Source organism: Platichthys flesus, chromosome 16 (genome assembly GCF_949316205.1).
Source record: "Platichthys flesus chromosome 16, fPlaFle2.1, whole genome shotgun sequence".
NCBI lineage: Eukaryota > Metazoa > Chordata > Actinopteri > Pleuronectiformes > Pleuronectidae > Platichthys > Platichthys flesus.
In genome coordinates, this window is record NC_084960.1 from 10,461,005 (window position 1) to 10,594,319 (window position 133,315).

The window sequence follows — 133,315 nt, forward strand, 5'->3', positions numbered from 1 at the left end:
GATGGTGGAGGAACTCCCGCGATGTGAGCCTCCCGTCCGCCAGCGTGGGCCCCCAGACCTTTCTACTGTATAATCACTATCATTTACCAAAGTGCAGCACTCCTCTGTTTATTGAGATATTAATCCGGGGTAAACAAAGCTTTTGACAAAACAAATTAACGCTCTCAAAGAAGTGCTGCACTAATGGCGTCCATTGAGATTGATATTAAAATGTGGATGCGTTGTGTGTGTGGGGGGGGGCTGGTGGAGGCCTGGGAGGTGCTGAAAAAAAGAAAAGAAAAAATATAAGCAGGCCCTAGGTGACGCATATTCCTCCTCTCATAGGAGTCTGTCTATACCGGGGTTTCTCCCAGGGGCCGGTCCCAGCTGAGCACTGGAGATCAGCATCAGCACATTGTGTCAAATGCAATGAGGGAAGGGTGTATAGCTAATGATGACGGTGATGAGGAGAAAGAGGACGGCCGTCTTGTTTTTCCCCATTAACACTTCCACCCTGGAGTGAATCGTTTTTGTCTCTTCAGTCCTGCTTGTTAATATACATTCAGTTGTTCTCGGTTGACCAAGCGAGCGCGGCGTCCGGACACCTGACCAAGGGACCCGTGCTTCAGGAACAGAAGACATGTGCATACTGTCTTTATTCATTTGCACACCCGGACAACTCACAGGTTCCGCTGCACCTCCGAGTCACACACCATCAAACCAGTATTGCACATGTTCCCTCTATGGCTCCTGTGATGACAGTGGGGCCTTAGTTCTGGACCGCGTCGCACTATGCAGCCCATATAATGTCACACAAATGATTTGAGAGCAATTGGTTACAAATCCTTGTAATCTCTCTCCCTTATGTGCTTTTGACCCGCTCTCTTCCAGCCCCTGGAGCCACAGCTAAAAGCTGTCCTTGGGGTTCCCTTAGAAGTGGGACAGTCGGGCCCTAGCCAAATGTCACACTGCAGTGGATGCATCTATTTTCTGCTCACGTCCGCCCCCCCACACACACACACACACACACACACAGACTAATGCCACACTCGCTCATTTGCTGCAGGTTTATGAGGGAGATCAAAAAAGTAAAAAAAAACAAAACGTCAGGAATAAATCAATGTGAATAAATCTTCCAAAAACATACATAAAACCTGATAAACCATAACAAATAACTGTAATAAAGCGTAGAGGAAGGCAAACTCCCAGTCGTGTAAAGGTCAGACCGATTTCAGCTGGAGGAAAGTGGCTTCATGAGTGGCTCTCTCTTGACAGAGAATCTCTCAAACGCATCGGCGGCAGAAAGGTGCCGTATTGAGAACACGTTCCTGCCCATCGGTCAACCGTGTTGTCATTTTCATGGTATATGGAGATCTCATGTCTCCTCAGGCGCTTGGATTGTTTCTCTGTCCTCTTCGAACCCGATCGCCTTGTCGAGAGCAGCTTCCATTTGAGGCGGAGAAAGTAATGACAGCTTTCATATTCATATGTGTGCATTCACACACACACACACACACAGACAGGACATGAATGAATTGTCACATCAGGCTCTGGAGTAATGCTGAAATTATCTCTATGAAACCGCAAAATGCAATATTCTCTGATAGCAAAACAAACATGCTAAATCCATGTTATTAAAAGTGTGTAACTGGTTATATCCCCAAAATAATACAAGATCAAACCAAACCACTTTATGGATGCTGTTGTTAACCCACAATGCTTCACCATTGCTTGCGAGGGACAGTATGACATTTGACGTCTATCTCGCTCGCCCCACACCCCCCCCGCCCACCTCTGCCTTTGGCAATTTCTACCCTGGTTATGTCAAAGGTCAAACATTAATAACATGTTATGGATTTATTACATAAAATTGTTCCCATTTTTTTGTATTCCTTTTTTTTTTTAATAAATAAAATCTACTCCACCTTATAATCTCTCTCTCTGCATTTTTCTCTCCACTGGATCAATAAGGAACTAAACGGCACAGTGCTGGGGTAAGCAGGGGAGCGCGAGCGGGAGATCGGGAAACACGGGGGAGAGAGAGAGAGAGAGAGTGCATCATTCAGGTCACAAACTCCAAAACATTTTATTTTTTTCTTTCGGCTGTTGCAGTACAAGAAGTCATTTTTCATAGTATTTGTTACTTTTTGTTGCTTTTGATCATCTGGTGTCTCTATTTACATAGCAGGAATAAAGTAAATTCATGTGTGGTTCCTATGTACACGGTTATACCAACTGGTCGGCCGGTGCGTCCGCGACGTTTACAGTCTTGGGGTTGTCGCAGCCACACACAGGAAACAAGTCCACTTTGACTGTCTAGGCTCTAACAGCAAAGTAGGGGGGGGGGGGGGGGGGGGGGGGGGGCCCGGAGTCAGCCCCCGGAGGATGCAGACCTCAAGTCAACAAATTGAATACTCTCTTTAAAACAATAGCAAGGCAGTCACTTGACTTTTCGAATGCCTCGGGCAAACAGCCAGAGCACGGTGGAGAGGACCGGCCAGTCTATATGGGGGCAGGCTCTCCTGCTCTGGAAGGGCGGGGCCGCGCCTCCTCAGGCTCCGTCTCGGCCTCTACTCCACTTCTGTCCACCGGCGTCGATTCATCGCAGGACGAGATGAAGGCAACACTGAATCAACTCCCACTGCCAGCCTGGGACGAAAGCGCTTGCTCCCTTTTACCTAGACGGGGTACTCTTTTCACTTTTGATGTTCAGTAATGAGCACTTCTGGATGAGTGTGTGTGAGTGTGTGTGTCTGCGTGTGTGTGTTTGTGTGCGTGCTTGCCTTGTGAGCGTTCTAGTTTCTGTTTTGGCTCAATAAAAGATATTTTTGGCAACAATGAAGAGCTTTCTGCGAGACATTTTTAGGTTATAATAGTGTACTATATTCCCAGTCTCCACAGTTAACTACTCCTATCAAATAATGAATCCAAAAAGACCTATGGATGGTAAGAAAGGGAAACTAGATACAATATAAAATGATATTCCCATCTCCGGAGGCAGGTCTGAGTTGATATCACATAAAAAAAACTTTAACAAAGTTTTAAAATTTTGAAATATCTGAAGGTAAAGGGGGTGGATGGGTACATTCAGAGTGCTGGACTTGGCCTTAGGGTACCAAAGGACCAGGGGAGGACTGGGTTTGGAAGGAGCTTATGAATGCTTAGTGGAAACACACCCATCACTCATCTCCATAAGACAGAGGAGGGTTAAAGACAAAGGCTGCTTCTGCAGAGTCAGCCACGACTTCCCCTGAAGGTCACTCTGTTTGCTCATCTGTTAGTTAAATAAATGTCAAGAGAAAGAAAGGCAACCAAACAAGCAGAAAGTGGAGAGATGCAAGCACGAGGCGAGCTGGGAGGCGGCTCCGGCCATCACAATAGTCCCCAACCTCCTCTCCCAGGTTTGAGTCACAGGCTGGTGACCAGCTGCATCTGTCCGTCTCCCTCATTGTGGCCAAGCTCCTGAGCCTGGTGCCCCTCCCCACTCGGTCTCCGGGCTGGGACCTGGTAGAAGGTCTGCATGGGGGCCCCACGAGAGCCCAGGGCGGGCCTCCCGGAGGAGTAGTACAGCTCCTCGGGGGGCTGAGCTGATCGGGGCGCCACCTCCAGGGGCTCAGGGCTGCTGTCGGGGTAGGGTGAGTCTCGCAGGTTGGTGATGCTGGTGTACAGGGAGTCACGGGCAGGGGAGTCTGGCGCTCTGCTGCCTCCCTGACCGCCAGCACTCTGGCCACTGTGACCGCTGTGGCCCAGGCTCTCGGTGAGGTCGGCCGCGTAGCTCTCTGACTCCTCTGGGTCGCTCTGGTAGAGGACCGACTGGGCGCGCTGCAACAGCAGGGGTTCCTCCAGAGCTTTATAAAGTAGCTCCACATCCTGCGGGGTGCGCTGCCGCCCGTCTCTCATAAAGTCCTCGTCTTCATCCATGCTCATAGACAACTCTGTCCCGGCTACGACTGTGCCTCGACCGACCCCACCGTGAGGACGTCCCCTGGCCAGGCTGCCACACATTCTGTCCCCTACGTCACCTCCACCTCCTCCGCTCCCTCCACCGACACCACCCCGCAGGTTGTTGTGCACAAGCTCCGAGATGATCATTTTCTCGAAGGCTGCCGCGTCGGAGAGGTTTCGTCGGATGCCTCCACCGCCCAGGCCCTCGGAGCCGCGGGGATTGAGGAGGGGCGGCGGACTGTCTCCACCACCGCCTAGGAAGTCACAGCTGCCACCGCCTCCACCCCCTGGGCCACTGCGCAGGGAGTAGCTGTTGTTGAAGTTACCATTCAAGGGCAGGGTTTCCATCCCACAGGGGTCACGGGCCTTGGATAATGTGCTCTCTGTACCCAAACAAGAGAAACAGCAGACAGAGGGTTTTGGAATTGTTATACAGACACATGTACATGCCATTAAGGGAAAGAGAATAAATACCTAATAGTAAAATGTAACTTGGTGAATCTGACAATGGTTTGTACTTACTTGGATCACGAAAGGTTCCTGTGCATCCCAGAGAAAGTCATGTGGAGTGAATAAAAGGAAAGATAAGTAAGTGTTCTTTAATGGGGCAACATTAACTTAATGTATCTCTTTTAAAGCGGAACCATTAACAGAATAAAAAAAATATCCTTGTCCATTCGCCACCTTTCTTTTCTCTATGTCTTTCTCTCACATCCAACCTCCAAACTCCCAAAGGCACACCACAGCCTCACATTAACTTTGATTTATGCAGACTTATTTCCGACTATTTTTCTGACACCATATTCCTCCAACATTACATCCAAGCCACAGCAAATACTCAGGATACAGGATATATATTTAATACTGTCAGTGATACCTAGACGCATACATAATTCATTCAAAACCTTGTACAGGAGCGGTAATGTTTATTTTGCCAGAATTTATTTAGCAAGACATTTTGTTGTGCTGCAACATCACCGCCGCACGGCAAAGCCACAGCCACCCGAAACAGCGAGAGGCATGTTCGTTTTTCAAATTCAATGTGCAGCGTGACTTTAATCAACGCTCTTATTCGTTGGTGGTGTGGGTAATTAGACATTCTAATGAAGTGCTCTCCCTGCTTCCTCTCCCACTCTCTTCTAAAAATGTCCTGGCTGCCAGGCCCGTGGCCATCAGGCTTGACGTATTGTGCGGAGAGGATTTAAAATATTTAGCAGAAACGCTGCCTTAAATTTCAGTCCTCAGACACCAGGCCAGATACTCTGCGGGTGCACGCGCGCAGAGCCAGAGATCAGCCGCACACAGCCGTGGCTCCCCCGTACCGAGTAAATATTGGTACCGTCATGGAGCAATTACCAAAATATGTCTAATGCGGCAATTGCAGTCATCCAAAGAATGCAATGGGGATGCAGAATGTTATAAAATAGCTATCAGTTTGTTTAAATAGCCCCACTCTCCACATGCACACATACAGGGAGCACTGTGACCGACCTACATCCAGATGGACCGTCCCTGGCCACTGAGCTGTCCGATCCCTTTCTGTGGCTGTCGTGATTTCAGCCGACTACTTCTCCTGCCCAGGAACATGAAAACCGTCTTCAAGATTTCTGGCAGCCACAACTGTAGCTAAACTTCTAATCAATTTGTGGCTGTTCTCATGAAGATCTGAGATCTAACCAGATGGCTGGTTAGGCTATAGGCAGTGTTTGGCACTGCTCTGCTGAGGCTCGTGAATCTGTCTGACAGCTCCACGGGCTGAAATAACAACACACAAACACGGCTGTCTCTGTCTCTCACACACACACACACACACACACACACATACGTGTGCAAGCACTCAAATGCAGAAGCGAGTGTGTGTACACCATGTCAGACTACTGACAGAATAACAGACAGAAGGACAGCTAGGGGAGAGCACACTGCATTCACACTGGTGTGCTGTCAGGACATGCACGCACACACTGGAGTGTTTACGAGGAGCTAACCGGTCGAGTTGAAGACACCAGGTGAGGGCGGGGTGAAGCTCTCAGCCAGCAGAGTGTTGTAAGGAGAGGTACCAGTGCGAGTCTGTAACACTGGGTTTGTCAGGAGGTGGTTGCCCATGGTTGCTGCAAGACACAAACATTAAAAAAAAATAAAAAAAATAAACGATGAATATAATCATAAACAAGCTCTTATCTTTGCCTCAAGTGTATGCAAAGCAAGCAGGCGCAGAAATGCGGCACACAATAGGTGTAATATTCAGAAACTCACATTTCCAGACTCCAGTAATAACATCTGGAACCACAGAAATATTTACTGTTTATACAAATGGGGTTATTTTTGTTATGCTGATGCTTTATAGTGCAATGTTTATGCCTGCTGATTGTAACCTTTGAGTAAAAAAACAATTGCAAGGGAAGGGTAACGTGTGGAGCATTGCCATGCAGTTCCCCCCCCCCCCCCCCCCCCCCACACACACACCTTTGGCTCATGACATTGTAGTCAGACGGGGGAGAACAGTAATGCGTGCCATTATGTAGTCTAGGGGTGCAGCCATTGAAACACAGTTAATTTCACAGGGAAATGTGAATGCCACCACAAGACAAATATAATTCAAAGAAATGGCACACTGGGAATGTTGTATAATGCCCATGTATGGCTCCAGCCTGAGGCAAGTCGAATAGAAATGCCATGAAATTAAAAATAGGACAGCATGACGGAGAGTGGTCCAAGGCAAAGTGCAACCTTCAGGTCTCACGCCTACCGTTCATCACCCGGCAAGGGAGCAGGGAATTCGAGAAAAGAAAAAAAAATGAAATACGCGCTCAGGCACAGCTCTTTATTTGTCATTTTCCATCCTCCCCCTGTCCGTCTCTCTGGCAGGCCGGCACAAACCCCTCTCCCTCCATTCTCTGGCTCGCCCTGCTGTGTCTTGACTCAACCACATTTCGTCAGTTCCTCCTGCCAGAATTTTTTCAAACACCACCAAATTAGTTGGGATTAGCAGCCTGTCTGTATCTCATAGGAATATCCTGTAGGAAATTAAAAGAACCAGCTTGAAGTGGAAGGAAAAAGTAGGGCAACGGGAATCATGGGAGGCTGTGTGTGTTTGTGTGTGTGCGTACACTCCATGTCTTGTGGACACATTACCATTATCAGGAACAGATTTGCAGTTCATGAAGAAGTAAAGTGGAGAAATCAAAGAGATCCGCGATGCAAGTGATAACGACGCAGTGTTTCTCCTCCATATTCAGCCTCTTTAATTACTCCTCCATGATAGCGCTCCTCTCTATGTCTCTCTTCTCCTCTCCTCTCCTCCCTACCCACCTCCCCCGCTCCTTCCCCTCCCTCTTCCACTTTCTGTGAACTGGCAAACTTTTTCTCGGAGGCACAGAAAATGAAGGCGTCACGGCACAGTTGTTTTTGTTTGACAGCGCAACATGGAACGATCCACATTGTGTGTCTCCTCCAGGCCCGGTGATTGCTCTATCGTGACGAAAAAGCCCCCCCACCCCCCTTAAACCCGACCCGACCCGACCCGACAGCCCCGCCACACACACACAACCCACACGCAAATACAAACACCTCATCCATTCAGCTCACTCATTGCACCCCTATTCCTCACCCCCTGCCTTGCTTCTGTCACTCTCCTCAATTAGAATAATTACCCCCTGTTCGCTCACACGCTAATCAGTTCATTAAAAACCAAATGGATGAAATTAGCATAGAGAACGATGGCTGATTTAGCTGCTGCCTCTGTGTCATCATCAACGCCCACCCCTGAAACCGGAAACCCGAGCCGACCTCCATCGCCTCCGTGTCACTGATGGTGGCGGCGGGGATGCCACCAGTTGCTGAGAATAACACAATCAGTGACTACACAACCGTTTTGAAAGTTCAGCAGGTTTCAAATAATGCCTGGTGCCCACAATGCACTGAGCACTATTAGAGCCGGCTGCATGCGTCACCGCTTTCTGGCTAAGAGAATATGGATGTTTGTTTGGATGAGATCGATTCAATGCAGGAACAGAAGTCTAAGAATTTAAACTAGGGCTGGCAGTGTCAGGTTAAGTCACAGTCCACTTATATTATAATATGTTGCTATAATTATGGTCATAGCACCAGCAATTAGGTGATATTTGGTCGGGCAAAATAAAAATGTCTGTGTATTTTGTGTAGAAACTATTCTTATATATATAATAACATCTTTCTTACGAAGTACAAACCAAACCTATATTATTGGAAAAAGGAAAAAAAAGTCTTGTATGGAAATTCAACATATGTAAAGACACCATGACACCTCTTTGTCATTATCGCAATTTAAAAATTGAAGACATAATATTAAATGAGAGACGAGATAAACACTATTTTATCAAAAAGGCAGCGAGTGAAAAATAATTATAGCCTGTAACACATGTGATCTTAGATATGGTTAAATGGCTCCACCGCCTCTTTCTTATAACTCATCATTATATTTAAATACTTAAAATTGTAGATGCACTTAGATCTGCTTAATTACAGTAGCAGGAGTTAGCAAACTGAAACCCACCATCCATCAAGCAGCCTCAAACCAAATTAAGCTATTGTTGCTACTAACTTCCATTTGGCTGTAAGGCAATCTGAACCATTCATTAACCTTATAAACCCGTATGTGAGCATGTATTTCATTATCCTTCATTCTGTCATTTACACACATTTAACAGTGAATAATGACGCCGTGCTTTGCTTTAATCTGTCCACTCTCCTCTCATGATTTGTTTTTGCTCAGTTGTGTCTCGTACATTACACACACTACCCTGCACACAGCGGGCACGTCAGAATTTTGGGGTGAGTGTGCAGAAGTTGCCGAAGAGGAAGCAGAGCAGAAATAAGGCGAGGCCTCACCGCGGTTGAGTGTCGGGGTGCTGTTGATATCTCCCGCCATGAAAGAAGATTCTGTCTGCTTCCGAACCGTGTCGTTCCACATCCTGCGGATGCGACTCTGGAAGAGGGAGCAGAGCGCAGTGAGCGGCAGGGAAACAGAAAGCAAGTTAAATATAGAAACACGGCGGGGAGACTTTGTAACTCAGTGGGGCTGCTGTAATCAAAACTGTGGGGCTCGCTCTAATCCACAAAGAACAATAGACAAACATGTCAGATGAAGGGGGCACGCAGCGATGTCATGTCACGAGAGGTGATAATAAACCCGAGATGTGTGAGACATGATCGCTGATGCAATTGTAATTTGCGAGCGTCTCATTGAACTGTTGGAAAATGTTTATGAGGAATAACTGATGTCGTGACCCGGCTCATGAGCCATGATATAAATGGGATAAACACAGACTTTAAAGAGGAAGTTTATTAGTAAGTTAATTATTACATATTGTGGCTGTGAGGCGCGTTAGGCAGTATCAGTGTGTCGGCAGGTGGATGAGTGTTAATATGATGAATGAATGAGGGGTGTTGTACGGTGTAAAAACCAGCAGAAGAAAAGATGGTGCCAGAGGGATGACTGGATCAGGTCCCATCTTTTATATGATTTGAGTTGTAGTCTGTAAATTAGTTTAATATCTATCTGTTTAAAATCAGCGTTTCTCCAGTTTATGTCATGTAGTTTCTCTCTCTCCCCCCCTCGTGCACCATGTTTTCTTCCGTTGTGTTCGACCAGGTTTTACACTCTTCATTATTCCACCTGCCGACCCACTAATACGGACTTACACACCTCAAAACCCTTAATATGTTGTCAGTTAATGACTTATGACTAAAATCTGTGTCTGGTCAGGACTCCATTGTGTGTCTGTGCCTCTACACATACACCAGCATGTACAGTACTTCCTGCCTTTATTTTGTACATGGCCTCCAACAGACATATATTTTATTATTTTATTAATGAGTCATCTACCCTGTTAAGCACAGGGTCTGCCACTAATGGATGGAAACATTCCGGGAGAGTAAACTGCCTGATCAGTCCAGATTTTCAACCGAACCATGTAGTGAACACATCAAATATTATCACATACAACACACTTAAATACTGCTTTGTCATTGAGGGGTAAATTGTAGAGCAGCAGTGATGCTTCACTCGCTGCTCTCCGCTCTGTCACTGGTGAGACAGTTAAGTAAGCAAATTCAAGTGCTGTGCAAAGTAATGGAGTCATTGGTATTGATCTGCAATCAAACTCCTGACAGATAAACTCACTCTGTTCCTCAGAGTCTTACACAACGGACTTTTGAACAAACAAACAAAATAAATATATGGAAGGATAAATGGACGGATGGATAAAATCATTTGATTCAAGAAAAATGAATTATGAAAATCTGAAATCGAATCAAGTAAAATCATTGGTGCACACTCAGGCTTACTTTTCATTCGATCTCAAGAAATACGATTTTAACAAGGACAAAACCAAATGTGCCCGGATTGAGTGTGTATTGCTTTGTGTGCGCGCTGTCATTTTGTGTGAGTCTGTCCTGCCTGCACCTGTCTGTGGGCCGCTGCGTGGCGAGCTTGGCTGCCGCTGTAGTAGCGGTTGTTGGCACGCAGGCCCGAGTTCTTCAGGGAGCCGTGGGAGCTGCTGGTGGAGGTGCGGCTACAGCAGTAGGAGTGACGCAGACACTTGCTGTACTCCTTATGGACCTGTCCAAAAAAAAAAATAGTTAACAACAGTGGCGGGTTGTAAAGCCTCTCGTAAACACATACACTTAGTTTCAAGAGGCTGGACACAATGTGGAGCAACCAAGGCTTTTATCGCACAGTTACAGCAAAAGCTATTTAATGACATTCAATCTGAACACCCATCCATCCATTCATCCACCCACCCACCTCCCATTCCATCCATCCATCCATCCAACACCAGTCTTGTCTCGTTACCTTCTTCTGCAGGGCACAGTGGAAGATAAAGATGAACATGCCCTGGAAGGCGTTGAAGGTGGTGAAGAGGTACGCCATGATCACCGTGTTCTCGTTGATGAAGAGGAGACCAAAGGCCCACGTCAGGCCCAGGAGGAAGAGCAGAGCAATGGCCCCCAGAGCCCATGACCTGATGGACGTGGACGAAGACATGTTAGCACACAATTAACCTGAGCAGAGGCAGACAGTGAGGTTTTTTTTAAGCATGCAGTTATTTTTCTAGCTAAAAAAACATCAATAAAACTAGTTTTATGACTCTCACTAAATAACATGAACTCACTTAATGTTATCCAGGCGGCTGGAGTCAGGTTTGAGGGCTGAGGAGTTGCGAACCATCTTGTGTAAAGTGATTATGAGGAATATGAGGTTGAGCTAGGGACAGAAGATTTGGAGAATCACATGAATACTCGGTGAACTTTGCCGTCTGCTGCCAAAAAACACCATTAATAACCTCACAAATCGAGCATGGCAAAATATGTTTGGTTTAACTGCGTGATATCGAGATCGGAAGGAGGGGGAGTAATACTGTCTGACAGAAGAGCAAATACCATAATAACAAATGAAACGGGTCCAATGAAGCTCCAGATGAAGTAGTTATCCACTCGCAGCCAGCATCTGGAGTGACACAGAGGAGAGCAGAGTGTTACACGCAGCTCAGCTTACGAACAAACAGACACATGACACACACACACACACACACACACACACACACACACACACACACACACACACACACACACACACACACACACACACACACACACACACACACACACACACACACACACACAGAGGCACCATTTCCCTGTCTCTGCGGATTATCATATGAGGGCTAATCATCAGGCTTTGGCTAAGTGCGTTCAGAAAAGCCAGTCCACGGGGGAGGTGCAAGAGCCGTTTACACAGCACTGCTTATTACATTTCCAGCGGGGGGAATAGCATAATCCTACTTCTCAATCTGCAGGTGCAAAAGGCCTGTGTTCACACGTACGCTTTCTTGGTCCCATAGCTCCTGTAGTCTATGGCCGCCGAGATGCCCACCACCAGTGCGGGGAAGCAGTAGCCGAACAGGTAGTAGTACTTTTTGCGGGAGTACTCGCTCTCAAAGACCTCCACCAGCATGAGATAGAGCTGCACACCCTCCAGACACATCCAGGAGAAGGCAGCCAAGAAGAAGAAATGCAGAAGGCCAGCAAAGATGGGACAGGCGATCTGAGGGAAGCAGCCGGGGAGAGAGCAGAGAGGAGGGGAGAGGATGAGGAACGGAAATATCGAGATGAAGAGGGAGGAACAGTTACGATCAAGGCCTCTAACTGAGTGAGAAACAGAAAGGGGACAGAGCAGAATCAGAATCTGGTTGTAGATTTGGAAATTTACAGAGGGGAAAAATGAAAAGCTGTCCCCTGGGTGACTGGCTCCGCATAATATTGAGCGGTTATTCATCACTTAGTGACGTAAATTTTTTACAGAGAAATCTAACGGCAGTGTCATAGTCACCTTTCATTAAAAGTGAAAAGTTGTGTTGTGCTGTATGCTTTCAATGACATTTTCAGGATTGAAATCTATGAAAAAACAAACCTAATCTTGTGTTAATGGAGTTTTAAAGAAAAGGACGTTCTCCTGTAAAGCACTGAAACCGAGTGATACGTTTCCTTTCAGAGAGAAATATGTCAAAACCCCATTAATGAATCGAACATCCTTGGCAGGTTTCAGACAAACACGTGGCGAAGAACTCACGTGGTAGTCCGTCTTGTCGATGCCGATGAGGAAGAGCAGCTCGGCGATGAAGAGGTTGATGCAGAGGTTCTTGTGGATGGTGTTGCGGTCGGTCTGCAGGCCCCGCAGGAAGCAGAAGGTGGAGATGCAGATGGCCAGACACACCAGGGAGATGACAATCCCCACCCAGGTGATCACAAACAGGATCAGCTCATGCATGCGCCCCTGGTACTGAGGTCCAGAGAAAGTCAGGTGAATGAAAGTGGAGTGTTTGAGAGTGTAGGGGGGGAGTGGGAGGGGGAAAAATGAGGGAAGGGGGGCAGATAAAATAATAAAAAAATGAATCAGAGGTAAAAATAGAGGACAAAGTGTTGGGATGACAGCAGGATGGGAGGAGGAGGTAGAGGAGGAGGATGAAGATGGACGGGACAACAGTGGAAGGAAGAAACAATAGGGGGATAGATAGACAGAAGAGGGGGAGGGGCAGAAAAAGAGCAAAATTGCTTTATTTCATATTTTGTAAATATATGCAAGGAGCTAAAGTGTAGAGACAAGAGACAAGACATCCGGAAAAAAAAAAAAAAATACATCACACTCAAATTCATGTGAATGTCAGCTGGAAGTAGCGGGACATGAATTTGTAAGCGTGCGCCTTCCCGTCAGAGTGAAAGAAGGGGAAGAGAAAATTCAAAACAAAGAGCTTGTCAGCCTTGAGAGGGTACATTAATGTGCACGCGTGTGCGTCCGTGTGACAGAGAGAGAGAGAGAGAGAGAGAGAGAAGGCGAACGCTACTACTCGCCCGACTGAGCGTCTGCATAAATTACCCGGCTTCCATTTTAAACCGCGCGTCTGCCACGCCCTTGTTTACTCACATCGGGCTCGTGGTGCGCCATGAGCACGGCGAAGTTGGTGAGGTGGCTGCAGGAGCAGGTGGTGTGCGTGCTGTTGGAGTCCAGCAGCCGGCAGCCCTGCGACGACCACTGCCCCGTCATGGAGCGCTCCGAGTAGTTCCAGAAGGAGCAGTTTGGAGTGTAATAATTATCCATCTGAAGGGGGGGAAAGAAAAAAAGGGTGGGTTGATGGGAAACGTGTGTGTGTGTGTGTGTGTGTGAGAGGAGGTAAATTAAGAACGATAAAAGCTGAAGAAGGTCACCTCCAGATGTTTGAGGGTGTAGACCACCGGCTCCGTGAGGAACACTTTGTTGGACTCTTTGTTGATTGAGGCCGCGATTACGTGCGAGTTGACCGCCAGCCGCCTCTTATCGTGGCCTGGCCCCTCCATTTCCATTTTCACGGTGGCATTCTCAGTGGACAGGAAGGATCCCAAGTTTTTATAGAGGATGAACACCACCTTGACTTGTCCTGCATATGGAGGAAGAGAAGGGGGTGGGGGGGGGGAGAGACGAAAGAGAGAGAATGTGAGACCAAGAGTGGAAAGAAAAGGAAGCCCATTTCATATATGAAAAGGGTAACATAGATAGAGGGGGAGGAACGGGGGGGAGAAAAAAGAGCAGATACAGAAATGGGGGAATAATATGGTAATGGCAGCAAGAGTGACAGAGATAGAGAGTGGGGAGTGACAGGGCGAGCGAGAGGGAGACAGAGAGAGAGAGTTAGTGAAGGTTAGAATGATGGTAAGGACCGTTTCATTTTGACTGGTGGAAGAGAGAGAGATTTAATGTGGAGGGCAATGGAACATTCATCCCTCAAGCATTCACAGATCTCTTATTATTCCATATGAATATTTCATGTGCGTTTGTTTCAATCATTCTAATCTCGTTCCCACTGCAGAGCCGAGTGGAGACAGAGCAGAAGAGAGAGGGGTAGGGGATGAGGGGCCACGGCGGGAGGAAGTGGGGGGATGAGTGTAAGTGTGTGTGTGTGTGTGGGGGGGGGGGGATACAAGAGAGATGAGAGAGGGGGATAAGATGGCGGAGAAACGGAGCGAGCGGATGGAATGGGGAGGAGAGGGAGTGCTGAGATTGCTCTGTCAGACTGGGGCCGATTGTAATCTACACGCCTCCCCAGCTATTCTATTAAGACCGCTGTTAAGAAACCATCAGGAAAAAGAAATTGTCTCAGCGCTTTTGTTAATCTGATTAGCCTATTATTATGAGCCACTAACTTAGTCAAGTGCACGCAGATTGTTTTAGGCTTCCATGAAAATGCAAATCCCAACATGAGAGAGTGGGCTGCAGGGGACGGGGCAGTTTCTCTCTTTAGTCGCCGGGGTGAGGACAGGGGGGGGGGGGGGGATGCTGACCGTTGCGGCTGCACTGTTTGATCGTGGAGGCTGAGAGCTGGATGGTGCTGTCGCTGGCGTAGTTCTGTGGAAAGGACAAGTCCTGCAGGTCCATCTCCGTGTTCAGAACGTGCACCTCGAGGTCTGGTGGTGGAAACAAAGCACACGGAAAAAACTACATGAAGAAGTCCCAAACACACAGCCTAGAGACATTTAATCTGATCACATCCACCATATTTAACTCTCACTATTTCAGATTTTCTCTTACCGATGCTGGGCGTTCGATCGGTAAAGCGATTCCCGTACATGTTGTTGGCCAGCAGGAACGCTCCTTTCTCCAGGACGTCCAGGAGCATGGTGGCAGTGTGCGCCTGCTCTGTGCTGTTCATGTCCTGCCACGACTCCAGGGCCTCGGGACGCAGTAAGTTGTCCACTGTCTGCACCACCGCCTGTCGGGAAGAGGACACTTGTTACTGTCACTGACAATACTACAGCAAAGTACGCATCCGGGAACTAGTAATAGAAGAAACCAAGAAATGACTGATAGTTAATGGACAGCTTATCTGTGGTCACAGTGGATATTCAAGACACAATACATTCACTTTTTTTTCGAAAACCCACATTCTTTCATTAACCAATATTTAAATCTTATTTTTATTTTTTTCATAAACATAAATTAAATATTGAAATCCTTTTTTTCATCTTTAGAAATATCTTTTAGCCATTTTTAGACTCAATCTCATTCCCAGTTAAAATTCATTAATCGTGAAGTATTGAGAGCATCCATTTACCATGATACACAACTGCACACGAGAGTAATACGTTCGTAATAGGGTAATAAGGCAGTAATGATTACTCATTGGTTTGTGCCAATTAGTGCACAATGCTGACTGTACTAAATGACACAGAACAGTCCCTTCAGAAAGTGATTAGTGTGCAGATTCACAGATATCTAGTAACTAATTATTAGACACTGGTCCATTAACAGTCTCTTCTCAGGAAGTGCTATTAGACAGTAATTAGCCTTCAGTGAGAAATTATCCGTTAGTTCCTGCGCTGTTTATTACCTGTTACTTGATAATTATTCATTTTATGTATTGTGAGCGTGTGAGTAGAGCACCTCAAAGTACAAAGTCCCCGCCATCCATCTGCAATCTCCTAGAAACTCACCACTCTCCTGCACTAGATGTATCACAGACGTATTACCCTTCTATTTCACACTTACAATTCATCTAATGGCAATTTTGATGGTTGTATCAGCTATCCAATTTATTGGAGCAGCCTGCCTGATGAATCATGTAATTCTCTTGCTCAGGCCTCTCAAAATGAAGGATCGACTGCTGGACGGAATAAAGAGCATCGCCGGTAGCAAAAATGAATCCGGCATCAGAACCCGTCCGCTCCCACTGGAGACAAAGATGGAGGATGTTTGGGGGGTTTATCCTCTGATCAGTCCGGGGGGGGGGGGTTGGGTGAGCAACACCCTGCGCTAGCTTGCAACGAGTGACAAAAAATAATGGTCGAGTTACATACTACGCAGCAGCCTTTGCTTCATCCAGCAGAGATCAGAAGATGCGGCGTCGTATTACAGTGCGCTGCAGACAGGTCAAGACACAAAAGACCGTGTGCTGCAGAGTGCCGCATTTCATCATTACAGAGAAGCATACACAAGGCCTTTTCATGATATTAGATTACAGCCCTTCTCAGAACCAGAGATATTGCTCAAATATTGAAAAGGCACAGAGGGGTGGAGTAACACGAGCCGATGCCTCTCGTACTATCGTCAAATTGCATTTTCTCAGACCCACATAGATTGTAACTTATTGTGCAACACAAGGTTACACTATGAGGCTCGATCGCGCTGACACAAAGCTACAGTATTGTCACAGAAAGTTGATTTCCACAAAAGCTTAACCAACAATTCAAAGCTGTGTACACCACGAGCGATAGGAAAAACTACAAATCAACTTTTCGCTGCCCTGGGAAATACTACACCAGAGTTTAAATACTGTACGGGAGTTGTACCAAACCAGAAATCCCATAAGTGATGATTCCAAAGGAAATATAAATCATAACACAGAGCACTGAGCCAAAGGAATCTCATCTACAAGCCTGGTCGACTCCAGGATTTATCTTGCCGTATTATTTTAAGTCAGGGAGCAGTCCTCCTCCACAGGCATGTAAAGCAGGCAGATAAAAGAGAACAGGTACCTGGATGTAGGCCCGACAGGTCCGCTCTCGCTTCTGGAACTGGAAGGGACAAAACAGAGGCTGGAGTGAAACAGCTAAACACAGAAACTGTAAATTAAAAACTCACTCGTCCTTGCATGTGCACTAGAGGGGGTAGATTCGCATTAACCCCTGGCCTTCTATTGTAACGATCGAATGAAACAGCCTGTAGGGCTTGAGTGATTCTTGTGTTTAGACTCGTACCTTGTTGTAGTTCCGTCCAGCCGACTCTTTGTTTCCAGGCCTCAGGGCCTGAAGCTGGGCGTCCAGAATGTCCAGCAGCTGCTCGATGAGTCGCACGGACGAGCTGACGTCTCCGGCCTGGATCCGACCCCGCGTGTGGTTCACCAGCTCTCCGGCAATGTTGGCAGCGTTCTCGCCGCTCTTTATCTGCACATGGAACGTGCACGTGTTACAAACAGTACGATGAGAACTAGAATGGCACTCGGCATACTTCAATCCACTAGATCCCCATTTTTATTTGGATCTGCAACAAATAGCACACACTCGTAAATACCAGTCCCGAAAATATGTTTGCTTTGTTTTTTTAACCAAGATCCATTAATTATCCTCTGAGAAATAAGCAATAATGCCTCTTTTTTCTAGCTTTTTAAATGTTGATGGGCTGCATGCGCCATTTGCTTGTAACAACACAACCAATCTCACCATGTTAAAGAAAGTGGCAAAAATCAATCTTGGATCAGCTCCCTCATCTAGTTTGCTGGTTACAGAAAATTCCAGGAAATCAGTTTGAGTTGTTTTTGCGTAGTTTCTGCTAAATAACTAACAAACAAACCATCACCTGCAGATGAAACCATTACCTAATAGTGGGAGGTAATGATGTAACTGATCCGCTTTGATGAGTTGAGTCCCATTCAAGGCTGCAGGAAAACTCGAACTGTTAAAAAAAGTGTGTACATTGTCTGTGCTGTAATCCTATCTCTCCAGACCCTCTCTGAAAAATGCACACTTATGATGGACCTTGTATGGACCAAATTGTATTTTTTTTAACTCTCCCTAAAACTGTTTTCACTTGCAAATCAGAACCCTAAGCAACCACTTTGCATTTGCTATTGATTTTTGCCAATAGGAGACTGGCATAATGGATTGTTATTATGATGTTACTTTCCCAATGTGATGATGCTTACCATTCCTCTACACTTTTATATTTTTTTGACTTTTTGACTTTTCTCCTGCGGAAATGTAGTCACAGCCGCATTTTAATTTCCATTTAGTGTAAATACACATTTATATGGATCTCTGAAATCGTATCACTGACAAAAGTATTGGTTTAGCAGAGTACTACAGTGTATATTATAACACAGATCATGATGTTTATTTACTGCAGAGGCATAACACAGTATGAGACTAAAATGGAGGAACTGAAGCATGAGGGGAGAGAGAACTTATAAGCTGTGACGCCTGAATCATAAAAAATAATTGAACTTAGGTGTAATTAATGTAAATCAGTGAAAAAAAGGAGAGTTAATTAAGTATTAAGAACAGATGCCTTGTAATGGTGAGCCAGTTGAAATGAGTCTGTATTTTAATCAGGCCAGCCTTGGAGATATGTTAATGTGTGTGTGTAGGTGGACAGGGAGGATGGCCGGGGCAGTGGGGCACGGGAAGGGGACGGACCAATGGCCAGGGGGTACGGCTGCAGGTCTCACCTTCTGGGCCACCTGGTTGACCCACGGGGAGGTGCAGTTACTCAGGTCAGGCCCCCGCGGATTCCACATGACCTGCTCCGCCAAGCACTGGAACGAAGCGATACCTGGAGAGGAGTGCAGGGAGCAGAAGCGTGGAGAAGGACGGGTGGGGGGAATAATGGAGAGATAATAAGTGTTAGGTGTCTGCAATTACAGAAGAAAATGAACAGTCGAGAGATGAGAACAAAGAAAAAAAAAAATTCAGCCAGGAAATAATGGAATCAAATGAATTTTAAAAATGCAATAGTCTTAGTGTTCGAAGATGAGAGGGGAGAAGGAGGGAGGAGACGGAGTAAAAAGTCGGAGAGAAAATGGGCCAGAAGTGGAAAAGGTTAAATAAATGGAGGTTAGGGCGGTGGGAAAGGAGGGGAAGGGCAAAGGAGGAAGACGATGGCACGGGCGGAAACAGGCTTTCATGTTGCAAAAGGAGGAACTTAAAAAAAGGAACATAAACACACATTACATTTACTCTGTGCACAACAAAGACATCAGGAATGATCCTTCGCTGTCAAACACAAACCCCTACAGGGAGGCACCTTCCACCAGCCCCTCTTCCAGCTCGGTTTCTCTGTTTAGTTAGGAGGGTTCAGAGAAAGGACACTGAGCAGGGATAAAGCGACAGAGGGGTCTATCCGCTACCGCTAACGCAAAACAAACCCGCGTGAAGTCACAAAGACGATTCAGAGAAAAGAGTAGAAACAAGACCACAGAGACAGGGGGAGAGAGCGATAGAAGCAGAAGAAAAACAAACTAAAAACACCTCACAGTTGTATGCGGATCAGAGCAGATCTGGCGTTGCATTTCATACCCAGTTTTTCTCTCTCTCTCTCTCTCTCTCTCTCTCTCTCTCCCACTGATCCCCCCCCCCTCCCACTTTTGTCTATACTCTCCTCCATCGACCACAGATTGGGTTTGAGAGCTCTGCCAAAATGTAGCAATTAAGCCAGCTGCTAATTTGATGTAACTGCCGTTCTCAGGGAGAGAACATACAGAACCATTGAAAGGCAGCGAAGAGGAAGATGCCGTCTTTTTTTTTCTTCCCCCGTGACTAAAGATTGCTTTTTGATGGCTGCAATGTTTAGAGGTATAGAAGCGAGCATGAAGGGAGGTGAACCCTGTGTTGTCTAGCCTTTCATTTCATTATTCGCCATTTTCAATCAGCTCTGTTTCTGTGGGAGATGAGCCTTTCATTCGAGGAGGATGGGCTTTCATCTGCGAGTCCACGGGGACTGTGCCTGCTGGTGGGACCAACGCAGGGACAGAGGAGGGGGGGGGGGGGGGGGGGAAAGGCACAAACATGCTGATCGCTTGGGTACATGCAGAGAGATGTACCACACACACAAACAGGGAGAGCACACGTGAAAAACATGCTTGTTTGTTTCATCGAGTGGAAAGAGTCCACACATGTTTTGGAACGTACACATGCAGCCGTCCTCACCTAGAGATCCTTTGGGACAAGGGCGGTCTACGGTTTCTCCTCGCTGTGTGGTGGGCCAGTCGACACCACGGACCCGCTTCGCCTCGCACACTTGGGGCTCCGGGCCCTGAGGAGGAGGCTGCGGCGGCCGGCGGGTGACAGGCACGGTGGCTGTGATTGGTCGAAGATCCGGGTGCTTGTTGATGGAGCCGATTGGGCGCGAGGTGGGCGCCACAGGGCGGGCGGTGGAGGGGCTGGCGCTGGAGGTGAACGGCCTGGCTGCAACAGTGGTGGACACTTGGGCGGTGGTCAAAGGCCCTGAAGTACCCCCAGAGCAATTCAGAGAGAAGAGGAGACTTGGTTAGAGTCAGAGGCTACGAATGAATGAGATGTTTGGAGAGTAATAAGAGGATGTAAGGGATTTGTTTCTTTGAGAGCTGCAAAGCCAAAAGCCAAAGAAGGCGGACAAGGGAGTTAAGGACACATGCATGTGGGTGTAAGACCTCTCTCACAAGTTGAGTTCAAAAGTTAGTCCAATATTAATTGGGGTGACAAAAACATTTTTTTTTTTTAGCTTCTCAAAGCCTGTTCTCCAGATAAAGGGGGAGACGCAGGGGAGGAGATGGAGAGAAAGCATCATCACAAGTCAGGCAGAAGTAAATAATTGATCAAATGTATGAGTGGAGTCACCATCGCTAACAACCAAACCTAATGCCAAGATAAAAGCAACACATCACAACTACGAAGACTGATCAAACGCGGAGTCTGTCTCTGCCTCGTCTCTCTCTCTCTCTCTCTCTCTCTCTCTGGGCAGAATCTGAGCTGCATACAGGCCTTTATGCGGCTCCGATATACAGTACATCCAAACCTCCCTCTTATATTGATGGACTGCCAAACTGCAGTGTGCTGTTCTCGTTTCATCCTCCCTCTTATCATTTCAGAGAGACTTTTTCATTATCCGTGACACGGTGAAGTTGATATGAAGTGCTACGGCAGTCAAACCTGAGAGGCTGCTCTTTACTGTAACTAAGGCTGGATGGTAATACAAGGATTTGGCATCGGAGCCATCCAAATGTCAGATATGACGCCGCCACAAACACTTTCTGTATTGGGCTGTTTGAAGTGAGTCCCTGGTCCAGAGAAAAGCATCATTATGTATTTCGACACAACGGATATAACAGAAACATTTGTTTGTAGCTAAACGACCACGGTCCAGATTCCCCTTCATAATTTCATGTTCTATGAATATAAAGTAACCCAAAAAAAGAAAAACAGAGTCATTGGAAGTACAACAGAACTTTCCCTTATGTGTAAATCTTTGATACATAATCTATGCTACATCATTTTCAGGAAGAAGACACTGGCGTCTGTAAAATACACAGAATATTTCTATTGATGTAGAATTCATACATACTATTTGTTGTAGTGTCTAAGGTAAGAGCGGATGGGTTGAGATTCAATTTTGTATCAACTATCAAACTGAGATTTACATCCTTTCAAAAGGATAATCTCAATTGGGGGTCAACTGTGATGGCGGTTTCAGGAATAAATCAATGATAAAATAATATGTTAATACAAACTTGTCTGACGTTAAAGAATGGATAATGGATTTCTCTGAGTTGAACATTGTTGGAAGCATTTTGGATAATGTAAGTACACAAGTCAAAGAAATATATAAAATGTGTCTATTATTTTTTATAAATATCAATGAACAATTGTTAAATATCACATATTTAAACATGTCGGGGGACTCCAGCTTGACCTTAGCTAACACTTTAGCCTACAACCCAAAAAGGAATTGTGGGGTGTATTGTATTTCTGCACAAATTTCCAAATGCAATACATCTAAGAGTTGTAGATTTAAACCACAGAAGTTACTCCTGTGAACGCACTGAGTTTGTGTGCCGGCTGCAGTACCACTCCTTACCTACGGTGGGGTCTGGGGGTCCAAACTCCAGAGGGTAGCGCAGCACGTGGTAGTTGTTCCAGACGTACAGCTGGTTGTCCCGCGGGTTGTAGTCCACGGAGGAGACGTACTGGTAGGGGTTGGGGAAGGCGATGTTGACGGGCTCTTCGCGGCCGTGGTTGGTGTTGTAGGCGTACAACACCAGGTCGCCGCCCGCCTCACTGTCATCGTCCTGGTAAACCGACCGCACCGCGTACAGCACGCCGCAAGCCATGAAGGCGTTGGACGCCATCCTTTTGTCGAAGCTGGTCTCCCACGTGCCTTCGAAGCGCAGGGTGTAAGGGTTCACCTGGTGAGGAAGAGGAGATCTGAAGTCAGCCGAGGCTTAAAGTACAAATGATTACACTGGGAGGGTTTTGGGGGAATTTCGCTTTTTTGTTATCTTTGCAAAGGATGTTATGTTTTCTTCTGCATGTGTTTATTATTTCACAGGATTATGCAAAAACTACAGGATGGATTACCACTAAACTTGGTGGAAGCATGTGGTATAGCTCAGGAAAGAATCCATTACATTTTGATGTGGGACCGGATCAGAATTTTTTTAACTTTTGGTGTTTTTCAACATTTTCGGTTTGCCATTCTACTTAGTTTAGTAGATTTCTTCAAGTAATTAAAACTTATATTTAGATTTGATTTATTGAACTTCTTTCATTTCCAGTTCTTTATAGTGTGAAGCTGACTATAAGCTTAACGTTTACAAAAAAAGATGAATTTAAGGATGGACAAAACTATACCTTCAAATTCAGCATCTATAAAGTCTCTAATATCATTATTCAGAAAAAGAACTGACTCTGCAAACTATTTCTCCTGCTGCTCATGTTTACAGGAGCTTACAGCAGCACAGATTTATAAGCACTTGTAAAAACATTTAAAAAGTAATTAAACCGTCAGCTTCGGAGAAGAGACTTTTTTTTTCTCACTGTAGTTACGCGATGTTGCATCTGTGTAATATACCTCCGAACTGTACGTTGAGGCATAACGGACCTCCAGATGTCTGCCGCTCTCCGAGTAAATAGGAAAAATAATAAAGCTCCCCAGAAACCAAACAATTCCGTAATGATGAAAGTGATCACTTTCTTGTTTATTACTTTGTCGCTCCGTTATGCTACAGTCTCATCGCTCATGCAGGGTTTTGATATTTTAGATGGATAGTTTCACTCGTGCAGTTTGAAAAACAATTTCCCTGTAAGGTCAAAGATAGCGATAATAAATGTGATGCGTCTCCGGGAAGAAGACATTAATTCAAACTCTGTTTAAATGGGAACGTGGATGCAGTTTTGTTTTGTTGAGAAACAAAGAACCATAATATAATTATTCACATTTGGAGATTGTGTGAGGAAGTACAGTGACCTGAGATCCAAGATTAAAACAATGTGCATATGTAGAAGAAGGCAACCTTACAGAAAAAAAATGGCTCCATCTCATTTAAAAAAACAAATCAAATATTTTCCTCACTAGAGAGGATTGTGTTTTTATTATTATGGGATTTGAAATAGGGCCTAAAATTCGATTTCTATGCAAACCCATTTTTTTCTGGTCAACGATCTGTGTATCTCATTTGAAGGTGCCCTTATGTGACCTGAACAGTAAGTCTTTCCTGAGTGACATATGACCTCTCATCTGGCAAGTTAGATGAGATTGTGTCTTAATCCACTCCTGCATTTATAATCCACATCTCATCCCCCGTCTGTGCAGCGCTGCTCGCCCACCTGGCTGACCACAAGTCGTCCGTTGTTGGACTCCGTGGCGTAGATCACCCACAGGCCATTCTCATCCACTGCCAGGTCGATGTCCGACTTCCCTCCCCAGCGGTAGGGGGACGTGTCATGGTAGTTGGCGTTTGTGATGATGGCCTCGCCGCTCTTGATGCGCGTCCGTAAGTCATACTTGACTATGTTTCGGGTGCGCTCCTTGTTGTAAAATACCGCCCCATCGTACACCACAAACCCTGTGCCGTCAACTCTGTTGGGCAACCTGTTGACAGAGAATCACATGAGTGGTCCAGAAATCCTAGAATACAAGTCAATTTATTTACTCTGCACGACTCAATCCTACGAGACGAGCTCACGGTGAGGGAGCCGACACCACAGAGGAACCATTCTGTTATCACCATCCGTATCCAGCTCAAAAGACAATAAATCAATACAGAAGCAGATGCTATTTGATCATCCGGGACAGTGGGAGGCGCCCTCACTTGTAGGTGGTGGTGGCTCGGTTCTGTTTGAAGTCTTCCCAGGAGGCATACTCGTACAGCATGTCGGTGCGATAGGGGGTCCAGGGCATGACGTACAGACGGTCCCCAGACTGCAGCGGGTCCTTGCACCACGCCCCTGCCTGGTGCTCTGCCTCCTGCAGGGAGCTGGCGGCCTGCACCCGCAGCAGCGTCCCCGGGCACACAAAGACTGGAGCAGAGGAGGGGTGTTGGAGCAGAGAGGAGGAGAAGGGGGGGGGGGGACAAGGGAAGATATAGAAAATCAAAACAAAGCATTGTAAAGATGAAACATATCATGGGAACGGCAGGGGAGGGAGGAAAAAGAAATAGGGAAAGGCCAAAGACCATGGGAGACAGAACAGGAGAGGGACGAGGAGGGGACAGAGAGAAGATGTGAGTTGAGAATTGAAAAGGGAACAAAGAGTAGGGAAAGAATTGGACAGGGGGGAGGGGGGGGGGAGTGAAGTGAGGCACATTATCAGATTTAAAGTGGAGGAACATATAAAAGCTCATTTGTAGAACATCGGCATTGTGGTCGTAAAGCGTCTGGATATGATAAATGGGAGATTTTTGGCTGCCGCCACGGCTTAAATGTGGTCTCTAATCTGATTCATCTTGGCCTACTTTTTATTTGATTGTGCAGTTTTTATTTCAAAGGCCTCTGCCTCTCTGCTATGCTGCTGGGTGGTTAAACAGTAATTGTGGAGCTTGTTTTATTAGGACTCAAATTTGGCTCTCAGTCAAGAGTGATGCCTCCAAGAAAATAAAGCATCCTGGGGTAAAGATGTGAGGTCGGCCAGGCGTCCACCGCAAGTCACTAGGCTCCATACACCCACACTCATACAGCCAACACAGACAAACAACAACAGTGAGACAGAGATAAAGACACCTCACACACACTGCAGTATCCAAGCACCCCCACACACTGGATGTCTGCGTTAGGCAGGTGGAGGTCATCCACTGGGGACGAGTGTAAATTGGCTGTTTGACGCTGTGTGTCCCTGCCTGAGTGCCGTGGGACTACTGGGCATGCCAGGTGATCTATGAGGAGGGCTGCTGGCATCCTCGCCACTCTGACATCACAGGGGTACCCGGCAACGGAGAGCAAGAGAGAGAAAGAGAGAGAGAGAGAGGGAGTTGGAGGCACTACAGAATAAAAACAGCTGAGGAGTCCCCACGTCTGCGCTGCCAGTTTCTTTATGTGGCTCTCTGGTGTGGGGTTGGGACAGAACCAGGCACCTGCTGGTCACCTCATGAATGAACGCATCTCTGAACTAATTGGACGCTGCATGGGCCTTTGGACACAGATGACATACAACACACACGGATGCGCCGACAGACACACACACGCAGCGAACAAGGACACGCATGCACACGCCAACATGCGTAATACATACACTGGCACACTGCGACTGTTAGAGTGATGGATCAGTCTAGGCTCAAACTGTCTTGAATATTGCATGGAGTCTGGGGCGGGAGGAGAATCCGAATAGAGAGATGGCGGAGTTACAGTTTCTTGAGGATTTTTGAAAATCCAGCTTCCTCTTATTGCTCCTGTTCTTGATAGTGGCAGGTGATCACTAGCGCCAGGCCACTCAGGAATTAGGCTGTTCTTTCTGCGGGACAGCCAAATAGGAATCTAGTCATGCTCAGGCATAAAGAAACACACTGGATACAGACTCCTCACGGGGAGGAGGCTTGTCAGGCTCCATTGTTGAACCGAAATGCTTCCTCGAAAGCAGGGACGCCTGAGGTGTTTGCTTTGCAAATACGAACGTGGGTGACTGAAACATGCAGAACTATGTTCAGAGCGATGGTTAAATGCAGCATTTTCATACAGCCGAACAACTTCTAGACCAACAACGTGCCAATTCTCCATCTCACCGCAATCACATGACATCTCTATCAATCCAGACGCAGCATGAGCGCATCGCAAACAAACGGAGGTTTTGCTCCAAAATATTTGAAGTAAAAGGCCGTAACGGGCGAGGTATTATTAGAGCAGAAAAGCTACGGAGCGGGGAAAAATAAAAACAACCGATAGAAGTAGGACACCGCCTCAAAAGTACAATGCTACTGTAAATAGAGAAGTAAACAGCATGCAGAAAGCCATGCAGCGTCCCTGACCCGTGAACAAAGCCAGGAACACTCTGCCTCAAGGTAGAATAAAGGACAAAGGAACACAAACATGCGAGCCCCTTCTCTCCGGTTGGGATGACCGAGACTAGAAAAGTATATTTACTCCTTTGACACTCAATGTATTGTCATTCACAACTGAAGGATATCGCTAAATTACTCAGAACACGCTAGCTTCCAACCCATCTTTATTTTAAATCAGTACAATAGCAGACATGTAATGCATTTTTGTCACTTATCCTCCCAAAATATTATCAATAATATAGAAATTATATTATAAAGCAACAGCTTTTACTGAAGGGCAAATCAGAACTTGTGAACTAGAGGTATGGCTCATTGGAGTGGAGGTGATTTCCCATAAAGAGGGTTATTGAAGGAAAGCTATATTATATAAGTGTTGGTTAAGTATATGTAATACATATAAGTGTTATGTCAAGGTGATATATTGCAGGGATTTATATAGCTGATATACGACGGGTTATACTGTTGAATTCAAAGTATGCAGACATGGCATGAATCAGCTCGTCTCTATTCACTTGTATTTGTACGAAGCCTATATGACTTTTGACCTATTAAACAGAAGAGAGCACATCCTCACCTTGGTTAATACAGCTTTAGTGATTCATGATTCAATACTGTATGAACATTTTATTAGCAGTTCTAATATTGGATAACAGCTTTAACTGTGATTAATATTAACTTGGACTTCCATGACATTCATAATGATCGTGCACTAATTAAAGGTTGCAGTAAGACGATGATATAAGAGCATTTGGAGGCGGAGGCGGATCTCCTTAAATCCAAACTGACCACAACATAAGGGTACGAGACAGAGCATGCACTACAACCTATCATTACTCCGAAACAGTTGTCGTCTGCAATACAATTTTCTCTCCACACACCGTGCCCTCCACAGTGTCCGTCCCAAAATACTGCGATTCTGTTCATTATTGAGCCCGACCTTGCAGGCCTGTCCTAAATTGGTTGCAGTCTGTACTCTATTGGCCTCATCATCGAAATGAAACTGCAGCGCGCCGTGGACTAACGGTCTGTCATCCTCCGCCATGCTCCTCTGTTCCCTCCTCTCCCATGTGAACCCTGTCGACAGCAGATCAGCGAGCCTTGGTTTATTCTATTGAACTGGTCGCTGGGTGGGCCCGGTGTCAAAGGGGCTCATCAAAGGCCTCAAGGCTGCACACACAGGCCGTGAGGACACACACACACACACACTCACACACACGCCAAACCGAAACAGTGGCCATGCTTCACGCCCTGCAAACCCTGCCTAGGGGGCTTCATTAACTCTGACCTGCGCTCCCCAGTCGTCCCGACTGCCTTCCTGTTTACCAGCGTCTCTCTGCCTTTTCGTTCGCTCGGCCTCCCTCTCTCTCTCTCCCTCTAACTGTGAGGGGTGATTGTAGCAGCGGGGAGCCAGAGCAGCCAAACCCTATAGCGGTGGAGTCTGTATGGTACAATAGGCTATTATGACCACAGTATGAATGAGGTATTAGGAATTAGGCATTAAGCATTAGGCGTAAATCTTGAGATTAGGCATTATCCAAGTCTGGCAAGAGCAGGTTAGCTGGAGTAAGAGCCATCTGGGATTATGTCAGATTGTTAGATTAATAGATTAATTCCTATTTGGGCGCGGATGGAAATCTTGTAGTCATGATCATCCGAGTGAAGTCACTAAGCAGCACAGACACTTCTTTACCCTACAAACTAGCCAGATGGCTAATGAAATTTACCTTATCTGGGATTAAAACCCAGGCTGTAGCTATCATACTCCAGCATGCCAATTACTGCCACACATACGAGGAAATACGGCTGTAATAATTGGCTATTTATCTCCGTAATCCCTTTTCTCAGCACAGGTCAGCTGCTACTTGTCAATACGAGGCTGCGGTACAAAATGATGAAAGTGCCAGAACTTTCCCAGAATTGACAGTGAATATCTTCCATAAGTGTCGAGCAGCAATTTGAGATCGACTGGTAACGCAATTAAAAGTGAGCGCTGACAGCTTTAGGCTAAATTTAGACCTTTTCATTTCGGTTGCCTCCTATAATCCATGGTGTTCTCATGTTTGATGTGACAGCATCCTGGTGACAGTTAATGTTCGACTTTGATGATCTAAATACCCCCTGCCAAACCTTGGCAGCTGTTTCTAAAGTGCTGTCTTTGTGTTGTTTGTGTTGTGTCTTTTTTTTTTTATTCTTCTTAACTACAGGGATCTGAGAGCTCTGCTGGCCCAAGTCATTGCCCAGTCCGCAGTCATGGCCTGTTCACAGGACTGACTGCTGAGAGCCTGCTGCTCTAATTGAATCCCACACCTGTTACTGGCAGGTGCAGCATGCAGGCAGCAGGGGGCAGAAAGGAGCATGACATGGTACTTCCACGAACATGCTGGACAGTTAATGGCCTTTAAGTGTTCAATGAGTCTCTTGATGGAATGCTGATGTGCATTCATAAGCCCATTTGTGTGTCTTGCATGTGTGCGTATTTGTATTTGTGTGTGTGTGTGTGTGTTTGTGTGCAGCTCAGAGAGTAAGAGAGGCAGAAATAGAGAAGAAAGCGTGGAGGAGGATGTGAGCGGGCTCTATGTGCAAACAAGAAGAGAGAGAGGAGCGGAGTCAGAGCAAATAGGTTATTTCCTGTGAAATGAGAATTAGGAGTGAGTTAATCTGCTGAGGAGGGACATATAGTGACAGAGAGACGAAGAGAGAAAGACGGAGGGAGAAGGGAGGGGCTCCCATTGTGTTTCCGTTTCCTTTTAGACTACGAGGGGGTCAAGTCCTGGGAGTAAAAAAATACAATACAGTACAATGAGCTGTGCACAGACATATACATACAAACATACACCCTTGGGATACACACAAGCGCTCAGACAATGCACACAGACTGTCCAGACAGTGGAAGAGGCAGGTGTCAAGCCGGCGCCTTTATCAACCCAAACATTCACCCCAGAGAAAACCCTTCACTGAGGCCAAAAGCAAAGTCCTATCTGCCTCGGAGTGAAGCTGACATTGAGTGACAGGAAAGTTTGTCGGGACATGGCTGCAGAGGGGGGGCTGCCGATACAATAGATGGCAGGGGGTCATACCATGCACTGACTGTCTTAGCTTAGCCTGCCACCACCCTGCCTCCTCCCATCTCCTCCCAGTTGCCGTCTCTCCATCACGGCCCTGAAACCAGCTCCTGTGTTTTATATTCATGACCACCTGCTTTGCTCACCTCTCTGTGCCTTGGCTCTAAAAATGCAATGACTTCTGCCTGTACAGTCAATCCCCGCCACTTTCCTCTATCCTCCCCGAGCCACTGAATAGGGCGTCTATCTGCGCCGCCTCGGTCACATGACTGTGCTGGTGTGTGGTGGGTCATTCCTAATGAGGCGATGCTGCCTGACTCATCGTCTCTATAGCGACGGATCTCTCTCTCTGCCCCCCCCATTAGTGGCCATTCTTTGTGTTTTCCTGTCACACGATGCAGCGGCTTCTCGCTCCTTCTTTCTCACTTTCCCAAATCACAGGTGGAGAGCAGTTTGTGTGAGTAATGGTTTTGTCCTTGCACCGTGCCCTCCTTTAAAAACACCAGGAACCTGCACACTGGTCTACTGCTGCTTCCCTTTCTTGCCTCTTTCCCTTCACATGCAAACAGACTGGGGGTGAGAAAGACGTGGCGGACACTCAGTCAGCAGTGATAAAGGAGCTATTGTGATGATGTGGGTTTTCTACTCCCCTCGACTGTCAACGAAAAAGGGTGAGAATAGAAACTGAGAGTCATGGGGAGGAGGAGAGGTGGCTAACGCTGAGATGGTCTTAAAATAGCCCTGACAGTAGGTAGGTAGGTAGGCTGACAGTGTTGGACATTCATTGCACAGGATCTGAACATTTTGACTTTCATCACCGCATGATGCACTTAATCCCAATCTGTCAATCAGCTGATCAATCAGAGAGGACTCATTTGATGGTCAAAGCACAAGTCTGAAGCGTTAACCATTAACAGAGAGTGAAGTGTGTTTAAGAGCGGTGAAGGGATGGATCACAGTGGATAAGGGCAGAGGTGCAGACACAGGTAAGGGGTGCTCATTTTAGTTTTAGTGGGAGGAGGAGTAGTAAATAAGTATAACCAGTTGGGTGAGGCAGGAGGAGGGAGGATGAGGAGGAGGGTTTCGTTTTTTTCATTCCTATTCCACCGCAAGCGGGGAGAGCGAACTAAAATGGCTGCTTGCGGTGGCAGAAAAACGTGACACAATGATCGATGTTAAGGAAACGCCATGGACATGACAACAGACAAGGAGGCCCATAAACCAATTTGATGGCAACCTCCATAAGAGTGAAGTCCTCCAATGTATGGATCCAGCCAAGGGGCTGGACGGGGAAATGGCCGAGGTTGAGACTGATGGGAGTCGGAGGGGGTTGGAGGAGGGCGCGGACCTGAGAGGGGGAGTTAAGGCTCATTGGGAAGCTAGCATTAATAGCTATGGCTCCCAGCTTGACCTTTGAAATGGGTCAGGTCCGTCTCTGCTCTTTAAGAAACTCGTGATTGAGGTGCCAGGCCACGCTGATTGGCGCTCTTATGGAGTGCTTGTGGCGGGGCCCTGCTACATCAGAGAGGTCATTACAAGGAGCCGGGGCACCTATCCTCTCCTCCCCCTCCGCAGCCTCACCAACCACATGAGGGACTGGGGAGGGACTGTTGTGCACAGGTATTGGGGGGGGGGGGGGGGGGGGGGGGGGGGTCGACAAATTGAAAGAGAGGACAGAGAGCAGAATAAAGGATGCTCAAAAAGAGCCTGCGGCTGCTTGTGATGGCCAGTTGTGATCTGAGAGATAAACCAATCAGAGAGGCAAGAGGAAGAGTAGAAGAGAAAAGGAGGATGAGTAACAGAAAGCAGAGATAGGTAAGGGGACAGCTAGAGTTAAATGAAAGTGTGATTCATTGAAAAAGAGAATGAGAGGAGGACACCGAAGCACCTGGAAATGGGATTCTGTAAAAATGATCCGAGAGCAACTTTGGCCAGTTACTTTTGTTATATCTCGACACAGTGCTTCTGCTTTGAGGACACAGCAACAAGAAAGTCTGAATCAGTCCCGAGTGGAGGAGATACAAGATGGAGAGAAGGAGCAGCTGAGTGATGTAAAGAGAGATAGATGAAGGATTTGGTTTTTGTTAGATCTTGGGAGACAAATAAATCGCATTTAAAAAAATGAGTGGAACAACTCTGAAGGGATGTAAAGGGGAGATGTAATTGTTAGGTGTGTGAGGCAACGGTGTGGAGAAGATGGGGTTTTGAAATGATGGAGAAAAAAATAAAATAATTGCTATCCATGAGATGATATGGTGTCTGTGCTTTTGGGCTGAGATGTGCTACTTCACACGGGAAAGAATGATGTTAATTTCTCGTTTATCTCTCATAGATACTTGACTGACCTCCCATGATGCCTTTTTGTGTGTCTGTGCAAGTGTTTGCATGTGTGTGTGTGTATGCGTGCGTGCAGGTCAGGCTGGTGTCATCAGAACCAAGGAGGAGATCTAGAAGGATTTTAGAGGTTTTGGTTATAAGTCATAGAGAGATAGAAAGATAAGGGCAGAGTAGGGCGATTAGAGAACGAGAAAGAAAAGGGAGGGATATCAACATCAAACATGACCACTACACAAGGTGCTGGGTTAGGAGGGGATATGGGGGGAGGAAGGGAGACAAGGGAGGAGGAGGAGGAGAAGGAGGAGGAAGGGGCGAGCTGTGGTTGTTATGTTCATTGTGGTCTTTACCTTTTTGATCCACTTCTATTCAAGCATCGGAAAAAGGAGAAAGAAGGAGACAGAAAGAGAAAAGAGAAAGACAGTAAGGAAGAGAGTGAGAGCGAGAGCAAGAGAGGGAAAGTAAAGGGAATGAAAGAAAAACAGGTGCAGGAAAAAAGAGAAAATTGAGATTAAATAAAACGCTGTCCTTTCTCTTTCTCTCGTTTTTTTTTTTTTTTTGTTAAAGCAAGTTATCTGGTCTGTGTTATGGTTGGCTACTCAGAGAAAGGATGGCTCAGATGGAAAATGAGGAGGGGAAAATGGCCTGACCTGGGTTTAAATCCATTTCCATTTCATTTCAGCTTTATCAATAATCCCCCAAACAACACAATCCACCCCCAACCACACACTCTCGACCCCACCTCCACCCCTCATATTCCCACATCCTTTCCCCCATCCCTCCCACGAGCCAAAAGTGCAGCCGCAGGAACCTGTAGGAGGAAGAAACCGAGGAGGAATATTGTTGTGCTGGGTCCTCTTCAGCTGTGGAGAGAGACAGAGAGTGGGAAAGGTGGAGGAGGAGATGGGGGGGGATGGTAAATGGAGAGGTGGCGATGAGGATGTCTCTATCTTTGGCTGGTTGTCCTTAGAGGGATCGCTGTACCCCTCTCACTCCAGGTACGGTCTCTGTTGACATTTGAGCGGTCCCTCGATCTAAAGACAGCGGAGCTTTTGGCGTTGCTCAATTTAGGGAGTCAGGACGCTCGCTATAGAAGCCAGCAAAAACACTCAACCCATCGACCGGCCAATCAATGGGGAGCTGCCGGCTTGCCTGACTGAGGCGGGCTCATCAAAGACGAGAGAACAAACAACAGGGGAAGGGGAGGGCTTGGCGGAGTGGAACGCCTCAGAAACACACAGAGTAACCAGGAGACATGGAGGGCGGGGGGGGAGGGGGGGGGGTTGTTTACAACTGGGCTCATCACACACAAATCAATAGGTTGGTGTGCTGTGTCACAGCGAGGCCTCGGACGACACGAGCGGGTAAGGCGCGGCTCCCTCGACATCCGTGACGCCGTTCGATGCCTGCCGGTGCGGCGGAGTCTTGGGAGGTCCACGGGCAGCTGGGGACTCGAGGAGGAGCGAGGACGGATCTCAGCTCCGCCCTTTCCAATCGCAGGCCCTGGCAGATGCCTTTCCCCCTGAGTTTTCAGAGGCGCAAGTGGTGTGCGAGTGGATTGTCATGTCTCCCGGGAAGAGACGTGTGAAAAGGCACTTGGCTGGTGGATCCCTGCTACGAGCGTGATTGTTGTGTATGTGTTCCGGGAAGTCTGATGTCCCCTGGGGAGCCCTGTGAAATAGTCACGACACCTCGTCGGGTTGCCCATAAAGAAAGAAGAAAGGTGAGAGAGAGAGAAAGACAGAGAGAGAGAGAAATAAAGAAGGAGAGAGAGAGAGCAGTAAAGAGAGAAAAAGCGTGTCAAATAAAAAGAGAAAAGGGAGCGTTAGCAGCAGTAGTCTGTGTGGAGGATGGCCTTGTATCTTGGCAGCGGTACAGCAGAGGCAGCATTAGTACCAACAGCCCCACTGATCATTTATCATCTAATGCCAAGATCAAAGAGGACAAACAACCTCCACGAAGACCGGGGGAGTGGCGGCCATTTTCGGCCTAGAGGGGTAAACATGGCAAAGCTATGAAAGCGAGGCCTGTGAAGCCGGGGCAGGGGGCAAGAAAGCATTACATCCCCGCCACCAACCGCGAGTGCAATCGTTAGCTCCAAGGTTAGGGGAGGGAGAGAGTGGCCAGAGACCGTCCAGAGCTTTCATCTTCGCTGCAACAGCTGCAGGGGGTGCATGGGAAGACCAGGATTCAGCCGGGCTTGAACACATTGAGGTTTTGTTTTTCTTCACGGAGGAATCTGACGGTGGAGCTCGTCCACTTCGTGCAAGTCGGAGACTACATTCGTCGAAGAGGGTCTGTTAAATGTAGTGCTGTGAATGGACCAGTGAGAATGTAAGCCGCATGGAGTGGTGAACAGCGAGAGAGAAAGAGAGAGAGAAAACTTCTCCGCTGCTGCAGGAAAGGAGAAGAAGAAACAGGGGAGGTGGACGACCTCCGATGACTCCCTTTCTTGTGCTTTGGGTTGTCCTGAAAAATAAACGCTGAGCACAGACACACACAGAGCATCATCACACCAACTAGAGGACACACACACACACATTGAGAGGAGAGACAGAAACTCATCAAAGTGTCATCACAGTGAAACAGGGGGTTAGTTTAAGGCCACCTTGGCTGTTTGTCTGATTCATTCAGCATTTCTCTTTCAGGGCCCTTTTGAGAAATAAGCCACTGCCCTCTCTCCCCTTAATCACTGCTCAGCGCTCTCTACAACCCTATCAATTACTCCCACACTAATGAGTACGGCTAGAAACACGCACACGCACACACACACACACACACACACACACACACACACACACACACACACACACACACACACACACACACACACACAGCCTCCTCAGTCTCTTTCGCGCCGCTGAGAGATAGCGCGTCCTCTCCATCTTCTTCCCATCTCTCCTCCCCCTAACCCCTCCCCAACCCCCCCCCCCCCCCCCCCCCCAACCCGCTCTGTTTTCTCTTTCTCTCACTTCACATTCTTCACGGTGGAGTCATCCCTTTCCACGGCCTGAGCAAAGCCGCCTGCTTCTCATTCACCAAACATTTATGAGCCCGACGTCTAATGGTGGCCCTATACATATTAATAGAATTTCATTTTCAGCTACATCAAAGTGTTTCCTCTCCTCCCTTGAAAACTTGTCATATTACAATGCCATTATTCCTTCTACTGACAAACTCTTCCCGACAAGTCAACTATCATTTCCAGCGGCTTTGTGTCCAAAAAGCGATGGCTTGTAATGAATAAGAAGTGCTGAATACATTTGTGAGCAAGGCTCAATTTCATAAAGTGAAACAGTGGCAGATTCGAAAAATGAAAAAAAAAACACGAGGGTAAAAGAAGAGAATATGTAGAAACGTAAGAGGATCCATAGAATCTCTAGTGTGCGACCTGAGCCGGCACTTTCTAAAGCCAGGTCTCCAGCTACCTGCACTGTGCATATTAACAAGATAAATCACAGCTGATGAAATAGCAGGGGCTCAACACTGGGTCTAACGGCTCTGGCATGGCTAACAGGGACGGCCCCAGTGAGTAGCATTGAGGATCAATAATGATGTAGCACGGTGTCCTGAAGGGGGGGGGGGGGGGAGGGGGGGGGGGCAGGTAGGGTTTCATGGTGTATATCTGTGTTCAAACTGCAGGGTTGGCTCTCCTCTACATGGAGTACATGCTGCTGCTGTGTGCACGGATCTGTGATGTCTTAATGGAATCCAGCAGCCCTAAAACAGACTGTGACAGTGTGAAATGTGAGTTCAGTTGAGCCGTTTTGTCTTGCTCTGTTCCGGCTGGCGAAAAACAATGCTGTGTGGCGCGGGGGCCCTCGCAGGGCTTTTTGGCTCAATGAGATATGATTTGACTTGTTGGCGGATGTTGAATTTTGCCAAGGCGATCCCACGCGCTGCTACACACGCACATACTCGACCCCTGTCTGAGCTCAGCTGACAGGAGGTTTGTGTGTGTGTGCGTGTCTCCAGCTGTCACCTCGCTGTTTCAGGTGACTGGTAACATGGCATCTGTGTGACACGCACATAGAGGACCCCCCCCCCTCAGATGTAAACATCGCACACAACCGTCAACATGGTTGCCACGCCACCTCAGCTGCTACGACACAACAACCTTTACAAATCATCTTTCCTTTGTTGCCCCCCCCCCCCCCCCCTTTCTGGAGACAAGAGATGACAAGCGCGCGTCGGCCTCGGCTGATGCCAGCGTGCCCAGCGTTCCCAGCCAGACGTGAACGACGGGGCATTACCAGAGCGATTAGCAGCAGCAAATTCAATTAATCTTGACAAATCTCTGCTGAGGCAGAACTGAAGAGAGCGATGCCCCCCCCCCCCCCCCCCCCCCTCCTGGTAATTAAAAGTGGCCGAGTTGAGTGGCGTGCGGTGAGACTGTGTCTAGGTTTGGGGACGAACGGCTGCAGCGCTGAGTCTGAATGTGTCAGGTCATATTTAGTTTGTCAGACGAGCACAAACATTTGGAGCAGCCGCACAGTGGGTTGTGTGCGTACGCGTGTGCGCAACACTTGTTTCTATCTGTGTGTGCAGGCGAGCGTGTGCGATGAGTGCAGCGGGGGAGGGTGGCAGAGGACAGGGGTAATTGGCTCTTCTTTGTCACCTCAGACAGGTGGGACTTTTCATCATAGGGGGATCAGCTTCCAATTTTGTAAGCCGGAGCCATACCTCAGACGCAATCAACAAAGTTTGTTTTTTTTTCTTCTTTTTTTTTTTTTTCGCGCGGGGAAGAAAAAGTGCAAGTCAGCAGCTATTTAATCATCCCTCCTGATTGCCTCGTGGAGAGAGAGAACAAGCTTCCTCGTGCAGTCAGACGGAAAAAGACAAGGTTAGAATGCATGAGGAGAAGACGACGGGGAAAACTGAGCGATGCCACCTTGACCCCCCCCACACCTTCATGGATATTATATAGAACACCAAGCTACAGAGCAGGAGTAGGAAAGGATTAACAAACAGAAATACTCTACAGGAGAGGGGAAGTGCGACCGCAGCTGACGTTGAGTGAAAGGCCGGTTAGCAGAGGAAGAGGACACTCGAGACGAACACTTGTTGCCACTTGGAGGGCTGTGAAGCAAAGATTCACACCAAAGAATAAGCCGCAAAAGGCTCGATACCCAGCTAACTTCTTATCTGTGAGTGCGGCTGCAACCCGACTCCACACAGTCTCTCAAAAGGTACACTGAGCACACAGAACCACTGAGCAGAGGAAGGGCGAGGACTGAAAGAGGTGCTCTGAAGTCCCTGAGTTTCTCTGAGCGTCCACGGCAGAGCAGAGCGGCTGGACGTTTGAATATTCGCCGCATCTGTAAAAGAAAAAATACAACAGAGACAGCAGAGGAGACACAACAGAATGATAAGATGTGGCAGATTGATGGACAGAGTAAAAATAGAAAAATAATGAGAAACAGGCCAACGCATGAAGATTAAAGACCTCAGAGTACAAGCAAGAAGTGAGAGAGAGAGAGAGAGAGAGAGAGAGAGAGCGAGAAAGGCAGGAGAGGAGTTAAGATGGATGAAAAGAGATGGTATTGACTGTTAGATAATAAACAGATGGAGGGTGAGAAAGAGACCTCCGAGAGAAGGGATGAAGAGGAAGAGGAAGAGAGCGAAGGAGGTTAGCGCTTGGCGTGGACTCGATCCCGTGGCTCGCCACATCTGCTCCTGAGGAAAAAGCAGAGAGAATCACCCCATACTCCCGTAACTCCGTCTAAACTTATCAGCTCCAGCACCCCAAGAAGACCATCATCCCCCAGTGCCCCACCCCCACAACCCCAAACACCCTCATGTGCCCCTTCCTGCAACCCAGTTCTGCCTCCTCCTGGTGGAGGGGAGCACCACTGCCCCTCCTTTCCAACCAAGTGCTCCTGCACGGTGAGGGGATCAATGCTGAGAGTAATAATACATGAGAGGGAGGAGGGGGAGACTGAGCTGAGATTTTCACATGAGCGAGGATCAACACATCACCATATAATCCTTGCTGTGTCTGCTCCTTTGCATGTGTGAGTGTGCTCTTTTTTTGTGTGTACACACAAGAGTCAGAGAGAGAGCAACCGTGTGCCCCCCTGTGTGTGTGTGTGTGTGTGTGTTTGTGTGCGCAGTCGTGTGTATATATCACACCTCCACGCAGCTCTGAGGAAGTCAGACGTTACCATGGGGACATTAAAATGTGCAGGTGCTCCAGGTCATGTGGTCTAAAATAAGCCTTTTGCTGTTTGTGTGAACATTCCTATTGTGAGGTGCGGCGCACACACAATGTCCCCTGCCTCCCGGTCTCACTGCGCCCAATTTTAATTTTTATTGGAAATCAGAGGGACAGCAAAGGTGTTTGGAACCAGATAAAGGTGGAGGCATGCCCCTGGGTTAGTCGGTGTGTAAGTGTGGGGCGGTGTGTGTTACACTGCAGTGGTCACCAATAAGGGCTGACCCCACGTTTGCAGTGGGTGTGTGTGAAGTCCTTATCAGAGCACCTTCCCCCATGTGAAAATCCCTCTCAGCGTCTGGTGCGTCGCTCTGTCGATGAAGAAAAAAGGTTTAGCGCTCGGTGTGAGCGTGTGCATGTGTGTGTCTCTGAGCAGTGTGAGTGTACAAGAGAGAGAGAAGAGAGAGACAGAGAGTGGCCGAGGATGACTGTGTGTCTTGTTTTTGTTTTGCTTTTGCAGAAAGAAGCCAGAGAGAGCAAGTGATTGTGTGGACATCATTTGTTGTGGTTTTTTTGGGGGTTTGAAGACCGAAGGCAAGAGGTTCAGGTGGGGGTAAAGGGAGGGATGGGAGGGGCGGTGATTTGGGTGAGGGGGGTGGGGAGATGTGAGGGAGTGACGGGGTTCTCGGTACTCACTGTAAGGGACACACTCATACTGGATCTCCAGGTACTTGTAGGTCCCTGGGCAAGGGTCCGGGAACACATCCGACCCTGCTACCACCACACACTGAGTGCGGTTGTTACACCTGCAAGAGGAGACAGATTGGGAGAGGAGGGGAGAAAACAGAGAGAAGGAAGAAAGTAAGTGCTTAAAAAAATAACAAGTGCCATTGTAGGAAAGAAAAAGAGGAGTGGGTCAAAAAAAAAAAGAAAACATCTCCAGGCTCTGAAAGACGAAGAGAACGGTAGGGAAGGGAGTAATTTCACACTAGACTAGATCATGTGACAGCTGCACCCAAGGGGAGGTGGGAATCAGACAGGGAGGGAGGGAGGTGGAAAAGAAGCAGGATGAAGGATAGAGAGAAGTGAGGGAGGGAGGGAAGAGGCCGGGAGAGGGCGAGTGACGTAAGAGCCTTCTCTCTTGGGGGATTGTGAGTGGGAGCAATTAGAGGTGAGAGAAAAGGGAAGGACGACGGGGGGGGGGGGGGGGGGGTGGGGGGTAAGGCAAATATTCTACACCTCACGCAAAAGGGAAAACATTCATATGCACATAATACCTACATCTAAACCGCATCGCCGCATGCCTTCTCACGTTTGCACACTCTGGGAAAAACAAACACAAGCACACACACACACACACACACAGAAGAAAGGACACATTCGCACACACACTCTCTTATTCTCATCACATAATCCTCCTCTATCCAGCTTTTAGCATTGCTTCCCCGTGCTGCCTCTCCCTCTCCTCATATCTCAAATCTCTGCTGCACTCACTCTATCATCTCATCATTTCTAACAGTCTCCTTCCTTCCTTTACCTCCTCAATTCTCTCCGTTCCCCCCCTCCCTTGCTCTCTCCTCAAGCTAGCACCCTGTGCCTCCATTACGTGCGTGATGGATAGCTGAGAGAGGGCTCCCATTGATCTGAGCTCAGAGGAAGCAGATGCTGAGCACAAACATAGTGAGTGGCTGAAGGAAGCGGTACAAATACTCCTGCAACAATCCAAAACATACCCTTACTCTCGCACACACACACACACGCACACGCACACACACACACACACACACACACACACACACACACACACACACGCTGCACTTACACGCTAACCGAACACACCACCGTGCACCAAGATGTTGTTCTGTTCTGCACAGAATAACGATGCAGACTTTAGTATTCCGCACAAAATGTCACACATCTGGAAGAAAAAGCAGGAAATTCTGGACGAATTATGTTGTGAAATAGTATCTGGTTTCCTCAGCCAATAACAGGCACCGGCTCTCCACAAACACACACACACACACACACACACACACACACAGACACTCAAGGTCCAAACAGATCAATAGTTACCTCTGTGACATTATCTTGAAGGCGTCTGGCAGGTAGCACTGCACGTTCTCCATCTGGAAGGGGTCCGCATCACAGATCTTGTCATCAGTGCGGCCGTAGTTGGCCGTCTCAATCATGATGACATCACTTCCAGGGCAGCGCAGCTCGATCGGGTAGCCCTCGCACGCCAGCTCTCGACGCATCAAGCCGAAGGGCATCATTGACCGGCTCAGTGCTGGAGTGGAAAGAAGGAGGGGAGGCAAAGTTATTGATAATTCAATGAACCTTAATACTTTTAGGAGGCACTTTATTACTCAACCACATTGTAAATATGATGTGTAGTATTTGACAAGAGCAGGCGGAATACGAGTGGTTGCTATTGTCCTCATGTAAAACACAAATTAGCTGTTATCGACTCGCCGTCGCCCTGTGGTAATATTCCAGCTCGGTTGATGCACAGCCTGGCAATCCAGTTTTTCCACGGGATCATCACATATCACAAATTGGCATGAAAGACTTGCCTGACATGTTGCACCACTTGAAAAACAAACTGATAGTTTCAAACAAACTCCCACACACACCCAGGCAGCAACTTATCACCGCCATCCCCACACCAGAGAGGAAAGAGCATCTTTTAGTCTGTTTTACCTCAAAGTATCAGTACCTTAGGAATAAGAAGGTAATTTTAGAACAAGCAAATTAAAAAAGAGAGAATGAATGTCTGCGTACACCTTCACCTTCGGGGCGCACAGCATTTGCACACCCACTGCTGTTAATCAGCCATCTGAGAGGCATGTCAAAGTACTGCCGTGGCCAGCAGCAGGGCTCTTTGTGGAGAAGGGTCAGCAGAGACAGCAGGGTACTCAGGGTTAATCGCTGAGCCAGGCTGAGAGGCATGAAAGAGGGCTAAGAAGAGGCGCTGAGAGAGACTCTCGCTGTCTCTCCAGCTCTCTCCATAACTGCATAGATTTCCAACTGTCTCTGAAGTCGGCGTCAGACACACAAACACACACACACACAGACATAACAAAATGGCTGCCAAATTCCTTCACAGCCCAGGTAGAGGCAGAGACAGACTAGCAGTGGAGAGTGAGTGATCTGGCAGAGAAGCTGAATGTGGATTTGAAGGACAACCAGTGTCTCTCTGAGCCGAGGCTCCTGCCAGCAACTGTGAGAGCTGCTGTCCATGGTCCTGAACTGACAAAACTTCTTTTGGGCAAAAAAAAAACCTTGAAGTGTTGGAGACTGGCAGGTGTGGAACTGTCCACTGTCCTGAAGAAGCACGTCTCCTCTGCATTTTCAGTGGAGAGGACATGGCATCGATTAGGCTGATAATGGGCACCCTGTCAAATCTAATCAGAACAGTCCTGATTCTCCTCAAGCAGGCGGGAATTTGGAAGATCTTTCTTTATAAACTGAGGCTCCCACTGCACAGAATTTGGCCCCTGCGCCAGACGGCTTCAGCAGCAGACAAGGGCACGGAGTCAGTCCCTCTTCCCCACCGCTGAAACCCACAGAGCAGGGCTGTTTCCCCTTCCTGACTCTGAGCTAGCGCTGCTTAGGTTTCAGCTGCCGTCCATTCAGGAGGAGTGCCCATCTGGGTCAATGTCAATGTCAGTCATCCCAGACATGCTCTGCAGCGGTGCGCTACATGATTCACTGCCATCGGACTAGCTCATATTTCTAAATGCCACCCATTTATGGACAGGGACTTGAGTTCAGTTGTGTAACTAACGCCATTAAGGCTGAATGACCAGCGCCTGACAGACTTCAAATCTTTTAAGCCTCGCCAGCATGCAGTGCCCGAGCCAAATCACAAAGGCCTCGATGCAAAAGCGCATACTAATTAAAGCACACAGAGATGCAAACAGCAGGCGAGGCAAGACAAACAAGTCCCCGCACTAATGCAAAAAAAAAAAATCCACATGAGCAAATTAGCACATCCGCGGAAGTCCTGGGCAGACGAGTGTGCACATTCACAGTCAAGCACACACTCCCTTGCATGGTGTCACAGTGGGATTACAATACGTAGTGTCAGTGTGTGGGCTTGTTCTCTTAACTACCCTACGGTGTAAGTACACAGCGGCGTACAGCTGGCCAGCGATTAGAGCCACACAGTGAGCCAAGAGGAGAGTGAAACTGAAGGGGCCACCAGGAGCGATCGCACTCTTTCTCACACCGCGGACCAGCACAACAGGAACATTAGCCCACACCAGAGGGGGCGGATCACACGTTTGTCCTTACACTTCTAACACACATTAGAGCGTTTCTGGCTGTTCAGAGCCGTTTGAGCACTAATGTAAATAGTGATAATGGAGAAGTACAGCTTTTGGGTGAAACAGCCCAAAGAGCAGCTGATCACATTGTTTGGGCTGTGGGTTGAATTACGACAGGGTTGTTTTTGGCAGTACTGAATAATTACTGAGGATTCCTTTTAATTGCTTTTACCCATAGGTTTGTGTGGATGATTTCAGTTTGTTGCCTCTGCTAATGTTTGGTATATCATCCAAGTGAGCCAATATTCATCAAAACAAAGATGCTCTGGAGGAAAGGGCTAAAACCAAGTACATTGTGTGTATTTCATCTCCATTATGTAAACCTGGTAAGTCCAAATATACACTGAATGTGATCAATAGCCCAAATCCATTATCGTTTTTCAGAAGTTTCTTTTTCTGGCCCGGCTGTTATGGTATATTTTTAGCCATAATTGAGCACAGACATTATTGAGCCTGAGCACTTCATTGGTGGCCGCAACCCTGATAACCTCTGTATTTCTGGCTCCACTGCAAATCTCTGCTTCCGCCATATCGTAGCATATTTCACGCCCAAACTAGCAGTGTATGTAAAGTTCCAGGTAAAAGGAGGAATTCACCCTGTGAGTTCAGCAGGATGCAACTTACATACCGATTTACACTGTGTTTTTCTTTTGAATGGCGCATTCACAAACCAGCGTGGAACTTAACTTCAGGGATTCAGTGTCTATGTGTGTGTGAAGGAGTGTGTCTGTGTGGTTGTTTTTGTGTGTTCATGATTGTGTGTCAGCCAGATGGCCTGAGGCCTAGATGGGGCTGTGGCTAGCTCTGAGCTGAGATGAGATGAGCAGAGGATAAGCTTGGACTGACCATGGGCTACGCTTGTCCTTCACTCTGCAGGAATCCATTAAGGTTTCAGGGTCTCTTTAGCCAACAAACACACTCGGAAGCGTGCACACACACACAAACACACACACACACACACTTGCACGTGGCTATTAACCGTGCCTGTCAGACTTGTAGTAGCTGGATGAAAAAGTGTATTTCTCAGCAGCAGCCATATGTATAGGTGCACTAATCCCTCACGGTGAAACTATGACTCACCGCCTGTGGTTTCTAAAACTGTTAATATGTGTCAGCCACAAGAAATGGTAACCAATTGTCCCACATACCGATAATGATATAAGCCAATTCAATAATTACACAAAGTGATTTGCATGGATGTGGTGCTGTGCACGAGACAGCAATCTATCTCTCCCACAGACACAGACAAAGACACACACACAGCACACAGACAAACCCACACCAGACCAGGGTATGGTGTCACCCGGGGTATGGTGTCACTCCGGGGCAGCTGGTCAGAGGGCTTGAAGCAGTTGGCTTCATAATAGAAACTCCATACAAATTAAGAGCAAGAGAGAGGACTGATTGGATTTGACTCATTATTCTCACACAGTAATTAAAGCCTGGGGGTGGCTAGATGCTTGGACCCTCTGACAAGGGCATCATTTTGTAAGAGCCATGCAAGTCTTTGCACACACTCGTTCTTTCGCTAATATTATTGCATGTCTCTATTCTCGCTCTTGCGCCCACACACACGTACACAGATTTGTTTGCAACGATCCAGTGTTACACAAAGTTCACTGCTTGTATAGACAAAGATGTCTCTCTTCAATGCAATTTACCATAAAACGTTCCATCATCTGAAGTGTGCTTTCAAACATAAAAGCTCCATTTCAATGTTTCAGACGATTTGACCTTGGCTGATGCTCTACAGTGTGTTTTCTCCGAAATAATTGAGTTAGAAGGTTCGGCCTTGCAGGGAGCCAGAGACTGTGACACTGACTTTGCAGCTCAGTCACAATAGGAGATTATACTTTCGGAGCGCTGTGGCCCGGAGGCTGACTTGTTAGCTGGCTGACTTCTTTCGGGGGCACAAATGTGATCAGCCCCTCTTAGCCCCTCTGTCTGTTCCAGCAGTCATCTCCTAATAGTATTAGCATAGCACTGAAGCACAGAGAACATTTTCATCGAGCAGAATTGGTAGTTGAGAAACTGGGAACGCTGCTGATGAGGCAGGATTCTCGTTACACCATTGTCCTTAAAATGAACTTTGAATAGAACTAATGCAAATAGAGAAGTATCCTCGTTTAACCCGGGGATAGCAGTGGAATATCAAGAGCATCCCGCATACATCTGCATACAATATGCCCTCAAATTCAGCTTTGAGAGCTGACACTCATGGGTTTCAGGTTACGTCCTTAGAAAAGCTGGAAAAGGAGAACAAGTCATTTTACGGTCATTGGAGAACCTGGAGAGGTCTCGGTGATGGGAATCCCGCTCTCGTACAGAATCGTCCACAACCAATTTCTCCAGTACTTTATCAGCTTAGTGTTGTAACTTAGCGAGTCACTTAGCACTCGGAGTTAGCGTAATGACTCGCTGGAGCATGGCCTGTCATGACAGACAAGCAGAGGAGATGTGGCCAGAGCTGTCTCATCCAGGCAGCCTTCAAGCTGAGGAGCTGTGACAAAGTGACATCCTGAGACAAACCTAAAGGCCTAACATGAGGGTGAAAGGGATGGGGCTGCGAGCCTGTGGGACTGTGTGTGTTTGTGTGTGGGCTTGTTTGACTATTTTGGTCGAGTCTGAGAATCAGGAGCCGACTTTACCTTCGGAGTGGAACGGATGCTGGATCTGTAAATGGCTGTCCGAGGTTAGAAAACTATAATGATAGCTTTACTTGTGTCGTAATTATCATCTGCATTTTAATGTTTGCATTTATACGAGACAGGTTTTAATCAGGCTTCTTCCTGTGTAAATGGGACATGCATGTCTTCCTGATATGGAGCCAAAATACTTGTGTGAACAAGATTGTTTTAGTTTGAAAACTGAGCTGTTGCATAAAAAAAATTGAAGGGAAAGGGAAAAGGGTAGAGAACAGAAAGATAGAAAGAGGGTTAAGGGTTTCAGTTGTTATGATAAAGTTAAGGAGAAGTTGAGGGTACCCCACAAAGAGAGGTGAGTCGGATTTTGAAATAATGGCATCAAACCTAGAATGCTATCTCATCTCCTCTGACTCCTCAGGGGAAGGAGTCAGAGGAGAAGAGATGAGGAGCGACTGTATGGGGAGTCACCAGCTCTGCTTTATGGTCGGCACACAAAGCAGCGCCGGAATGACACACATCCACCGCGATGGAGCCGGGTCAAGCTCAAACACAGGGATGGAGAAATCGAATGAGGGCCCAGGTACAAATATAAAGAAACAAACAAACAAACAATCAAACTAGATGCTGGCAGACGACCACGACGACCGTTCTTTGTGGATGCACAAGGTCACCGACATAAAGGGAGCGGGCCAACAGATTTGTGAGAGAGGACCTCCCATTGTTGTGAGGTGCAGACATCCTCTCTCCTCAGCGGCCAAGTCCTCTAACTGAACTGAATTACAGCACAGCCTATAACATTACATCATTCAGAAGAGAATTAAATGGGCCCCCACTGGAACCGGGATACACACACACCCACATGCAACACATACTCACGCGTTTGCAATGATGCACATACCAAAATTCTTGCAGGCGTTCACAAGCGAGCCCTTACACTCTTCCATTCTCAACCTTGAGAACTCAGTGTGTGTGTGTGTGTTGACAAAGTCTGTTGTGTGGTGGTGCTAGGGGAGACTAGCAGGCATAGCCGATAAAGACAGGCGGATGAAAAGCCACTGAGTAGCTGAGCAACACACACATACACAAACTTGAGGCAGGAGGCGAGCCCAGACGTGCTCATACTGTCAAACCACTTCACTGCTGGCCATGGCGCCTAATTATGCAATAAAAGTGCCTCGATGCAACGAGGGTGGGGGCATGGCAGAGCCCAAAACTCAACCTGCCTAAAAAGTAGAAGATTCACCCAGGGTAAAATATGCTCGGCCTCCCCAGGGAGGGGAGCTGCGCTACAGGCCCAACACACCTCGGTTCCTGGTCTGTTCTCCGCTTCCAGCACGCATCACACGAGGGAGGCTAGCAGACAGTGAGTCAGACCTAGATTCATACAAACACTGTGGTAGAGTAAAACTGCAGGTGCTGCAGGGAAACAGCCACGGGGATGATGGGGAGAAGGCAGCGCAGGCCGAGAAACAGAGAAGGAAAGTGAGAACGATGGCGAGAGACTGAAGTGAAGAAAGTGATAGGAAAAAGGAGGGAGAGTGAGAGATAAAGTGGAGTGGTGGGGCTGGGTGAGTACCATGTAAGGCGTGCTGTCAGGAAGGCGCGTGTGTGTGTTTGTGTGTACGTTTGCAAGTCACACCCAGAGACGTGTTAGGGAAGATGAGTGTCAGAGCCCAGCCGTGCTGCAGCATTAGACACTTAATTAACCTCCTTATGCACGGAGCCAAAGGTTTGGACGGGTGGACGGTGCGTCAGTGTGTATTTACTGTGCATGTTTATGAGCTGATCAATACGTTTGCAAGTATATGTACTGCATGATGCCCCTGTACCTTCACATTAAATCCATAAAAATGGATTTGGCTGTAAAATGCTGATGAATCCCTCTTCCGCGTGCACGCCATCTTGTTTACTTGCAGCACAACGAGCACTGTATGTTTCTGTCACTCTTTGTGTTTTCTTGTTTTTCACCTCCGCACGATCCCTCGATCCCACATCCAATTTAAACTGCCCAGAAACCCCATCGCCCTCCCCTCATCCCCTCCTTGTCTTCATTCCTCTCCTCTCGTCCTGACCCCTCACCTCCAGTTTTCCCCCCTCTTCTCTTTTTCGTTTCTCCTTCTTTACTACGGTTCACAGTTTTAGCAGCTTCTCCGCTCATCCATCTCTCTCCTTGCATCCCCCCCACCCCACTCTACTCTCTCTATGCCCTTGGCTACCGGCCGTAAGCTTCTGCTGGTAATTATCAATCTGCAGTCCACAAAATACCCAAGGAAGCAAATGCAAACATTTCGCACTGGATGCATACGAATAAACATACAAAAATGCACACACGCACACGCACACACAGACACACACACAAACACAAACACACAGACAGTCCTTCACGGCTAAAGAGCCTCAAAGTTACGCAGCTACGCCCGTAGAGAAAAGGGGCAGCTATCACACAACTGCACAAACAGGAACACAGTCCCCAATCCTTTACATAGGGGCATGTTTGCGGTACACAAATCAATGTACACACACTAACACACTGTCGCATACAACTACAAGCAAACACAAACAAAATGGTGACACACACACAAACACTGTGAACAAATGAATAAACAAAAACACGCACAGGGCTTGTATACACGGGCAGACACGTGCATCGTCTTCAAACAGGGGTTTGAAAGAACACGCCGCCACTCCGCCCTGGCCTCTCCCTCCTCCTCCCGCCCACCCCCGACTCCCAATATATGTTCAAAGGCCATCCATTAACCTTTCACTCACACAGTCCTCTCTGTGATCTACTGCTCTCAGCCAAGGGCTTTGAAGAGACAGCATCCCCCAGCACCGGGGACCGAAACGAGGACGGCAACAAACAGGAGAAAAACAGAAAGTGGCCAAGGAAGTGAAAGGAAGGAAGCGACAAGGACAAGAGATAAGCACTGTTAAGAGAAGAGAGCAGGCACGGGGCAAGGGCAGGAAAACAAAGCAGGGGCTGGGAGGAAGGTTAAGGGGGAAGGCGAGGAAGGTGGAAAACATGGTGGGGATGATGGTGGCAGCAAGGAAAACACTGCAGAAAGAGGGGGTCAATAGAAAGTGGGGCTTCGGGTCCACGTCACGACACAGAGTAATAGCTGAGTTGTCAGTGGAGAGAAAGCAGAGAGATGGGATGGAAATCGAAGGTGTGTGAGAGCGGTGAGGCGCAGGATGCTGCTACAAATATAGGGATGCTGCAAAAGCTTGAAAATGCACAAGAGGGAGAGAGACACATGGGAGAAATGGGGGTTTACAGGGGTTCTCTGTTGCAAAATCTAGATGATATGCAGCAATATTCACGAGCCACTCGCAATTAGTGTCAGTGAAGGCTGGAGATTTCTTCTTGGCAGAGAAAAACACAGTAAAACATGTTCAAAGGTTATTTTTAGACAAAATGAGACTTTTACTTTATGTGCACAACCAGATGGTTCTCACGGTTTAGGTCTATTGTTGGTTTATTTGTCTGTATATTTCTGAATGTATACATTACAGTTAAACACACGATATCTTTACTGGTAGCAACACATCTGCTGCAAGTGTAAACTTTACAAAACACACATTAAGCAATATAATATGCTGTTCAGTGAATTATTCCACTCTGAGAAGCCAAGTGTTCATAGCGAGGTTAGCAGCCCTACTGCTTTATTGCCTCCTCTTGAAATATTATTGCTACAAGGCCGTCAGAGAATCAATTCTTATGAATTAGTGAGTAGGTCGCAGTTTTGAAATGATCATTTTAATATTACAGTATTGAGGGACTGGAAGTCGACGCCCGCTCTCTACAATATTCAATATTGGATGTGGTTTCAGGTCAGGTATTTTTCAGAGCTTTACTCAGAATTTCAGATTGAGGGGTTGAGCCACACTTAGACCCGAAATAACTGTCAGGTCCGTCATAAAAAAGCACCTGGCTTGTAAAGGCCTGGTGAATTCTTCATGTCGCCTGCCATGAAAAGTAACTGCCCAGCGCTGCATTATAGAAAACCAGGATACTGCGTTGAGATCAGTCCCCATTCAGACATTCTGTCACCATCCAAGGACAGTCAAGAGACTAGAGCACTTTGTGGAGGAGATGTGTAAAAACAGCTAGTCCACCATCCTTGAATAATAGCTTGGGGAGAAGGCACAGAAGACAAAAAGCCAGGGAGAGGAGGGGAGACGGATAAAAATGTCTGCGTGTGCACTAAAGGACCAGGGGCCTTTCCACGCGACTGATCTGAGAGCAAAGGCTTAAATCCAGGGAAGATGTGAACAGATTCCACCAGTCAGTCGGCACTGGCATCCTGAAATGATTGTCACACAAGCACGTAAACAAATGACCACACGTCCCCATCTGGACAGGAGAACACGGATCAACAGAACCAATCAGATACTATCGTGGACACAGTGAACACACACACACACACACACACACGTCTTACAGACCAAAATAACCCACAAATAGCCTTATTATGGTCTGGGCTGCCACTGCTCGTGCACATAAATACAGCCACACATACAGAACGCACACATGCAGATGCTTGTGCGCTGTGCTAAATAAAAGCTCCGTGTCAGGACATCACCGCGTACGGCACAGCTGCCTGCAATGCCTGCCACATTAAGCAGGCCTAATGGGCTTTCAGAGCAACATCACTGCGTTTGGGTCGTACATTCTCGGGACCTCCTGTGGAATCAGCGGGACGTTGTTCTGTTTGTCAGGGTGTCAGTCTGTCAGGCAGCCTGCCGGGACGGGCAAGTGGAGGAGTTGTGTATATACGGCTGTGAATAGGACACTATTTGCCTAGGTTGGTAAGAGATCGCATTCATGAATGAAATGATTGCGTTTGTTTGAGGCCGTCATCACAGCACTTCGAAGACAAAAAGGCGAAGTGAACAGTGATTTAAATAGGATGAATGTTCACTGTGGGACACGGAGCAGGTAAGGAGTGTGTGTACAAAGCTCATGCTGGTTAGGAACATTTGCATTTAAGGGCTGCTTCCAGAGGAGAATAAATGTGCGGGTGCTCTGGCTAAATATTAGAATGTGCAGCCAGGAGTAAAGTGAGGTTAAAGCACCGCAGATTAGTGGGGACACTGAGGAAGCGCAGTGGTACACATTAGACTGGGAAGCCATGTGTGATGATCCTGCAGGTTTCCAAATGAGCTCTGATTAGCCCGAGAGTGATTTCTGCAGCTCTCGTCACTTCAAAACTCTGCCCCACATCCTGAAAAATTCTACTTCCTCCTTCCTCTCTCTTCTATTCCCTGCTTCTCCAGTCACACCACATTAGAGAGGAAACATCTCAGCCAAAATTCGACTGTGAGAAATTAGAAGCAGCTAAAAAAACGGTGCGCGGGGGTGTTTGAGAGCACGTGTCACGTCTGTGGACCTGGTTTCATTATACAAAAAGATTTCAGTAATTGAATTAAACCAAATGTTGTGCATATGCGAATACAGATAACAGTCAATTGATTATTAATGCCTCATTAATACTCCTGCGGTGTCAGGTCTCATGGACAGACTCATTTTCAAGCACACACACACACACAAGGGCACACACACACACAGGCACACACAAAGCAACAAAGTGCCAGAGGCCAAAGGTGTCTGATGGAACAGAACGTTTGGTGCACAAAACCAGTGTTACGAAAGCAGCTAAAACAGAGATGAAAAAAAGAAAAACAGCATCTACTCAAATTAAAACCGCATCTGGTCAATCGGAGCTTACATGGAGGGACTGATAAAACCAATGCTGATGAAGGTACACACACACACACATACATACATACACACACACACAATTTAATTATATCCTCCTTCCTTCAGTTTCTTCCACCCTTCCTGCTTCGTCACTAGTTGCCTCCATGTGGCAAAAACCGACTCTTCCCTCTCTAATGCCCCTCCTCCTCCTCCTCTTCCTCCTCCTCATCATCATCATCATCATCCTAGCTGTCCATCACCCAGCGGCAGGTTGGCACCGAGTTGACTGAGAGCATCGAACAGATGGTGCGATGCAGTCTGTGTGGCAGGCCACAAGCAGGAAACCCAGCAGCCAACGGACCCTCCATCCCCTCCTCGGCCCTTTGACTCCCGATGCGATCCCTGCTCCCTCCCTGCTACACATCCTCCGATGTGCACGCGCATGGGCACTGAATCATATTTTTAGATGCAAGATAGGGTTAACTTGGGAGGATATACCACCTAGACAAAAATGTGTCATTTAAAATCAAATTTTCCTGCATTTCTATACCAACTAAACTTTTGGGTTATTTTAGCAAGAAAAGCTATGCACCAGTCGAGATTAGTGCTTGTAAACGATAAACAGTAAATAATAGTTTGAATCAGGGCCAGAACCCATTTAGACGTGATGCATGTGAGCTCCTCCCTTCAGAGCCAGACGAGACCTGTATTTGTTTTATACGGTGTCATCACTTTCAAGACATGTGACACCCTGATTCACTGGAAAACTTGCAGGAAAGGGAAATTGCATTCAGTTAATGGCTTAAGATCTAACCTGGAGGAGCAGATCAAAAATTGTTTCCTTGATGAAAATAGCCATAAAAATGACGATGCTGACCAAGACTCCATTAGTAGAAAACATGTTTGAAGAAGAGGAGGAAGAGGGGGGAGCTCAGCGAGTTTGCCGCTTTATTCGTTAATCAAATAATGTTCTATAACCCTAGGGAAAAGGCAGCGATTTACAATGAATGTTTAAGCTGTCAAACTGTGTTTTTTTTTTAATAACGTCTCGATCTGCTTCAGAGGCTGAAGTTTTTGTAAACGTTGGCAATTCCGCGAGCTCCTCAGAAAACCCTCAGGTATGTAGGTTTTCACACAACACTTAGGATTTGGAGCATGTTTTTATTGAGCACCTTAGGTCTTACTTTGAAATTCATAAAAACAGCATGTTGCTTGAAATGGTAAAAGGAAGCTGCAGGTACATCATCAAGGTCAAACACCACATGAAAACACATCAACAACATGACTTTGATGAAAACCTGGTTAAACGATGTTAACTTTAGGGATGTCAGCACTAATAAGGCATAAAGGCCAACAACTGCAACAAAACAAGAACAGTTTGGACGCACGCACGCACACACACACACACAACCTCCATTGTCACTTCAACCCAATCGGGTCACCTGCCAGGCTGACAACAGCAAGCACACACACACAGAAAATGACAAATTGTATGGTACATGGCACATTCAAGGAGGTCACCCATATGGCACCATTACATGCACGGATTCCCCCCTCATAGTCTAGCTACGCTCCAACTGACATCAAGATGACAAGAAATTGTATTGACATTCACACATACACTCTCCACCTCGGGGGCTCCTGTAGAGACAGTTCCGTTAATCAAGTGCAGCGTTTCCCGCCTGGTCAGCAAGTCAATAGACTCAGAAGCTTCATCACAAAGCTAACATATAAATATTACATGCTCATTTGCAATAGCCCGGTGGGGACACTTACGGGCCACAGTGAACATGTGCAACGTTACAAGCTGCACTGTGTATAAAATAAACAGTTAAACATACAGATAACCACTAAATGCAGACAGACAGGAGTTTAATGTGGTCATATCAAAAGCAACACACAATATGAATATTTAACACATACCTTGCGATGATGGAGCGATGTTGCTGAAAGCGACAACGCAGGTAGAGAGGATCCAGACTGCAAGAGCCATGTTGGAGGCTGAGCAGGGGGCAGGGCTAGAGCGGAGCTGCTCACAGGCACAGGTGAGTGGGGGGGCACTTCCTCAGCTTACACCCTCCCTGAGGGTGATCCTGTAGACAGAGGGGGGGGTGGAGAAAAGAGGAACGTTACTTCTCTGCCAAATAAAAAAAAGTCTATAAAGAGAAATTATGTTTTCCCCCTTTCAGTGTGGCATTTGAATTAGACTAGGTTGATTAATTTATTCAGTTTTTATTGCAGGGATATAACTGAGCTGTTCATGACTGGTATGGCATCAGGAGAGTGGAGGAGGAGAGGAGAGGAGAGGAGAGGAGAGGAGAGGAGAGGAGAGGAGAGGAGAGGAGAGGAGAGGAGAGGAGAGGAGAGGAGAGGAGAGGAGAGGAGAGGCTCCCCCTGTGGTGGTCAGGGGGAACGATCAGACCTGGAGATCTGAGGCCATTTTGTGCACGATGGCATGGCAACAGCTGTTGCCACTGCCATCACTCTACAGTGTTTGAACGCTTGATTGAACAAGACATGCTACATACGTTTTTAGGGCTGTTAACAGAGCAATGTTAAACATCTAAAATAAATAATCATATCCCTCATTATGTGTGTGTGCGTTTAGGACCGCACGCACGCACACACACACACACACACACCGAGATGTGAAAAGCAGTCAGCATTGCCTTAGGGCTCACACTTCTCATTTGCCTAATGAAATAAATCACTATGTGGAACTTCAGCTCAGATATTTTGACAGTGAAGCCTGATCCTCCGCTCCAGGGGCAGAGAGACACAGAGCAGTGGAGATGGTGCTGTTAGTGCGAGTACTTCTCCTGGTGAGTTTGCAGATGAAACAGACAGAGTGGATTTATATATGTATTTGCGTGTGTGTGTGTGTTTTTCGCTATCTTTTTTTTTTTGATATGGGTATTGAGAGGATTTCCTCTGATCTCTTTAACCGTCTACCCCCTTTATTTGATTGATCTACTAACTTAAATTGTAGAAGGGCATAATATAATAGATTAAGCATTCATGCACTTCCTCTAGCTCACTCTCTATCGCACACACACACACACACACACACACAAAGGCACGCACACACACACACACACTATTGGAGACAATACTTGATGTTCTCATGGTGTTTGGAAAATAGGCTATTTAAAATGTTGAAAATGTTTTGTCGACAATCAAGAGCAATGGGTGTGTAATTGTCATTATGCACTAAAAGTCAGCTACTTAGAATTATACTGTTAAATTGGCAAGAACTCTGTTTATGCTTCCACTTTTTAAATGTTTTCATCCACCTATTTTAACACTGGAACACACACGGCAGAATGCAGGCATGGCCAAACTCTCTTATCCCGGCAGCCAAGATGGCAGGAACTGAGTGACTGGGTAGCTTTACCCCCCACGCGTCGTCAGCACTGATTTGGCTTCTCCTCCACCTCTCCAACCCCTCCCTCTCCCTGACCTTCTCTGATATTTACCCTCCTCCCCAGTGGCAACGCCCGGCCCGCAGCCACCGACCTGCCTGGGTGTCTCTGTGTGGATTAGTATGTTGGATGACGTCGAGCAAGAGCAAGAGCGAGAGGGGGGAAAAGGGAGGGAGAGAAAACGAAAGCAGAGCGCAGAATAAAAAGCAGCTCCACAGCGGCTGCACTTTACACCAGTGTTTATTTCTATAGTGTGCACAACACACATCACACACACACATAACCTCTGCACTAGTCCAGCCTTTTCCTTAATTTGAGTGTGTTATCTACCACCCTCTATGACCAGCAGCTGAGAAAAGGACACAAGCTCGGAGGGGAGTCGGGTGAGACAAAGTAGAAAAGCTGTAAACAAATAGCACTAGACGTGATGCAGTACTTTAGAGGCCCGACTGCCCCTCTCTCTCAAAAGGCCTAAAACAACCCCCCCGAACCCATCCCCACCTTACATCTCTTTGTATTATCAATGTTCAAAAACATGATCCCTTCCTGTTCAGTGACAGGCCTTTGGCTTTCTGTCTATTCCTCCTACTTTTGTGGATTTAATAAGAAAAATCTGTCTTTGCTCTTGTTTCTTTTGACTCTGCTCCTGTCTGTTCTGCTCAACAATAGCGCTCCTGTGGTTTCAGAAGATGAGGAGGGCCAGGGGGAGAGAAGGAAAAGGGAGGGAGGGAGAGAGGGAGGGCAGGTTGAGAGAGGAGAGGAGAGGAGAGAAAAGTGCAGGGTGGATAAATTGATTTTATTTTGTGACAAAAAAGAAAGCTTGCATTACACAACACTCAACTGCAGTACCTAGGACGGCAGAAGAGAATTGAATGAAGGATGAATGGATGGACGGATGGATGGAGGGATGGATGCCAACGTGGAAAACAAGAAGAAACAAAGGAACGAGGGGACGAAGGAACAAAAAGAGAGGAGGCACCAAGCATTCTGAGTAGGAGCGAAGGAAGCAAGGAACAAATGAAGTAAGGGATGGATGGTTTCCTGTATGACAAGAATAAATAAGAGAAAGTGGGAGGGGGAAAGTGCTGAAAATAGCCCAGCGAGGAAAAGCAAAGGAATAGTAAGAAAGCAGAGGGGAATGTATTTCTTCTGCCGTGGTCTATGAGTCAGTGTGCCCCTGGCTAGAAGAAGGTTAGGAGTCTTCGGAGGGTGTGAGATGGGTGTCTTCAACCTCCACGGTCTCCCTGCTCGGAGGATGTTACACGCCCGCGGCCAGAGGCTGACCTTTTGCACTGATCTAATCCACCATTATTATCATCACTGTTCCTCCTCTAATAGAGCTGAACATCATATCCCTAAGAGACCAGCGACCACAGAATGGGAGAACGGAGAGCAATTTCACCGCACTGGTGGAAAGGTGACGCGGGCGAGCAGGAGAGACAGTGCGAGACAGGGGCCAATGACAGTCGGGTGTATTTACACAAGAGACAGACATGAGGCTGTCTGAGCGACACTTTAAGTGCACAGCTCTGTCATCTTGCTCCCCTCTGTTTCTCCAGCTATTAATTTACAGTCTGCCTTGATCCAAAGCAAATAACCTCATTATCCACCTCTATTGGATCATTACGATAAACACCAGGATCATTAGGATCTGTTTGCTTTTGCAGGCACACTCATCAAGAACATGGTGTCACATGTCCTTTTTTTGTTAATACGGGGTAGGGGGTAATGTTAAGGGCTGTGCATGTCTGTCACAAGAGCTTTTCAAGTTTCCCCCATCATGCAAATAATTTCTGTGCAGAAGAAAGAGGCATTTAGGAACATTACCCGAGCATAATCAAAAGGCGGGAGCACAAAGAGTTGACAGTTTTTGCCGCATAATTAGAAAAGCTGGTGCGACTCTCAGAGCTGGAGCGGCTGCAGGTTCCTTCTCCCACTGAGGGGAATCTGATATCAAGGTGGGTAACACAAGTATGAGAAGTCGACTCAAGGTGTGCGTGTATGGATGTGTGAATCTATACTGAATGGTCAGAAGGCTTCAGAAGCAGACCACTGACTGGACTAAAAACTGCAGCCTTGAAAGTGTATTCCCTACAAAATGTTTGCCTGCGATACTTTGTGCACACACAGTCCCAATCTGGGAACTTCTAACATCCTAATTTGCATTTCCCTGCATTTCGAAGATGAGGTATGTTTACACGAACAAGTGAATATGATCAAGGGAAATTGGGCTGAAAAAAACCCACTGTGAACACAGATGTGCACAAATCCATTCGGTTGGAAAAACACTCATGATTGATTTAAGGATTTGACAGTAAATAAATGATGACGGCCAGTTTCTTCATGCAAAGAGATGGTTTTGCATCTTAAAGATGAAGCAGACGCATTTCCCTATGCTGTTAGGATTGATGTTTGTACCTCAGAGGCTTCAACAACAAATAGCTGGTTGAGTAGCGAAGGAAGGAAATGACTGGCTCCTTGCATCTGACAAGTGTGCAGAAGTGAATGGTAATCACTGCTCCCTTAGAAATCAGACAGTGATGAAAACTGCTGCAATACATGTTTGTAATCAAGTACAAGTTCAGTTCAAATGGCATCTGCTCGTACTGGAATAAAGTGCAAACCACCACATTGTTGCTCTCGGGATTTGGTATCACTTTATTCCAGAGGAAAAATGTCACCGGACTCAGTGAGGACTACAGCCATGTAGTATTAGAGTTTCATTAGACTACAGAGAATGATAAAAACCTATGCTTTGCCTGGGGGCTTCTAAGTAATTCTCCCTCTGACTCATCGCTGCTGAAGCTTTGTCACACTCGAAACTCTTTTGTACTCTCTTGAGTTGGGCAAGAGGGAGCAATAGAAGGACGTGTGTAACAATAATTGAGGATGAGATAGAATTCATTAATTACTTCTTCGCCACCATAAAACTAATCACTCGCAAAAGTGAATATAATAATCTGACTTTTCCTTTCGAAACGTACCAGACATACCATGAAATGTCATTTTCAATCACCATCTGCGAACGATCTAGGCTGAGCGGGAGACAACACTTCCACTGTCAGCTCCACGTTCCAGGACGCTCAGGTACGACAGTTGAATTTGACTCGATGATTGTTTAAATTAGCCACGGCGCTCATTTGGACGCGCTTCCTCTTGCAGTGTGTGTGTCAAAATTGCCGAATAACAGAGCTTGGGGAATCAGAGCACTCTGATTGTGAGAAAAGAGTTTGCTTCAGTCTGAAAACTAAAAGTGACAACAAGGACAAACTTTATCTATGCATTTCTAAACAGCAGGAGTCATTTTCATATTTAATGCTGCCAAAACAAGATCAAACCAATGTCACTGCGATGGCAAAAAAAAGACAGCAGCCTGTATAAACCGCTGCCCTCCCACCCCTCTTTATTGTTATCTTCCAGTTGGGCCTATCACTAATCTCCCTAATCCTTTTTTGGTTAGGCTACTGCTAGCAAAGACAGCGTAATAGCATTAGATATTATTCCTTTGCAAAACCCTGATTCCATTGCATGTGCACTGATGCACAACACCCTGCACGGCCTCGGCGATAGTGAGAACTGATAGCCTACTGTAATGTTAACACTGCCGGAGCATTCATTCAGGATGGATAATGTTGTTAAGCGCGCGGCGACTACACAAGCACATTCAGGTCAGATCATCCCAACACTTCTCCATTTACTGTGGTGGGTCAGTTAAGGCCGAAGCCTGGTGTGGTAGCATCTCGCCGGCTGCAGCAGCAGGGCTGTTTATATAATGACACCATTGTGCCGGCTGTGTGCAGATGGAACATCAGAGCTCTTGTAATGGCCTGTGTATTAGGGCCAATGTGTTTGATTACTGACTCCGGGAGAGTGGGGATAGGCTGCGTAGTCAACAGGGAATAAGGCTCCCTCCAAAACAGCAACCCAGGGAAAAAAAGACCTATTTGAAGAAACAGAAGGAATAAGAGAAGAGACACACAAAAAAAAAAAACTGGGGGAGACTTTAATGGAAGTGTGCTTTAAGGGAATGCAAATGAGACAAGGGAATCTGCAGAGCTGCAGAACACAGCGGAGGGATATCAAACAGAGCTAGTGTGGCTGTCAAAGAGGTAAGGGGGGGGGGGGGGGGGGGCGAGAGAGAGCCCCACTCGCTTTATTCAATAGACACTCCTGTAGCACTTTTTTCAGCTTCAGCATCAGCCCTCAGCTGCAACTCTCCACAAACCCCAACCCACACGCCTCCCCATCTCTTGAGTCTATACAATTTAACTATATGTGTTTCCGGAACAGTAGTGGCTGAAAAAAAAAAAACACTCAGTGCAGATAAAGCAGCCAATAAGTGCCCACTATTCCTGAGTGACAGTTGCACGTGTTAATCAGAGGAGGGTAAGTGGTAATGGCGCTGCATCTGTGAATAAGTGATTGAGATGATCCGCCCCTGTAGCCAGCCAGTCGCTCTGTCTGTTCATCAGCAGCGAGAGCCTGCTCCCCGGCCTGGTCTTCAGTGTCTCCACTGTGGCCTGTGATTTATTGTGGCGGTGGAGCACTTGTCACTGTTCATTACAATTGATGCAACAGGAGGCAACGCCACCGCCCATCAATGCTTGCTCTGTGATGCCCGCCACAGCTGCCAGAGGAAGTGACCTCACTGCCCACCTGTCTTGTCACACAAACACTGGCCGAAGCTCCACTCTAATGGCCGCTAATATGTTACAGGGATCAAGCCTCCGACCACCTCGACGTGTGGCAGTCAGCAAAAAGCTATACATCAGCCCAGTCCGGAAATTGCTGTCTTGCACCAACAGGTAGAGGAACATCAAATTTCGAACTTATATAACCGGAGAAAAAACACCTAGACGACATAAAGCTGAATTAGCCATTGCTCTTTGGCTATTGTCTTCATCCTTCATTTCTTCCTCACGTCTTCACAACGTCACAGTCAAATTAGATGAACTCATTATCAGTCAATCTGCGCTGTCAACTTTGTCAGCATGACTTGTGTCGCAAATCAATAGGAGGAAATGAATAACTCACTGTGACCATTAAGTCTAAAAAACAAGAGTGATAACTGCCGGCCCTGACGTTAGTCTTATGAGCCACCAACAATGGATTATGATATAACAAGATAATGTTATGAAATTGAACTCTCTGCTGAATCTTGCTCCCTCCCGCCCTTTGCATTGAGATGTCACAGCAGCTGTGACTGGCAAGCTGCCACCCCGAGTGCCTGTGCACCACCAGGCTCCGCTAGATCCATCTTCATTAGGGACAGAGGCGCTGTGTGTTGTGTGTGTGTTATTATCAGTGTCTATTAATCTGAAAGCTCCAGCAGGGCAACCCTGCCCCACTGTGCTACACTACACCACAGCCTAGCCTTTCGCAGAGTGCACACACACTAAATACTAACTACAGATGCACATCTCACAGACGGATACATGAAAAGTTGCTGTCACACTCACGCCTTTTCCAAGCTCTGTTTAATAATGAGCCTGCAACAGAGTTAAATAATTTGCAGATAATGCATGCTCACTCCTAATTGGGCACGATAGACAATAATTACGCGTGGGGGAAACTGTTGAGCTGAGAATTGTTCAGCTACCTCTGGGATTCACAAACTGCCTCTTTCAGTGAGTGTTGGTGTCAGTGTGTGTGGTGATCGCGGCTTGAAGCACTTGCACACATGTTCACCCAAATGCACACACTCCCACATGTTCACCGCACAGAGGAGCCCATCGGGGCGCCACATGTGATGTTGACCTAGTTTGGATCTGTGACACAAAGTGGAGCAGGGATCCAGAACAAAAAGAGACGGTGACATTTAAAAATAGGTTGACATTCTTTTCATCTCATTGCCGAGACCCTTACAATGGAAGTATCCATCTTTTGTGTCAGTGGAACCATCGACTAATTATTCCATCACATCTTCAACTTGCCACTTTTTGGATCTACGCTTTGCACGGAGGCTCCACTTTGGATTCAGTCCAAAGGGATCCAACTGACCACAGACAGAACTGAGACACTTAAATATATATAATGTGCTGATAAATAGTTCAAACTGCTTTTCTCATGTCTGCTATATGTTTAATTATTAGTAAATATTGTGTTGGCGTGTTGTGATGTGTTCAAAGGCAGTAAGAACTTACAAGTCTTAGACAGCTGATGCTTTTTACTGTTAAAAGCTACTGAATCTGTGATATTCTTAGGACTATGTCAATACTGGATCAATTCTCTGGGTTCCAGGTTTAGATTTCCGACACAGGAGCACCGTTTGTGAACACAACCACTAATACCAGAGCTTCACACTGGCTAACATATTAATGGATCACACATGCATAGAGCAGTTTGCATTCTGAGCACTTCTTGCTTCTAGCTTTTAATGTGAGTGCCCATAAATTAATCTTCAGATGAGTGTGTGTGGACTTTTATCCACCCAGTGCATTCTCTCATCATGACAGATGGGCAGTAGAGAATTCAATTTAGCAATTTAAGCAATTCAACCAAACTCCAAATTTTAAAGTGGAATTTCCTTGACCGTCTGTACCTGGAGTTACTCAGATGTTTTTTTGGTGATAGTCTTTAAACATTAAAGAAATAATAATTTGACTTTTATGAAGATTGTTATCAATATCACCATATTGCCTACCTGTTCATGTGGATGCAAACATGTCTTCTCTTCCCGAATAAACATCTCCAAGATTTGTGTAGTGCAACTTTGCGTGTAAGTGTGTGTGTGTGTGTGTGTGTGTGTGTGTGTGTGTGTGTGTAGGTGATGTATCTAATTTGATAGTGGTGACCCCAATCTGCCTGCCAAGGTTATCCAGCTTCGGGATGGTCAGTGGGCATCAGGAGAGTCTGACACAGCAGGCCGGGCTGACATGCCCCAATTCTAAAACATGGCTGTCACTCACTTGCTTTATCTCTCCCTCTCTTTGTCTTCCTGTGTCTCACTCACATACGCGCTGCCCCCACACACAGTTATATGAAGACCCACTGATGCTGTCCTACATACAGTGCAGAATAGTCAAAGTCATCCCGGCTACTCAGGAATAACTGAGTAGCATAAACTCAATGCTTGGTAAATGCTCTGGAGTTTTTTTTTTTCTCAACAATAGCAGACGCTCATTACAGATAAACCAGTGCAATTCTGTAAAAACATTACAAAATGTTTACAACACTGTGGCAGCCTGCCATAGACTAACTTGTCCTAGCCCAGTTTCACAATGATCCAAACATTTGTTTTTACAGGTCTCCTGATAACATAGAAGTGAACTGTGTGCAGTCACCCACCACCCTTTCCCTCTCTCTTTCTCTCAAATAAACACTTTGACCTGTCTATCAAGGTTACACTGACCATCAGCGGAATAAGGAGAAATCCTGCAGCCTTGGTGGGACGAGGGACCGTTTTACCATCCTCGGCAGGCGGGCAGGCCAAGGAATAACACTTCAGGGGGCGATCACGATAATCGACCCTCATAAAGAGGCCATGCCTGCGTCAGTCCTCAGCATGGTGGACAGCTTGTCTGCTGGTTATTATTCAGAAACAGCAACATGTCCAACATGGTGTTGGTCTTGTGCAGTCTGTTAACCGTGAGAATATCTGATCAGATGGTACCAATGTCCCAGCCTCAGTGAGCACATCTCTGGCAGTTAAAATATCTTTCAAGCGTTAAACTAATTGCTAAACATGGTTTAACAGTTAATTATGAGCCTCCCTTTAACAGATGTGAACACAAACATGCAGCCACTTGCTTCAGCTAAATCTAAAAAAAAAGAAAACCCCTCATTTATTAATTTTATATCTGTAATTTGAAACAACTGTATCGGTGCAGTGGGGGGAAAAAACCTGGTGTTTGTATAAATAAGTCTGAACAGAGGTGATGAAAATAGATTGTTGTCATGTTCCTGCTGTAAGAGTAAGATCAAGTCTCCAGCGCAACAATGGGACAAAATCATATTAAATATTCAGCACAGGCACATGTTTGGGAATTAATGCTCAGAACCACACAGACGGCCTCAGGCTAAGTGTGAAGGTACCATTACCACAGCAATTATTGACATCACTGTAGCATCTCCCCGGCTTTGTCGCCACCTCCCCCCAATCCGCACACGAACATCACACGTCGTCACACAAACACACAAGTGAGTACAGTCATGCTGAGGGTCCCAAAGAGGGCTGGATGGGCGGGCAGTGGTCGGATTATTAGAGAGGAGCAGTGGGAGACACATCCCAGAGCTCAGGTCCTCCGTCACTCAGGCTGTAACAGGTGCTGCTTTCCACTGTCTGCCTCTGTTAATTACCAGCAGCACAGAGCTTTAAACGTTCTGCCAGGATCAGCACCAGGCGAACACCAGTGCATCAGTGCATGGAGGGGATCCGCAGGGTGTGTGTGCCGACCGCCTCGACCCGCACCACCGGTTGTAGACTGAAACCACACACTCACAAATGAGAACAGGAACATGTGAACACTCCCGACGCATTCGCTGCACACGCATTTGTATATTTTTGTGTTACAGTTTGTCCATCCATCCATTTTCTATACCGCCTAACCTCTGATGGTCGTGGGGGAAAGGGGGGCTGGAGCCGATCCAAGCTGACATTGACGAGAACCATGTAACAGTGTGTGCGCTGGTGTAATGACTGCGCTTTGAGACATGTGCACACAGACGCACACGCCTTCAAATGCTCTGCTTCTACCAACCCTTTATTTCTCTTTGAATACGCTCTATCTCTTCCTGCCCCCGGAGGCCTGGGTACATCGGTTCGTTCGACACAGTCCGTTCTAGTTCGCGGTCTCTACGGAGCCTCCTGTTTCATGTGACCTTTCTCCCACTCTCCGTTCCGGGAGTCTCGGGCGTCTGGTCACTCTGAATCACTCCCTGCGTCTGCCTTTGTTCGGGTAGAAAGGTTCGGCGGAGAAAGGGAACCAAGCGCATAAAGGAAGATGAATCAACAGACATCTCATGGCGCCTGCTTCTGCTTTCCAAGTGAAGGATAGTACTGTTTGTACTCATCCACCTTATCGCCCCTCCCCCCCTCTGCTTATCTCTCCTGAACCGCACCATCTACGCCACAACCCTCCCACCGCCACCGTTTCGTTCCTCACATGCCCCCCCCCCATCCCTCTGCAGTTCCCATCCTATTTTCACATCTCTTCATCAGATCCCACTTTGCTTCGTTCCCATAAATAATGGAGTGAGTTTTTGACTTGGTGAAAATAAATAACTCTCAACCAAACAAGGAGGGGCTGTCAGACGTTCCACCAGCGCCTGTCGGCCAATGGGAGGGGAGCACCGCTGGTTCGAATGAGATCAGAAGTGAATTGGGGCTCTGATCCCATTGAAAGGAAATGTAAATTATTCAGGTGACACTCCTGCTGCAAATTCCCCCTAAACCAGCGCTGGATGTTTCCTCTCTCTGGGGGAAACCGATTGCATTGAAGGAAACCCTATGTTTTTCCACACAGCTATAGATTAAAAATGCAAATATGCATTCACTGACAGCAGCACCCAGTAATAAATAGAAGCAGCCTTACACATGCACGCAAATGAGCTGATTATCTGCATATGCAGATACAAATACATTTGTAGAAGGCATAAATATGTTAATTGATGTGGTGGCTCACTGTAGATTCATTGTATATATTATACATTAAGTATAGAATAATCTATGGCAATGGATACAGATAAAAATATAGGATAACAATTAGCTGCCGTCAGTACTCGCTCGTAGTCTCTTTCTCTCCCATTAATCTGACATATGGCACTGACCCAAGTTACAAATTGAAGAAATCTCGTTCTAATGTTCACGAAGCCGAGCAGAGCTTCTGTGAATAGCCACATCAAAGCAGAACGCTGGCTCTGCATTCAGAGAGGATGGGAGTGGGGGTTGGTAGGGGGCAGGGGTGTGCTAGCTGTAAGCTGTGGGTGCTTCTCTCTCTCCTCCTCGCTCTGACTCTCTTTTACCGTCTGTCATCCCCTCAGTCTCTTGGCCCTCTGACCCGTGCAGGTCTCACGTTCCTGACTCCTCTCTCAGCTAGCAGCCGATCGATAGATGGATCTGACTTTACCCTGACTCAATAACCCCTCATTCACATCCTCTTCCTCTGAGGCGTGTGTGTGCCAATAGAGGAAGGTTGTGGGTCTGCATGTGCAAGTTTGTGCTCGTGAGGCATGGGTTTGGGGTTCTACTTGGCAGAGCTGTGCATGTGCATGTGTGTCTGCCGGCTCCAATCTCTAACTCCGGGGCCTTGAAGTCACGGCCGTGAGAAAACAGATTGATTTCTCCCCTCCCACGCACAACAATTAACTACACAGCGCTCAATTAGACACACGCTGGAGACGCCTTCAGACAAGCCTTTGCCTTGACCTGGGATCTGTTTCCTGCAGAGCAACCTATATCACTTCTTTATCCCCACCAACCAAGCCCCAGTGGCGTGGCGAATGGTGAGATCCACTTAGAGTAGGAAGGTGTTTATGTGCCCTGTGCTGGAAAAATGTGCTGCTCCTGTTGTTCCGTGTCCCAGCACAAAATGAGCCAAGATTATCTTTAATGATGTCGACGGTGTGCGGTTTCATTATCGCCGCAGTTCACACACAGCTCCACAGCTTGTGCCGCTAGCTGAGTAAGCGGGGTGAGGATTCTAATTCAAAGGTAAAGGGATACCAGCGGAGCGTGGAAAAACTCTGTATCAGCCGCCCGTGTCCACCTTGGGGACCCATATCCGCGTAACACATGTTGATCATCCAGTAAAGGACAAACAAGGTTGTCATCCCTCTGTCAGCTTTCTGTCACTTTTCATTTTTCCAAGTGAAACACTCCAGTGAACATGTCTTTCTCGGTATCTCCCTTTCCTTGAGCCAAGACATTTGTCAGAATCTCAACAATGTCCTCCTCCTGCTTCAGTCAACCGCGCTCTGTTTGCTGACTATAACATAGATGTTTTCCACGTCTTTTCAAGGGAATAAAATACAACCGTTATTTACCATCCTTAATTCATCTCCGCTCAGTCGTTCCGTTTCACCTTTTTCAGCATTCCTTCCTTAGGATGTGGTAATTAACGACCGACTCTAGGTATTTTAATGAAATACCCAATGTGAGAAAAACTCGCTAAACAAAAGAATAATCCCCATGTCCAAAAAACTAAAAGACGCATTTCTTATTAAAAGTAGGAAAAACGGGTCATCAGCACATTAAAATTGAGCCGTGACAATTATTTCTACAGATGCTGGCGCCGGCGTTAATTGTGATCCATTGCTGCATGGCCAATTCATTCCAGAGTTTAAGTGTGTCATTCATAACACACAGGCTAAGGGAGATAATAGAATTTGAGTGTGTGTGTGTGTGTGTGTGTGTGTTCGTATTTATGACAGACGGGAGAAATGGCAAATGAGAGAGAGACAGAAACTGAGAATTCATAGAAGTACAAGCTCCAGTGAGTGTTAACATTTCTAATTATCTCTCTCTCTAAGAAGGTAACACCTGAAGTCACCAGTGTGGCTGAGCAGGCACACACACACACACACACACACACACACACACACACACACACACACACACACACACACACACACACACACACACACACACACACACACACACACACGCACACACACTTCCCACCTCCTGCACCTCCACGCTAGACCCTCAGATTTGTCTCTCTCTGCATGATTGCCTCCACCTCTCACTTTTTCTTTCCATCTCCTCCTAATTTTTTTATTCTCCCTCTTTGTTGCACGGCGTGTGAGGTCCAGCTCGAGGGCTCTCTACTGTTTTCTTACGGATGTACGTGATGTAAAGCCACTGCACTCATCTCACCCCCGCTGTCCTCGTATGCAGGCAGGACTGGCAATGCGTTGCGTGTTCCCACTGATGTTTATCCCTGTCATGCCTATTGAACATGGCTTATAGCCTGTGTTTGTTATTAAATCCCATGCTGAGGGGCTATCTGGTTTCTCCACTGATCAGATAAGCACCAGAGGGAAGGAGGGTGGATTTAACTGGTTTTAGTAATCACAGCAGTCCACCCCCGCCCTCTATCCAAGCTACTGTACATCCCGACTGAGGGATTTGCATTAATACTGCAGGCTATTTTGGACTCTGCTGCCATATAAATGTAAACCCCGTTTTCTATATAGCCAGAGACATAATATGAAACTTCACAGTAAAGCACTGCATCACTACTATAGCACTACCTCCATCGTCTGCCGCCTATATTCTACAACTCGCTTTAGGGCTGATGAAATATTCACAGGCCTGAGTGTTACAGCAATATCTGGTGCTGTGAAGCTTTTTAAGGTCAAGTTTTACCGAGACTCTCTCTCACCAGCCTGTCCCTATTTGCCTCTCATGCCCTGCAGAGGGCCTTTTAGTGTTGATAGCTGGACTCCTGCGACTTCCTTCTCTCTGTCACGCACCTGTCCCACCCCCGTCTTGCGGTGTGAAAGCTGGGGACAGTTTCACTTTAGGTCCAGGTCAGGGTGCTGCAGATTGTGCTTGAGCTCCTCCAGACAGTTTAAAATGATAGAGGCACACAGAAAATTCAACCTAACAGAACTTTCAATCACACCGGCTACAGGACGGCAGGCCATCAATTCGGGGGAAGCATCGTTCGGATGCTGCATTTGAAGACCGATTGCATCACGTAAGTGCAACTAGACTGCCCCAGTACAAGGCTCCTGCAAAAACGGATGACAAATGTGTCCTTCCACCCCAAAACGTTGAACATGTAAACCATATATGAACACATTTTTATCCGTAGCTTTGCTGCTACACGACGGCTGTGAGGGTGGGACAAGCTTGTGATGCAATAAGGAGACTATGACCGTCTCCCGTTTAGGTTTCATTTCGGTACGCACCCGATCCTTCAGGGACCGGTTCCCGAAGGACGCGGCCCCTGAATTAAGACGCAGCTTATGTCATCCTCATACCATCATCTGCAAAGAGAAACAAAGAGAGAAGTGTCAACTCTCTCTGCATCTACTGTAAAGATATTTCTAATAAACTGCTCTAGCAGGATAGCTTTCTTACTTCCACAGTGACCCCTGTGGGTACCTAATATGGCTGCCTACCTACCTACCATGAATAGCAAAGGTGTTTATATACAGGCCAACAGTGCCAGCTTTCTGGCGGATAGGAACAAACATAACGCTGCCCACACAAATCACAGCAGCCTGGTGTCGGTGACCCAGCATCCCGGTCAGCGGCACGGTTTGCCCCCTCACACCTCATCATTCAAAGTGCTGATGCTCACATAGCTGCGGCCTGCTAGCCTGCTCCGTGGCCCCACTGCCCAGCTTTGACAGCACAGAGCTCCAATGTGATTCATGGCATTTACCTCTCCCGCCTCCCATGGAACCCAGTGCTCCGTGGCCGTGACATCACAGCTCGGGGACCTGATTGGTCACCAGATGGCTGTCCTGATTGGATTCTGGCCCAAACTGTGCAGACTGAATCACTGGCCCAGTGCAGCTCTGGATACTGATCCAGCCCACCTGCGCTGCCTAGCAGACACACGCACACATTCATGCATGCACACAGCCCCCCCCCCACACCACCACCATTCGGAGATGTGGACAAACGCACGTGAGCCAAGACGTGTGGCCACAGAACAAATGTCAATGACATTCAATTAAAATGTTCATTCATGAAAATAAGTCACCTAACTGCCGACAACTCCACCTCCCTCCTCTCAATCTGTCTTTATCTTTTATATGTCTTGTCAATTGATTTTAAAGCAGCCCTTTTTGAAGATTATGGCCCTTTAAAATCGAAGTGCCCTTGTTTAACTTAGCTTAAACGACTCTCCCTCTTTGCTTGGTGGGTTAGGCCCCATTTCAACATTTCCGAGCACTGTCCTGGGAGACATAAAGTGAATGTGAAAGCAAGGGTATTCAAAGAGAGAGAGAGAGAGAGAGAGAGAGAGAGAGAGAGAGAGAGAGAGAGAGAGAGAGAGAGAGTTTGCTGTGTTATGTGTCAGTCTCTGAACGCACCAACGCTTTTACATACTGTACGCATCTACTCACGTTCATCGTCTTTGTTTGGTTGTACGTGAAGCAATAAGTAGCCCTTAAGTGCAGACATTCTTTTTTAAATACACTACAAATGGACGTTAGGTTCTACTTGAGCCTCGAGAGGCACTCCTGAAGCTCTCCTGATTGAGACATGAAACCGGAGCACTCCGCCATCCCCTCCCCTTCCTGCACTCCCAAAGGGATCCCTGCAGCGAACCTCTCTAAAGATACCCCTGGCACACACATCCGCACCAAACACAGTTCCCAGAGGACAGCTGTAAGCATACTGCAGTGTCCGTCCCTACCACGAGACCTCCACTCCATTTCTCCTGAGTCCCCAGAGATGCACAACACTTTTGAAACAGTAAGATTGCCATTATCACTTTTTTTTCCAATCCTGCAAAATCCTCATCGGACATTTTTTTTTTTTCTTCCTCTCTGATGTTTCAATATCTCTCTCTGTTTTCTGGAGGCGCTTTAGTCTCACACTCTCTCCCCTGCTTCCCGTTGTGGGCAGACTGATCAAACACTTGCATCTGCAGCTTTTTCAATCCCTCCAGAAGCAAGAGGGAGCAGCACAACCCTGTTGTGAGCCCAAAGGAAACAGAAGCACTACATTTGGCAGTGGGACAGACCTCCTGCTGCACCTGGGTCCATTCAGGCAGATCAGTATTTAGCTGGGATCGCCTGCTGCCCCGGGAACAATGAGCGGCGAATGGACGGATGGACTGAGGATTTGAGGAGAGGACTTGGACGCCGTTACCCAACCTGCGTGCCAGCGTTATGGGTCAAGTGGACCAAATGTCCACTCACTGGCACTAACACACAGCTGTTTGGTGATCTGCCTCAGGGCCGACACACACACACACACACACGTGAAGATGAGCACATTCAACATCTTGTCCAACATTGGCATCTCCTCTTTTTTCGCTTGACTGAAAAATAAGAAAGGGGGAAAGGGGAGGGTGTGAATGGAGGAATTAGACGGTAATTATGTCCGCACTTCACAAGCACTTGTAATAAACTTAGTGTTTGATTTTAATAGCAGGAAGTAACATATCGGAAAAAAACAACTACTACAGTGTGCTTTGCAACTGTGCCGAAATATACACCGCCTTATTACGCTTTGCATCACCCTGCATGCTGGTGAGTGTGGCGAGGTTCTCTCTCTCCCCCAGGTCGCTCATTGCAGCAGAACGAGCTCTCCTCTAAATTCAGAGCGAAACCGTCCCCCCTGGTGCCAAACAGCGCCTCACACCTCCCCTCTAATATTCAAGAAAGCTGTTGATCACACCCGCTCCCGCTCCGTCCTCGGATGTGGGAATCACAATGAATGGAATGGTACCAAATGTGTTATCCGCGCCTAAGTGCTGTGACGTTGTGTTTCTATGGCAACACTCCACCTGGTGTTGCAGTCACTTTGCCGTCTTTCTCCCCGTTGGCGGCTTTTTCTCCAAGACGGTCTGGGTCGGCAAGCGGGAGTGGACTGGGGGACGGGGAGCCAGGAAAAGAGGGCAGTCTCACGGGTCTCAAGCAGGCGTCTAATTTAGTACAGTGTCGGTAAATATCCTCTAATGTTTCCCTTCTCTCGCATTAGTTATAGAGGTGAAGAATTTGCCGGTGCTGCTCAATACCCACATTTAGAGCTTATTATTCACAGAGGAAGATTTAATTCATGAATCTATTCTCCCTATCGACCAGGAGCTATGTTTCCCTAATTATGCACCAAAACAGATACTTATCAGAGCAGTATTGTTTTGTGGCTATTTTTTCTTCTTAAACAAAAATGAACATAGACGCCTGTGGTGAGGCAGTTACACCCTGCCCCCGAGGGACCCTGGTGTCCTGCAGGGACATCGATCTGCATGGTGACAAACTGTTGTTCCGATCGATACGGCCCATCATTGATTGTCCGCTGATGATCAATGTCTCCTCTTTGTCCGTATCATTATTGCAACGGGTGACATTAATGAGCCTTGGCGCTCCCATTATCCCGGCTTCCTCTCACTCTCTCACACCTTGTGTTTTGCACTCACACATACAGTACGCCCCCAGGCACACAGAGGGAGCCACCATTCCTAATGTTTCATTTAATTAATTAACATCATGACTTGTGCAAGACGGCACACACGTATGTGTGAACGCACAATTACATAAAAGCCAGGAATCTTGCCATGGAGTCTGTAGAAGAATGATAAACTAGACCTCGGTCCACACAGGGGAGAAATGGAGAGTGAGAGAGGCAGAAGGAGAGCCAAGATGAGAGAAGAGCCTTGAAAATAAAAGACCAGTAGAAATGTATACTAGCCTTATCACCCTCTCCCTCTGGTTCTCGAGCTTTGAGAAGGGAAGGAGAGAGTCTGTGAATGAGAGTCACAGACGTGAGACTGACCAGCATCTGAGGCTATAAGGAGCTCTGGGGGAGGGAGGACATTGTAAAAAAATGTAATTCTGGGTACCGACGGCTACTTTAAAAACTTCTACCCCGTTATAACTCCACCACAGCCTACAAACACAGGCACACAGACACACCAAGACCAGATAACAGACAGTAATGGAGACATGAGGAGCAAACACAAGAGAGACAGCAGCGCAGAGGGGAGCCTGATGGGTAAAGACAAGGGGAGGAGAGGGAGTGAAGGATGAGGAGGGAGATCCAGCACATAAAAGAGTTGTAATTTGCCTAACGAAAGAGGAGAGTGACAGATAGTAGAAAATGAGTATGTTGAGGGAAGCAGAAAGTGGTGGGATCGGGAACGTGCCGGCGAGTTGTAAAAGGGTTGAAGGAGAAAAAGCCCAGATGAAAAAGAAGGTAAAGGTCAGAGATGCAAATTCAGGAGGAGACCGAGAAAAGAGAGCGAGAAGAGTGCGTGACTGTCGGAGCTGCCCGGCCCCGGGAGGAAAAAGGACACGAGCAGGGGCATCGAAAGATAGCGGCACGGAGTGAAAGGGGAGCTGATGAAGATGGAGGAGGCCCGGGGTGGGGAGGGTGGTCTAATCAAAATGTTTTTCAATTAATTTTACAATTAAGGAGCTGCTCGTTAGCTTTGGCACACACAAGAGATGACATTGCTAGCAGTGCTACGCGTGTCATTAATATAATGATGACAGATTGGCGCTCCTGTGGGACTCCCTCTGCTCCGTGACAGCTGGGCCTTCCGAGCGTCACCTGACCAGCACGACATCACCTAACCTCATTCAACATGGCTGCCGGTGGCGCAGGGGACATGGCCAGGACACCACAGTCACTGCACACCCCACTTGGCTCTGCCGGGGAGGGGCAGTGACACAGCCGGAGACGCTGCTCGCTTACGTCTCCCTCCTTCGTCATCCCCCCCGTCATTCACGCAATTACGTGCGACACAACAAACAGTTAAAAGGAAAATAAAAGTCTTGCCCGCCTCCTTATGAAAGATGCCTATATGGTGTTTAGGCAGCATGATGCTGTATGTATTGTCTCACGATAGCTGACGATCAATCACTTGAGTGGCAGAGCACGTGCACATAAATTCACACATATACACACACACACACACACACACGCAGCCACACACCAGACTCTCTGCTGGAGCCTGACTCTCTTATACACTGTTGTCATGGCAACCCCATTAAGAGAGGACACTCAGGAAATCAGCCTGTCTCTCTCTTCTACCTCTCACTTTCTTACACACACACACACACACACTCGCGCTCCTTTTTCTTTCACTGCCAGCCATTTCTATTTGTCTCCCTCCATTACTTTCTCTTCCTCGCCCATTGTCCTTCTCCTCCTCTCCTTGCTTCACCCTTGGCGCCCCGCTCTACCCGTCTCCCTCCATTACTGTGCTACCTTTTCATCCTCTCACCTCCTGCCTCCCACCTCGCCGGCGCATGTAAATATGTCACCTCGCTCATCGTGTTTATATCTCCGACTTTTGTTTGGCCCCCGCCCACGCACTCGGAGGACCTCTCACGCGCCGCGTCTCCCCCACCTCTCTCCCGTCCAACCTCTGAGACACGGAATAAATTGGTGAGTGAGGTGGCACCTCTCTTCTTGTGCCCTCTCCAATTAAAGGGGAGATTTACAGGGGGAATCAGTCAGAGGGCAGCCTTGGAGGACAGCTTTAATAAGGGCTCAGGGCTGCACCGCACTCCTTTCTGCACTCGCTCTCTTTCCCCCTCTCTCTTAGGGAGATGACTTGCCATTTAGCAGGTACGAGGACAGGGGACAGGGGAAACAGGTTACATGATAACCACTCGCCGACAGGAACATTAAACAGTGGCCCGGCCATTAAAAAGCCAGCGGTGATCGATGCCAATTTGTGGCAGTCCTAATGCGGTTAAAATAAAAACATGGAAACAACCTCTGGATCTTAACGGCAAAGCCAGATATTATTCAAGCTCATGCCTCAAGACTCAGCTGCCACATTAGTTCCAGCAGCCATCTCATCCATCTTGTAGCTCCCCAGCACTAAGTGGGCTCAATGTGTACCTCCACAACTTCATGATATTGATGGTACGCCTTAACAAATAACGGCTGGTTGTTTAGAAACCGTGTCAGTGCAGGAAAGATCGCTATAGAAACGCTACCATCCTCCCATGCGTTTTCACATATAGTGGTTAGTGCTCGTCCTTATGGGCCACCTGTTTGCCACAAGCCAGAGCGTCGAAGCCTCAACCCCCACCCATCCCTGATCCACTCCAACACACTTGATGAGCTAGATAACACGGTATGGTGGAGAGCACACACGATATGCCCCCCAGAGAAATAATCTTCAGATACAACGAGTGAATATGGAGGATAAGCAGCAGGGCCCAAGGCCAGCAGGTGGCCCGCATGAGGGGAAGAGAAGGGGGGAAAGAAAGGAATAGGGACGGAGAAGGAGAAAAAACATAGGGAGTGTATTAAGGAAGGGGAGGTGGTTGAATGAAAGGGAGATTGAAAAGGAAGGGTCGAGCAAGCGGGGGGGAAAAGTCTTCATTGGAGGAGGCTGAGAGGAGTGAGCAGTGTGTGATGTAGGCTGTGAGGAGGTGGTAGGATGCGAGTGGAGAGGGAAGGAGGAGAGGGCATTAGAGGGAGACGGAGGCATCTGCTGCTGCTCCACATGAATGTTTATCTAGCCTGTGGCTTCCTGAGAGACACACAGTGGAACTTCTCTCCCCAGAATCCACCTCTCACATCAGTCTGTGAGCCTAGTCTTAGTATGTATTATGCACTGGCCCATTACATGGGGGATTATCCAGCATTGGGCTTTTTTTTACCCCCTGCCAAGGAGGATATATATTCATCGTAATATGTTTGTCTCTTTGTTAGTAGGTTTACACAAAATAAAAGACAGATTACTATGAAACTTGGGGGAGGGGTGAGGTACGGGTCAGGTATGAACCCATTAAAATTTGCTACGGTTCTGGGTGCAGATACAGGGCGCTTTCCAAAACTTTCATTGATTCTTTCAGAGAATAATGCATGGATCTTGACAGAAAAGAGAAAAGAAAAAAAAATCTGCCATGGTGCAGGGACTGATATTCATGAGATTCTGCAATTTGGTGCAGATCCTGACAAAAACTCTGATGTAGTGAATAAAACGTGATTTCATATGGACTGCAGGGCCTTGGCACTCCAATGAGTACCATTAACAATGCACTAGTTTACCCTTCACCATGCAGTTCTTGTGATTGGGCTTCAGAATATATAGTGTAAAGCTGCACAGCCCCTTCAGCACACTGGTGGTTGTGGTCAGCCCTGGGTGAGGGGGAGGGTTTGAAGTGCGTGGAGGAATGTCAGCAAAGAGAAGAGATGAGTGCATATATTTAGCTGCGTGCACCATTTGGGAGGCCACACTGAAGATTGAAGGGCTGCTAAATTCTAATAGCACAATCTGTTAATACACACAGGCGACGGAGCAGATTGACTCAGAGCAGCACAGAAACAGTGTTTAGGCTAACAGCAGCTACGGCAAGACAATTGCCTCTCAAAATGGAGGGGACGTGAGAGCTCCGCGTTGCATTGTGGCTCTTATGAATATTTGAAGCACCCATATCGCTAGACTCCTGGTTGTTGCTCGAGGGGGGAAACATGGGCGCGGGCACAGAGCGGTTGGCAGTGCAGCGAGGCCCGGTAAGGGGGGGGGGGGGTTGGCGGTCAGAGGCAGCGGCCCATCCTGAGGCTGGCAGCAGGCGGCTCAGTGAATGAAAGCAGGGCAGGTCATGTGTGGGTGGGGAGGCGGGACTCTCCTGCTGCTGAGACAGATGCCACGGTTGTTAGGCTTAATTTCTTCTGCCAAGCACCACCCAGCACTGGCCAAAAACAAACTCAAATGCTCGTGGCCTGTGTGTGTGTCTGCGTCTGTGTGTCAATAGAGAGAAAGAGCACTGTTTGATTTGGTATCAGGCTCCACCAGGAGCACGCACAGGCAGAGCAGTAATCGTTTACTGCTCAGTCGCATCCACCTTGCATCTCCTCCTCTGTTCTCCGAATCTCTTTCTCGGTCCTATCTCCGTTTCTCGCCATCCATCTTCCTGACTCTTTCTAGTCTGTCTTTCTCTCGCTCTTGCTCCATCTTTACTCCATCTTTTCCTCTGCAGCAAAGCGGGCTCCCACTGCAGTGAAAAGAAAAAAGGCAAAGAGAGGGTGGCGGGGGGATGGGGGGTGGCACAGAGAGACCGAGCGAGAGAACGAGAAGTGAAAGATGAAGAAAGAGCAATGTGGTATTTGGCTCAGCCTTGCATTATTGGCTCGGGTTGATCTGATCTGAGCAGATTACAGGAATACAATACCCACAAATCACCTCCATCTCTCGAGCCTTTCACACCGCCACTTGCATGCAAACACAGCACATGAATTGCAACTCAAACACACATGCACACACACACAGACACACACACACACCTGCCCCTGAGCCGATACCTACACCTGTGGCCTGTCTAGCCTTTCGGTGGTTGCTGCTCTTTATACCTCACATTACATTCACCCCAACACTCGTACGTGTCATTCAACACACTGCCGTCTTCCTTGACAAGAGACTAGATCACCCATGCAGCAAGACATAATTACCTCTCAAGTAATAATTAGTCAAATTAATTCTGCATAAAAAAAGGCAAAGTCAAAAAGCTGAATGTATTCTAATTTACCCCCATAATGTGTTCAGGATAAATGAACCCTTATTTCCTCTCCTCCACATGCTCCGCTGCTCTTTCTTTCTCTTCACTCCGGTTGTGACTTCAGTCACAAGCTGGCTTGGAGGCTACGGCTGTCAGGGTGGGGGCGGGGCCAGCAGCCTGTGTAACATCCATTGCTTATTTCCTTTAAAATATAAATTCGAGTGTTGATCAAGTTCGTAGTGAGCGAGAGTACGAACAGAGCGGGGACATCAGGAAAAAACACCAAAGAGTGCGTGTTCCTCAGAAACAACAGTCACCACTCGGGAGACACTCACACACACCATCAACTCTCAAGGTCCCAACACATCATACACACACCGACGCACAGACTGTACATAGCTGAGGACAGTTTCAGGGAGACGTGGCAGCCGAAACCAACAAACCACATCCATTACCTCCACCGAGGAGGTTGTGTTTTCACCCCTGTACCCTTGTTTGCTGCTTTGTTTGTTTGTGAGCAGGACAAACTACACTAATGGATTACGACAAAACTTGGGGGCAGGATGTGGTTATGGGTCAGGGAAGAACCCATTACATTCTCTTTTCACTTTCGTTACCATTTCCACAGTTTTCCCAGAGAATAATTCATGGATCTTGATTGGGGGAAAAAAAGATATCTGTCCACTTTAAGGAACTGAAATCTGTGAGTGTTTGAAATTTGGTGCAACTTGATTAGACTGATGGGCTTTGGCGGAAATGTGCGCTCACCGTGTGCCATTCTGGTTTCATCTGGAGCACAGAATGTCTTTGGATGCCAATACCTACACACTGATTCACATTTCAACAGGACTTATTCATCATCTATTTACTCATTTATATCAGATCACAGAATTCCAAGCTGATGTTGTTATTAATTAATTCATGTCATGTATTTTTAACTAATTTGGCAAAGAAATAAGAGCAAAACGTTTTGTCATCATCACAAAATAATAATCACTAATGGACTGATTTCTTGCGGCTCATTTGTGCTGCCTTTACATATCAAAGTAGATGATGTAACCTTCACTGCCCACATTCTTCCATGTGTCCAGTTCAGTTGTCATGGCTGCAAACCATAACATCCACTAGAGGGCAGTGCAGAGTCAAGAGCAAACAATAACAAATATGGGGACGTTGGACGAGGTAGTTATAATATAATGGCCAAGGCACCCTTTTGTCCAGTGTCTGGGCTTCGTAAACATCATATCAATTTTACATTCTCACTAATTCGCAAAGTGTTTCGTCAAAAGTTTCTTATTAAAAAATTGACTACACTGCCTCCCCATGACATTTAGTGGTATTGCAATGTTTTGTAAGTTTCATTAGTATCGATAAGCTTTCAGAAGACTTGCACAAATATGGAGGAAATGAAAATAGAGTACGGACAGAGGGCTTCATCTGTTTCTGTATAAATATCTAACGTTGAGTATAAGCGAGCCTTTAGAGTTTAAATGTGACGCTTAAATAAACCGGAGAAAGTGGCAGCACAATTGAATAGCCGTGCAGTTGCAAATGTGCATCACATTACAAATGCTGGAGTCGCCATTGTGCAGCGAAGCTATAATCTCTTGCGCTCTCTCTCTCTCTCTCTCACACACAGACACACACACACACACACACACACACACACGAAACGCACAATGGTGAAAGCACTACCAAAGCGCGTCATGGTGTCTGGGTGGTAGACAGGCTTCGGAGACAGCAACGGTGAAAATTAAATTCCACTTAAGGCTAATCCCATTTCCATCCTCTGCCGAGTCTCACTGCTTTTGTGACAGTAAAGGAAATCTGCCTCGCATTGTTCCGTTGCAGGAATTGATGGTGCAACACGATACAGCATAAATAATGGAGTTTGATCACCAAGAGACAGGCCCTGAAGGAGACTATGACAGGGTCAGACAAGCATGCTGCAGCCAATGGGTGGTGGAGGGGGCAGGAGATAGAGTCACGCCAGACAAGAGGGTGAGAGAGACAGGTGAGCAGCAAAATGGAGAGGAGACGTGGAGGGCAGTTAACAATGTGTGTGTATTTACACCATGATAATTCTCCTGACATTTCAATGGCAGTATTGTTTTGCTGCGGCCGTCGTTGACAGAGATGAGGGGAGAAGGATCCGAGTGGAGCACAGGCTGCAGGGCAGGACAATGGACTTTTCCAAGACGTCCAGTGTTGGACAGAGTCTTAAACACAAAGAAACATACACACACATAAGTCTTGGTGTTGGGAAATAATCGCCCACTGGAATCCCAAGGGAAAAGATGCAAAAAATAAACTACTAACTTTAATGGGTTCTCCCCTGACCCATACCACATCCTTCCCCCAAGTTTTTGTGGTAAATCTGCCCAGTAGTTTTTATGTAATCCAGACACACAAACAAGCTGTTGCAGACAAAAACAGAACCTCCTTGGCGAAGGTAATTATCTTGCTACTCTTTAGTATCAGCTCCTCACTTATCGAGCACAGGCATCGATTAGGGTCCCTCTCTCTTTGAGAGCAAATATACTCATCTATTACATGAAACTAAATTGTTCCCAGTTACAGCCTGGCAAGAAAGTTGTGATTTTTATTTAAAACTGTTTAATCTGTTCTAAGAAAACACAAATTGTAATGTGGGTGATGCCGAAACAGAAGAAGAGAGGACACCCCCTGAAGAATAGAACCCACAGAAGATGAAACGTGGCTACATTTATGGACCGAGAAGAGACAGAGAGAGATGCTGATCTCCTGGTCTCATGTCAAATGATGTAAAAACACCAGGAGACAGACACATGGAGATAGATGCGCAAACGCCATCCACCTACTTTTCCTATTTGCATTCATTTCACATCCAACGGGAAATTCACATTCAATTTTTACAGTCACTTCACGTCTAAGCTGGCACTCCGATTCCGTCGCTTGTGCATGCAGCCTGTACTCGTGGGTCAGTGTGGTTAAAGCTGACACTTTCTGTCAACACACCCATCACTAACCCCCATTACTCACTCACTTAGGCTTTTCCACCATGCCTCGCTCATTCATTCGCCCCCGCACGCACAATGTGCACCAGCGTCCCCGCAGCCTGCGCAAACACACGGTCGTCGCCCACTTGTTTATTTAGCAATTTGTTCATTTGCCCAGGCCTTCACTTGTCCACAATATTCTCAACCACTTATTCCACATTCGCTCATTGTCCCCGGCCACTAGTGCTCTCATCTGGTCCTCCAGTGTCTGCCACCGCTCCTCGGTCACATGCCCTCTCCCACTCGCAACTTCTACTTCTCACCCATTGTTCCCGGCCACACACTGTCTCCCTCTTCCAGCCTCACTGTCTCCGTCGGACACTTTGCATCCAGTCCGTCCCTCCCCGTCATTAACCCCCTGGATGACACCGTACCTCACCTCACCTCTCTGCTCCTCCTCCATGATTCTCTCAGGCTCAGAATGCCAATCTCTTTCTCTGCATAGATTGCATCCAATTCCAATAAAAGATTTAAGAGCTCCTTTAAGTGCTAATCAGGTTGTCATCCGTGCGGGCTGAAATCAGAGGCTTGATAAATAAAGGCTTGTCTCTGTTGGCTAGCGGCTCTCCGTGTTTAAATAGGTGACACCAGAGTGCATTCTGAGCACACCGGATCAATGCCAGCACCCTTGGGGTCCCCTGAAACGGTGAACAGAGACAAAGCTTAGCGTTCAATAATAACGCAGGGATGGCCAACTTGCTCCCTATTTTCAGAGGAGCTCTCCCTGGGATCGTCCTCCACTCCCTTTGGTCTTTTTTTCCCTCTTCCCCTCATCACGACAGGCCCTTTTCAACTCGCCAGTTGGCCGAATTGCAAACAGGCCCAGAACCTTTATTTCCGTACATTACACAGAAGGTTAGGCTGCTGCGCTCTGGGAAGTGCATTAAAAATACCAACAGACACACACTCCTATCTCCACTCCCCAGACAGCACACTCCCCGCTGTCCAATCGTCCAATCACATCCCGCTACGGCCAATTTTCCAATAAGCCCAATCTCTCCTCCGCAGTCGGACTATTCGCCATTACTCAAAATAGCATATCACCAGCCCTCACCCACCACACCTTATCACCAAAACTCCCGCCCTTGTCCAATATATCCAACACCAAGTCCAGCTTGAGAGACTTCGGCTATCACTGACCCATGCCAACACAAGTAATACACAAAATGCTCCTCAGCCCCCTGCCTCATTTCACCCCGTGCCCACTTATACCCCCTCCTATGAAAGCTGTAAACCTTGGGAGTATAAAGGTCCAACTCTCCAACTGTGGTGCTTTTACCTCGCTTTGATTTTCTGTCCATCAAGGGGGCGTGGATTAGCGCTCTCTTGTTTATCTGCTCGTCAGTGTTATCTTTCTATCACTAAGCCATCCGCTGTGCTGCAGCGGCCTCAGCACTGCATTAATCCCTTATCAGCCAGCAAGCCATCCATCACCCTGCTGTCTATCACGTCAGATCCATCATCCGCCCATCTGTCTCGCACTGCCCTTGCTCAGGAATGATCTACTCGGAGAGGCCCACTGGCGAGTCACGGGGGGGGCATAGGGGACAGCGGGACAGGAGGATATTGGAGGGAAATGCAAAAAAAAAAAACAGAAGACAGGGGAGAGGGAGAGAAGATTATAGCCTGTCCTTCCTTCCAGCTCGCTCACAGCGCCCGCATGCAGCTGAAAACGTTCTCTTCATTTCACCTCATGCTTATTAGCCGTTGTGTTTGTTTCCTTGTAATTTGTTTGTTTTCTTCGCCTGCTAATTCTAGCCAGTGGGAGACGTGCCAGTGGAGGGAGAGATAGCTGCCGGGGACGGGGGTCATAAATCCCATAAAACCCCGATGTAGTGAGAAGCCCCAGCCCCTCCTTCTCCGGCGTGTTAGAGCAAGGAAGGGATATTGTCTAAAGCCTCCAGCTTTAAAACAGCTCAATATCTGGGTTCATCGGGGGTCGTTTGTATTTCCATCCATATCTGCCTCGCATCATGAAGTGAGTGATAGGGGGGGGCGAGAGAAGGTGAGTGTAGGGCAAACGTCAGTACACTCGCAGAGGACGACACAGACGCATGTCAGTGCAGGGTGCAGGGGCAGGCGAGTGTAAACAGGTACACACTGTATGAGCAGAACCACTGAGCACACGTCTCTAAACTGCAGATGGTAGTTGAGCGAACAAATAGAGAGCGTGATGGCATGGGGAATTGTCGAGAGGGGGACAGCGGCAGCACAGAAAAAGGTCAATGCAGATTCGTTCAGAGAAAAAGAAAAACAAGCAGGTTGACGGGAAGGTGAAGCCAAACACGCAGCCTCGCGCCCTAAAAGTTGTAGATCTGTGTGAAACGGTTTGCACAAGGACGCATTCAAATCTCTACAATGTGAAGGAATACCGCGCCACCTCAAGGCGAGTGCATGATCTCGGATTGCCGGATGTCGATGTGCCCGGTAGCCAGTGTTCACGAGACGCGTTTGATGCCGGGAAGCCGGGTAGCTGAGCGCCATGAGGAGACACACGCAGGGACTTTGTGTCTATGTTTTGCTGTGATGATGAATTTGCAGAGCCCCGTGACACAGAGCCTGTCACTTGCCGAGTCGGTTGTAACATGAAAGCCACTCTGCGGTGGCCCTAAGAAAGACGCGTTTCATCGCTTTTGTTTTTGTCTTGCTGCCGCTTGTGCAGAAACGCGGCTTTGCAGAGAATCACAAAACGTAATCAGTATGGAGGTACACGGCAGACTACGGGCAAAACATTGATTATGGGGGCAGACAATTGGGTTAACCTTTCTTCAATTCTCCCTTTAATTCATCTATGATAATCCATTTAGCATGATTACATGACAGCTGCAATAATTTGAGTACTGCCTTAATCTGGTCATAATTACATTAGTGTAAAGTACAGTAGGGCTGTAATGCTGAAGGTTAGTGTTTCCATGCGAGTTCTCCGCACATAAAGAGATTTCAGACATCCGCACATGTAGAACAACACAATGTTGCACAGCTCATCCTAAAAACATACAACAATCCTCGAAGGGTCAAGGCTAATGTCCTATCTCGTCATGTCAAAGTGGTGTTTCCTATTAATTATCTAGACTTCAGCGGGCCTCCATATTGCATTAGGGCCTGCAGCAGTTTCAGTATCACCCCAGTTTTTCTACTTGCTCGTGCAATCATCCTGTGCCACGTACTTGATAACATTTCTATACAAACCACTACAGCAAAAGACCTCCAGCTAATTAAATATACATCCTCAGCATTTTTGATTTAGTTTTTTATATTTATTCTTTTTCCATTTACTATCTTGTCTACCTCTGTTTATTTACACTCATAAAAATATAAAAGATCCTTCACGTAGTGTTTTGCTGCATTTATTTGTTTGCCGTGTGCTTGTTTGCGCTATCGTCCATAAAGTTGTTACCTTCCAGTCAGACCACATAGCTTCAGCTTGTCTTTTGTTCCTTGGTCTGCGTACCTGTCACTCGGAATCCATTGCACATGAGAGCAATTGTGTGCGTATGCGTGTGTGTGTGTGTGGGGGGGGGGGGGGGGGGGTAATGAACGTAGTACAGAAACTGAAAAAGACATTTCTGGATCTGCGTACTTCGATACTACATTAAAATTTGACGTGTTCTTTCCTGACTCATACCTCATCTTTATGCCAAGTTTCATGGTAGTCCCTCAAGTTATTTTTCTGTAATCCTGCTAATTTTAGGCAGACAATTATTTTTTTATATGATGTCCTTGGCAGAGATGATATAATAAATTCCTTTTTGTCATATTTCCTACAAATGGAAGTAGCCTAAAGATCATCCCAACAGTGTCTTTAGCTATTCATCATATTCACTACAGTATACACAGTGTATTATAATGCACAGCAGAAATGTCAGTGGAATACAGATCACTGCCCTTTGCATCTCTTTGAACTGGTATGGTAATTGTGACCTGAGCCGTGGTCCATGTTCCATGATTAAATAAACACATAGAATAGGAGGTTTAATTTCTGCTGTATTTCATTAAATAAGTGAGGTTCCCCTCCAGCACTGTGCTGCCCCTGCTCTCACTGGAGATACTCCCTGAATCTACAATCGCTTTCAGGAGTATGCTGCGGTAGAGTTACATGCCAAGCCTAAGAAACTCATCATTGTCTGTGCTGATGATCTCGTCAATCCACTCAATTGTTTTTACCCTTGTGTACTCAAATCTCCTTGTAGGATCACAGCTCAGACAACACTATGTCTTGTGAACAGAACCTGCTCGGTGAACGGGGGCAACCGACTGACAGCCGAGATTCTCCTCTGTGTAATATCAATATCGGTGGTCCTCCTTTACACAGTGAATAGGAGGAGAGAGAAGTGTGAAGCCTCTGCTCTTATCCATAATGAGCCTAAACAAACATCTCCAAACAAATGCTCCTCAACAGGCAGCCGAATCAGATGAGACAGCTGTCAGAAAGCATTCTTATCCATCCTGAGTGAGCTCTAATTAGATAACTACTCTTCTTCCTCTGGCTCTCTATGACAGATACTGCTCAATCATCATGCCGATGCAGAACATAGCTCCGGCCCCACTATAGTCTGTGATTCCTGCGGTTACACACTGCACACACCCCAGCATGGTGCTACTGCATGCATATAATGTGCTAAGATGTGCAGTGTGCATTTGGATGTGCATGCATGTTCACATGTGCATTCATTCTCTCCACCAATAATTTCCACACATGTGCTGATCCTGCAGCAGATGTGTCGTTTTATAAAATACAGTTGCAGTGTGCTCTTGCTTGGGCAGTTAAGAAAATATATAAACTGTAAATGCTGCTAGGCCAATAAAAGGGTGAAACCTTCGGTCTATAATAGATGCAATTACCCGTTACACAAATACACAGAGAGAGAGAGAGAGAGAGAGAGAAACACACACACAAACAGTCACACTGCCTCATAAACACGTACCTACATTATTTCGTACACACTGAATTAATCAGCTCTTAGACAAATAGCTGAATAAATACTGTGGAAAACCAGATCAATATTGCGCACTCAATTCATTTGAGTTCACGGAGATGTCAAATTCTGCATAGTTCCACAGCACACTGATTAAACTGGCACCACATTAATACAGTAAATCGATAAAACCAATCTTTCAAATAAATCTAGTTGCATGGACGGCTTCAGCCTATTGGGGGCCTCGGACACATTAAAACTCCCTTGCTCCAATACTGCATATCTATGTCAGGCAGGCAGCACGCCGGTTTGCTGTGTGGATTCCACAATTTGTGGAATGAAAATGATTAATCCATGAAACAATAACCAGGGTGCCAAGCAGGCACATGGTAATTCTTTAATGATCAAAGACTCAATTAAATCCTTTTCCATTCTGTTCCCTAAATGCCTCATGTCTCTAACTGCACAACAAATAAAGTGGGTGTGGGTGTGTGCATGCTTGCGTGCATGTGTGTGTATGAGTGTGCGTAATTGTGTTTCTGTAATTCTGTGTGTGTGTGTGTGTGTGTGTGTGTGTGTGTGTGTGTGTGTGTGTGTGTGTGTTTAAGTGTGTGTGTGCGTGTGTGGTGGAGCTGTGAGCTATCAGAGGTTAAGCTGTGGTCTGGGAAGTGTCTCCTGTGGTCAGATGACGTATGACATGTGGTTTATGTTCATACCATGATGGCGGCACAAGTGGTGTGATAGTAATCTTTATTGAATTATAAGTGCATTCATATCCAGACAGACCAGCAGACTGTGTTTTATTATATAAGGGAAACGCCCTTCCTGGTGCCCGTCCTTTATTTAGTTCTTTGTACAAAATGTATCCTTCTTTGTCCCCGTTTCAGTTGAAAGTAGCAAAACACTCAGTTGCTAAAAATTGCTGCTCTGCACTGTAGTTTAAAAAAAAACTTCACATACCCCCCGAAGGTTTGCTGAGCACGCATTGTCATTTTTAGCAGCACCTTACTTCACATTGCTCTACACCTGGATGCTTAGCTGTTGACCAGCTTCACTGTAAAAACAAGAGGCTTTAATGGAATGGGACTTAACAACCATAATCCTGTTTTTGTAACATAAGAGGAAAGAAAAATGTCTCCTGAGTGTACTGCTGAGGTCTTTCCTGAACCACAGGCTTTATTTGCCTCATTTTTATTAGTCCCAGCTCTGAGGGAGGTCTAAGATGTCTCCAAAATCAGACAGGCGAGAAATCATTCTGCCATCTTGTTGTCTCACTGGTATTGAAAGATAAAATAGGCCATAGACAATGTGCCTGAAAGAATTATTCCAGAGCATATGGACAAATATACCCTTGTTGAGTACGGTAAAAACAGTCGTGAGTTGTCAAGTGTCTTGAAAACGGGTGGGATATTTAGGGTAAGTCCACAAAGATGTGCTTAAGATCTTTAAACAGTTTTGCTGCTTTTATGTTGGGCGTCCACACTAACCTGGAGTTTCTTAGACAATTGAAAACACTGCTCAAGCGTTGTGTTCTAGTGAGGACGGCCAGAACAAGAAACAGTGAGACTTTGAGAAACAACGATGCAGTCAGCTAAATTTGCTCATTAGACTTATTTGTCACGAATCGACAACCAGCCATGAATGCAATAGGGAATTACCCGGCCAGAACCCGTCTGGACCCGTCGGACATCTTGAAAATATTGTGAAATGATATACAGGTTTGTGTCGGGTTCAGTCGTGCTGGCTTGGCTATGTACTTGATCAGGTCGTGTTGGGACACCAACAACAGAAGGCCTGTCGGGTTTCGGGTCAGACTGTGTCAGTTTTTCTCTCAGGCGGAAAATTGCAGCCCAAGTTGCAATATCTTCAATGCAACTGATTTCTAACTTCAGACTTCAGTTCCAGTTGAACCTTCTGGGAAGTCCAAGAAAAGAAACTCTTATTTTTGCCATGGTTGATCCTCCTCGTTCATATAGTATTTTCTGCAACTAAGCAACTGCGGGTTAAAAATCTGCTACAGGTTTATGTGTATCACCAGTGTAGATGAACGGTCATGTCATATGCACTGTGAATATTGATTTTGTTATAAAACTGTTTAAATATGGAAAAAACATTAGTGTGGACACTTTCTAAAATTACCTGATAAAGGATTCACCTCTGCTTTTTTAATGCTGCTATAATAATTTTTTATTAACAGAGGACTGTGTATTCTAAAAATCAGTCAGACAGAAAATGATCACCTGACTCTGCAGTTCCCGCTCGGCTCTAAGCAGCATGTTAATGTCATTTCTCTCAGTGTTTTGGTTTTATATCCTTCAACTTTACAGTTTTGGTTCACTCTTCCTGCCCCCATCCTTTCCAGCCCTAGCAAGAACCTGTCACTGTGAAAAAAACATGTACCTGCTGTTATCTACCAACCCAGCACAAAACAACAAGCAGTTGAAGCTAGTAATCAGCTGATCAACATAGTGGAACATATGGCATCTAAAGAGCAGGAGAGTTCCCTCAGGAGTTGGTTGAGAAGAAAATACAGCTAAAGGGAACGGGAAAACGTATCTATAAAATCATGTAACACCTTCACCATCTTATTATCCACATTATACGATGATATTCTTTAATTAAAAAACGGCAAACTGCTCTTTAATGACCCCAAACAATATTGAATCAATCATCTTTTTCAATCAACTTTAGTCTCTAAAAAAACTGCAGCAAGAAAGGTTCATGTGCTGCAGCGCTCGTTGGTTTTCCGTGCACAGTGTCAGCGGGGTGAATCCATGATACTACGAGTGTGGGTAGTGTTTTCCTGTGGTTTGTGTGTCCATATGTGCAGAGGAGCAGAGGGCATGAGGATTGGAGAGGAGCGGCACAGGGCAGTCTCAGGTGAGACATGCATAGTCCCAACATAATTATAATCCTTAATTAATCCACTCCGGATGCTCTCTCTCGCTCTCTCTTTCCTTTTCTATGTTTATGGGCTTTTTCCATCACGTTGCACCTCCCCCCTTTTCCCTCTCATCTGGAATCTACCTTCAGTATGTATTTTGCTCTGGGTGTTTTTGCAGCTGTTGATGAATATACGTGCCCTTTCACACCTCCTCTCTCAAGGAGCTGCAGAACCCCTCCGTCTTCCCTCTCTCTCCTCCCTCGCTACCTGCTTCCCTCCGACTCCCATCTTGGCAGACAAACAAACAAACAGCTTCTTTTCGGTCCCGGGTTGTTTCTTGGTGTTGCCTCTTCTTCTAGCTAATGGCACGGACACACATACACACACACACACACAAACATGCTCACACAAGTCCAACGCCATGTAGTCCAAGGGGAGCGCTGCCGACACAAATACAAATCCACCAGGGGTGTCCTCTGTGGACCGACTCAGGTGAGTCTCCGGTGAACATCACTGCGTGTCAGGGCCAGACACGTATGCACACATATGGAGTTCCTGTTTATATACATGTCTCTCCTCATTCTGCAGCCTAGCCAAACATGTTGATAGCTTCCATCTAACTTAATAATCACTCCTTTATCGGATGCTTGAGTGTGAGGGGGTCAGTGACACAAAGTGGATCATGGTCTGATAAAGGAACTCTGGAGTCAGATGAAGGGTCTGAAAAATGACACTAAGCTGAAGGTAATGAGGACGAAGGTGTCACTATTGACGTCGGCAGAATGAGCGCACCAGGTGTGAGGAGGAGGAGCGACAGCTCCTCTTGCCGTTACCGCTCTGCCTCGTGCTCTGCGTGTTCCGGCCAGGCCAATTAGAGGGGCTCATTCACCGCTCCCGTCCGAGCCCTCAGTCAAGATATCAGAAAAACATAAGGTTAGATTGGACAAGCTATTAGGTCGATTGATCCCTGTTTCTTTTCATCTGTGCGCTACTCTTTTCAGATTGACAGATTTGATGTGGAAAGCTTTTCCAATTACCTGAGGACAAAGGTTTAACTCCTTTCCACTTTTGCACCTATTCGGTTTGGCTCGGTCCTTCAGACTTTGCATTTTGGTTCAGACCAAAGGAGTTGGTCTGAGTCTGGATCAAATTGAACCACACGTTGGTTTGGTATTGGATGGTTCGGACTTCGGGATCAATTGCAGGGAGCGCAGGAAGACTCATCAACCATTCAATAATTAAAAAAGAAATCGGCCAGTGAAGCCTAGGTAGCACACAAGGTGAGGACAAAATATTTCATCATAATTTGACGGCGAAATCCAAACCCAGAATAATATTATACTGGTAATGAGAGTAATCTGTTCCTATTTTTTTCTCCATTCAGACGATAAAAAGCTTTCTGCAACACGTCGATGTCAAACGCACGTTTAACTAAAGACCAATTAAATTCCAGTATACGGAGACGAAGCACAGGTATTATGACTTGATGTAGGTATACATCATGTGAAGTTATTTTGTGCCCTCTCAAAATCACAATGCAAATCTAAAAAACTAACCAGATCAAATGTAAAGAATGTAAAAAAAATCAGGAGCCTTCAATCTGAACATTTGGTGAAAACAGCCTCAGATGACATGATGGACATTTTCTCTCTCCCTCTAACAATGTGCCTGAGGCTTTTCGTCCTGTGCCTCCCTTCCCTCTCTTTTTTATATTAATTAATCAATTAAGCATTATCCCGCAGGAATATAATTCTTTGCCGTGTTTGCTCGTACCTCTGCACACATGAGTGTCCGCCTGTATGGGCATATATCGGCATACGGCCCACCGTGTGGTTAGCTGTAGGTGCCAAGGCTTATAATAGGTGTCGGAGTGTTAAGAGCACCGCTGTCATTACACACCTTTGGCGGGGGTTGCCACATCTGATTTCTTAAAGTGACAATCAGCAGGGTGAGATTATATTGATTTGTGATCATTATTCTCAAGTGCTTTCCAAATTGTGTCTTGGCACAGGTCCTAGAGAACCCATTGTGTACATGTTAAGAAATAAAAACTGACAAACACAGTGGGCCGATAACGGGTATTTGAAGTTGCTTTTAACAGCATGAATAGGAAAATCAGCGCAGATCAAAAGGGCACTCCAAGCAGGTCATTACAAATTGCGGTTTGAATCGGCGTTTGAAAGTGCGGACCTGCAGTTTCGACAACCAACTTCAGAGTCGCCAACCCCCTGACAAATCTGTGTAAAATTGAATGAATAGCTGGTGAGGCTGATTGGTCCCATTGATTGAGCATCGCTGAGCCTTTTCACTGCTGTACACCCAAGTCGTCTCTCACTCGATAGACACAACCCAAATACACCAGGCACTCAATCCAGTGTGTTGCTACACGGGGCCCATCCAGCTAATTTAACACCCACTCCATTTATGAAAAAGAGTCCTCATCGATTTTTTTTTTTTCTGTTCATGCGCTCTTGTTGCTCCCGTTCCCTTTTCTCCATGCTGGCGCCTACACATGCTCAAGGCTGGCAGCGATTGAATTGAATTAGTGTTCGGTAGGTTTAGATTGCACGATTGGCTTCTCGGAGCCCACACCTCCAGCCTCTCTCCAGATGGAGCGGAGACCGGGGGCCTGCAGTTACAGCCCGCTGCGTGCACGGCTTCATTCACAGAGACCTGCACAGCACAGAGGCCACGAGCTTCAAAATGGACGCGCACAGCCGATTGCTTTCACACCTTCAACCGACAGCAAAGACCGTTCCTGCTCGTTGCCCATTGTGTTCCTCTCCCCCTTTGTTATTGCACTCCGTTCCATTTCCTTTTCTCCTACTTATCGCTCCTGATCCATTATTGCATGGTCATGCTCCCAACATGTAATCTCGCATTTGAGAGGAAACAGCCAACGCATTACAGGACGGCCTTAGAAAACATGGAAGTGTATTTCTGATTGTAATAATTAGTCCAACAATAGAAGTTTAAAACCATTTCCAGTGTGTTTTGTCGACAGGGGTTAAACTCTGAACCACAATTACTGTTATTATAATCATAATGGCTTTCCTGTCAGGACAAGTCTTATCAGGGTGGTGACAACCACAGGGCTGCCACTGCAAGGTAAACAGCCCTGTCTGCGAACGGACGGAGTAAAAGTGACGTTGGAATAGACAATAAACTGTTTCTAGGTCAGCTCACTGGTAAAAATAAATAAATAACACAGACAGAGACACAGCTTTTTGACACAACTGAAAAGGGCATAAAAGATTACCTATCTGCCTGTATACAAGATGGAGAGCCACCCACTCGATGCGAATGATTGTTTAAATCTATCAACCATTGGGATAATAGAATCTGCCAATGCATATCGGAGTCTGTCGAAAATGTCAGCAAATATTCTCTAATACTGCTCCAAAATTGTTGTTGTAAAAGCTGCGACTAGTATTGGAAAACAAATAATTTTGAGCTCTGTAGCCAAAAGAAATTAAAATAAATATATATATATATATAATGTAGACCACCAGACACAATTCAATCTTCTATAAAAAATGAAAATGAGCTTGTTTTGCCCGGATTAAAACTGCAAACAAAATTTGAATAAATCAATATGGACTTTGAAGATGATTATTCAAAATAAATTCCCCTGCTCAGTGGACCATGACAAGCGAGGGGTCGGCAGACTGGCTGGTGAGGGCCTGCAGTTCTAATCAGATAATTTCATCATCAAAAGGCAAACATGAGATTAAGTTTATCATCAGAATATATTGCAATGCCAGAGTTCTTTGTCCTGTCCTGATGGTACTAAGGATGCTTATTCCCTGCTGTGTGTGTGTGTGTATGTGTGTGTGTGTACGTGTGTGTGTTTTAAGAATAAATCAGCAAACATCTGGATAAGCAGAATATGTTGTTGTGCAGCAATTAAAAAAAATGCTAAATTACTTGATATTAAGTCCTAGAACAACATGAAGAAAATCAAATGGCGCTCTAGAATCTGCTGTGTGGTTCAAGTCTACATGTATTCATCGTCCCGCATGTATCGTGCTCTAAAACCTAACTGGAGCACCTCTTTCCCTGCAGAGACATTTTGCATTGCACTGTCCATAAAAAATGCATAAAATCCTCCACTTGACTTGACTGACAGGCAGCTTAAATATGGCTCCTCTTTTTGTTATCTATAATGGGCTTTCTGTTTCTTTCTTCTTTTTTTTTTACATTTAGAAATCAGAACTGATAAGTTAACAATAGTAACCATAGTTTTACACGTCTGTTGCGTTGAAGAACAAGGTAGAAAAATTGGAGGAAAATGTATCCGCAAGACTGAATCGTGGATTTGGTGAATTCCTGTAGCTTCTTCTCCTCTGGTCTTTAGAAGGATGTTGTTTGTTACCCCAAAGCCCATTGGAACTGTGGAATAATGCGCTGCTACTAAAAGCAATGCTTAAATTTGTCAGTGTCCTCCACAGGTTAAGAACAAAAAAACTTTGAGTGTCAAAATTAACAATACTTTACTGACATGTAGCTCTTGCTGCAGCTAATGGCCACGCTGAGAGAAAAGCCATGTGAAAGATTACCACGATTCCAAAATCTTTCAGCATTATTTTAGAAAACATCTGGTGAATGTTGTTCTCCCCATTATCCTTTCACCCGGCATAGATGCAATACATTGAACTGTCCTGTGGGCGTGAGGCACCATAGGTCATTTCATGAAATTCATATCAGTGCTCTTTCTGCTTGTTTTTCTGTTCACATATTCATTTGCTTGGCCTTTTTAGAGAGCTGCAGGGGTTGCATTCATATCACATAAAAGGAGAGAGGGACACAAAGGCAAAGGAAACACAAGGGCAGTCACTTTGGGAACACGGCACTATTGTTCGTAAAAAATAGTATCTGTGTATGTGTTTGTGCATCTGTACGTGTGTTGGTTGCACATGTGTGTTTTCTATATTGTGAATGATCGTGCTGCTGTTTCAAAGGAGCGTCAGTCAGGTTCTGTGTTGTGCATTTCTTTCACAACTACCTTCAGCAGAATAGTATGGCCGCTGAGTCCTCACCACTGTTTGACACAGAGCCTCCCAAAATGCCGAAGTCACACCAAAATGAATCTAATTATGATAAATGACTTACTAAAAGTCCGACGATCATGCCATGCTAATGTATGATTATTATTCACCAATTGAAAGCCGAGAATAATTTTTCTGATGCTGATGTGACACACAGACAAGGGGGAAATAAATCCTTCTGTCTTCCCGGGGAGAGGGTTTGGCAGTAAACCAATTCCAAGTCTGGCTTCTTGAATGCCCAGATAACGCAATCAGACAGTTGCAATATTGCTGTTTTACCACCTGAAGAATTTGAATTTCATTCAGCCCCTTCAGAATAGTAGACGTGCCAATTTTTCCCCGAGAATTGGCAGGACAAACACAATGCACCCCGGTGGAATGAGGGAAAAGGCTTACCGGATGAAAATAACTGTTTTCAGGGTCTTTCTGGTCTGCGTCCTAAGGTTCAATTTTATTATAATAATACGCAAAAAGACAAAAGGTTTAATTTCCTCTATCATAACTACAACGTAGGTTGTCTGGGCTTTTGTATTAGATATCTTATTATTAAATTGGGAATTAGTCAAGCATGTAATAAAATAAGAGCGCCTCGGTTTTCAGGTTGTGAAACCCGAAACATTACAGGGTCACATTAGATTAAATCTAATATATTGAGGGGGATTTTTTTTCGGGTTTTATATTTTGTAGTGAAGTTGTGAATTTATTATCTGAACTCCTCAAAATGAACAGTCATGGACTATTCTTTAATTGGGATTTAATAAGAGGTGGATTAAACTTCATCTCATTTCGTTTGGGACGTTCTCAAACATTCCTGAAGAACTCCAGGGTCTCCCCAGAACCCTCTGAGAACAGCTGGCCTACAGGTAATGACTCGAATTGGCAGAGTATTAGTGTAGTCTGACACACGGGGAATTGGATTGAGTAGTTCACTTTGATGCTGCTACACCTTGCTCTTATTATCCTGATAGTCAATGAGCTTCTTAATGTATTTCACTCGTGGAGGGAACTTCAGATTAAGAGCAAGAGGGGGAAGATGGAAAAAGTGAGAGGGATGCGTTTGGCAAAATCACACATGGAGACAACATCGCAGGATATTAGATTTTCTGATACCACATTATTAATCCAGGAGTGAATTTATTTATCACTACCTATAATTGGGGCTATTTCATCAGCCTCAGTATATTCCAATGTCACCTGCCTGCATTTGCCTCCATCATTTACAGGACTTGCAGTCATTTCTCTCCCCAGGCAGTAATTCAAATTGTCCAAATCTATTAGTGTGCAGGCCACGGTGCAATGCATAGGCCCCAAAGACAAGGAGTCCCCTTCAAAAAGAAAGAGAAGCCGACTGATTTAGCGCATCCAGGACGCATTCTGAATATGAGGCGGCTGCTGTTGACGCACCAACTCCGTGTCTGTCAAAGCATAGAACATCCGTAAATACATAAATCGGCTTACGCGGCTGCACCTCGGGCTGGATACTGGAGCTGCCTGCGTGCCCTGGTGCGTGTTTACATGTTATTAAGCTCGCACTGGAATCAGATTTATTAAGGACACATGACACGAGAACTGCGTGGCTCCTACCTTGATCCCTCCAATCTCCTTCTCCGTGATTGCTCAGTGCGTCTCATTCATTCTCGCTTCCCTCCTCACTTGCCTCCTTCTCCTCTCCTCCTCTGGCTCTCACTCGTTTGCTCCTCTCTGGTCCCGTCTTCGCGCGGAGGCATAAGAAATTAAAAATTAATAGCCTGCTATCTTAAAGACAAACCAACGGTGGTGGGGGGAAAAAACGGTAGAGGGGAAAGATCCACTGGGGTTAAAAAAAATATATATATTTATATATATGATAAGAGTGTGGAGGGGAAATCCTCACGGACAGAGCAGATTCTCACGAAAATGCGCCCGTGTGGGCATCAAAATAAATAACAGCGACGAAACCATTGTCCTGCTCGGAAACAAGCACAACATGCGAGTTGCAGCGGTGTCGAAGTGGAGACGTGAAACTGTGCCGGAGCACGAGCAGGAAATCAACTTGTCCGTCCGTCCGTCCCTGGCTCGATGCTGAGCAAGTGAGCAAATGAGCCACCGCCGCAAAACGTGCGAAGCGAATCAGACTCCTCGGGTGTGTGATGTCTGTGTGTCTGTGTGTCTGTCTGTTCGCAGGAACGGATCGCCACTTTTTTCTATTTTTTTTTTTTTTTTTAAACTGCGCACCACTCGTCCCTCATGCTGTCTCGAAAAACAAAAGCTGCACGGTTTGAAATAACCCGTCGGAATTAGGCCAGTCTGCACAGGGCCATCTGCGGGGATCCGGTGCGTCCTGGCGCACGGAGCGGATCAGTGCTCTGTAGTTTCCCTCCTCGTCTGCAGGCAGCGCGCACTCTCATCAGCACCAGTCTCACTGTGTTCTCTGCCACTGCAGTTCTGCATCAGGCCTATATACCTACAACCTGGCGCATCCATCAGTGCCTCTCGCATACAGGTCGGTGTCCTAAAGACGGTGCCAAGCCACTTTTTTATGACCAACGTTGATTTAACGCAGAAAAAAAACGCACTACTTCTGCCTGCCCACTACTTAAATTGCTCCTTCATGGCAGTTTCTTTTCTCCAGTTGCCAAACCAAAGTGTTTTTTAAAAAGGTGGATTCAGGAACCATCTGTGGTCACCTCGCTAAATCAAAGCTTAGAGATTATTACCTATGGTTCAATTCTCCAGAAGCACCTGGATGAAGGAAAAATCGAAATTGTACATGTTAACACACTGACTGTCATCTCACCAAGACTGCGACACATTACTCCATCCAGTCTGTATCGGGTGTTTTCAAGCAGCTCAACTTCTGTCACTTTATTTAGAGACATGCTTTTTCATTCAGGCACAGCCAGAGCTCTTCTGCCACATTCATTTCCTGTGACTTAACTGCGCTAAGAAGTTGAAAAGTACAAGTAAAGATACGTCATAAGAGATATGGTTATTTTCCATGTAGCATGTGTTGTCTACACAACTGCAGATATATATAGATCTATATATATATGTTTTTTAACTAAGAATTCTCCATCTGATTTAAAAACAAAACACATGTCTTGTTAATTAAAGATATCTCCATCCAGACGAGAACCCCAAAACAAACGCTTAAAGAAGCATGCCGGGCCAGGAGGTGGCGATAAAGTCTGCATCAGTCAAATACCAGCGTTGTAATCATGCTCACTGAGCGTTTTGCGTGAGCTTGTTGATTCTGGTGCATGTTCATTACACAAAACAACCGCGGGGTGTGCGGGAAGAGAGATGTTTCAGAACCGCTCCACTTTAGATGAACACATGGGAGTTTTCAAAAATCTGCACTTTAAGAAATCGTTTGTAAAATTCATAATAGCGACGTTTGCGAGTGGACGAACGCAGAGGAAGACATTTTGTTTTGCTAAATATTCACATTTGTTACCCTAGCCTCATTCTGACCTCGGTGTCGGACAGTGTGTTTAAGCGAGCAGTAAAGATTTAATATCGAAAAAAGATCCAACTACTTTCATGCAGTTTGCTCGGTGGATTAATGAACACAGTCGTAATAACAGTGTGTGGGAATCATTTGCATGAAACATCCAACAACAACAACTCTTGTGTATTATGAGACTGGTGGATTCCTCACTTAAGTGCACCGGCCAGAGTTTAAATGCATCTCGATGGGGTTTTAATATTAGTTTTTTTCATTAGTTTCACGGTGCTGGAGTCAACATGTGTGTCTAATGTCAAAGCAGGGATTCTCAGGAGGACCCAGATAAGATAACACTCTGGCAGCCCGATGTGTGCAGGCACTGATGGATTTTTCTAAAGATTATTTTTCTGGTTCTTCCACTGACAGACACGTTGCTGAAAACTAAGATTGAGTGCTGCACTGGGCAGGGGGAGAATCGTAAATTGGCAGTTCAGGGGCTCTCCAGGATATTCACAGGTGAGCAAAATAAAAAAGGGGGAAATAAGCTGAGGGATACGAGGCTGTGAAGAAGTTAAAACCCTTTAGTGGAACATGATGGAGCTGCTACACGATGCACCACGGGAGGAGAGCGCGAGTCAGGGGATGGCACATGGCAACAGTTTTGAGCTGCAGTCGGAACTTTAGGCATTCACAGTGCACGTTACTCCTCAGCCTGCCGAACAGCCCACATGCACCGTGATAAGCCAGGTTCCTCGCTCGCAGTTTTCTGCTGGAGATATAAATAGAAGCCTGACCTGAAGCCACTTATGTCTTGTTACTATACAATAAAAGTAGCAGTGCAGGTTGATGCTGGTATATCATTCTGTGATTGATAAATCAATTATTCACTTTCTCACCGCATATACAAGTCATTTGCTTTTTCTTTACTTTATCGAGTTGTAAGGCGAATCACAAGGGTTTGCATAAGAACTTCAGGAATATCTATATGCCGTTTATTATATCATAGTATTTATATATTGGAAAATACATAGAGGCTACAAACTGGATTTCCTGCAATTCCACTCCATCATATGTTATTTACAGGATAGTTTAATACTTGTACACTGTCACCATCACTGCACAGAAGAACGTGCAGCACCGGGAGGAATCGCTGTGCAGCATTATTATGATAATATTTTATAGTACAACACATACACACATATAAGTAGGTTTAGTAAATGGAGAGGATACATTCACACATTACATGCGCACATATTCATAACTAATAACTTTAGTACATTTACACATGAATAGGCTAACATCATAAAAAAGGTTTCACGTGCAGATTTTTTTTTCCTTTCAGCTCACTACATAACCTTTGAAGAAAAGATCATGTATAATTTTGAGTTTGTAAATAATGTATTATAAAGATGGACAACATGACGTCTAACCAAAAGTGAAGCCAAAGAATCTTTATCGCCACCTGGTGGCTAGCTGCAGTATAGATCACAAACATCCATGTTAATAGGAGGGGCATAGACCCAACAAAAAATAAAAAATATATGTCAAATAAATGATGGTTTCAGTCATTTTAGATACTTCTTATCATAATGATGTATTTACGGCTTTAAGCACTCATTGAATGCTAATTAAATGGGGTGAATCTTCATGATTGACAGCTGAAACTGACATGCGATTTGTCGAGCACGTGTATCAGAAGGACGTCAGTACTGCGGCTCCATCGCTCAATTGCTACAACACAGCCTCTGACTCCAAATGGCATCATTACTGCAATTCGTATCTGGACTTTGTTCCTGGACAGTGAGAGGAAGTGGACACATGTCACCCATCTTTATATACAATCTCTATTAAATACACTTTTTCTTTTGCTTCTATAGTCTTACCTGATCTGGTATGACCAGTAGCTTCTCACATCTAACAACTTTAGGTGGACACTGCTGTGTATCTCACATTACCATGATATCCACTGCTTTTTAGACTCCTCTGTTTGTGGGGGGGAGGGAAATCTAATCTGCCATTAACCTCCAGTTGTCACATAGTGGACATCAACGTTCGTGCACCTTTGTGTATGTTTTCAGGGGAAACAATTTCATTATCTGTAGCCATATCACATGGAATAACTGCACGGGTCCAGAGTGCAGCTTGCAAATGTCCTCTCCTGTCTAAAACAAAAAGAAGCCCTTTGTCAGTTTGTATTATGATAGCTAATATTGGCCCGTATTGAATGGGCTATATACATGCCTTCGCCACTTAGCCTTCTGTCACACAGTACCTACTCTGTTATACTGCTCTCCAGTCCAGTCAATTGACCTTCATGGGCCGCATGACTCATTGTGCCACTAAACAGCGAAGCATAATGTGGTTTGTGCTCCGTGGCAGTCACACACTTTATCAGGATTTTCTTTATGTCTCCACGATCAGATGTGTTTTATGCAAAGTCACAGAGCTGTGTGTAAACACGAGGGCCTGTAGGCAAAAAAGCCTCATCCCCCTCTGGTACTGAATGGATCACTAGGAACCAAATGTGGAGCGATTCGCAGCATCAAGTCACACTCGGCACAGTCTCAGCAGTTGTTCATCACACCCCGGTCTCTTAGCAACAACAATAGTGACTACCAATGATTAAGTGCTGATTGCCCTTCTAAGAAAAAGCAGTGGGCTCTTGTTATACAAACACGGCAGCTTGATCGTTTTATTCATCCCAAATAATATCATGTTGGAAAGTAAAATGTTTGAAAACACGGGTGTGTGTGTGTACATGTGTGCGTGCGTGTGTGTGTGTTGCATACATATAACTGTATTTAGGCTGTTAGGTACAAACAAGGGACAATTATTTTCCTTGCTTCCTTTTCATAAAGATGTCCAGGTTGCCAGAATTAAGGCTATCAACGCTAGCGACAGATAGGAAATGTGTGACGACACTAGAACAAAAGCCAGAGCCTACAATGTATTAAGCTGTAAATTAATTTAGTGTAAGGGGGAGTTTTTTTTTGGGAGTCTGACCAAACAGCTGCCTCCGTCTCATTTCATGTTGGAGTCTGCAGCAACCTGTTTCCCCGTCGTGGACATCTCCACAAAATAGGACAACTTGACTGATCTTGACTGGCCCTCTGGAGCTATTTCAGGAAATGAAATAGCTCCGAAAGTCCAAATATCTAAAAGCTAACAAAATATCTTTGAATGTTCTATACTTGGCAAAACAAATCTGGATCTCACTACAGGCTAAACCGTTGTGTTTCCGTTGTACCTAGGTCGTAAGAAGAGCTTAACTGAAAACCTTTTCACATTCATACACACACACACAGTATAAATTATATCTAATAAGCATGAGATAAAAAAAAACATGTCATATTAATCATACATATCATTGTGGTTCACCGCTCGCATACATCGTTATCGTCCAATTTGTGTTTTCTGTTCTTCTGACTGCATTTTGTGCTGAGGTCAAAAGAGAGATTAAAGCATATTAAACATTCAAACTTCTTGAATGTTGATGACGACGTCATGTAGCGCTTCACGTCAGTATTCAGTATGGTTGTTTTGTCTGAGGCTCTCAAGTAAAAACATGCACCTCAGTTACAAACAGGGGATTGCTATATTAGACCTCAATTTTTAGACAGCACACCATATTTTCTTTTTTTCCCCACTCGCTTCCATCCAAATACAGTGATCCAGATAAGTGTTGATAAATGCAGTGGTTAAAATAGACAGGAGATGGGGAAAAATACAAAAGACAAACCCAGATAAGATCCTGCCACTGTGTCGCATTGTGGTGGCTCTGCACTGGTGTGTGGGGAAGATCTCGCACTGAATAAATTCATTCAGGCCCGACCATGACTGTGAAAATTCTTGTCATTGTTAATAACAATTCTTTTTGTTCACTAGTGTTCCATGTTGCATTTATATTCCCGGCACAGCGATGCCTTGAACGATAAGATGTATTTTATCAACAAAGCATCAGTGCTCCTGAACATTTCTTGTTTTCTTGTAGAGAACGGTCTCTCGCAGCTGGCACATTTTAATTTGTTCTAGCTCATGTTTGATTAATGCCAATTTTTCCTAGGCAAAGCTCATGTTTATGCGGCACCGTTATTTACATAACACCTTGCCCTATTTGCAAATAGCTCCCGTTTTCACAGTGAGGCACCTTCCTGGTTTGCAGTGATTGACAAATTATTTCCCTTTAACCCAAAATCGCGTTTCACTGGGGGGGTTGCAAGACGTGTAATGAAACTGGAACACATTTTCCAATGAGCTCCATGAGATAATCTGTGCAATAGCTTAAAATTAGTATTGATAAGAAATGAGTTAATGTGATGAATTAAGGACTGATATGAGTCAAATATTAAAAGAATGCAGGTTTCATAGAAATCACCATTGTGTATTTGTTATGGCCTTATGTGCCAAATGAATCAAACAACCACCTGCATCTCTTTTCAAAAGTTGTTGGTCCCTTTAAACAGTGATATAGATTAACAGTATAATTATGTAATATTGTATATAATAGACATATTTATGACACGTGTGATGTGAAAATAAAAACAGAATACTACAGAAGCACCCTCGCTGGTTGTGTATTACGTATTTGTGGTCTTCCATGCCCACTGCATAGTCGAAGGCCTGTAGGCACAGATATGAACCGAGAGGAAACTCTGCAGCATTTCCGCTGGTGAAAGGGGAAGAAACCAATGAAAAGGATTTAAAAGGCCAACAAAGCCAAACAGACTTCTGTATTTGGAGCCAGCAAAGCGTTGGTGTAACACCTCAGCTTTTATATAGCAACCCTGTGACCGACGGAGCGCTCTGCCCATCATGCTCTCTCCATTGGATGGATGTTCAGAGCAAACGCTGCATTTCAACGTGTTCAGAGACCACGTCCATAAAGACGGCCTCTCTCTCTCTTTTTTTGCCATCTCTCTTTCCCTCGCTCGCTCCCAATCTCGCTCTTTTTCCGATTTTCGGTGTCTCGGTGTCTCTCTTTCCCTTTTGCATTATGACATAGTCCATTATCTGCTCTTAGTACTAATTGGTGTATTAACGCCATGCTGTGGGTGAAACAGTGAGGGAGAGATCGAGAGAGAGAGAGAGAGAGAGAGAGAGAGAGAGAGAGAGAGAGAGATGCAGGATGAATATGGATGAGGCAGAGGCAGGGCGGGAGCGCGGCTCTGGGGGAGGCAAGTACAGAGTGATTCTGAGGGAGAGAGTGAGAGAGAACGGGAGGCCAAGGCAAATCTTTTCAGCTACACAAGTGGTTAAGAGCAGCATAGCAAAATGACGAGGGAAGGAAAAAAAAGAAAACCATCCTGTAATGGCTTGTATTTTTCATTTTTTTTTTCAGTTGGCCTTCTCTGTATCCCTTTCTATCCTGCTCTCACCGTCACCACTTTCAACCCAATTATCCACTCTCCCTGGCGCCACTGGCAGCATATGGAAATGTAAATTGCAGGCGAGATGTTTTTTTTTTTTTTCTTTTCCAAAGCTGTGGAAGGTAAGCAGCTCTTGAGGATGGGGAGAGTAGGAGGAAGAAAAGGAAGAGATGACAAACAACTGAAACTGAGGGGCTGCCTTTAGTCCCAATGGCTCGTCAGTATTGCTACTCCATCAGATACACAAATCCACCCACGGAAGAAATTTTAGTCGACCGAGGTTGATTTATGCCGCTGCACACAGTCGCACTTTGGAGCTCAAATAAAGTTTGTGTGTAAAGTGCATTAGCCATGATATTACATATTTATACCTGACACTTTCAGAGTCGTTAAATCAGACTGACGTGTAAAAATGCTCCGTGAATGTACACGCGCGTGCCCGCCCTCTCCTCTCGGTCCCAGGTTCACACATGCCCGCTGCCAAATTCACACGCTTATGGTAATTATATGCAGAGACTAAAAACACAGTTGCAGCACAGAGGTACACTTCCTCTGTGCAGCCGGGACTTTGCCTGATCGGGGGCCAGGATGTAAGCCCTCCGGCTGCTGAATAGCTGCCGAAACTCAGGGTGCGGAGATCAAAAGTGCTCATCTTCTCCCTTGCATGTGACATTGAGACATGCACGGGCTGATTATTCAGAGAAGCAGATCTATCCTCGGGGGAGAGGAGGCAAAATGGAGGCGGGTGTTTATTATCATTAAGATCCGCCTTTTTCCTCCGCTCACCTCTGCTCCATCCGCATGCTCGTAAGCCGCCCCTGCAGTGCTGATGAAGCCAACTTCTCAAATCCGCAATTATTATTTTCAATTATCCCGCCATCACGGCTTCTATCATTCCCCTTAGTTTAATTGTGAGCAGAAATCACTTGTTGATTGACAGCAAAGGCCAATTAGAGGCGGGAGGAAAACTAAAACCCCGATGGTAATTACAGCTGATTGGTGTCACACAGGGATTTTGCAGGCCCTGCCCCGCAGGACTGAAACCCTTGTACTGCTAAATGTCCCTTTCACCACGCAGCCACTCTTGTATCATCACTAACATACTGTACATTTAGAGTGGAGTCCTGCTCGCATAGTTTAAAGTTGGCAGGATTACATAATGATATGCATTAAGATTTCTGTATGTGCCCTAGGAAAATGGCGTACTGAGAGGCCTTTCAAAGGCAATATCGAGATAGTATGAGTTTCTATCTCACTGTTTCTGTGCCTTTAGCACGTTAACTTCAAGGTAATGCTGTCTCAAGGCTTTAGAGAAACTCTTCAGCAACAGGGACATGAATCAATGATTAACTGCTTTTGAGCCAGACAAAGAGACCCACAAATTCAATAAACCTTCAGCACTTTCGCCGTCTGAGTTCATTCAGAAACAAAAATGTTTTCAGTCGCTTAATGTCGGGTATTTTTTTATTCAGCTACTTTGTGTACTTTCATTTGGTGCAGCTGTGGATATTTTTATGTTTTATTAAGTTTTGTTCGCAGTAATCCATTTAGTTCTGTATTGAGCGGTCAGAAATGAAAAAAAAAAAAATTGACCTTGCTCCTGCTGCTGTGGACAGGTGTGTTACAGAATGGACACATTCCCTGAGCAATGTTATACATACACAAATAATTACGCCATAAATATATGTGGGTTAGGTTTAACATAACCACCCAAAATCTTCAGATTTACAGATTTGCTCATATTTCTTTCTCTAACATTGTGTCCTGAGTTATCCTGGCTGCTGCTGTACTAAACATTTCCCTCTTAAGTTATTCTCACAGATATGGTGTTGAGCTTTGGTTTTATGTAGTTTGACAGGCCGAACACGAGAGCCGCTACTGACTCGTAATGTTGTTTGTGACAAAAATGGCTGCCTATGCAAGCAGCAGTTACTCAAGACTCCCATAATGTCATTAAGGGCCTAATGAGTTTTAATTGGGAAGAGATCTTAACTTGCAGATCTAATTGCATCTGATTAAAGACAATATTAGTTTTACTGCTGGCAAATTGGTTAGGGAGGGTGGGTGAGTGAGTTTTGGAGGGATCGATGGTGTCCTTGTGGAAATATCCTGAGCGTCCTCCAACTGGTGATGAAGACATGGATCAAAAGCACTAGAGGAGACAGGGTCAGGTGGAGAAATTCTCAACATGCAGCGATAGTGTGTTGACTGGGTTCACTGTGGACGTGAAAGAATAAGAGGAGTGGGACAAAAGGTTGAGACATGATCCAGAATCCTCACTTATACAGCTTTTTGTTAGTAGATGACTCCATCTGCTTAACAGGTCTAACTTTGACTTCCCTGACAGCTGTACTGTGAGAGCCTCATACTTCTGCGCGTATTTTTGGACACTTCCTTTGCTCACAGTTTTCTCAGGAGCAGTACACTCTGGAGCATTACAAATAAATCTACCCGAAAAACAAAAAGTTCGGTTTAATTTGTGTGATCTTCGACAGGTAAATCAATATCTGAGAAAAAAACGAACTGCACGCGCTCAAAGATGGGAAACCAGAGAACCGTTGTTCTCATCCATGAAGCGATCTATCTTCGCGGACTGGTTGAGATTTCATGTCTAAATTAGCTTTGTTTCCTCTGAAGCTTACTTGCCTCCAACTAAAAGTATTCTCAGATGAATTACCTTAGATAGCGTATCTCTCTCTCTGCAAAGTTTGCCTCCTTTTCTTAAATCCACCAGGACTTCACTGGGCTTTCATGCCATCTACTTACCCACTGAGAAGAAATGCGCCTTCACAGAATCAGGCCTAATCCGTTCACAACCGCAAAATTACTATGTAAAAATGCAGCTTAGGGAAAGTCTGTAATGGTTTCGCTGGGTGAGCCGACTTGTTTATGGACCTTGCAGTGACATTATTAAAGAATTCTGTAATTTGCATTTAAGTAATTGATTAAAACTTGCAGTGCACCCACATCAACCCGAGTTATTATGCATAATTATACACATTACATCCATACATCATATGTAATTCATATGCACACACAAACGCGCACATATACATGCAAATAAACACACAAACAAAAAAGTGCACGTTCCCTCTCCGTGCCACCATAAATACATGCTCTGGATGGGCTGTGATTTAAAGCCAGACACAGGAGAGTATAGTAAATTATGCGTGTATGAGGCTTCATTTCCTCCTCTTCTTAAGCACTTGCTTAATTGCCATTCTCACCTGAGCAATTGTATAATTTCCTTTATTTTTCTCCTCCTCTGCCCAGAATATGAGTCTATAATGAGCTGTGGGTGTCCCCCAAAGCTAAGCCTGGTGCCTTGAAATAGGTTTCGCTAATTTACCAATTAGTCATAAGATACAATTAGTGTGCAGGTTCCCTAAGTCCATGAATGCCCCCACCACAGGCCTCCCCATTGTGATTGTTCAATCTCTGCAGTGATCATCACTCTATTACTTGGCTCATGCTCTCGCCCTGCTTTGTTGAGCCGCACTACAAAAAGGAAGGTCCCACCTGCACTTTGGATATTACTCTAACCCTATGTGCCTCAGAGGGAATCGGTGAGGGAGTGGGAGTGTGTGAATGTGTCTACGTCCGCAGCTCTGGGTTTCTGTTTAAGTGCAGCTGGGACCAGTTTCACTGACCAGGAGGATGAGAGCTGGAGAAGGGGAGGGTGGGCGTCTGGAGACTCCAAAACTTATGAGAACTGAGACAAGTTAGCAAGTAGCAAAGTGAAAGTTTGCTGGAGGTGCAAATCTAATTCATGGTGAGAGAACAACGTGTTGTGTTTCTCTCCTTGGTTCACTCAGCCATTAAAACTAAACCTGAGGACAAAGAAGAAAAAAGAGCACAACAAATATCAACACTACTGTGCTCGCTTTTGGTTGTTATTATTCTGTGCGTGAGGCTGTGGGTGAACAGCAATCAATATGTGAGAGGTCATTTGTCAGTGCCTTTTTCTGTGCGAGGCTAGCTCATTTTTTTTCTTCACAGCGACACAGTTCTGTATTGGATTTATTGTTATTGCCGTAAATTCCCTTCTGTTTTCCACCTATTAGTTCAGGATCTTTGCATGCATGTCTGAGTAGGTGGGCTCCAATCGCTAACTGATCAGGGAGGGAATCATTTGACTGTAAAGTTCCTTGTTAAAAATCCTTCAATTAATTATAAGGCCAATAATAAACTTTAAAAGACCAAAGCATTACACCTGTGTTGACCTTTGCATAATCGAATAGATATTGCAGTTGAATTGTGAAGTGTTTTTAAGCATCTTTGTATATCTTCATCAATTAAACGGTTATACTTAAGTTGTTTATTGCCACTAGATGTCGCACTCTAGCGCCAGCATGTCGGACCAAAACAAATACTTAATCGACCAGTCCTCCCCCAACCCTTCATGTGTCAGTGCACTCTGACATCACAGGCAAATACTAGAAGGGCAATTGGAGAGCCCCAGCCTCCGCCAAGGCTGCTTGGCCACTTTATCACCACATTGCATATTGACTTCAGGAAGCCTACATATACCATGTTCTGCAAACTGCTCGCAATAAGCAGAAGGCAAAACATCCATTCTCTGGTACAGCTGAAAGGATTATTTGTTACTGTATAGTAACTGAATAAAGATAAACTCCATAAAATACAAATTGTAATCATGATTTACAAAATCCAGATCAGTATTGGGATTAGCAACAAAATTCCACCTGTTCATAGATGATCGCACTCTACACATGATTGATTGTTTTTTTCATCACGATTTCTGCATTATTTCTTTCGAAAATGTAAAAAATGTCAATTCCTGGATCTGCCCCTGATTCAGATCCGCACCAAAATTGGCCGGGCTCTTCCCCGACGCTTACCACATGCATCCACCAAGTTTCACTTGAGTCGAGTTGGATTGATTACTGATTGACTGGATTGATCTGTCCACCCAGGTGCCATTTTTACATCACCGCCAGAGCTGGAGCCATAACACTATATAAAACGTGGGGCACGCCAACGATTTTAGAGGGAGGGACTCTCACGTGAACAGACACACACACGGCTACATGATCAGATAAGCTCAGATATAAACACACACACACAGGGGAGTGATACTTACCCCACTGTGTATGTTTCAGATCACATTTAGCCTACTGCATATATAACCCTTTTCCAGGTTTAAGTAAGAATAAGATCCAAAGTTTAAAACATGGTCTCTACTCGCATTTCTTCAAAGACTATTTCTATGAAACAGTTTGAGCAGGTTTTAGCTTCATCAACTTCTCAGCTAGAGGAGACCGAGGCAGGAGTTTTTTCCATCAATTGTAGTCGGCATGAGGGGACACTTAAGACTGTGATCACACCAAACATGTTTGGAGCAGTTTATTGGAACTGTGGAACTGTTACTGTTTCATTTAGGCGAGCGAGAACAATGCCATTTGCTCTCCAAATAACAGCAAATAACCGTGCTGAGACTGAGGGACCGCCAACTCTGAGATAGAAGGAGACGCTCTCCTTATGAGCTCTGTTTGAATAAGTGTAGGCTCTCACAGTTTACTACAGACAGGTGGCCGTGGTCGCTTCCAATTGACATGCATAGAAAGGGCTACAGCTTATTCTTGTGAGATCCATTGTTAACGTCTGAACTGTCTTTGAGCAGCTGCTTCATCAGAAGGGCAAAAATACGGCGTAAACATTGTACCTGTATCTAGCAGAGCCATTTAAACTTGTTTTAATAAATAAGTCAGTCAAAAAAGTGATTGCAAAGGGCTTTCATGCTGCATCTGGCAGGAGCAGTTCTCCACACAACAGTAAGGCTCAGTAAGGAGTTAGTTATCTTGCAGAGGAGTTGGTGGAGTGTAGCCTGCATCTCCAAAATTGACGCATAACTGTGGCTCTTGAAAGATTACAACTGGTCGACAGATGAAAAGTGTTGAAAATGACCATGTCTTTTTATTTTTTGAGAGCCTATTTTCATTGTGTGTTGCAGGGGAATGTAGTTAGTGTGTCCCTTTGACTGCTTTACATTAAAATCAACCTTGTGCTTCATGAGATAAATGCTTTTAGCGTGTAGCAGCATGGGGAAATGTTTGCTTTGCATTAGCAGTAACTCTGATACCAAACAGAGAGGACAGAGTGTGGCAGGATTAAATGCTAAATCGTTTTTTAAGAATATATCATGCAAGTGGAGTTCCTTTAAATGCAGTGCGGGGGTTTGCAGCACTTAAGGAATATTTAATATTTAATTTAAACTCTTTGGATTTATATTGCTGAAAAAAAGCGTAAACCATACAAGAAGGATCCTAACTTAAAGAGTCATGGAACCTCTGTGGAAGACCGAAACTCAAAGCAAAGCAAATTTGGCATCGCGTCACATGCACGGAAAAGGTAGAGAGGAGGACAACTGACTGAGGTGAATACAGTTGAATACGGGAGAAGCTGGTGCCCTGGTGTGAGGGTACACAAGACCATCCACAAGCACACACATCTCAGGAACTGTTCTCAAGGAGCTGTGTCTGGATGAGGCTGTTTCCAGTACCAACTGGGGATGACCAGTAGCCAGTTTGATGACCTGCTAGCTTGGGTGCCAGTACCCAAGTCCGGTGAGTTTCATTCTCAACCCTCATCGTCTTTTGTGAAATTGATGAAGATTTCACAAAAGTCTTCCTCTTTATTTGAATTAAAGAGGAAGACTCCAAATTGTATTTTTTTCTAAGGGAAAGAAGCTGTTCTATTTAAACACAGGCCTCTCACAGTTGACCCCTCACTTAAACTGCTATAAGTTCTTTCTTTCATGCAAGTTTAAATTGTTCTGTTCCATTTCACTTTCTGACAACAAGTCGGCGTCTCACCATCTGATGTAATTGTCCCCATGTTCCCCGAGGATCCTCCTGTTATGACAAGCCTGCTCAGACTCTTACAGCAGGAGGGAGGGTAGCGTGGTTAGCTTACAGTCTCACCAGCTGTCAGTTCCACTCCGGATCAACGCATTTAATGTAATTCTAGATATGAAGCTTTCAGACATCAGGAGGAGCCTTCCTCTTCTGCCCAAACTTAAATATCCACCTTTTCTCCTCGCTGTTTGAATCTAGCCGAATAAGTGGGTGTCGCCATTGACTGGGTTGGATAATGTATTCTTCTTGATTGTATCGCATCAATACGAGAGTTGATTACAATTATAGCAGCGTCTGTCTGCTTTGTGTCTGAAAGGTGCGTATTAAAGAAACTTGTTGAAGACGCAGTATCTGAGCAGCAGAGGCTCAGGAGAAGACAAAAACACTCACCCTTTCACAACTTTCAGGACAATCCTGGACTAAACTCTGCTCTGGGAATGTGTCCTGAGTCTGTCTCCACAAATGATTCTTTATCGGTGAAAACCTTAATAACATATAATTTAGTCAATTAAACTGCAAACCAGTTTGAATTAAGGGAAAATGTTCGATCATCTGTGTAAATATTCATGTGCGTGTGTTTACTTGTCATTTGCTTCACAGCGTCTTTGAAAATCCCCCCCCCCCTCCCTGTGCCTTCCTCTCTCACTCTCTTCGTCTCAGAGGTTCACTCCCCTCATGCTAATGGACAACCCCTCCTCCTCATGTCTATCTAATCAAAAATCAATTAAAAACACCTCGCCGCCGAGTCTCCAGAGCCGAGCCTAGTTGAGGGTGGAACAGAAACGCTTCCCGCACTCACTCCCTCTTTCTCCCCCTCTCACAATACCCCTCTCTCTCGCTCGCTGCCGTATCCTCCTATGGAGGCCCTCGCTCTATCTCCCAAGCTCCTCCCTCCTGTCTACTGGAAGTTGGCAACATGATTTACGAGAACGGAGAACTTAATTTATATATTTTTTTCCTCTTGCATCCTCTCATTTATTTATTAGATTTTTTTTCTCCCAGCCGCCTCTTCCTGTCTCTGGCGTGGAGGGGAGACGGAGGATAGAGGGAGAGAGAGGATAGGATTAGATGGAGAGTGGTCTCGGGGCAGACCAGTAGACTGGCAGGCCTGCAGACATGGAACAGATCTGTCCCACACTTAATGGCATTAGTGCCGTCCCTGAAAGGGGGAGGGGAGGCCAGCAGGGAGACAGGCTAACATATTAAAACCGCTTCTATACCAGATGCTTGTCTACGCCACTCCCAACTTCGACTCCAACTCCTTTTCTTTCTGTGGTGTAACACTGTGTTGCTGGAAGAGTGCGGCCTGTGGAAGTTGTGTCAAAACTAAGCTCTTAGCTTGGACAAACTCTTCTCCCTGCAGGCCCCATCGGATTAGGTTTTTCAAAAAATGCTCACACTGCACCCACATGCACAGAGCACCAAGTGTATGCCATTCATCCTGCACACGTGTGGATTCAGGCAGAAAACCTTCTCTCCTTTTGTCTCAGGTGCAAATGGACTTCAGCTCAAAAGCTAGCATGGCCCTGGGTGGAAAGTGACATCTCTGTCGACTGTGGCTGAGCGGATAAGACTACAATCACCCCATTCTCTGCACACTCTCCTTAACTCATTTACACTTGCACTCTTCCCACCAGGATTTTTACACATCTTACGGATCTGTGTGACTCTGGTGCGATCAGCGCATTGCTGACTGTCAGCACACCTTCTAAAACTAGATCCCAGGCTCACAGCACCCTCAGAGGCACAAATTACCCCCACTAACCCGCTTGGACAGCACACTCCTACTACACACTACTACTGTTCCGGGGGCACTGGGGGATGCATACAGGAGTCGGACAAGAAGGAGAGGAGGAAAAAGAGGTGGAAGATTGGAGTCAGCAACAAAAGACCAAAGGCGGAAACGAGGCTGGTAAGAAAAGAGAGGAAACGTGGTCTCCTTAAACATGCACATATCAAGTACAGAAGAGCATGGAGGGGCCGGAGAAAAGGAAGTGGACAGGGAATGTGTGAGGACACTGACAGACAGGTGGAGCCAGCATGCTGTGTCTTTTGATGGATGGAACGGAGAGTTAGTAAATATACATGGACCCCGCCCTCCAGCTCTTTCAGCTGTCTCAGCAGAGCCCGGCGTGGATGGATGGGGGGATTTCTTTCCCCGCCTTAAAGCAAAGGTTAACTTAAGACAATATTGTTGTGGATCATGAAAATATTAACAACACTTCTCCGCTCTGTCATGCGAGTTTGATTTATCCACCTTCCTCTGTGCGGATTGAGGAGGAGGAGGAGGAGGAGGAGGAAGGGAAGCAGGGACAGGAGGAGATGGGCCGACACCAACAGCCTGGGGAGTGTTTTCTCTTTATCTCTGTGTCACAAAGGCCACCCCGGGTACTGCAGGTGTGTCTGGGAACAGCTTTAGAGAGAGCAATTGATCCTACTGAGTACTCCCACTGTATATAGCCAAGCTCGGCCCACATCCTCACACTCTGAGGAGAACTGTACAGGATCAGGCCGTGCTAAAGGTCACCCCCTGATGGAGATAGGGAGCCGCAACTGGCTCTGCATATAAGTGTCTCAACTGGCTTGTAACCCTATTAGATCGGGAGTCAATGCACATTCTTGCACTGTTTTAAAAAAGCATTTATGTGTAGTCATAGATAAACTTGCAATGGGACATGAAATGAGATCCAAAATTAAGAAAGAATAAAAGGGCATCGCCTATAAATTATACAAGTACTAATTGTTTACACTTACATTCAGAGCTCAGTAATTATTAGAATCAATTATTGCATTTGATGCGTCATCAAAGCTTTTCTAAACCAAACTGCACTCAGGATGCCCTTGCTTAGAAGCTGATATGAAAATGGAAAGACACCAGTTCAATTAAAAGACACGTTCTGCCACGAAATGAACAGTTTCATTATAAATTCTTATTATAAATGAGAATTCCATGCTACTCGTGTCCCAACATCGCAGGAGAAACGTCCTCCTTAAATCGCAAATGAATATTAAAGCCTCATTTTTACCCTCTTCTGCTCAAAACAATGTCCCAATGAGATCATAATTTGTCAAAATTAAAAAAAACTTTCTGTATCTTATTCACAAAGGTTTTCCTGTTCAAATATCATCATATTGATTCAAAACTGCCCCAGTTGAAGAATGAATACGTTCCATTCTATTTATCTGACAGCTCAGCATACTCTCATCATTATCCCATAACAGCAACATTCCCTTGACTATAAACTGGGAGTAGCTTTATGTATCTGCGTGTTGCTTTAAATACACTGGACACTGAATTGGTTTGTTGGACGCCGTGTTCTGTGCAGCTGTATGTGTTTAGCCTCCAGTTAATTCTGGATGGGAGTGAATGTCCATTAAATGTAATCTCGTTTTTCAGTCCAGCGCTCAAACCACAACTTCAGAGAATTGGCCACCGATGAAGACATCATCCATCATCCCACTGACGCTCTGCCAAAACACTTGGAGATAAATATGGAGGCTTTTCAAGTTGTACCTGTCTTTGAGAAACCGCACAACCATAAACACACACGTGCAGAGCAGGCATACACGGACTCATAATGCCCATCCATTTCTGCATATCAAAAGAGTGAAAAAGAAAAGAAAAGAAAACCTATCTTTCTTGTGCCTATTCTTGAAGCGCCACTCACTCTGTCAGCAGCTTCTTCACCGCCTTTTATCAGCATCATTATTTCACATCTTGGCGGCTGCAGCCGTGCTTCTACGTGCGCGCATGTGCGCACGCCTCTCCGGCGCACCTCACCTCCACAAAACGTACCGAGAAAAACCAAAATGATCCACTCGGAAATTTGAGTTCTTGGTTTAATGAAATAGTGCTTTTAGAGTTGATCTGAGGAGCCCACTAGAACACTTATCTCAGCATCAACAGAGGCAGCAGAAAAGAAAAGAGCCGCCTTAATCGGATTGCTGGAGCTCTAAAAGGTTTTATGCACATGGGTTCCTCTGCAGGCTGCTGGGCTCCAGAGCCAGGCTGGGCACTGAGGCCTGACTGCCAGCCCGACTCCGTGGCTGGACTGGCTGATAAAATCCAGAGACCCCATTGGTGTCTTTGTTTGCTGCTACAGGCTTACATGTAAGACGATACTAATTAGGGGCTTTGAATATATGATTCAATCAGGGAACGCTGCACACAGACGGATGCAGGAGCGCACGCATGAACACCACCCACACGGGTTCCATACCAAACAGACATGATATGTAGATTTCATGGTATGGTTGCGTGAACACACGTACACATTTAGACTGTGATTTGCTTTTGTTCTCTTTATTCCTCTCCTCACTGTACACCTACACATCAGTCCATGGACTCACACCGAGGAATTCATCTATCAGTGGCTCACTGTGCCCCAAAGCAAGCGAGAGCTGCGGCAGACATTGATCAAACTGACTTCTAACATGACGAAGTTCAAAATCACACATTTCAAATCCCTTTACCGCCAGCCACCTTCCACTGTACTGAAATAAAAGGAGGCCCACATGCACACAGGCTCGCTCACACACTCTCTTGCACATTATTACACCCAGCAGTATATGTACCCTCGCAAACACGAGCACATAGATGCAAAGATTAGCGTTCGCACACAGCGTCTCGGGGAGAGAAGATAACCCTGACATTTTTAGCTCACACTGTTATCAAGATGGCATCGATGGCTTTCACATTCCTCAGCTGGGTGACTGAGGAAATATTTTAGTCATAACAAAGGTATTTCAGAAGTGACAGTGGGAGAAAAAAAAAATATATATGTATATGACAGGGCGCACTGCTTTGTACGGAGCACGGTAGATTCTGGGTGGAATTGTTCCCTCACATTAGCACACTGTGCCCTCACAGAACAAATCAGCCCCTCATATTAATTCCAGCACTCAACACACTTATTTCAATCCCCCAATTTAGTCACTTGTCCCCTCAAATGACTTAATTTGCTGCCTTGAATTAATAATCCATGCTTTGAAATTTCATCGCACACTCAGATTCCCTCCACCTATTAAGCGCTATCACCTTCATTCCGTTTGACCTTGTTCCCCCGATGTTCTTGTGATACATGCTGGGATATAATACGGTTTTATCCGTTTTTTAGTGAGACACTTTCGCATTATCTCTGGCTTCACTCGAGCTTATTGTACGGAACGAGAGATGAACTCCTGTGAAAGAGGGGGAATACAAATGTGCGAAGGCTCTGGTAGTTTCAGATTCACTGTCAGTTTGCCATTGAGACTGCCAATCTCTCCTCGTGAGCCCTCTGCACGACTCGAAGAGTAACACTAACCTGTGTTCCTCCTCCAAACAAAGTCTGTTGGGCTTCCACAACAGTCAAGGAAATGTCCCATCTTTCTGCACAGCAGCTCCAGAGTTATTAGCCTTTGTTCCAACTGTTTTGCATATTCAGCCTCCCTTCCTGCCCACATAGATGTTAATGCACTCCCACACAAACAGATCGGTGTGAACAGGGCAAACATATTTTCCATCTCTCTCTCACACACACACACACACATTTTCTCAACCATCTTTCACCACTGTCTTTTTCTGAAACCCACTTACATCACATTCAACTACACACACACACACGCACACGCACGCACACGCGGGCACACGCACGAACACGCACACACACACACACACACAGACACACACAAACGCACACACACACACACACACACACACACACACACACACATGCGCGCACACGCACACGTCCAGATAGATAAAGATATATCTATACAGAGATAGATAGATATACACAGAGGAGCACAAAGTAAGTTTGAGACTCTGGCGTCCACCTCCCAGTGTGCTGTATCAGCTGAAATCGGATCCATCCCTCAGATCCCCTTGTACCTCTCACACATACTGATGTAGCCTGATCTGCTGTCAGTGAGACGGCCTGCAGGGAGCGAGTCTGGGGCTTACAGCGCAGCCTCCAGAGAGCCTCTCAGCCAGAAGCTCAAAGGCAAGAGAAAGCCAAGAAACAGTAGCCATCATAGACGGCCACCGATATCAAGGGGCCAGCCGTGCTGCACCATAGGCCCAGGCTCCTTCAGGACTCCTTATACGAGCACGCCGGTCACCTCCGCTTGCACTAATCCCCGCCCACCACTTCAGCTCATGCTTGGCAAGTCAACACTGTTTTGACGTGAGACAAGTGCAGTATAGAGAGACGCCTCAGGACGGGCGCAAATGCATATTAACTCGCACAAAGGCATAAACACACACTCACTTAGTACCCTGTGGCAACCATGTTACAACAGCGGGCATGAAAACAGACTTGTCAAAGCGAATAAAGTGTACAAAGGCTGCGTGTGACTGCATGATAGCATTCAACAGAAACCACGGCCGAGGCTCCGACTCTGCAGGGACTGGCTGAGGAAATGTTCAAGAGAGAAATGTATGATTTTTAACCATCGGAGCTATATTAAGGTTTTTTATGGCATTTTAGTTTGTATCAACTGTTGATGGTTAATGTTAATGTGTCCATTGATATGGGGAGAAAAAGTTTGTGCATGAAAGGAAAATAATCAATAACAAAAATTACTAAAATGATCAATATATTTATGGGACAATAAAGCACACAGTCATAATGTTACCTTATAAACAATGTCATTATTTACCATTTATTCTGCAGGTTATTACGCTCCCTGTTTCATGCAGCACTACAGAAGAGCATGTAAATTAACTGATACATCAGAAAAAGCACAGACTCACCATGTTGTGGCAACGCTGTGTTCTTCTCTTCCTGCAACACTCTCCCTGGAGAGGGAGGTGCTCCACTCCCCTTCTTCTCTGCCTTCTTTATTACTCTCTTTACATTAGAATGTGTAAATATGGAATTATTGAGAAATTGATTGGTGCTCGTTTCTGTCCAATGTGGCCTTCCTCCCATTAATCTCTAATGCCGGCAGAAGAGGCTAGAAATCCATCTGGGGCACACGCTGCAGACAATTGTCTGAAAGACTTGTTCCATCCAAATTGAATTAGAATCAATGTGGAACATACACAAGCAAGAGCATCATTACATCAAGAGACACGAGCAAAGGGAGTGACTGAAGGAGAAGGAGACGAAAAAAGCAGATGATCGCTTTCCTCCTCTCAGGCCATCGCTATCAAATCAGATCAACATGAATGGGATTTGGTTTGGGCTCTTTCTGTTCTTCAAGTGTTCATCGCATCTGTCTGTCACCCACTTTTGCACACAGACAGAATGCAAGGGCGCACACATGAAACTCACAACTTTTCCAAGTGACTGACGAGCCCAGCCTTGAGCTTTGAAGCCGTAATGTAAGCACCACTTACTCTCTACAGGGGAGGAGAGGAGGGGGATGCAGAGTTAAAAGAGGAGGAGGAGGAAGAGCACGAGGAGGACGAGAAGGGAGTAAAGGAAAGAGGAAGCGACCGTGCGTCATGAGCGGAAACACAGCTGCTGTGACTGGGCTGCATGAGTGAGAGCAAGATGGGTGACAGAGACTGAAAGATGAAAGGCTGCCGTGGAAAAAGAGGGCGTATCAGAGGGAAGCTGAAATGCAGGTCAGCGACAAATGGAAATGCGAGGTGATTGATATGCTCGTCACAGTGGTAAAAGCAAGGGATGCGAGTTGGGGGAAATATGGCACAGAACGTGGAGGGGAGTCGGCGGGAGATTAGTGAGCGTTAGATGGCGAGGGGAGATGAAGAGACGCTTTTGGAGAGAGCGGAGCTAAAGAGCAAAGGAGGATCGGGTAGGCGGAGGATTTAAGTAATTTTGAAAGTGATACAGTTTGTAGGCAGGCGGAGAGTTGTGTGAGGGGGCTGAGGCGGCAGAGAGTAGATATGGTGTGAAAAAAAAAGAGAGATATAGGGAAAGTAAGATATGAGAGGAGGGCGAGATAGAGATAGATAGGCTGGCCTGGAGTGAGACAGAGTTATCGGCCATAATCGATCCGGCCGGCTGATGCCAAATGGGGGGTGTAATGATGGGTAATGATATGAGCCTGGAGAGGGAGCACAGTATGTGTCTATGTGTGTGTGTGAGAGTGTGAGAGTGTGTGAGAGTGTGTCTGTCCTAAATCCATGACCACACACTCGCTCACACTTTCATTAATAGAGCCTCGCACCTCGCAGAGAGGGGATTTTTATGCACGCCCCCATAAAGATCTATATATACCGCGTATACATGTCATTCTTTCTCTCCCTCTAGCTTTCCTCCTTTCCCTCGTTCTCTCTGATCCAGACCCGGCCCTCGCTCCTCTCACTCCCCGTACGACATCAGTGCATCTCTCTCAGCCCCGTCATCCGTCTCTTTCCCGCGACGCGTTCATCTTTCTGTCTGATCCACCATGAGTTTAAGTTAACCCGTCAAACAGGCAATGCTGCTGCTGAGTGAAACATTTCAATTGATAAAACACAGAATAACGAGCCACACACACACACACACACACACACACACACACACACACACACACACACACACACACACACACACACACACACACACACACACACACACAATGACATGTTTATCTGCACACCCTTGGCAGACCTCCTGACTCTCAAACAGTTTCCACAGCAACATGAAGTGGCTAAGAATAATGTATTCTGTTATGGCTGGGGATGATTATCCTGTTCTGTTTCAACATCAGCGTGAGGCTCCTCATCTCGCGCTGACGTTTTAACATCACAACGCGGCTGATTGTAACCCGCTCACTCAAATAATTAGACAGGACAAAGCTGCGGTGGCTATATGATTAAAATGAACATTCTGTGCTCGAGTGCAATAATATCAGGGGGAGGAGATGTGGAAATTACACAAACACGCCGAATAGTCATTAAAAGGACAAATCTACTGGCACCAGTGAACGGATGGTGTACTCTGCGGTCATTACTATAGAAACCAAAACCAATCCAATGCAGACATTTAGGCCAAAACCAGTCCAGATCTTTTGGAGCCGACTATTCTCCAGCAGCAACATTTGACCGTACTGATCACAGGCAGGCTGAATCATCCAGCGAGCAGAATACTAAACTGTTTTTCAATCCAGCAGCTTCACATTACTTAAACTGGTAAATATTTTCATGTATTTTTGGTTCTGAACAAAAACAATTTCTCTTAAACTGAATGTTTGAATCTAGTTGCATGAATTATAAAAATAAATCCAAAGGCTTTTTTCTACCACAATATCAGATTTTAAACTATACTTCACAATGACAGCATATGACTATGAAACCATTGTGCTTTTGGAGTGTGTGCCAGCAACTTGGAGGTATTTACCAGCTGAGATCAGACATGCTTCATCTGTTGTTTATTTAAAAATCTTTTTTTAATATATATATAATTTTGGGCTGTTTGATTTGATTGCTGTCTTATCCTCTTGTGAAGCACTTTAACTTTAAGTTAAAGTAAAATGTAAATCAAGCTAATATTAGAAATACTCATCCTTATTATATAATGAATATTTCAGAAGGGGTTTTATCTAAACTAGTAGCAGATGACATCTTCCTTCCAGTTTACAATATCATTACCGGTCTGTGCAGGGGACTTTCAAATGTGGGACTTTGAGTCTCTTAATGGTGTGACAAACTCTGCGGGTTAGACTCACCGCTCCATCGCTGTGCTGAAGAGACAAGACGAATGAGGAATAAATAGAAGAGGTGACATGAATCCATCACGAGGAGCTGAATATTAACACTGCACAGCCCGTGGAGGTGAGACGCTATTTATCAGTCAGTTAAAAGCAGCTCTCTACTCAAATCACTGTTTGTATGAGAAAACACTTTCATCGAGTCGTTCTGTGTCACAGAGGCGAAACCCGAAGACTTGGTAAAGACGGGTCACACCTTGAGCAATCATCGCTTACACTGCTTTAAATTTACAGGGTGTTGTGTTAATGTGAGAAATACGTTAAATTAACTTGATTCTTCATGATGGACTAAAAATAACTTATAACTCAGGATTGCACCTGAATAACTGTGTCCTTTCTTTTCCCATTTGTGCACCTGAAGTGGTTTAATTAGCCAATGAAGCCATATATGAGCTCATTGAAACCCCATGCTATGGTGCAATTACAAAGATCTCAATCTATGCATTTATTTCTATATCTCACTCAAAAAACACAGAGATTTATTAAGTAATTATATAATTTATAACGCAAAGCCAGATGACATGTCGAGCACATACCTCCAACATGGCTCAACAGTCCCCTTAAATTCAGGATGCAAACTTCAGACAAGCATAGAAATCAGTTCTCTAAATATGCCATGATTTTTTTTACCGGCAATACTGTGAAAATGTTAAATAAAAACACCTTATCTCACAATGATACGATACGAAAAATATAATGGTGTAAAGTGTTCACATGCAGTTTTTTTAAATAAAGTTCATTGGCCGACCTTTTCTTATTTAAATGCATTAACAGAGCTACTTAGGTACTCCTAGGTTGATATATAAAAGTTGGGTCTCTTTCAAAATATCCGCAGAAGTCACGGATGTTTATGAACTTGGTGAAAACCTTGCTTGTTTCTTTCGTCATTAAAATCAGACCTCATTTATCAAAACACTGCAAACTGTTTTTTTTCCCCCTGTTTCTTCTCAAACATTACTCATAAGAACTGTCAGTTTGAACAACTAACTGGCTTTCCCATTAGCATTATGCAACTTGATTTGACACCGGCTTGATTCAAATGATGATGGGTTCCTGATGAAGGCCTGCTGAGGACCAGACATAAGACGCGGTGCATGTACACCGAGCATCGGCCCATTATCTTTTCTCCGGCAACTCGTCCCCGCAACTTCACAAGCTGCGCCTAAAAAAAAAACACTTGTGGACAAACTGGCAAGTGAGAACGAGGAAAATAAATGAGAGGGAAAGGCTGGTTAATGAGAAATGCTATTTTTGCTGCTTTGATGTCCCCCATCCACATAAGCACACAGCTTAGACAAAAACAAATTAGAGATGTCGACTGCTTCCCAAAGACATTAAAAACATATTAGCACAACAACCATTTGAGACTGTCCACACGCATGCATGTTGGTGTGTGTTTGTGTGTGTGCGTGCATGCCTTTCAGAAAAAGTATCCTCAGCGTCTTTCTTAGCACTTGTCCAGACTGGCTGGCGTTATACATTTCACTGCGAGCAGTTGTTCCTTGTGGCTAATAGTAAACAAAATATCAACATAATGACACCATAGTAGCTGCACAGCTAAATGACTCACAGGCATAACGCCATGATTCATTGCCCCGCTAAGAACTGTATAGAATACAGATCAACAACATCAACGTGATGATGAATACGTCCAGAGGACTTGAGAAGCGTTTTAAGTTTCCTACCTTAAAAAGCGGGTACTGATAATCACTTCTCCATCGACCCCTCAGATAGCATCTATATATACACATTGATTGAGGGAGGTCAGCCAGTCGAGGCGCAGGAGTAGAAACCTGTGGGGAAATGTAAAAGACGAGCCGAACGACCATCATCTAATGCAGGAGGCTCCAGGAGTCGTCCAACTGCCAGATCCTTACATGATTACCATTAACATAAAGATCTAAACATGCATCGCTGACTTTCTCTCGCTTGTGACACGTCAACACTCGCTGGCTTTGGAAATCTTTGCCTGTTTGCATGCGTTGATACAAAATAATCACCCCACTAGTTTCTCTGGTAGCAGCACTTCGTTTTGTTTTGGGTGGTAAGGGTCGCACATAAAAAGGAAAACCAGAAACAATTATTTTCTCCTGCCCGGATATTCTTTCATGCCGGCTACTGATAAGACTTCCTGGCCTTCCTCATTTGTCAGTTTTTGACAAATCACTCCAGGCAGAGACTGCTCCTTTTTTGGATGAGGTTTAACATTTAACCTTCACTCATACTCGCGATGAAAGACAATCCTGAGCTGCCTGCTGGGTTTCACAGCACCCTCAAAGCTGATTCATTCACTTCACAGCAGACGTCTTGTTGTGGGTTTTCACCTTTACCAGTTTACCGATCCCACTTTTTGTGTCCACAACCTGATTCCAGTAGTTGAACCAGGGTCTCGGTATTACACAGCAACACATGGTGCTGAACCAATTAAAAATCTGCAGTTATCGGTCTTTGTTAACATGAATTTATTTGCTTAGTCAAACTTTCACTGCATTTTTCTCTGCATTTGTCGTGATTAACAGAAAACAACATTGTTGAGCCCGACCTCCACCTCCACCTCTTTGCTTCAACGCCATCAGGCCAGAGACCCTTTTTTGCATTTTCAACAACTGACCACAGCCATCAGTTGTCCCCATAGAGGACACACGCAACATACGCTCAATGTCCAGATTATCATGTCACACATTGGCATGAAAATGTCTAAGACTAGATGAAAAACAAAGTACAGGAAACATAGAAGTAAACAGGGAGACAAACAGGAAGACAAAGAGGAAGTAAGGCTTGAGAGCATTGATGACATTAAGGGAGGAGTAATGACCGACACTGAGAACTCGCTCTGTGTCTCAAGGAAAACAGAGGCGACAGGAGAGATGAGGGAAGATTGGTTCAAATGAGGGAAATAGAAATGGCTGCAATAACTGACCACTGACTCTAGACCACAGTCAATATATCTAAGTGGATTTAAGCTGGGACCGCGATAGTAGAAAATGCTCCAGTACGCCCACAATGTGCGCACACACACACACACACACACAAAACAAACTCAGAATTGGTTTAATTCCACCAGCCGGGTTTGAATGCGAGAATAGAAAGTGACATTATACACACACAGTGCTGGGTTTCGTGCCTGCCTGCAGCTTCATTGGGTGGGTGGGGGCAGCAAGGTTGCAGGCTGCAATATTAAACCATCAATCACCCCCCCAAATTAGGCATTTTACATCACACAAGCACTTACAGCTCTCTGTACTTCTCCCACAGGTGGGGTCCTAGCCAGGGGAGAAGAGATTACATCACAAAAGCAATGATGGTGCAGCAAGACCCATGAATACATTACCAGCATCATATATACGCAGAGCATGGGTGGAAGGCAGCAGCAAAACAATAAATCATAATGAACTATATCAAATCAACTAGTTATTTCTTTACGCTGAGGTACATGAAGTATGCATATATGCAGGAAGTTGGGGTTTGATGTATCTTTGTCGCGAGGCAGTTTACACCAATTAAAGAAAAAAAGTGACTTGTATTTGCAGTTGCTGACAATATCTCACATCTGATTCATTATACAATAGAGGTTGTTTTTTTTGGTATTGTAAACACGACAAACAGCTCATTTCGAATCAACCGCGACGGAAGAGGCAGCGCCGTGTCCACTCTGCCGTTTCCCGTGTTTTGATTATAAAAAACATCTGGGGCATCAATGAGCCGGGAAGCCATTAACAAGCGCATTGAGGAGAAGGAGCGAAGAGAGCAACAGAAGACAGAGTGGAGGGGAACAACGGGGTTAGAGCCGAGGCATCGGAGGAGGGAGAGAACGGGAGAGGGAAGAGACAGAGTGGAATAGAGAGGGTGAGGCTAAATGAAGCATGAAGTTGCATTTATCCCAATTAGCGACTGCAGGGGTCTTGGGTGAGACGGGAGAGAGTGTCCACCCCTATTAACAGTGTTTACTGACATGCTTGCTGATTACAAGCTGGGGAGAGGAGCTGCCTGCACTGCTCCCGGCTCTTTGCAAACATGAACACGGGAAAGTCGCAAACAAGTGCGCCCGAAATGAGACAAACAACCAAAGAAGATCCAGTTTCCTGGGGACTGAAGCTATTTTGCTTTCCTCCACATCCTCTCTTCCCGACTCAGTGCACGGGTTGAAGGTAGATTTCGCATGTCCCATTACGAGTCGCCTCAATTCTCATCTTCCCCGCCTCCGTTGCTCTGCGTGGTGTGTCGGTGATAATGGCGGCAATGAAAGTGAAGTAAGTAAATGGAAGTAATTAAACTGGGTCCAATGTCTAATCCACAGCACAGCAGCAGCACAATCAGGCTGCCGCACTGTGACCCTCCACTGGTCCCTTCCTCACAGATGAGGGGCCTGCCTAAAAACAGCCCAGAAGGAATAAAATGCTGTTTGTCTATGTATTTTAAAACAGAAATATGAAGAGAGGTGCTGGCACATGCACAGAAAGAACTCAAAGAACGCTAGAGCACCTATTAGAGAAGAAGTGCCCTTTTTTTCTTCTTTTTAAAATGAATACACAACCTGCCCTGTCTGCCGATAAATATGAAAAAAAAAAACATAAAAAAGTCAGGTCAGGAGATTGGTGCCCCTCAACGACGCCCTTCCTCCCTCCCTCCCTCCCTCCCTCCCTCCTCGTTTCCTGCCAGCTTCCAGCGCTGTGTGGACACAACACTTACATGATGAGTTACTTTAAGTCGACATCAGATATGTGGCTAAACCGGCCTCGTATCCAACTGCGAGGTCACCGAGGTCTGGACCTCTTTCATTATTTTTTTTCGAGGCGCTTATAATAAAAGTGAAATAACTGCCCAATAATAGACCGTATTTGATGCTGCAAAGATCTTGTACGATGACAAGATCGCCAAAGTCGCATCTGGTCACCGACGTCATTGCGTGTGTGTCTGTGTGTCTGTGTGTGTGTGTCTTTGGAGTGAATGATCTCGTTGTTACTACAAAATCCATACTCAACACGGTGCTGCGGACAAGCAGCTTAATCTGGAGAAGCGTCATACAGGTGGCTATACAGACTTTTACAAGCAGTTTGAGTCAACCTCAGCCATGAATTGGTTTGATCACATACTTTTTATATCCCTTAAAAAAATCCATGCACTTATTTATAAGCAAAGTGGCTGTATGTGAATCTGGGCCCCCTGCTCTCTTAACAGCCTTGTCACGTCCCTGAAGAGGAGACAGAGAGCTCGTGGATATATTTTCCTGCCTTCGCTTTCACTCCCTATTCACTCTTCAAGTATTTCACTGAGCTCCGGCATGGTTCAGTGGGAGTCGCTGGATTCTAGTCTCACGTTGTTGCTGAGATAAGCTGTCAGTTGGGCGAACACGCGGCCGCCCTTCTGACCCCTTCCAGTACAAAGTGATATAACCTCTGTAGCGCTGGATTGCAGCAGATACAAGGGAATAGGAGAGCCGACAATAAAGAGCGTGGAGGAAATATGTGCGTTCCTCTTGAAGAGGAGGGAGCACAAAGGAATGGAAATGCAGAGCAGCATATCTATACAAAACCAGAAGGCAAACCAGAATATGCAGTTGGCAGAACAAAAGGCCCAGAGAGGTGAAAAGGGAAGAGAAATAACAAATACAAAGTACTTGTCGGGTAAATGAATACATGACATTTCATTCAGCTGCTTCAGGAGTGTAGGGAACACTGTATCTCTGCAGAATTTATAGGCAACAGTTATTCTGCATTTGACGTCTCAGACGAGTCGATGGAAGGGAGAAGAATGCACCTGATTGACTGTTTCTGAAAAACGCAGTTGGACAGCTCGGGTCAAAAGCCTTAATGTTTCTCCTGGCAGCAGGGTCTACAGTCACGCCTGTGTTCAAACAAGGGGCATAAAGAGAAGCACAGGGACCCAGCGGAGTTGCCCTCGCCTCTTTCTTCTCCACTCCTCCCCTCTCCGCCCTGTGCTCCCAGTCTGAACTCTCTCAGCCCCTCTGTTAGCTCCAGCCCCGAGCTCTAGCTCATCTGAAGAGAGACACCTAGTGGTGCACAGCAAAACCCCTGGACGTGGTCGTTGCTCCCTATCCCGACTGTGCATCACTGTTAGGTGTTCCCTTAACAAAGCCACATTAATCAAGTTGAAATGCAAACTACAGCAATTGTTGGTGTGATTTGCACATCGCTCGCTATCGGCCTCGTACACATTTTCCAAGGTTTTTTCTTTCTTTCTATCCTTTTTTTGATTTTGGTAGGATGGGTCTGCTGGTAGGAGAAAGAGGAGAAGAGTTGATAATGGATGAGGTGCCAGCATTTGTGGCTGATCAGCTTGGTGTGTGGTGTACGGGAGGAGTGAGGCTTAATATTACTGACCAGGGATGATTAAAGGTCACCTTTCAGGTAGGCAGTGTAATAACAAATCAATTAAATTCAGAATTCAAAACAAGACAGATTGCCTTTGGAGAAGCCTGATAATGAAAGGTAATTTTTTTTATGTTGCATTAATCGTATATATAAATTTTGACATGAAATGCAACCAGAAACACCTCACATCACGGGAAACTGTGAGGATGAGTCAGTCACACCTCTCAAGCTGGTATAGGGGCTATCGAGGGGTTAATAGTGGTGTTAAAATGAATGTGACAGGTTGCATAGAGAGCGACATTATTCTCTCCGGGACGAGGACGACGTGACAATGATGATTGGACGATGCCTGTCTCGCCTCATAGGTCCAACTCTTAATCAGCCGACCCAAACACCGAGACATTCCTTCCCAGTCAAAAACCAGTTGTATCGCGGAGCTCTGAAAACGCTGATCTGCCACGACGGCTCAATGGGCTCCTCCTGATAAAGCCAGACAAGGTGGTATTACACCAGCGAGCCCCAATCAGAGCGGCTGCAGTCGATCTTTCATGGCGTTATCTGCGGGAAAAGTTATATTACCTGGGGCCCAGACAGCCCTGGGCATGCGTGGATATATGGAGCCGATAGCGGAGCTGGCTGTCATCCCTCTGGGCTGATTAATGAGGAGCTCGGCCCAGTGTTTAATGTGTTTAATATGGGCCGCTGACGAGGCCGTCACACTGACGGAACCCACCCGTCTCTCTGACTGATGAAGTCACCTGCGGCTCTCTCGCGTGCTTACACATGATACAGTAAAATAGAAACACACACACACACAAACACACAAGGAAGAGCTACCTTCTCTGCCTCTCCCAGAATGAATCACTTCCTCTAATAACCAACATGCAGGGAACACGTTAACACACACTTGTCCATCATATTCTTTCTTGCACAGAATAACATTTCATCTTTAAGTTGTCTGATGCAAACAATGTGGAAGACAGTTCAACAGACAAGGACACAGGGGGCAAAGGTCATCGCTGGGCTGTGACCCTGCATTCATGCTGCATAGGAGGGACGAATAGCCCATTTTCAGACTTGGCCTGCAGATAAAGTCCGGAGAACTGTACCCGGACTTTACTCCCAGTTTGCTTTTCACACATGCACAATGCAGCAGGAGCTTCTCAGCACAGAACCGTTCACATCAGCAACAAATCCTCCACATTACTCAGGCAAGGGGGGAGGAGCAGCAGGCAGAGGCAGGAAGTGACGTATGGATTCCTCTGCGGAGATCACGTGATTCTCTGGACAACTGACAGGCACTGGTGTCGGCTCTTAGCGTCACAAAGCTCTCTAGACATCCTCGTCTGTGTCTCCCAGGCGTATGAGACAGCTTTTTCCACCCGGAGATATTTGTTTACTTTTTGTTGCACGTTAGCGCCATCAACCCCTCCTCTGGGCCGCGGTGAATCCAGCGAGGGATCTCCTGACTTTATGCCAGGGGCAAGGCGGAGAAAGGCCGCAGATAATCCAGAGGCTCTAACTCGGACATTTGCGCTCACATTTGAAACTCCTGTGGAGAAAGTGCAGAGAAGTTCAGTGCATGTGTTAAAGCAGCTTTAGAGCCAAATGGACTTTGGGTTTATTTTGTGATCCACAGCTCTGATGGAAGAAACTTCGCCCTCCACGTGTGGAAAGATTCAGGATATCTTGCTCTGTGTAATGAAACAGCTAATATTCTTGCCCCCTCTCTGATCTGCAAACACTCCTCCTGCTGCTCCGTGGTCCGTCTATAACTTTCAGTCCATCTCACTCTACTCTTTTTTATTTTTTTACTTGATTTCAGCTCTCCTACTCCCACCTGCTAATTTTCTTTTCTTTCTGCCTATCTCTCTCCCTCCCTCCCTCACTCACTCTCTCTCTCTCTCTCTCTCTCTCTGCAGTCTTCCCACTCCTTCCCCAGCACATTTCTATCTCTCTTTTCATCTATCACCTCCTCTGCAATGTTCTCATTTAATCATCCCCTCAAGAAATATATTCACCTCGGAGCCACTGGGCTCCTATTAGATCATATACTCTGTTGTTACAGCTGTTATCATGGCCAATTCCTGTGCTCTCGGGGTGGCTGGTGTGTGTGTGTGTGGGGGGGGGGGTAAACAGTACACTTCAAAAGAGGAGCAAAGATGCATACTGTGGGAAGTAATCTATTTAAAGGACAATGGTAGATGACTGTTGAAGCCATGTGGGAGCAACGGTAGTTGTGTGGAAGACAGGCTATATGGTTTAACATGTGCATCACCTTTTGCTTTACTTACGCGCTATGTCAGTATTCAAACCTTATTCCCAGCACATGTACGTCTCTCTCTCTCTCTCATGTGATTTCACGGCTGAAAGTAATAAAGTCTAACTAGTAGCAATTTGATGTACTGACATATTTATAGCAACGTTACTGAATTTGTGTTTTTTCTGTCAACCAGTAGGTTTAACATTTAATATTTCACGTTCAGAGAGGTAGATGCTACCTCTCTGAACGTGTAATATTAAATGTACAAAGTGCCCATTTCTGGTTGAGTCACCGTCACATGTGTGGGCTGGATTGAAAATGACATTTACCAGAGCAGAGTCCGACATGGAGCTGCACAGTATGGGCTACGCTCCCACAGGGAGTCTCCAGCTCTCCGTGAGGTAGGCACAGATCAAGCCGGGGAGCTGGGGAGCTGGGGCAGGGCGGGGGGGGTGCACTCCGTCCCTCCAGACGGGAGTAATGAAATATCAGCTCTCTGAGAGGCTGGCTCTGCCTTCAGGGTGGTTAGCTAAGACCCAGTTTAAGTTTACATTATGGACAGCATCCTAATGATCCCTGGCCCGGTCCTCCTACACTGGGCTTTGCTGTTTGCAATATTTATGGATCTACTTTTTTTAATTATCTTCACGTCATGTAACACTTCCTTTGCACAGCCTGTGAGGAAAGACAGGCAAAGCGTGGCTGCTACTCCCTCTGCAGCCTTCCCTGTTCGAGCCGCCCGAATCCCATCTGCACATTTATTCACACATGCACATTTATTCACACATGCACAGTTTGCTGCACACACACACACAGGCTGCGGAAGTGGAAACAAATGCACACTTTCATGTGAGCATACAAGCAGGCGCAATTGAATATGCAATAGCAGCAGAACATATGTAAATCCAATAAATACCTGTTGTGCTTTATGCATGGTGGAAAACCTTATACCATATGACAGGCATATCAGGCGAGTGCAGTGAACACGAACGAGGACATAATCGAAACAGGGGAGGGACATAAAAACAGCAGATTTAAAACAGATCTGTGCATATTGCCTGCAAACCGGTGGCAGATGCAGATTAAAGATGTGTAATGCATGTATTAGATGTGGCTAATCCCAGTATACCAGCACATGACGTGTGGATATGGTATGGCGCGATGGAAATACTGTTTTCAGCGCTCGGTTCCCAAGTGATGTATCAAAACAATAATCACTGTCAAAGCCCAGAATGAAGGTGTTTCTTTCAGAGAGGGGGAAGAAGGCAGAGCTGTGGTAATTATGCTGCTGTAATGGAGTCTGTGCCAAGTGAGAGCCTAATGAGCTTACTGAAGTCTACCATTGAGAATTGATTACTGGGGGGGGGGGGGGGGGTGCAGGAGAGGTCCAACGGAGGTGAGCTTGTCTCCATTGTTACACGCTTAATTGACAAGGAACCAACATGCACCAGAAATCCCTACGAGCTATTAATAATAGCAATAATAATGAAATTTGCGGAAATCATTATTCACATAATATCCTTATGTATCTGAAACCGTCACCTGTCGGGAGGAAGGAGTTTGATCATGTTCTCAATGTGTGTGTGTGTGTGTGTGTGTGTTTGTGTGTGTGTGTGTGTGTGTGTGTGTGTCAGTGCAGCTCACTCTCTTTCTCCTTCCTGCTAGACGGTCTAAATGAAGAAAATAAGATAAAACCGTCCGATCAGCAGGGGAAATGGAGACGTCTGCGCTGGCGGAGCTGTCACAGAGCTGCAGCAGAAGAGAATCAAAAGAGGAGCACTTAACCCTGAACGCAAAGAAAATGAACCTGACCTCTTCACACTCCCCAAAGAGCTGGCGAGGAGACACACTTTTGCTGTGCGTGTGTTTGTGCTGCATTTTACGAGGCGATTCGTATATGGGCTCATTTTGAAGCGCGTTGGGAAAGACAAGCTGTACTTACAGCGGCGGAACACATCATCTGATCATCACATGGCAGAGGAACACAGTGTGAAAAAAAAAAAACAAGTCTGCATTATGACAGGATAACATCCTCGTGTTTTTACATGTCCATGCTGCGACAGGGCCGCCAAAAAAACAGATTAGTATGACGAACAAGCTCCCTCAACACGTCCGCCAGCCACAGACGAGGCTTTCAGACTCAATTTCCACACACACTTCACTCACTGAGTACTCTCTCTGCTTTTTACACTTTTCCTTCATTATCAGTCTTTTCGCTTTGCCTCTCGCTTGTCCTGTTTCATCAGCTCTCTCCCCGCTAATGTTTATCCCATACACTTACAAATACAGTTGCACAAACACGTTGCTGTTGTTGTTTATTTTCCTTTTAATTACCGAAAACTAAGTTAGGAAGGTGCTGATTCTGGGTGGCAGTGACCATATGGACAGTAGCGATACAGTTCTGGCAAGTAGGCTGATAACAGATGCCACCGACGGCTTTATTTTCCCTGGAAGCGCAGACTCAAGTAAACCTGGTCTGCTCCTGTGAGCTATTTTCTTAATTTTGAGAGACAATGTTTTTGCGGAGGAATTATTTCACTCTGGTAAGGGAAACAGGTGTTGAGCGCCCAAATGGGACACAGTCCTTGCGAGTCCTTCCACAGCTGTTTACTAAATCAAATGACTTTGTTTGTCTTCTTCACCAAATGTGGCCATTTAAAAAAGTGGAAGTCGTCTTGAGCCTTGTAATGGTTCTCTAACAACCGAGGCTTATCAATTAATCCCAGCGGACAAGTTTTGGAGGTGGCTTAGGAAGATTGCAAAAATATAACTCAATAAATGTTTGTGCACGTGCGTTTGCTTATAAGCCGAACGCAGGAGGGAATTTGTCTGTACAATCTGCCCATCTGCCACAAGGAGACATTGCGTTGCTTTAAAATGTTGTCATATTCCGCATCGGAGGCGCAGCGCTGACCATGTGGCGGAGGGACTAAACACACGGCAGCTAAACATCCAAGCTGTCTAATGGCCGAGTCGCCGGAAACTCGTTTGACGGCTCCGTGAAAAGAAAAAAAACATCCCCCGCTCCGAGAGTTTGTTTATCAATTCACACAGTGGGGCTGCTGTTTAACCAGTCGCAGTGCAACACAGCGGAGCGGGCGGTGGAGAGACAGGACGGGATGGTGACTCATTTTCATGAGGCAATGCGAGCACTTTTATTCCCACAGTGCAGCCACACTACATCAACAGAGAGGGTTATATGTGTTTTTGATCGATACAAATGACTCAATGAGCATTTACTCTGGTGTTGTGATCTCTGGCTTTTAAACCTCACTAACCCGGGCTCGCTCGGCACCCTCTCGGAGCAGGGGCGCTCCTTGCTCCTGCTAAATGATGGAGGATATGTGCCGCGAGCAAGCGAGCCGTGTTTCGCCATTTGTTTTACCATTTCATCTACAGAGGCTGAGAAGCCTTGTGCCCGAGCCAGAAAAGCCAATGACACAGCAGTATTATTATTGCAGAGTTGTGTATTTTGCATGGTGATGTATTACCTTTGCTTTTTTTTGGGGGGGGGGGCTATTTCTGTTGGATCTCCGGTCTAATTAGCCACCTTATCCATCTCACTTGAGAAGATATGGCTTCATTGTTTGTTTCAGTTACAGACCACCGGGGGATGGAGGGAGGGGGAGCAGCTGGGATGGAGCCGGGCGGGCGGGCGGTTTTTGGTGCGTGGGAGGAGATGACTTCTATTAATGTTGTTGCAATTCCTGACGGTTGCCAATAGAGGTCGATAGAGGTCATAGATTACTTAACAGACCTTTAAATCAGCCTACTGCTGCCTGAGGGGAAACGATTTATCATAATACAGAGAGAGAGAGAGAGAGAGAGAGAGGGAGAGAGAGAGAGAGAGAGAGAGAGAGAGAGAGAGAGAATGCAGAGTTGTTGGAGGGTTTGCTTTTCCTCAAATGGCTGCTCCATTAAGGTGCGGGTGAATTTCTGCAGGAAAACTTACTTTGCAATTTATGCTCCGCGTGTGTACTTTCAGTGTCGCAGCGAAAGCGGCGACATTAGCTCGAGCGAAACGGTGCATCATCACCGTCGTCAGGTGAAGGAGTGTGGGAGCACTTGAGGATGGCGGCGGTCGGAAAGCGCGCGGAGCCGAGTTCACACGTCGGCGCATCGAGCCACAGAGGCGTGTTGCTATAGAAGCGAGGGCAGGTTTTACAAAGGGGACATTACACACCTACACACCAAAGATCTGTTCACTTAATGTGCTCCTGAGGGACCGGCTCACTGCAGCACACTCTATCCATCCCTCCCCTCTCCACCTTTCAATCACCATCCCCCTCGCCCTCTTTCTCACACTGTCACTCTCTCCCCCCCCCACACACACACACACACACTCTTGTTTTAACAGCGCAGGTGCCCCCGGTTCCAAACTGTTAAATATTTCATGTCCTTTAATTTTCCTGGCCACTAAACTAACTTTCAAAATGTTTCTCTTTCTCCTCATCTCTCGCTCTATATCCCCACACACTCTACAAGTAACATTTCACATATACAGGTGTACTCCACATCAATAAGAAATAACCCCCGACGTTTCATGTCGAATAATGCAGGCGACCACAACAACTCATTCCATGAACCACATCTGTCGCCAACACTCGGGGGGGTCGGGGGGGGCCTCAGCGCTGTCAGCGGTGACAGTTACATACTTTATCGTGGCATTTCAAATCTACAATGAGGTTATTAGATAGTCAAATGGAAATCCCACAATGACTTGACTGGACCATTGAGGTTTTCTATGTGTGGGTGCGCCAAGGCCAAACATTCATAACGACCGGAATGATTAAAAGCAGAGAAGAGCCAGAGCTGAATATTAATCATACATAAGAAATGACACGGGGTGGAACAGCATTGCAGTCTACCCCCCCGTGCTTCTTCAAGAAAATGAAAATATACCAGGCAAATGAAAGGCTTTTGAAAACGCAATTAAACAGTGGCCCTGACTTAATCAGGTGGCTGTAGATACCAATGGTTTTCATTAGGAGTTTCATTGAATCTTCCCCCCCCCCATTCTCTGTCTGACCCTGGACCATTTGAAAGTTGACATTTTAACCTGCAGACTTTGCCCGAAAGTAAAAATGCTATTCATGAGCCATCTCGCTTCTCCGTTTATAGAACCACTTTGCCCCCTCAGGTATTCTGAAGTCCGGCTCTTGGCTTCAATTCCATCCTTCCACTTCCATCGGGCGGTGGAGCGGGGGAGGAGAAACGGTACAGCGGGGAGGGGAAAGAGGGATGAGGGCTTGGGAGCGCATACCCCCCCCGCGCTGAGTCAACCGGGCCCAAGCATTCGCAGGCATGCATCATGGGGGATCCTGCGGGACCAGTGTGATTAAGACCTGAATGAGATGAAGGGGTCGCGGGTTGCAGTCAATCTCCTACAGGTCTCTGGGTCTCTCATTACTCAGTGATTGGTCACCTGGAGCAGCGGCAGCAGCATACGGCAAAGTGCACTACATAATTACACTACAAAAAAAGATATATACTTTCGGCAAAACAACAAAAATCGCACACAAACTCAAACACCCACCGGCGACAACTTGGACCCTGCAGATTTCCTGAGAGAACACAAAGGAGAAAATGCAGCAAAGTGTTTGAATAAAATTCTATCTGAATAGAAACAATGTGCTCGTCTGTCAGAGAAGCACAATGCTTCTGCTTGGAGCCTCATTTGTTATGTATTTTCTGTAACGGCGTGTAGCGTTGTGTGTTTGCTTGTTTCTTTCCCCGGGTTTGATGGCAGAGATATGCTGACGTGAGGATGTTTTCTGTGCTTGTCAAAAAGCGACGAGATTGTAATTAGGGGACCGGGTGCTCCTGTGCTGCGTCTTTGAGGAACACTAATTATTTCCTCATTACACAATAATCAAGGATAAACCAGGTATTTAGCTGAGATCAAGCACTGTTGACATCAGCCCTTTGAGTCAAGGAGACTTTTTATTTAAAAAAGGGAGGCTCAGATTTAAATTGCTAAGTAACGGAGATTAAAACAAGGAGGATTCTGCATTTTTCTGAGAGGAGTTGGATCATTTACAAGTTATTTCATTTTAACGAGTCTGAACCTCGGGTGGATTTTCCCACTTTCCAGTTCATGAGGTTTTTCAGAAAAGGTGATGCCTGTGAATTATTAATGATTGGCCTGCACAGCCACAATAGATCACCTGTGCCCTTAACATGGCTAATCACGCATTCATAGGCCACAAGTAAGCAGGACAAATGAACTGTCTGTGCTGCATTGCTTCTTACTAATTACCTCCCTAACCCAGATGCTAATTATCTTTAATAACATGCATATGGTTGATTTGAATGTATCACATTACGGGCAAATCTGTGTTTTTCAAAGATGATCTAATATCTTATGAAATATATCCACGATATGGTAGATGATCACAAAATAGTTGTTCCCAGTGGATGCAAATGTGCACATAATAGTTGCAGGAATTAAGAATTCTGATTCATTTCAATCTGATTAGACCGAGGTCACGGCAGAGGCTCTGCTGGGCAGCTCCTGGTGGCGCAATAAACGTCAGCCAGCGACAGACTCTCAGGCAGAGATCTTTAAGAGCACACAACCTGCAGAAATAGAGGTCAGCCATGTTAACCGGCTCCTTGGAGAACAGAATAGATCTATATCCCGCCGGCGAGCAGAAAGACCACCAGCTGCACAGGGACCCGAGTGTTTGTACCGAATATATACACAGAAACACTCAACAGACACTGCATTGTGTCTATGTCTCCTTCTGCACACGGGGACTTTATGAACCGTGTGTAGTGGACATGGAAGAGATGGAGGCCCCACACGTGCACTGATAACTGCTCAGCAGAAAGCTACAGACAAAAATGTGTTTAAGATTCAACCACTCTGACCATCACATCAAACACACAACATGTCACCCGGTGCAATGATGTGTGTCTGGACAACAATAGAGTTTGACAGATAGAAAAACCATAGACTGAAGATGGACAACTTGACAGCTCCCCTGAAGTGAAGCCAAAGCATCTTGATCGCCACCTGGTGGCTGGCCAAAGTATAGGTCATAAATCCTGACTCCTCCTTGTTAATGAATGAGAAATGAGCCAAACTAAAAGGTCATAGTAAACATCAATTCAATTTTTCTCAAAGATGGTTTCTATCATTTTAAGTAGTTCTTATCACATTGATCTTTTATTTATACCAGTAGAAATATGAAGTAAAGACAAAATGACATTTTTATATCAATAATTATATCTCTATCAAAATCATATCCACCTCGTGAAAATGAATCACGCCGTACATTTTTCATAAACTCCATTGATTAGTTCACTGGATCATGTCACATTACTTCTTGCTATATTTGTTTTAGCATTTTATTGTATTATCAAATCAGCTGCATCAATCGTATGCGTCTTCTCCCTGAGACGGTTTTCTCTACTGCTCCTTCTCAGTCCAAGGATATTGTAGATTTGGGTATGATTATCTGGAGACACCATATGAGCGTCAGTGTGAATGGTTGTTTGATGTCTCTGTATGTGGGCCCAGTGATATGGTGGCAACCTGTTGAGGCTGCATCACGCCTCTAGCCCAATGTCAGATGGTATTGACAAAGCTGGATGGACAGACAGATGAAAGGGTGGATGGTAAAGGTGCAGTTTGCAGTATGTTTCATCATATAGCATTCGTCTAAAAAAATGGGACAGGGAAAGAGAAGCATGAGTGATGGGCCGCCCCGGACAGTAATTACTGGTTTTCAATATGCAGCCATGAAAAAAAGATATGAAAGGCATCAGACACACGGGCAAGCCTGTTAAAGATGAGGAAAAGCATGGAACTTACGGCATGTTGTTTTTTTGAATCATTTTTCCTACGTGATTCCGCCAACTGGCGCTCATACAAACATGGAAACTCATTAGATCTCAGTTAGCATGAGTGATACTTTATATACAGAACTCTCTCCTGCTGTGTCACTTCAGCTGTGTATTAACTTTTATTTTTTAGGCCACAGTCGTGTAGAAGTAGCTGCTTTTCCGAGGTTTAGGGTCCATGGTAATCCCTTGCCTGTGTGGTTATGGAGGGAAAACACATTTCCGTGCTCATGCTCTGTAGCCCGTCACACTGGTGTGTGGCTTAAGCTCTGAGCAACAGGGAAGGAAAGATTCAGCCATTTTTTTTCCTTGGGAGAGGTTTTTTTTTTCCGGTGTCGTGCTGTTGGACGCGTGTATTTTGGGGATTAGTGGCTTAATCGACCTTGTAATGGGGAGATCAGAGTGGCATGGATGCATGGAGAGAAGTGCGCGCACACACACACACAGACATCAACACACACAGTCATACTTAGGCAAACACACTTAA

At 45.9% G+C, this 133,315-nt stretch overlaps 1 protein-coding gene across 1 annotated transcript; it reads right to left on the reverse strand.

The window, feature by feature from the left end:
- Window positions 1-2,662: 2,662 nt before the first annotated feature.
- On the reverse strand, window positions 2,663-93,100 carry adgrl1a (adhesion G protein-coupled receptor L1a). Its single transcript, XM_062408713.1, has 25 exons — window positions 92,654-93,100; window positions 52,595-52,764; window positions 40,071-40,284; window positions 38,694-38,803; window positions 24,270-24,477; window positions 23,785-24,049; window positions 22,037-22,364; window positions 20,131-20,427; window positions 18,654-18,757; window positions 17,188-17,373; window positions 16,966-17,004; window positions 15,023-15,203; window positions 14,776-14,898; window positions 13,666-13,874; window positions 13,385-13,558; window positions 12,533-12,742; window positions 11,787-12,007; window positions 11,344-11,410; window positions 11,076-11,167; window positions 10,757-10,925; window positions 10,367-10,522; window positions 8,791-8,887; window positions 5,910-6,032; window positions 4,447-4,464; window positions 2,663-4,307 (listed from the first exon to the last, which is right to left on the reverse strand). Exons 2-25 carry the CDS (start codon window positions 52,662-52,664, stop codon window positions 3,388-3,390), a joined length of 4,581 nt encoding a protein of 1,526 aa, XP_062264697.1. The 5' UTR covers window positions 52,665-52,764; window positions 92,654-93,100; the 3' UTR covers window positions 2,663-3,387.
- Window positions 93,101-133,315: the final 40,215 nt, after the last annotated feature.

Coding starts and splice junctions, on each gene's coding strand:
- adgrl1a (XM_062408713.1), bottom strand. CDS start 52,664: ATGGCTCTTGCAGTCTGGATCCTCTCTACCTGCGTTGTCGCTTTCAGC. Junction 40,285..52,594: donor CATCGCTCCATCATCGCAAG/GTATGTGTTAAA, acceptor TTTCCACTCCAG/CACTGAGCCGGTCAATGATG. Junction 13,559..13,665: donor ACACCCTCAAACATCTGGAG/GTGACCTTCTTC, acceptor CCCCCCCTTCAG/ATGGATAATTATTACACTCC.